This window comes from Chinchilla lanigera, unplaced genomic scaffold, assembly GCF_000276665.1.
Source record: "Chinchilla lanigera isolate Chin_1 unplaced genomic scaffold, ChiLan1.0 scaffold00002, whole genome shotgun sequence".
Classification (NCBI taxonomy): domain Eukaryota; kingdom Metazoa; phylum Chordata; class Mammalia; order Rodentia; family Chinchillidae; genus Chinchilla; species Chinchilla lanigera.
In genome coordinates, this window is record NW_004955403.1 from 50,367,275 (window position 1) to 50,510,723 (window position 143,449).

At 48.9% G+C, this 143,449-nt stretch overlaps 2 protein-coding genes across 5 annotated transcripts in view; both read right to left on the reverse strand.

Annotated features, from left to right (window-relative positions):
• Nucleotides 1–18,937: 18,937 nt before the first annotated feature.
• Nucleotides 18,938–119,061, reverse strand: Scara5 (scavenger receptor class A, member 5). The gene is made up of 9 exons (XM_005373759.2): nt 118,656–119,061; nt 114,784–114,901; nt 99,494–99,622; nt 56,841–57,515; nt 48,023–48,103; nt 46,359–46,457; nt 44,831–44,887; nt 26,088–26,282; nt 18,938–21,074 (listed from the first exon to the last, which is right to left on the reverse strand). The coding sequence occupies exons 1-9, from the start codon at nt 118,701–118,703 to the stop codon at nt 20,938–20,940; spliced, it is 1,539 nt and encodes a 512-aa protein (XP_005373816.1). The 5' UTR covers nt 118,704–119,061; the 3' UTR covers nt 18,938–20,937.
• Nucleotides 119,062–140,696: 21,635 nt separating this feature from the next.
• The window catches only part of Nuggc (nuclear GTPase, germinal center associated), a 50,911-nt gene continuing 48,158 nt past the window's right edge, over nt 140,697–143,449 (reverse strand). For all 4 annotated transcript variants that reach the window (XM_005373764.2, XM_005373760.2, XM_005373762.2 and 1 more), the window contains 2 exons: nt 142,559–142,649; nt 140,697–140,940 (listed from right to left, as the gene is read on the reverse strand). In XM_005373764.2, coding sequence (XP_005373821.1) covers nt 140,783–140,940; nt 142,559–142,649 — 249 coding nt within the window. In that variant the 3' untranslated portion in view covers nt 140,697–140,782. The remainder of the gene's footprint in view (nt 140,941–142,558; nt 142,650–143,449) is intronic.

Genomic DNA, 143,449 nt, shown 5'->3' on the forward strand with positions numbered 1-143,449 from the left:
CAGCCTCCAGCAAAACAAGCACAACTGCTGAAAATTATCTTTAAAATGCCAGAATTTAAATCTTTTGGAAATTGTCCTATGGGTATATAGCAAATGAAGAAATATTTATTCAAGAAAATCTAGTAAAGCTTGGTTAGAACACTGAGAATCTGTGGCATTTGAGCCATGACTCCCTCCCTCCTTCCCAGTTAGCAGTGACAAACTCCACTGCAGGCTGGTGAAGCCAGGAGCACAGGGCCCCCACTTAATGCCTACGGTGCCTTTCAGGGTGGGGCTGGGGGCACACAGAGGTTTTCATCAACTCCACCTGCATGTTATAGGGCCCAAGTTCCAGGTGAGTATAGGCAAGAAGTGATTCCCCCCTCCTTGCCTCACTAGGTTGCCCAAGTGGACTCAAATTCCTAGGCCCAAGCAATCCTCCAACTCAACCTCCTGAGTACCTGGGACTACAGCTATGTACCATTGTGTTCAGCTTTAGAGAGATTTTTAAATAAACCCAAAATGTTCTTTCAAATCAAATATTTGGCTTTATGCCTTAGATCATTTTATATTTTCATTCTGTATTACCTCCCAAGGCAGTCTTATCCTTCCCTTGGCTTTAGTGTTACCTGATTTTCATAGGAAAAACTAACAGCTTCCGCTGTATTGTGGCTTACAGTTGCAGAAGACTCAGTCCATGGTTAGCCAGCTCCAAGGCAGAAACATCGTGGTGGAAGGGCATGGCAGAGAAAAGCTGCTTAGCTTGTGGCTGCTGAAAGGGAGAGCAGGGGAATAGCACCAGAAAGGAAGGGGCCAAGGACCAGACATAGTGCCCAAGATCATGCCTCCATGACCCACTCAGACACACCTAGAAGTGTGATCTTCTAATCCCCTAGGTGGCTCCCTAGCTAATCAAGTTGACAATCCAGCATTACTTATCTCAGATCTGAAAATGTGCACTTGCAAGAAATTCCCATGCAGTGCTAATGCTGTTAGTCCAGAGACCATAATTTGAGAACTACTGTCCTAGGAAGACAGGAAATTTTGACTCTTGTTACAAATTGTGGTAAGTGCCCCGAAGAAAAATTCCAGGATAACATGAAAATTATTATAAAAGTTTCCTGTCCTACTCTGGAGGAATCCCATAAGTCTTCAGGAAGGAAGGGACATTTGAACTGAAATTGGAACAGGAATGGCAGCCACCATACCAGGGTGGTAGATGGGAGACCTACTGGACCAAAGAGAAGAGCATGTCAAAGACGGAGGCTCAGTGGAGCCTGACTTTGATTTCTCTGGGGGAAACGAAGGTCACTGGGTGAGAGTGCAAAGGGGATGGGAGAGGAGGCACCTGATGGGTCTAGAGAGAGAGAAGCAGGGGCCAGACCTTGAAGATTCTGAATTTCATCCTAAGATTGGTGGAAATTTGTGCAATGACCAACTTTGCATTTTATGTTTCTCTCTGGCTGCTGATTGGAGGCAGGCAAGAAGAGAAACAGTGAGCACTGGAAGGTATGGAAGTTTCTAGCAGAGATGGTGGCAGAGAAGGTCTAACTAAATGAGGCAGAGGGCTGCAGAGAGGGTGAGTAATACACTGGATACAGTGAAGAGAAAAAGCTGAAAAAGAGATTTTTGAGGATACATTTCTATTAATTTTGATAAATATGTAGATACACATAGCCGTTACCATCAGGAAACAAAAAAATTCATCTCCCCCAAATTGTCTCTTGCTGCTCATTGAAATAAAATTTTCTTACACCTAAAGTCTGGCAAGTAGGGATATAGTTTTAGCTTCTATACTTTTGTTTTCAGGAGCTCCTTTTAAATGGAATCTTACAGCATAGAACCTTTAGAGTCAGGCTTCTTTCACTCAGCCAAATGCATTTGAGGTTCATTGCTAGTGTTGTGGATCAATAGTTCATTAATTTTTGCTCCTAAGAAGTATTATTCACTATGAATGTACCACAGTTCATTGAGCCATTAATTCAAGGATGTTTGGGCTACTTCCACTTGTTAGCATTTTTGAATAATGCTGTGATAAAATTTCACATACAGGTTTTTGATGTCAGCATAGGTTTTTTTTTTTCCCTCTCTAGGGTAAATGCTTAGAAACACAGTAATGGTTTGTATAGGCTTATGTTGAACAACTAAAATGCAGATCAACCATTTCTCAAAATGTCATTTTGTAGTCCCACCGGCAAGGTGTGAGAGTTCCGGCTGCTCCGCATCTTCACGACTACTTGATGCTGTCAGATTTTTGTTTTTGTTGTTTCACTTCTTAATTTTGGTCATTCTAATGAGTGTGTTCTGTAGTGGATTGATAACTAGTGGTCAACTTGTAACCCCCAGCTGAACTGAGTGAGTGTGGTGCTAGGTGTGGGAGGCCCACCTGGGGACTTGCCAGCAGCATAAGAGGCAGACCTGGAGAAGAAGAAGCAGGCTGTTGGGAGCTGAGAGAGGCAGTGGGGAGCTGGCTTCCCTGATGAACTTGGCTGTTTTCATCCTTCGAGGAGCTGAGGACCTCAATGGCACTGAGAATGGCTTCGGTTCACTTTGGGGAGCTCTGGTCCTCACTTTGAGCATTGCTTCCTGGTTCCAGAGGGGAAGATGGTGCACTGCTGGCCTCCAGGAAAAGCTTGCTGTGTTGGCTTCCCTGATGGGAACTCGGACATCCTGATCATCAGAGGAGCTTGGGACCTCACTGTTGCTGAGGATGGCTGTGGTACATTTTGGGGGAGCTCTGGTTCCTCTGAGTATCACTTCCTGCCTCCAGTGCAGATCCCTCAGCCTGCTAGCACGGGTCCTTCTTCCTGCTGGCACCAACTTTGTAGATTCCACTACTGATCTTTGGACCTTCCCAGCAGATCTGTGAAACAGGCCTGCATGAGACATTGTCATGGGCTCTGGGCCTCCAGTTGGATTCATGGAAGGCATTGTTATGAGCTCTGGGTATTCAGCTGGACTCATGTAGGACATTGTTGTGGGATCCAGGCCCTCAGCTGGATTCCTTGGTCTTAGTGTGTGGACAGATTTCCTGTACTCTTTTGTATACTGTTCTCTGGGTGACTATTATAAATAATCATATGAAGTATGTGTCCTGTATTATATTGTTCCCCTTGCAAAATAAGCCCCAAACCAACACATGTTCTATGGTTCTCACACTGCTTTGTATCTTTTCAGACACTTATTTGATGTATGTCTATCTTTTTTGCCGAAATGTCTGTCCAAATCTTTTGCCTGGTTTTTAATTGGGCCACCTGTTTCATTGTCGGTAGGCTACACACGGTGCACTGGGCAGGCGTTTGTACTGCCTAGGGGATGATGTGGACCTTGAAGATATGAGCCAGATATGGAGATGTCTGGGCTGGAGGTGTTCATTTGGGAGTCAGTGTGTGTAGGTGCATGAAGTAGTCCAAAGGATGCTCAGTGAGCTGGTCCTTGAGGTGCCCCAGGACACAATGGCAGGAAAGTTGGAGCTGTAGGTGATGCTGAGAATAAGCAACTGTAGGAGTTGGGGGAGTCAGAAGAGAGCGGTGTGAACATAGCCTTGGCAACAAGCAGAAGGTGGACAAAAGGGTTGAATCCTGGTGGCAGATCAGATATACAAAACTCCAAAGGCCCATTGATTTTCCATTGCAGATCTCGGCGGCAAGCTTTGACTTACGTTTGTGGCTCTGAAAGGGCAGATGGACGGGAACACATTGAGGGGAAATGGAATTGAGGAAATAGAGTCAGCTGGTCATCTCGTTTGAGATTTGGCTTTCAGGCAGAGAGAGTAGGCTTGTTAAGGACACTGTGTTCTTCAACCTTGCCAAAACTTTAGGATTTCTACAGTAAGTGTTCTAAAAATACATTGAATGTTTAAATTTTAAAGAAACTAATTACTATGAAAGGTACATTGCCAACAGCGATGGGATAAATGTGTTCAAAATGAGAGGGTGTGTCTTCATGGCAATATGTCTTTTATTGCAATATGTTCTTTAATTTAAACAGTCATACTTTTTGAATACCTCTCAGTGATCAACTGTTCCCAGTGACTGCACTGAGAGACTTCTGGCCCTTCCTCCAAGTCAGAATGACCATGAAAGGTCAATATTTTGAATCGATTCAGAACATCAAGGCAGCCATGGTGGTATACCCATGACCACTCATGAAAGAGGACAGAACTGCCTCACAAAGCGGCCAAAACAGTGGGATATGTGTGTTCAAATGGAAAGGAAGTATTGTGAGGGGGCATTCATGGCAATGTGTCTTTTACTGTAATACAATTTCTAAAAATTAAAGCATTCAATATATTTTTCCATCACACCTCATAAGCAGAAGACTGATTTTTGTTGCTCACTCAACATTTAGCAAGGTCTATAGTGCACCAAAGGCTGGGTTACCAGCTGTGGGAACAAAGGAAAATGGAGCACAGACCCAGATGCCCAGCAGAAGACTGTGCATGCAGGTCCCCATAGATCCTCCCACACAAAAGAGACATCTCTCTGAGGTAGAACCTCTCCAGTCGAAGGACCTGGGCCCGTGGTAATTGGCAACGGTGAACAAAGAAGACACCGGAGACCAGGCTGATGGTGCAAATCCACTTTATTGCAGAAGTACCAGGCATTTTATTGAGCAGGCTAGAGGCGTGGCAATGGAGGCGGGCTAGGGGCGTGTTTTGGAGGCGGTACTTTTGGCCTGGAGCTGTGCGGAAGTAAGAGGTCAGAGTGGGACAGCCTAGGCAGGGCGACTCCCTCGGTGTGCCGAGGACATGAGGAGTCCGAGTGTGCTCAGACTCGCTCCTCCGCCACGGCCGTCAACCTCTGGACCTCTCTTTCCCACATCTCTCCATGTGACATTAAGGTGCAGAAAAGATCTCTCTAGGACCTTTTTCTACTGCAGAGATTCTAAGTTTTCTTTTAGGATATGCAGGTAACAGAATAACGAAGATGGGAGGGAACCGAGACATGATCTAGTACAATCCTTCCATCTCCCTCGGGAGGAACCTGAGTCCCCGGGGGCTCACTCACTTGTCCAAGGACACACAGCTGGTAAATGGCAGATTCAGGGAAAAATCTCTTATCTTCTGCTCCCCAGCTCAGGGAATTTTCCACTACTGCATGCCAGATTATACATGCAACTGTCAATTTCTGCATGTCTAAGTTCCTATAAGCTTAACCATTTCTTTAAGGGGTAATGTTAATGAGTTCCATGAGTCAGGGCTTGTTTTCTATCTTCTGCCAATTAACTGTGGTTTGAGGGCAATCCATTCCAAGTCCCTGGATTACAAAGTGTGTTGTCAGCTATTTTTTTGAAGGTAATCCGTTCCAAAGCTTGGAGCAATTACATCTAATATAGATGAGGGTTAGCTGAATGTGTCTCCAAATGTCCTTGAATTTAAAATCAATAGTCTCATTTGTTTCCCCCATAGCATGGCCACTGGGAGCCATCGTGGCCTTGGGAGGAGTGAATCACCATGGAGACCAAGGAAGTAGATCCCCTAGGGAGTAGCAAGAGTTACATGGTGGGTGACAGCTGGAACAATCTGTTTGAAGAGTTGTCTTCCATTGTTTTACAGCCAGAGATAAAGGTAAGAAGGATTTACTGCTATTCTTAACCTGGACACCCATTCACCTCTCCTTATCAATCTATACCCTGCTCCATCCATCTGGAAAATGTCAATTTTTTTGGAAACCAGGGACATCTTTTACCACATCTAAAACCAATTATCCTCCCAGCCAGAGGGGTGTCAAAGACAGGGAAAATATTATTCAGTATACACAACAGTCCATTTTCATGTCCAAGGGTTTTGGCCATCAAGTTAAACTCTGCCATCCAACCTAATCTCTCGAGGAGGCAAAGATGAGGTGTACCCCACTCTCTCTAGCAGTGTAGTCCTGGGCAAATGATGCTACAGTGAAATATTACAGCTGGAAAGTATGGGGGAAAATAATTTCTGGGACCCCTGTTAGAAAAGACAGATTGACAAGAGAACAAATGGAAGTGTATCACGGTGTATGTCTCTTGCATGCATGAGAGAAAATCCAGGGAAAGAAGAGTCCTCAAAGATGTGGCTTAGAATCTTGCTTATTAACATCTTTGACAAAAAAACTCATACATTTTTAGAGAAGTGACAAGCAAAAGAGTCAGACTTTGAGTCTCTAGGGGCAGCAGGGTATGGGAAAGGAAATGTGGAAAGCCAATGGGAGATACAGGGTAGGTAGTAAGGTTTGTTACAGTGGCCTCCAGGCTGATAAGGGCCTCAAGCCATCTCTGGTGACCAACTTGATCCCTCCTGGGAGAAAGGGTAGAGACACCTTTGCAAGTCCTTCTTTTAGACATGGGGCAGGCAGAGAGCTTTTCTTATATTTGTTTCTTCTCCCTTGCTTTCAGCTCAAAATAATCCTTAAAGTGATATTCCAAGGCAGCATAGTCTGCTGGCCTTTGAAAGCCTTTCTTAACACACAGAGTTTGATATTACAGGCAAGACAATGGGCTTAGAAAATGGACCAACTTCCATTATATCCCCGTGTGAGAGTTCTTGCGTCCTCTTTCTGTCCAGTGTCCTCATTTTAAAATAACAAGTTAGATCAAGATGCTATCTAATATTCTTTCCGCCTCTGAGCTCCCTTCAAGCCTTGACACTCAGCACAGCGTTGGGGATGCAGCGCTGCAGTACCCTCTGAGAGCCTGCTAGGAATACAGAAGCCTGGGCCCTGCCCCAGAGCTGCCGAATGAGAACGTGCCCAGGGGACTGCGTGTACACCTTAGAGTGAGTTTTAGAAACTACGGTTTTCCCCTAAAACGTTCAGAGCCCTTTCTCTTATTCACCTGCAGATGTCGCCAGAGAGCCAACAGCAGTCTTGCTGACCAGAAGGGAGGTGTGGTCCAGATGGCTTTATTTCTTCCCCCTTTACTTGCTCCCTACTTTCCTTGGCTCTTTGGCCTGATGCCCAGTGAAACTACAGAGAAACGGGCTATGAAGCGTGTTCTGAGCTGTCCACACTATAGTTACTTTGGTCCCTGCCATTCTAGGAAAGAGCTGACTCGGGCGCCCATGGATAGACAAATCCCATGGAATGAGTTAAAAAAACAAAAATCCTGTCTCTGAAACTTTAAGTGAACCTAAGGTCAACATTACACTCTGACAATGTAATCTCTTCAAATAGGATTTATGTTGGTCCTAGGACTTACTTATTTAATAACACATTATATTGTATTTTATTGTCCAGCAGTTTCCTATAATTTTAAATTATGATGACCACCTCCCCAATGAGCCAAAGAATAAGGTCTTCCATGTTATTGTACAAGTGATATCATTTGTACAAGACTTCAGAGTTTGGAAAAAAAATTCCTACTGAACTTCTTTTTTAGTCCTTATAAGGTATGTAGGATGCCGCCATTTACAGTGATGATCCTGAAGGTAGTCTCGTGACTAAGACTTCAATTCGTCTAATCCCCTCTTCCCGTTAAATACAATGTTTCAGGAGACATTGCTTTTGATTAGGTTTCTGCACTAAGTCAAACACACCAAACTAACATGGAATTTAATCACAGTAGCTCAGCTTTAGTGAATTGCAAAGGCTCTGTAGCCGATTAGCTAATGAAGCCATAACCAGTGAAGGTGTCTCTATCTCACTGCCATTTTCCATAAATGTCGTCAGTTCGCATTTTTGGTTGGAGTTCTCAGAATCTGATCTGGTTCTGGGAGCTGCCTGATTCTAAAGTTTTTTGTTTGTTTGTTTTGCTTTGCTTTCTTTTGTTTTGTTTCGCTTTGCTCAAATAAACTCTACTAAACTTAGTTGGCCAAATGAATTTTCCTTTTAACATTCTGTACTCTTTTACCAAGTGGCCTCCACTAGCTATAATAAAGTTTTTGCTTGATGTAGGATGCCAAGGTGTATTTACCAGCCACTGAGAGGTTTTATACGGGAATTTTTAAAAATCTGCTAATATTTTTCCAGCAGTGCTATCCACCACCAATAACTGATTAGATATCGTAAATCCCAAGGAAGATCCCATTCTGTCCGCAGTTGGGAAGTTGTTTCTGGGCAAAATGGACTTTAAAAGTACTATTGCATCATCAGATGGGGATGTTTCCCCAGAAAGCAAAGTCAGCCTTCTTCACCCACACTCTACCACCGTGTAAGTTTTTCTTCCAGAGAATTAGTGCAGAAAAGCAAAGATTTTCCTCACCTCCTTCCCATCTTCCTTCTTTTGCGTATGGTTCTGGGTGCTAGGAAGTCCAGATCGGGGCACCAGCAGATTTGCTGTCTGGTGAGGTCCCATTTCCTGGATCATAGATGACTGGTGCTATGGTTTAAGATCCAAAATGTCACCCCTCAAACATCACGTGTTCAGAGGTGGGCCTTTGGAAGGTGATTGGATCACGAGGGTGCTATACTCAACAGTGTGCTAATCCACTGATGAATCCATAGCCAAACGTGCTGTTAGGAGGTGGAGCCTGCTCAGCAGAGGTGCATCGCTGGGGTGTGGCTTGGAAGGGTGCCTCTCCCTCCCTGTCTCCTCCTTTCTCTCTGTGCTTCCTGGCCCCCATGATGTGAGCAGCTTTTTTTTTTTTTTTTTGTCAGACCCTTCTACTATTCCCATCCTACCTTGGAGCCAGCTGAGTATGGACTAAATCCTTTACAAACTGTAAGCCAAACAGACCTCTTATCCTTTCAGTTGTGAGTGTGGGGCCTTCTTCTGAGCAACAAGAAAGTGAGTTAGAAAACCAGTTTCTCTCTGAAGATGCACCAGAAGGGAGGAAGGAGCCCTCTGTTATGGTTTGTGTCTAGATGTCCCCCAAAAGCCTCATGGGGCAGGCTTGAAGAGTTTGTGATTAATTCACAGTCCAATGCTGGCATTAAGGGTATGAGTGCTACACCCACCCTAGGGTGGGTAGCCTGCATACAATGTAAGGGACAGAAAGAGTCTTCTCTCTTGCTTGCTCCTCCCTTTTTGCCTTGTTGCTTTTGCTGTCTTCCACCACCATGAACTGTTGCCCCTCTGACACGCCACCACCCTGCCTTGGGTCCAGCTGATTATACTGAAATCTCTACAAACTTTGAGCTAAATAAATCTTCCCTTCGTTAATTCTGGGCACCATGCATTTTGTCTCAGCAATGAGAGAAAAGTAACCACGATGTCCTCCATAGATCTCTTTTACAAGGGCACTCATCCCATTCGTGAAGGCTCTGACCTAATCTGACCTCTGATCTAATCTTCCTCCAAGGTCTCCACTTCCTAATACCATCACCTTGGGAGATAAGATTTCACCATGTGAGTGTGGAAGGGGATGCAGACATTTAGCCCATAGCATCTAACACTTCTCAAGCCCCCAGTCAGGTGCAAATGAGACAACGGAGAATATGGTGCAGTTCCTGGCCTCAAGGAGTTGACTAACAGCCTCCCGAGGAAATCAGATGCTTCACAATTGGGAATGATGATGTAGAAGTGGGGGTGACAGGAAGCTGAGGACGAGGGACTGATGGAGGGTGAGGTCAAGGAAGGCTCCCTCAGGAGCGGTGGTGAGGCTGAGCAACAGGGGCAAGAGTGGGGCAGGGAGAGATAAGAGCTGCGCGCAGAGGGAATGGCCCAAGCTGGAGTGGTCAGGGAGGATGGCGGGGAGGGCATGGGCCAGGAAGCAGGCAGCGGAGCAAACACTGCCGGAGAGATGGCCCAAGCAGGATGGCCAAGGTCTTCACCCACCCAGTCACAGTCATTTCTGCTCCAAAATTGTTGGTGATGGGCTCATCTGTTTGAATATCTCAGTGGGCATACTCTGCCGCTAGTCATGTCTTCCAGGATGTTAATTTCTCATTGTGTTTAGGCTTCCAAGTTAAGTGCCTACCTAAAGTAAGGAGACGTGCATGTAGACATCTTAGTGGTTCGTGCATGCACTGAGCTCTAATAATTTATTCTGATAATTTGCCCATTGATTATTCTGGGTTTTCTATGTGTTCAATCATCTTACCTGAAAATATTTAATTTTGTTTCTTCTTTTTTCTTTTTGAGGCAAGGTCTCACTATGTAGCTCAGGCTGACCTTGAACTCATGGTGATCCTCCTGCCTCAGCCTCCTGAGTGCTAGGATTACAGGTGTGTGCAGTCACCCCCAGCTTAGTTTTGTTTCCTCCTTTCCAATTCGCATAGCTTCTTTTTTTCTTTGCTAACTGTGAACTCAAGATCTCTGACATGTTGCTGAAAGGTAGCAGAAACAGCTGGCATTTTTATCTTTTTATATTTATAATATTTACATTTAAGTCCTTTTATTACATGTTCATTGACAGATACCCTTATAAAAGTTTCCGTCAGTTCACAAAGGGTTTTTGTTATTGATAAATATTGAATTTTTTATATTTATTTGGATAACTATATACTTTTTCTTCTTTCATCTGTTAATGTGATGAATTACTAATGGTTTCTAATGTTAAACCAAGTTTGCATTCCATGGATAAATCTAACTTGGCATAATGTGGAATGTTTTTCCTAGGATTCTATCTGCTATTATGTTGTTTGCAGTTTTGCATCTATGTTGATGGGTAAGATTGGCCTGTAATCTTTCTTTTTTTGTATGTTTTTGTCTCATTTTGTTATGAAGGAGATTCAAATTTCATAAAATGAATTGGGTGGAGTGTTTTCTCTTTCCTAGTCTCTGGAACTATTTGTAAAAGTTTCAGATGTCTTGTTCTTTGAATGTTTGCTAGGGTTTACCTTTTAAATTATATGAGCTGAATTTTCTTTGTGGGAATATTTTCAACCACAGATTTTGTTTCCTTAAAAGTTGTTGAAATAGTTAAGGGTTTTTTTTTTCTTGATTCTGTTTTGTTTTTAAAAAATTGTCATTTTATCTAAATTTTTCCAAAAGATATACTGGCATAAAGCTGTTCATAATATTCTCTTATTTTTTTTTTATTTCTGCTACATGTATATTTTGTCCTCATTTACATTCTGTTTTTCTTCTTGATTAGTTTTGCTTCCAATCTATTAACATTATCTGTAAGTTAAAAAGTGGTACTGGGGAATCAAACTCAGGGCCTTATGCATACGAGGCAAGCGCTCTACCACTGAGCTACACACTCAGCCTCTATTTATCTTTTTAAACTTCCAGACTTCATTTCTGTTCATCACAATGCTGTTCATACTGTTCACCTGTTGGTGGACACTTACATTGTTCTCATTCTTGCCCGTTACAGACAAAGCTCCTCTGGATGTCTATGTTCAAGTCTCTGTGTGAACATGTGTTTTCACTTCTCTTGGGTAAATACAGTACTTAGCATTGAAATGTTGGTGTCATCAGAATTCTAAGTGAAATAAATCAGACACGGAAGTTTAAATATCACATGGTTTCCCTTATGTGAGAGACCCAAAGTATAAATAATTTAAAGAGCAAAATAAAAGCTAGATGGTAGGAAGCAGGAAGGTAGACCTTCTGCAGAGGGGAGGAGAACCTAGGAATGGAGAGAGAGGGGAGGGAGGCCAGAGAAGGTGAAGTAGAAAGCATTAAGATTTAATATGGACGTGTACCGACTCCCCACAATGAATGCATTCATTATGTAGTGTGAACAGATACTAATAAAGAAACTTAAAAGAAAAGAAATGATGGGGTCCTATGGTGGGTACTTGTTTAAGAAAATCACCAAACTTTCCAAAGTGCCTCTACCGTTTTACTTTCCCACAAGCAGTGTATGAGAGTTTTAGGGCTCCACACCCTGTCCAACACAAGTCATCGTGTCTACATTTGCTTTGAGCAGTTCATTATTTTTTAAAGGAGATTTTTTAAGTGCCCATAAAATAGTGGCCATATCTACCCACGTAGTGACCATCCAGGGCTGCTGGTCTTTGGGTAGCTTCATGTCCCATCTCGTGTCATTACCTTCTGCATGAAGGACTTCTTGTAACATTTCTTGAAGTGCAAGTCTGCTGCGGAGGAATTCTTTCAGCTTTCATAAGTCTGAAAAAAAAATCTGTATTTCTCCTTGGTGTTCGAAAGATATATTGGCTGGATTAAGCATTCTAGGTTGATAGTGTGTTTTTTTTTCCTTTTAGCATTTAAAAGATGTTGCTCTCTGTCTTTCAAGTTTAATTTTTTCCAAAGAACTATCTGGTGTTATTGTTATCTTTACTCCTTTCTAGGTAATGTTTCCCCTACCCTCTGTGAGTGTGTGTGTGTGTGTTTCTGTGGATCAAACCTAGGGCTTTGTGCATGCCACCTCTGGCTACTTTTAAAACTTGTCATTGGTGGTTTCGGGCCATATGCTTTACCATGTGACTGGCCTCCCACTGGATCATGCTTGGGGATTGTGTGTCTTTTTTGCAGTGAACTGAGACTTGACTTCGTCTTTGGTGACTTGCTCCTCCAGCACCTACCATGGTGCCTGGCATAAGGGAAGGATTCAGTAAACACCTGCATGGGCTCCTTCTTGTACAAACTGAGAATCTTAAAAGTAGTCATTTAATTTCTTACTATACATTAGGCTTGATTGATAGCCACAGTATCCACTGCTTTGTAGTGAGGATGGAAGATGCAAAAGAGGGGAAGAGTTTCATGGGATGGGAGATTCCCAGGAAGTTCTTGATACACTAGTTTAGAAGATGGCCTGGGGATGTTTCCACGGCAGGGTGGAGCAGCTCAGCACATCCGTGCTCTTCATACCTCCAACCTCACCCCCACCAGGGAGGGGCTCAGGCAGTGATGATGCCAGCCAGAGAATCTGCAGGTGCTGGTGAGGCATCCCCTGCCCGGTTAGCAGCCCGAACACCGCTGTCCAGTACAGGGCAGTGATGGTCCACAGACCAGAAATCGGTGCAGTGGGGACTCAGGCTGGGCAAGGAGATAAGAAAGGAAGAAAGGAGCGTTGTGAGGGAGCGGGGGCTTACGGTGCTCATCAGCTTGAACTCTGTGAACGACAGTATAAGACGGGAAAACTAAGCCACAGCACTGTTTTAGGGCTTATGACCAAGTAAAGTATCTCAACAGCTATAGATACTTTCTTTCTTTTTTTGACAGGGTCCTGGTATGAAGTCCAGGCTGGCCTTCAACTCCCAATTCTCCTGCCTCAGCCTCCCAAGCACTGTAATTACACGTGTGGGCCACCATGCCTCACTCTAAATTTCAATTCTAAGTCTTATGCTGGATTTTAACTAATGGGAGAGCCCATCTGTTTTGGTTGATGTTTACCTTGGTTTTTTGTGTGTTTAAATAGAAGGGTTGGTCTAGAAGACATGGTAGCCTTTGCTGCTACTTTTGAAGGCGGGAGTGCCAGCAGTGAGCTCAGAAGTATAAGTGCACATCAGGTAAGAGACAGAACCCTTCCAGTTATTTGAGAGGAAGTGCAATATAAAAAATTGTAAGCTAGGTAACCACAAGGGCAAAAGAACTCTCAGATGTGCTGGTGGTAGCACCTGGGTGAAGGGACAGAAGAAGGGACCAAGACACCTCTGGGAGAAACAAAGAGAGGAGCGAAAGCCAGGCATGGGGGCACAGGCCTGTAATGCAGCACTCTGAGGGACTGAGGCAGGAGGATCACAAGTTTGAGCCCAGTCCAGTCAATTTAGTGACTTAGCAAGACTCTGTCTTAAAATAAAAAATAAAAACTGTAGGTCTAGGGATGTGGGTCCGTGCAAAGTGTGCTGGAATTCCATCCCCAGTACTGCAGAAGCAAGGAAGGAAAGAAGGAAGAAAGGAAGGCAGGGCAGGGAAGAGAGAAGAAGGAAAGGAAGGAAGCAAGCAAGCAAGAAAGAAAGAGAAGGGGAGAGGAAGAAGAGGGGCTGAGCTGCGGTTGGGGACTCAGAAGGTGGCGCTATCCAGCGGTGCGGAGTCTCCAGGGCCTGGGACAAGGCTGGCACCACAGAGTCGGGAAGACACGGCTGAACCGGCTCATGCTGCAGGAAGGAACTCAGCGGCCAGGAGGAAGCCGGTGTGCTGCTTACGGAAACAAGACAGGGTCACAGAGGAAAGTCTCCTTCCTGCAGACTGCAACAGACAGGATCATGCCTTGCAGTCTCCCTCCGGAGCTGCCTCTGGGGGGAAGCCACCAGGGAGCCCTCAAGGCATAAATGCACTGCAGAGCGGGGGGCAGCACCGCAAGAAAAGAGTGTCCGGTGTCAGGCTGGAGCTGGGTTGAGAGATCGCTTCAGAATGGACTCAGATGCTCAGCATGGCCTCTGCAAAGTGGCTTGGTACCAAGCCGGTCTGATGCCCCCAAAGCCCTACCAACAGAACTTTGGGCTAAAAGAAGCGAGGAGTCACCATGGGCCCTTCTAATGGAGCCCCCGTGAAAGGATAGAGTTTGGGCGTTGTGATACACACAAGCAGGAACTGGGCTGGATATTTCACCAAATCTTACCGGTGAGGTCATCTTTGTAGGAAAATGAGTGAATGTCATTATGTATAACTGTTTTCATAAGAATGCCTGGCTTTATTCTTACTAAAATCAGTAGGGAACAAATGGTTCTAGATTTTCTATTGGCACCCAAAGTCGAGTTGCTCCAACAAAGGCCACCCTGAGGTAGCACCCCTCTCGGCCCTATGGGACACGAGAGGACGACCCGAAGACACAGGGAGCTGCGTCAGCTGAGTACATGAAATGACTCCTAAAGCAACAGACTCACAGTTCTTTTCCCGAGGCAGAGGAATCTTGTCATCAGAAAACACACAGCCTAGAACTTTAGCTAAGAAGTTGACAGTAGGAGAGGATTTACAGCAATTATAGTAAGATCCCCTGACTGCCTTTCTCTGGGTTTGTTTACAAAACAGAATCTGAATTTTTCTGTGTTTCAGTTTAAAACTATGAATCCTCATAGGAGGCTCCAGAGTTCTAACAAATCCAGTTCCCACCTCATATTTCCTATTGTCCTTCACCTCTTCTCCCACCATTCGCCCGCATATCTGGTCTGGACCAGCTCCCTCTGGAGGCTCACACATCCCACCTGGGTAAACACAGAGACACCCCCTGCCCCTTGCACCCTACTGCCCTGTACTGTGCTGCCCAAGGACTCAAAAGACTGACCTGTAAGATATGTTTCTCAACTTCTTTGTTGTCAGTGTTCATGTATAACCACCTCTCAGAAACACATGGAAGGAATGTAATATTTGTCCGATTATAACTAGACAACCTGGGAAGAAAGTTCAGTGTAAACAGTAAAGGACTCTTACTCTTGATTTGGGGAATGCTGCTCCATTTTTCCTGATTAGCATGCATTATGGCGAAACCTACCTGATGTTCTCATTCTCATGTACTGAACAACTTCCTCCTCAGTCCAGTTTGTGGTTCAAGAATAAATGAGTATGCCCAATAATCTTAGTGAGGGAGGACATATAAGCTGAAATGGTTTGGTTTGAAATACTTTGTTAAGAGAGAAGATTTTAGGAATAATTTCAGAAAGATCAAAGGTACTAAGCAATATGAGAAGAAAAAGAAAGAAACTTGAAGTCGTCTGGATTGTGGGGGGACTCTTTTGATAATGTGGCAGTGAAGGGATAATACGGATTCACTTGATCTTATCCTTCCCTAACTCCTTTAAATGCTTTGAAAAGCCAGATGTTCCAAGGTTGGCCAGGGAGCAGGAGTCTCCAGCCTCTTTTGCAAGAGTATTGGGGGTTTATAGGAAGGCTGTGATCTCTTTGCCGGGTTGATAGGGGCCCACTCTCTACAGGTGGTCTACTGGGGGTCATTTGAATGTGGAGCTGTTTATCTCTGTAGGCATATTAACAGGTCTAAGGCTCAAATGTTTTCTATTTCAACATAGTTGCTCTATGATCTTTCCTGCTACCTTTTTTAGAGTTGAACTTGCAGAGTATAGTACTGCTGTTGCTTGTGTCACATAAATAACACCATAGCAGTGATTAGGATTTCTTGGATATTCAGGTCCTAACTTCTCTACTTCTGGTGTGATTCATTCAAGGCCTCAGTCTCCTCTCTTGGAGAACTGGGATGATTAGAACAGAGCCAGAGGTTGTACAGGTTCAGGGAATTCATTGTATGGTAAATGCTCAAGGAATGTTGACTATCACTTCCATCAGCTGAGCTCTGCTTATGTGTTACCACTTTGTATGAAACATTTTATTTTATTCTATTTTATTTTCAGGGCTGGGGCTGGAACCCAGGGCCTCATGCATGTTAAACAAATGCTACACCACTGAGCTACATTCTCAGTCCTTCTACCATTTTGGATGAACAGAGCTATCTTTTTACTCTTTAACCATCTCCATCTCTTAATTTTTTCTGTATAACCAGAGCTGCCTATGCTATTGTTAACTCACTGGAAATTAAAACGGTGTTTTAATTTTTTTGTGTTTTGCTTTGCTTGACACACAAACACTACCACTTTCCCTAATGTGCTTCTTATTGTTGGATAATGTTCTTGGGTTTCTAATGTTATATTGAAAGCCTGTGGAAGTGTAAGAGCTAGAATGTAAACTCTAAGAGGGCCTTGCTTGTGCTAGGTACTCAGTAAGTATTGGTTAAGAGACACACAGTGGAACTTGGTCCACACCATCCCCCTGAGATAGGGCATGGGTTTCCAAGGGGAAAGAAGATTCATTGTGTCCATGAAGATGAGTCTGGGTCTGTCAACTACAGAACATCCCCTGGACCTAGAGCTATGTCTCAGCGAGTGCATCTGGGTGAACCAAAGAGAGCATCATGCCCCCTCCTGGTGGAGCCAAAAGCCCTGTGGGAAGTAAGAAAGCACCCATAGTATGGATGTAAGTAGGAGCCAAGAAGCAAGTGAGCCAGGCAAGAGGCCAGGAAAGTTCTACCAGCTCTTTGGGGCCACAACAGAAGGCATTATTGAATGGTCTAAGACCTCTATTTTGGACCGCCTGTTTAAGGCCATCTGTATTTTTTCTGAAATTATTTCCTTATTGCTCATCTGTAGCTCAACTCGGCTAAGGAGAACCAAGTGAGAGCTTCGGGGCTGACCTTTGAAGGGAGTCTGGTGAGAAGGGGTGCGGGAGAAGGCAGGGGGAGCCTCTCCCCACCTGGAGACTCATTCCAGACCTTTTCCCTGCCAAATCCTTGAGCCATGTTTGCACAACAAAGGCTGTTCCCTTATGATTCTCCTGGACCAGAAAATAGCCATGGGGAGGACTTCTTCCAGGCATGAGAGGAGACCTAGCAGAATAACCCTTCCTCCAGCATAACCAGGAAGATACAAATTGCACAAAATACTTGAAACCCGTCATTTCACATGTTGGGTAACATGGAGCACAGATCCCTGGGACAAGGGGAACAGCAAGGGGAGTTCTACCTCAGCCTTGGTTTTCTGTCTGACTACAGCCCAGAGGGAGGCCCAGAGTCCAACAATTTTGCTAAGGTGAGAGGCAAAGACTAGCAATAACGGAGATCAAGTGACCTTGAGCTGCAGAATTTCTCAGCACCTGAGGGACAGGAACGACAAAGAGCAAGGTGCAGAAAGGTACACAGACGTTCGCTTGGGTCTTCGGCTCACTCTTCACATACATGCCTCGTCTACCAGAAATAGTTGTGTTTAATGATGACATGTAGGCTGCAAAGCGAGGCATCGGGCACTGGAGACAAAGACAGTCAGCAGTCAGCATACCTTCCAGGCAGCAGAGAGCGTGGAAGGGAGGGGCTGCTGCCCTTCTCTCTGGAGACCATTTATAGAACCAGAATCACCGTAAGTGTGCGTGTGTGTGTGTGTGTGTGTGTGTGTGTGTGTGTGTGTGCATGTGCCAGCATTTTGAGGAGAAAAAAAAAACGTATTTCCTTTGTAGAGTTCCAGAAAATCTACTTTGCTGTTTCTAGGGTGTTAGGTGTTTCCAGAGGTGCCACCTACAAGCCTGTGGCCACGGCTAGGCAATGCCTGGGTCTTCCCAACACACTACTTGCAATTCCTGCTTCCGATTCAGTGATGGGCCCAGTAAACTCACAGACTCAGAACTCACTCCACACCACCTTCTCATGTGGGAGTGGGCCTCCAGAGGAAAGCGTGCCCGTAAGTGAGAACTCTGGAGATGGCAGGAAATGGGCAGGAGTGCATTTCTTCTCTGAATTCAAAAGCATTTCTCTCATGGCAGCAACCTTGGGTATTTTGTTTCTTGGGACCCATTTCCTTTGGTTAGCAAATGATGTTTGAGCCATCACATTCTGCTGTGTTGGGTGGGTCTCCCAGAAGTTCATGTGTTGGAAGCTTAAGTCTTCAATGTGCAGGGACGTGTTTGGGTCACGCCGGGTGTTCTTATGAATGGATTAACACCTTTCTCCCATGAGTTCTGCACCTCACAGGACTCTTTGACAGACTGTGAGACAGCTGGTTATAAAGCAAGCCCACCCCTTGTTTTCTGTCTCCTTTGCCTTTGCCAGCGGGAGTCTCTTAACAGACAGAGCTGCCATCTTGCACTTCTCAGCCTCCACAACTGGGAGCTAAAATAAACCTCTTTTCTTTAAACATTTCCTAGTCTCAGATTTCCTGTTATAGCAACAGGAGGCAGAATAAGGTCTGTCATCCCAGCACTCTTGGAACCTGAGGCAGGAGGATTTTGAGTTGAAACCTAACCTGGGCAAGCTAGCAACATAGGAGACCCTATCTCAAAATTTAAAAAATAGATTTTAAGTGGGGAGAGCTGGGGACATAGTTCAATGTGAAGACCCTGGATTCAAATCCCACTACTACCAAAGAAAGAAACAAACAAAAAAACAAGATAACACACTAAGACATGTACTATCATGGTCTTGGTCTAAAGTGTGTTGATTGTCCTGTGGAAGAATTAAGATGACTTTTCATAAAAGCTCACCAATCCCCACTGAAATATGACCAGACCACCCAGTTCCATCAGCCCTGTGCACACACCCTGAGCTTTCTTTTGTTTGTTTGTTTGTTTGTTTTTTGTTTTCTTCTGGTACCAGGAATTGAACTTATGACCTTGTGCTTGCCAGGCAGGCGCTGTGCCGCTGAGCTAAATCGCCAGCCCACCCTGAGCTTTCATGAGAAAAACCATGATGGAACACTTGTTAGTGACACGTTTTTTTCACTTTATTGAAATTCTTTTTTACAAAAGATCTGGTGTACTTAGGCCAGGCCTAATTCCTCTAGTCCCTGAAATACAGGTCCATGGTCATTTCCATGTCCTCTTAGATAGGTATGTAAACTAGTCGACTTTTATTTTAAAGGTTCAAACATTTAACATTTCAACATTGTTTTAATTTGACATAAACAAGACTTGAGTTTTCCTAAATGAAAAGACCAAGTAAGGAAATCGTATGATTTTTCATGGGTAGCGTAACTAGGTTCTTTACTAGAACCAAGTTGGTGATTTTTAAAGTGACATTTTCCCACCATTAGTAATGATCTAACACAAATTTTGCAAGTGCTGAGCTATGTAGTAAAGAGTGCTATGTTTATATATACATACATATATTGGCTCTGAAAGAAAATGCATGAGTACATGCGCATTATGTAAACATAGCGGTGGGTCAGAAGGAGTCTCTGATCATTAGGACATTAGTCACAAGCGTATTGTAAGCAAAGAATGACCGAGAGCACATATGGGCTTGGTTGTCAGCCAGGGCCTTTGCTGGACCTGTGACTGTAGGAGCGCAGGTCCCACTTTGTCCGGGCAGAATGACGCTCACCTGTATCTGAGGCCTGACTGTGAATTTGTTTCTCCCAAAGCGAGGTGTGTTTGTATCCACTCGTTATATGGGGCTGTCCCAGGTCTAAGACTCGTACAGTTCAACCGCTCTTCACGTAAACAGCAGAGTACGATCTCCCTGACACTCAGTGGGGCTGCAGTTGCAAACTTGCAGAGGCCCGTGGCCCTTCCTTCTCCTTGGAGGTTACAGGGACTCCTGACTTCTGTCACGCCTGTAAGATCCTTCAGAATCTGTGTTTCCCCTGACCACAGGATCACACTTGAAGGGTCCTGGAAGATGCAATGTCACCTTCAACAGCTCTGAGACACCGCCACCTTGCTGTTAACCCCGAGTGCCCAATGGCTAAGCGATGGACTCAGGTTGACATGGACGGCCCCTATGTTACCCTCCAGATCAGCTCTCCTCCTGCACAGATGGTTAACCTGGGGGCCCGTCGTGTCTGATCTTGCATCACACAGCACAGGGTTTGCCATATGCAGCTTTCTAACCACCTATGTCCCTGGCCTAAGATAAGGTCTGGCCAAGACATGCTAAGGTGCAGGTGGGACCTTGGTTCAGTCATTCTTGATCTTCTGACTTGGAAGCCAGGTGGAAGGGCCAATTGAGCACTACCTGGAGGTAGGTTCTTACCCAGACTGATGTACCTTGTACCAATGTGGCAAAGTGGATAAATGAATTTAGCACCCAAGATACTATTAGCACACCACTGTAGTCATTCAATAAATGCCGGGTTCCCTCCCCTTCTCCCTTGCTGGGTTTCTGCAGGAATTTTGCATTTCCCTCTTGCTCCTCCAGCTGGTTTTGCTTTTTTTTTCTGTGTCACCTCCACAAATTAAGGTACAGTGTGTAGAGGCAGAATAAAGAGGGGAGACCAGGACACCCAAGATTGCCACTTGCTGGGGAGGTGGGTGTTGAAACTCTTGGCCTAACTGAGGTTTGGGAATTATCTCATGAATAAATGATCCATAATTCGTCCCATCTCCACAGCTGCCTCTGTCTCTGAGATCTTCTGGACATTCATCTGTAACCAAGAGACTGAAGAGAACATGGATTCTGAGGCCCTAGGAATGATGGTCAGAAGGCTGAGCCAACTGGTGGTCCCACTGGCCAGGGCTCTTCACTTGGAAGCCCCGGCAGAAGGAGAGACAGGCAGTAGATCCCGTAGAGCACTTTGGAGCAGATGTCTGAAAGGAGAGTGACAACAGGCCACCACAGTCCTGGCATAGGGCTATGGGGACTGGGGGTGTTGGATTGGGCAGAGCAGAGGCATGGCCAGGGTAGCCCCAAGTGATGCCCCCCTCCAAAAATGCAGGAAGGAGGCATGGAAGCAAGGCCCCGACCTCGGGTTATGCCCGATTTTAGTATCTATTGCATGTGACCCCAGCATCCTCAGCATGCCCACAGTTTGTCACCCCCCATTTGGAGAAACTGCAACGGAAGATGGTGTCCTCTGTACCCTTGCAGGCAACGTCATCCATCCAAATCCTCCCCGTGCCTGTGGAGACAGAACAGCGTGACTTCTTAGCAAAGAAGCAGGCAGGAGGCGAGAAGGAGGTGGGACTGTGTCTGCCCTTAACCAGGCTGGCCCTGGCTGTGCAAGCATTTGTCAGATCTGGTGGCTTCCATCTGCCACCTCCACCCCACCAAGAACTTGTGCTTGTTTCTAGGCTGTATTCCTTGCAGGCAGAATAACAATAAATGGTGGTGAGGCTATTCATCTCTCCTAGGTCCCAAGCATCTTACACCTACGAGCTTCTTGAGTCCTCACCATGGTGCTTTGAGGTAGGTCTTAATAAACCCATTTTATAGATGGGAAAACCATGGCTCCAAGAGCTGTGACAACTGATACAAGGTGACTCAGCTTATAAGTGGCAGAGTCTGGCCTCAGACTCAAGTCTCGCTGCTCCCAGGCTCACACCTTGTAAGATACACTGCATAGCTCTTGTGACATGGTGTCTCAAAGCCTTCGCTGATAAAGAGTGAGGCAGGGCCCAATCAAAGGTAAAAGGTAAGACAGACCCAGGATTTCCTAGTGTTCCAGACGCAAGTGCATCTGTGTCAACATCACTTCCAATCTTGTGATCCCGTTCTATGAACCCAAACAGTGGTTCTGGAACGACAAGTGATCCCAGAATTTAACACTGTGACATGACAAATATTAAAGGATATGCAAGGGCATCCGTAAACCACAAGTAGTTAGGTCAGTCTACAGATACAAGGTCTCTGAGATGATCTGTTGGTAACTCTACCTACACCCAGTCCCGCTCACTTCACTCTTAATTGGACTGACCTGCTGTTCTGAAGGTGCCCATGCATGGAGGCCTCCCATTTATGGTTCTCCCAGGATTCCACCTGAGCCATGAACAGCATAAACATGGGATAGCTGGGGCAGCTGGGCCTCCATGAGTGATTGGGAGGTCTTGTTTGGGCTTGGGCGTGGTGGGGCGGCAGGGAGTGGGATCCCTTGCTCCCATGATTAACTGGCAGGAACCAGTGGGCTCTCTGGGCTGATAGCTATGCTAAATCAAGATGGCAGAGCCCATTCAGGAGCCTTCTGGAAGGACAACTGGGCTTCAGGGCTCCCATGGAAACTGCAGCTCTGCTGCTCAAAGTGAGATCCTGGACACAGAGGTTGCATCATCAGGAGCTTGTTGGAAACAGATCTCCGAGTCCTGCCCAGCCCGGACAGAGGCAAGATCCGCATTTTAACAAAGGTGCTGATCCTGGCAGCTTGAGAAGCACTGGCATAGGGGCAGGAGAAGGGCGCTGCTGTGGGGCATGCTCCAACCAAAGCTTTAGCACCATCTGGGGTAACCATTTCCATTGTCAGACTGGGATGGGCATCCCAGGTATGAGATTCTCAGTGTTAAAATTTACTAGGTCCTGTGTGAATCGGGATAACTGGTCACCCCAGCAACTCATTTGTTAGATCTGTGGCCAAAAAGCACAGGGTTAAGGGTCATAAAGCGGGTTCCAACATTACTGGCCATGTCACCTGAGCAAGTCATTGAGATAACAGCTCTTGTATTGGAAAGCGTTTTGGAATTTGCCAAAGCCTACACATAAGGAGCTTGGGAACCAGTATTGTACCTGGACCTCACACTGTGTCCTCCTCCTCTTGTTTCCCAGCAGCTTGACAATTTCTACCTCTTCCTTAGTAGAACTGACTATTAAAACCTTCGACTCTATTACTCACTCTTGGGCTACCAGGTAAAATCCTTCTGTAAAGAATGTCAAGGGGCCATGTAAACCCCGGTGCTGCTGACTATTTTTGTTCTGTAGGGATCTTCAGCATCTGCTGTCAGAGGATTGCCGTGAAATGATCTGGGGACAGGACGGGGAGGACCCTGTCTTTGCAGAGCCTCTCCTGGCCTGGAGAGCTGGAGCTGTTACACAACAAGCTCCTGCAGTCCAGCAGTAATGCGCAGATTAAACATCTCCGGGAAAACGTATCAGTCTACAAATTACCCAGCAAAAGGCTGAGGGCCCCAGAGCTCTGTGGGATTAGTCACACCCAAAGCAAATAAAGAAGCAAATAAAGGAGACTAACAAATAAAGAACAGGCCCAGGGTTACCGGGACTAAATGTGCATTTAGAATCTCAAAGCTCCAAGCTCTCGCTGGAGCTTAGCCAGGGAATTCTGGCTCATGTCCACGTGTGGAAAGCACAATAAAACGGGAACAGGGTCGTTAAATGAGCAGCCCTGAGTATCTCAGTTCTGACAACCGTGTGGGGCCTCCCTGGAGGGTGAGGGAAGGAGCAACCATCTCTTCCTCGCCCCACTGCCAAAGCCAGCACTCTGCAGATATCTGGGTGCCAATCCTCACCTCAGGTTTAGAATGACAAGGATTCCTCAAGGTGCAGTCCCAGGGCCTGAGAGTCACCATCACACACCTGGGAATTGTTAGGAATGTGCCAGGGGTTCATACGTGTGGTGCGGCGTAAGCTGGGTTTGCACCTCCACCCTGTTATCTCTGAGCTTGAGCTGCACAGTACAGTCCTGTTGGGTCAACACAGGGTGGAGGGGCTTCTACTCTCTGGAGAAAATGCAGCAACTGGGAAGGCGAGACCGGAGCTAGGGCCCAGGTGTTCTGACCCTCACAGCACCAGATGTGAAGGTGACAAATATCTGAGCATCTGAGGGCCTATTCTGTGCTCAGCACTATTTCTAGGTGTTTGGAATACATCAACAAACCAAAAAAGACAGAACAACAAAAGCAGAACATCTGCCTCATGGAGCTAGCGTGTGAGCTTTGGTATGTTTACCTACAGTAACGTGACTCACAGAAATAAGTCATACAGAATCGTACAGGTGTTCGCCTGAGCTCCACAGAGGTACACAGGACAGCTACTTAACGGATGGTGGAGAAAGAGAGAAAGGTGGAGGTGCCAGCAGATGAAGTGACTTGGGCATGGTCCTGTTAACTGTTATGGGGCAGAGTTCACTCAGTCTAGGCCTTGCTCCTTATCAGAGAACCACAGGCCACAGTTCACAGCATGTAATTTAAGTCAGGGGCGGCAAACTATGGGACAAATGTGTCCCAATGTCTGTTTGTGTAAATAAATTGGAATATGGCCCCACCTATTTGGTTACACATTGTCTATGGTTGTTCTCCTGTTATAACCACAGAGCTGAGTAGTCATGACAGTCCCTCATCCATTCCTCTCTTGCAATTTTCCCCTTCTCTGCTTCCCAGCCACCATGAACTAAGCAGCTTTGCTCCACCATACCCTTCCACCGTGATGTTCCTGCCTTAGAGCCAAAGGGCCATGAACTGAACCCACCAAAACTGTAAGCCAAATTAAGTCTCACCTTCTTTAAGGTTGTAGGTATTGGATATTGTGTCCCAGCAATGAGAAAGGTGACTAATGCAGAAAATTGGTACCACAGAAGTGGGGTCATTACTGTGACTATTTAACCAGAAGGTTTAGAAGCCTTTGGAACTGGTTTACTGGAAGTTTGGGAAGGTAGTAGAGTAGTCTTAGACATCTGTGTGCAGATGTTCATATTAGTGTGGGTGGAGGCTGCAAGAGGAAACCGAACGAGAATCTAACCCTCAAGGTGATGGTGTTAGGAGATGAGGCCTTCGGCAGGTGATTAGGTCATAAGGATGGACCCTTCATGATGGGATTGCTATCACTGGGGACACATCTATGAGCCAAGAAAGGGACCCTCACCATACACTGAACCTCCTGCTGCCTTGATCTTGGATTTCACAGGCTGCAGAAGGGTGAGAAATAAATTTCTTGTACTTATGTGCTACCCAGCCTCTGCTATTTTGTTATAGCAGCCTAAACAGATTATCACAGTAAGCACGCCATGGAATAAAGACTGTAACGGGCTGAACTGCATCCCTCCAAAACACTTATGTTGAAGTCCTAACTCCCAAAAGGACTCAGAATGTGACAGTATTTGGAGATGAGGTCTTTGAAAAGGTACTTAAGATAAATGAGGTCATTCGGATGAGCTCTAACTCATTACGGCTGACGTCCTTATAAGCAGTGGAGGTCAGGACATGGACACACACAGAAGACCATGTGGGGACACAGGCAGAAATGGCATCCACAGGCCAAGAAGAGAGGCCTCAGGAGAAGCCAACCTTGCCAGGACCTTGACTTTGGACTTCCCTTTGGCCTTTCCAGGGCTGTGAGGAAATCAATTCCTGCTGATTTTAAACTGCCTGGTCTATGGTATTACTGCAGCAGCGGTAGCAGAAGGACATAGAGTCAGCCAGAGAGACAGATACAATGGGGGAGTGGAGACTGGAGCCATCTTCCTCGCCACAGGAAATGTTTGCATGGTTAATGTCACCGTCTGGCTGGCTGGGGAGCATCCGGGTCCTCCCTCCCAGACTGCAGGACTGTCTGTGGGGAGACAGCACACGTACTTGAGCAAGTCAGAAGGAAAGCAGCCGCACGGCGAGGGCTTTGAAACCTCACCCTGCAAGGACAAGGTGGGCTATCTGGGGATGCCCAGCAGAGTGGGTAAGGGTCTGAATTCCCGAGATGCCTGTCTGGGCTGAACACGGGCCCTGCCATTTGCTAGCTGAGTGGCCTTGGGCAAGTTACTCAACTTCTGCGTTTCCTCATGTGGAAAAGAAGATGATCTGTGTCTGCTCAACAGTGCTGTAGGAATTAAATGAGATTTTGTAATGTGTTTAGAATATAGCCTGGAACACAGTGAGCACTGTCTGCATGGGAAGTAATAAAAGCATGGGGAGATAAGACCAAGCCTGGAAGAGGGACGGGTGATGTGCCTGAGGGACTCATTTTGTGCCTGTGAACCAGGATGGAGAATGAGGGCTGGTAGGGAAACTGACAGGAGACAAGATTTAGACGCAAGGAAAGGAACTGCTTGCCTGGGGGACAGTGATCTCCCATTGCTGGAAACACCCAGGCAGAGCCTGGCACCCTTGGTGACTCAGTCCAGGGGATGGAGGCTTTGAAGAAGAAGGCGGTCCCAGGATCTGCCACCCCCTCCTCAGGTCTGCTGCCTCGTGGGCCTCACCTTGCCCGAAGCGAGCTGTCCGGTACACTTCCCCCGCGCTGCGGAAGCCCAGCATGCGGCACACCACGTCCCCGTCCTTCTTGTCCCAGCCGTCGTCACACACGGTGCCCCAGCGCCGGTCATGGTACACCTCCACACGGCCCTCATGTGGGCCTGAGCCGTTCACCAGGCGGATCATCGGGACTTCCACGCCACCTGAAGGGACAGCCACTGCCAGTCACCACCTGGCTCTGGACACACCAGGGCCCCACCCGGGCAGCCTCTCTGAGGCTGTTCTACACGAGGTAGGAGGGACATGAGGCTGAGGCCACAGGTGAGGATGTGTCACTCCTGCCCTTTGTCAGCTTTCTTCCCCTCCAGACCCCCTTTTTTGTTTTGTTTTAGGTTTGTAGCAAAGGTGAGTGGAAGGTACAGAGCTTCCCCACAGTCCCCCCACTATCAGTCTCCCACCAGAGTGTGCGTGTGTTACAGCTGACGAACCCCACTGATGCATGATGGTCACCAGAGCTCATACTTCTCCTTGGGCTGGATGTATGCTGTAGGTTTGGACAAAGCCTAATGGCAGCATCCACCGTGACAGTGCTGTACGGAATAAGTTCACTGCCCTAAACACCCTGTGGGCTCCACCTGTACATCTCTGGCACCTCCAATCTCTGCAGCCATTGATTGTTCACTGTCTTCATAGTTGTTCCCCTTCCAGAACGTCATGCACTTGGAATCGCACAGTGGGTAGCCTTTTCACATTGTTTTCCTTCAGTTAGTATTACGGTCTAGATTTAAAATGTCCTTCTGGAGTCTCATGTGTGTGGAAGGTGACTGGATTATGGGGCATTATACTCACAAGTGGGTTCATCCACTAACGGGCTCATGGATGAATGTGCTGTAAGGAGGTGGGGCCTGGTTGGAGGTGGCCCTGGTAGAGTGTGGTCTAGAAGGGTCTATTCCTGCCCTCAGCTCCTCCCTTCCTCCTCTCTGCTTCCTGGCTGCCATGGGTTGAACAGCGGTCCTCTGCCACACCCTACCACCATGCTGTTTCTGCCTTGGAGCCAGTTGACTGCGGACTAAACCGTGAGCCAAAATAAACCTCTCTTCCTTTAAGGGTATTTTGTCCCAGGAACGGAAAAGTGACTAATCCAGTTAGCAATATGCATTTACATTTCCTCTGTGTCCCCTCATGGCAGGAGTCAGGGATCTGTACCTTTTCCAAATGTCCCAAATGATTCAACAGTAATTGATCTATAGATTAGCCTTCAAGGGTGACAGGATTAGGAGATCAGTAAGGTTCCTTCTAGTTCCAACTGTTCAGCAAGTCCAAGACCAGGGTCAAAATGATCCTTTTTTGTATCTGGGAGATGTAGGGTGGTGCTAGGGTAACTGTACTGTAGCACAGTGACAAGTGGGTGACACTATGTAGGAAAACATCTTTGTGAGCTGCCAGAGAAAACAACAAACTTATCCCACCAAACCTGATCAAATATCACTTCTCAAGCTGCTCTTCCTCTTCTCTCCTCTCTCCTCCCCTCCCCTTTCCTCCCTTCGTCCCTTCCCTCCCATTTTCCTTCCCTCCCCTCTTCCTTCCCTACTACACACTGTCTGGACAAGGAAACCCAGAACATTTTGCACAGGGTAACAAGAAAGCCACCAGGAAATCATGCCATTCCCAGCACACCAGCTGATTACAGAGTGAGCCCACTGAAAGGTTCCTCTCAATATTTAACATATTTGCCTACATCCTTCATCCCATTCACCTTAGACAGAGTTAATGAAAATACAGCTTCTTCCGGCTGCCAAAAGGCAGGCCAAGGAGCTCTTGGGGAGCAAACCATGGAGGGAAGCTGGGATCCAGAGGCCAGGTCTGACACAGTGAAACTGCCTAAGCAGTAATGAGGAGCTAACCTGGAGCCAGTAGCAGCAGAGGAGGCTGGGCCCAGGGTTGGCTCAGGTGGTGTCCACCCTGGATTCTCACAGACTTGCCTCACCTCTGCTGGCACCATGTCATGGCCAGAGGCTGAGTACAGGAGATTCAGTGTGGGAACTGTAGAATGAGAGATGGCAGGAGTATGCCATGGGTCCTGGAAAACTTGAATTTTGGGCCAGGGAAACAAGAAGAAGCCAAATGTGACATAGGCATACAGCCAGACTTGACGCTCAGAGTCCCTGACTTAGCCCCTCTGCTCTGGCCAGCCCCACTCGCTCCATTCCTTCCTTCACTTGCCAGGCAAGCAGTTGAGAGTCTGCTAGCCATGTCACCCTACCCAGGCCACAGCACTAGAGCTTACTGCTTGTCACTTGTCCCAGGGTCCCCAGACTGAGGGCTAATCCCCATGAGGAGCTACAAGCCACCTATGGGGCTATGCTGCATGTCCCGAAGGGGTCAAGACGATTCTGAAGGCTGTGTCACCTCCTTCGCACTCACCCAAACCAGACAGTACATTCATTCTTTGTCTTAGAGAATATGCCGCTAATCTGTGCTTTTTGCATTCTCTTTCCCCCCAATAAAATCTCAGCTCTGTCACCACATCCCTGGGAAACAGCAGACTGAGGTTTGATCTGTCCCACTCCCCGCTGTTCCTCCTCGCTTGGTCCCTGGTAGGGAGACAAGCAGGCAACACCTTTCTCAGGCCTGAGCAGTGATGCCACCTCAGGCAGTGCACTTGGGCAATCACCGAGCAGACACCAGAAACCCCCTCTCTAGCTTGAGAGGGACGTCATGACTTGCTCAGAGGCTTGGGTTTCTGCGGGCGTGGGTTTCTTTGGACAGAGGGTTTCACTTCAGCCTTTTCTCTGCAGCTTCTGCAAAGTTTCCCCCTAAGCAACCAATCACAACAGGAAATACTCTCACCCTGCGCCTAATGAGCCATCCCTCACTTAATCAGACAGTGCCCGGCAGGCAGTCTTGGCCTGCTTTGCGGCCCTCCCAGGACATTTATTGTTAGTCCTTCTTCCAGAGATGCCCCACCCTGGTCCCTGCAGGGTGGGTGAGGTTACTTAGGGTCTGGAAGGTGCCTTTTTTGCCCACGACAGGGTTCATGACTATAGGAAAATCAGGCACTCCTAGGCTCACAGCGTGAAGGAACGGCCCAGCTGGAGGGCAGAGGTCAAGAGTGTCTGTGATAAACAAGGGGACCCAGGCTTTGGAGACGCAGCCACTTCCCTTACTTGATAACTGCTCTCCTGGACCAAGGAGCCCATTTAAAACCTCCTTTGCATCCCTTCTCAGTGAGCCCTGGAGAATCCCTCACAAACAAAATGAGGATCAACAACCCCAAAGAAAGTCCTGCCTTCACCACTGCCATGTGGCTGTCTGATTGGACTCATGGGGCGAGAGCCTGGCTTAGGAGACTATCACACACTTCCTCTTGTTCCGGGTCCCTAACTGGGACTGGGGCCTGCCTGTCTGCGTGCTCACAGCTTGCACATGGAGAGGACAGTACTGACCACGAGCCTGGTCCTGCTCAACCCTGAGCAGGAATGGCACCTTCTGCCTTCCATCTCTTGGCTGGGAAACCCCAGCTGAAGGGATATGACAGTAACTGTTCCTCACCCAAATATGGAAGGCAAGTGGAGGTTGTTCCAGCCCAATAGTTTATCCCAATCCCGAGCTCATAAATCCTAGACAGAGTTTTCCTTGTGACCTCCACCCTACCCCATCCTTAGAGGAAACACACAGATGTACTCAGGCCCAGGCCTCTGTTCCTCTTTCCTTGCTGCCCTGCATTTGGGGACTGTAAGCCCCACCAATACCTCTTTTATGCAGAGAAGCAGAGAGGAAAGTGCCCTTCAATCGAAGTTCAGCAGAGGAGCATCTCTGCTGGTTCTACTCCGTGTGATATAGAGAAACTGTTGAGGGGACCCAGGGTAGGGGATGTATCTCTTCCAGCTGAGCAGCCTCCTTACTCTTGTAGATCAGTAGGCTCATTGTACACCCCCGCTCCCTCCACACACACAGTTTTTCTGGGCATCAGTGAGTCTAACTTCTGCTTGAGGCTTTCTGTCATACTACAGCCCCAGTTGCTAGAACACATTTCCTGTTCCATGGCCCGCTGAACTGATCCTGCTTCCTTACCCAGGCCGCTCCTGGGACCAGCCCTGTGGCCCTCACCCACCCTCCTGTAGCAGGCCTTGGATCCCCCAAACCCTGACCTGGTTCCCCAGTGAAAAAGAGGAAAGGAGACCCACATGGGATCAGGTCTCATGGTGAAGAACGGGGCATGAGTCTGGATTAGGCAGTTCCGCATCTTCTGCGGATTTCGATAGCAGGAACTTGCATTCGTTTAGTTGTGGGTTACAGATGTCCGCAGTGCTTCGTGTGTAGGCCTATCTTAGTTGTAACACAATCTTTGGGATTTTCCAATCATTCTTGTTTTGTTTTGTTTTGTTTTTTTTCTGGTACCGGGAATCGAACTCACAACCTTGCTCTTGCCAGGCAGGCACTGTGCCGCTGAGCTAAATCTCCAGCCCCAGGATTTTCCAATCATCACAAATAATGGAGAAACAAAGGATTTTCCAGCTGGTAGAGACTGAGAGATGATACAGTTCAAAGGCTTCATGTGACACCCGAGGGAATGGAGGTCCAGAAAAGACATGTGGCTTACCAGGGTCCTCCTGCAGTGAGTAGAGACCCTGGGGTCTGAACTTGACACAACCCTTGGGCTAGTTCTTCATCTATCTCTTTCTCTCCTAGAGTCACTTCCCATGAGCTCTCTGAGCAGGGTCTGCCAATCTGCTTCACAACTTTGATGAAGGTGCTTTGTAACAGAGCAGCTACACTACAAACAAGTGCTTTAACCCTGGAACTGTAATGCATCCAGCTACAAGCCATGGAAACACACTGGCTGTCCCCGCAGTCTGCTGGGAGGGCCAGGACAGCAGTGATGTCTCTGAGAAGCAAGGCTACCGCTAGTTATATTTAAATGTGTCAGAGATTCCAGGTGGGGGAAGTTAAATCAGCCTCTGCTTTTAAAGAAAGTCCACGATAATTCTACTTCTTGTGCAGAAACTGGGGCATTAACAATGCATTACCTGTACTGATTCTTTCTACCTATCTTTATCGATGTATTTATTTCAGTGACTCATGTATTTATCCATCCAGGAGCGCACCCAGAAGCCCTATGTCATTTCAGGGTTGCAGAGGGCACCAGGGATGCAAGGACAAATGAGGATTCTCTTTACCCTCAGGTCACTCAAACTAACATGGAGAAGATCCCAGGATGTCAGAGCTGGCAGAGAACTCAGGGACCCCCAGCCAAACTCCTTATGTAGAGATGAGGAAACTGAGGTTGAGGGAGGGAAGTAACCAGCTGTTGCTGGGAGGCCGGGTCCCTCCCTTCCGAGACCACTGCTCCTTCCATGCAGGCCGCTCTTTGCACCAAGTCACCTATCAAGGGAACCCAGGGGGATGCTGACCCAGGAGGCCAAGGGTACAGATGGCTGCGCTGGGATTCTTATCCCTCCCTGGTTCCAGCCGAGACCTTCAGTGCCACGCTGAAGGACACAGGGTTATAGGACCCTGTCTCTTTTTTTGGACACAAAATGCTGTGAGACAATCCCAGATAGCCCCTGCAAGTGTGGCCCTGAGACAGGCAGTGTGGGGCGGTTAGTAGCCCAGCAAAGGGAGGGAAGTAGGCAGGGTCAGCCAAGGCACACTGCTCATCTTGCAGAGGCTTTCTTTTGCTTGTGGCTTCACTGTCATAACTGCTTCCCAGGTTGTCGAGGGGATCAATGATAATAGGTCTCTCCAGCAAGAGTCCTCTGGGTCCTCCTCTCAATGACTGGGCCTCCACCTCAGCCTATAAAGTCTTGTACAAGACACTGACATCACTCCTAACAACTTAAGGCCATACCTCCAGGATCCTCCAGCCCCACCCTACTTCCAGTGCCTGCCTGGGAAAGCTCGAGCCTGCTCTCCAAATGTGCTATTGCTTCCAGCCAGCACTTGAGAATAGGACCTCTGTCCCCAGCCTCTTGGGAGGTCAGGACTTCACTACAATAGGCACCAGTTACCAAACCTGGTGGGTTTCCCACGCAACAACTCCCTTTCTGCTTTTTGCAACTCTTTACCTCTCCAACTCTACTGACCCCTCTCACCTGTCCCTGGCCCTTGAAACCACTGCCTTTGAAACCATTGCCTCTGTGCAAATCAAGGTTGCATCCAGTTCACGCTAGATTCTGTTCCCTGCTGCAATAGTTACTGCGGTTAAATCTGTCCTGAGCACTGTGGCTAGTCCCCACTTGTCTTTGACATCAGATGTGGCAGGGCCATGGTATGTGGCAAACTGGTCACGGTGTGCTGTGCCCACAGCCTGTGGAACTACTTTGCACATGGAAAAGGCCATGAAGGGCTGGCTGGGCTCAGGAGTCCTGTCCGAGCCGCTGGGAGGGAGATTGCCAGGATCACCCAAATTCTCTCAGAAATCTGAGCTGGGAATTTGGAAAGAGGATGTGGGAGTAAAAGGCTGACAGACAGGGACTGGAGCCAACAGGCCATGCTGGAGGTGGGCTACAGTGACTAGCTGCCCCGCTGTGGTGATGGCCCCCAACACGACCTTGGATTCTGAATGTCCTTCTTGTTCGGGCTCTGCAAAACCCATACGTATGATGGGTCATGGGCTTCCAACGACTTCCCAGATGCCATTACCCAAAGTGACCCAGATGAGTCTCTGGTCCTTGCTACCAACGAACCCCGAAGAATGCCACAGGCCCATCTAAGGGCTGCCTAGCTACCTGCCTTCATAGGCCCGGAAGGGCAGGGAGTTTGATTGAGTCTAACAGGGTAGAGGTGATTCCTACAGAAAGGAGACCTAGGCTACTTCTGAATGCAGGAGTAGGGCCAAGCTGGCTTTACCACTGGCCAACACCATCTCTTATCCCCAACCCTCTTAAACACTGGTAGAGTAGTGGCGGCAGGAACTATAGCACACAACAAGAAGGTGACACACAGAGGGTCCCCATGACCATGAGCTTCCTCCAGCTGGTTGCCCAGCAGTTGTGGGTCAGCTCCAAGCAGTCTCCCTGAGGACATCCCGGGTCCCAGCCGCTAGGATAGGGGTCAGACCCTTGAAAGCCTGTTCACAGAGTGACCGTTTGCCGAGCGACTGCAGGAACATGGGTGTCACTCCTCCCGTTGGATGAGTCTGCTCCCAACTTCCTCTCTTCTCCCCAGAGTGCAGTTCCTGGCTTCTCAGCATACTAGGGGAGGGGGACTAGGACATCCGGCAGAAGCCTGACTCCTGCTGTCAGCAGCTTTCTGCACGCTAATGCAAACTGGCTGTGATTCCGTCAGCAAGGCAGCTTTGGAATGGTCCAGGAATTCCCTGCTAGGACCAAGGCCACTCTTGGGCTCCTAACACAGACTTTATAAATCTCCTAATGTGTGGGATTTTCTTCTCAAAGCAGGCATTTCTTTGCTCTTGCTGCCTTATACAGTACCTATATAAGTAGGAAAAGCAGGGTCCCAGGCGAAGCAGGCTGGGTCCTCCCCTAAAGTCCCCTGGGGTAACTCCCTGAGCACCAGAGCTGGAAGTGGCCTTGGAGGTGCACCTTGAGCCCCTCCCCAACTTCAAACGCAGCAGCCCTGTCCTTTGTGGACCAAGCCTGACAGCTGCTCATCCTGCCTCCCGGAATGGAAGGGAAAGCACAGTGTCTCTCGAGAATCCATTCCAGGATTTTCAATCCAGTGTCTGCTTTCATTTTCCAGGCCCTGGCATCTCAGGATGTCTCCGGTGCTTTTTCATCCAATTATCCCTTACCTGATGGATGCTCTGTGTTTCTAGGGAGTGAGATGTGGGCATCTTTCTCTCAGTACCACGGAGCAAGCGGCTTCCTCACTCTGCTTCTCAGGGGTCAAGGGGGACCTCTTGGTGGCGGCAGCTGCCATCTCTCAGACCTGGGTTCCAGGGCCGGGGCAGCCTCGAAGGCACCCAGTGGCGGCCAGCTTTGTCCATGCCCAGCTCAGCCCCCAAACCCAGACACAGCAAAGCCACGCCCTGGGCACTTCCGGGAGAGGCTTCCCAGGAAGTCAGGAGAGAGCAAGGTCTGTGTACTGCTCCCCCGCACACCAGGACATGCTGCAAAGTGCTCTCCTCCTGCATCCTCTCGTTATTCCTCCCAGTGGCTCCTTAACTTAATTATTAGGGCTTTCACAGAACTGAAGGGGAAGAGACCCAGAAGAGTCATGTGACTTGCCCTGGTTTGCACAGCTACTACAAGCTTGAGTTAGGGGGAAGAACACAAACTTCTTCCTTTCCAACCACAAGGTCAGAGCTCAGGCTGAACAATTAACGTCCCTAACAGCCTTCGCTAAGTGTGAGGTGGTATTTATATAGCTCAGGACAGGCCTGTGGGCTCCATAGTATTTCCTGTCCTTGGACCAAAGGAACTGAGTCCTAAGCTTAAGGTCATGTTTCTCAGCCCTGACTGCATATGGGAATCACCAGGGAGCCTTGGAAACCAGAGTCTGTGGCAGTTCTGAACAGGGCACAGGTGGTCTTCACACACAGCCAGGGCAATGTTAGAGAGGACAGCTCTGGGATGGGACTGGGTTTCATGATGTTCCAGCTGTGAGGCACATAGGTATCGGTGCTCCTGGGAAGGCTTTTCGGACTGGTGCTCCTCTATGAAGAATAGTAATCGCAGTTGTCTTCTGTACCTCTGTGCATTCCTCCTCATACGGTGTCTGAACGCTAAAGCCACAGAGAGCCTGGCCTGCCCGGTGCCCGACATATCACACTGAATGAATGAATGTGTGAGTAAATGAATGGGACTCACATCACTCTATAAGGCTCTAAGAATGGAATGGGTCACCCAGCCTAGGACCTGCTGGGCTGTGCATCAAAAGAGCCTTCCAGCCCAGGGAACTTCGCCTCTGAAGGAGAGAGGAGAAAAGCTGAGCTAAGCCTGGAGTAGCACAGCCCTTGAAGTTTGTTTTTCCTGCCTTCCAGTCCCCCTGCCAAAGCAAAACAAGAGGAAAGAAAGGAGGTCGTGGAGAAGAGAAATAAACACATGGAGCTGGGAAATAGGCTCTGCCTTCCTGCAGCTGCAGAGAAGGGCCCCAGGGATAATTTGGACCATCTGCCCATTAAGGAAGTTGAACTTTCATTCTGTTGTAAAGAAAGAACTCCCCGTGCCCCAGCCGGCCTGCCGCCCAGCCTTCCTCAGCTGGGTGACACTTCTCAACAGGAAATGTGATCCGTATGGGAGGACAAGAGCCACCCCCAAGCAAGAGCAGGCATTTCTCCTCAGGCCCTCCTGAGGGGCATGGTTTTCACCACCAGGCCTGGCCTGTGGGTGGCGCTGTACAAAAATGCTATTTCCGGGACAACTCATTCAGAACTTCATGCAGAGTATTTTTATGGATCTCTGTAGCCCTCCTCCAAGGGAGGTGGTGGTGTTCCATTTCACAGGTGAGGAAGTTGAGGCTCAGAGAAAGGAAGTGACTTACTCCAGGTCACATGATAAAGGGACCTCACCGGGGTCTCCACTGTGCTGTCTCTGATACCGGCATCACACGGGGTGCTCCAGAAATTGCTGGACAGAAAGGGGCAGCCAGAATACCTTACAAAAGATCTAGATCCCTATTTCCTATTATCTACCTTTTATTTTGCTCTTTATTTACACTTTGGGTTTCTCATATGGGAGAAACCATGTGATATTTAAACTCACATTCTGATTTATTTCACTTAACATTGTCTCAAGGTGCATCCATCTTCTTACCTGTGCACTATAAAAATGGAAACTAAAAAGAGAAAAAGAAATACCTCCTGAGGTACCGTGGCAGACCTCACACTCATCTTTTCAGACCCATGGCCTCACCCCTTGGGCTGTCTCCCAGCTCTACTGCTTACGCTTTGGAAACCGGGAGTTTATCTCTTTGATGTTGCTGCTCCAGGCCCCTTGGCTTCTGACAGGTATTTATCTGCAGTGAAGATGTGCCTGATCAAACAATAAATGAAGAGCTTTTCCTGCCCACAACAGAACCAAGAGCTCACCCTATCTCAGCGGGAGGGCATCATTAAGGCCCAGAAATTCTGCTCAGAGCGGGATTTGTGGGGATTTCCTGGGTGGCATGGGTGGATAGAAAGCCCTTCTACCTTTTGCTCCTGAGCCTCTCAAAGGGCAGTAAGGTTGGTGCCAACCAGCAGTTAGGACCAGAAAGAGCTCTGGGGATCCCAGAGAAAAATCATTGGTGCTAAGAGCTCACATCAGCAGGCCTGGGGCTTCCTAGTGACACACTGTGAGGAGGCGCTGACATTTACAAGGCCTCCCTGGACCCGTGCCTGTGCCTACTGGTCTCCCGGGAGGGCTTTCTCTCCACTGTCCCTGCAGCCTGGATTTCCATCTCTGTTCTGCTGCCCCAAGTTCCAGGGCTGAGACCCTAGCTGGAACACTTCCCCATTCCGCGCTGGAAATCCTCAGAGGCAGCACCATCTGGAGAAGCAGCGTAGCACTAGCTCTGCAAGCTCTTCTGCTGGAGGGGCTGGGGACACGCATCAGTGTGTCCCTCTGCAACAGGCGTGAGCTCAGTGACGGGTGGCTGGGTCCCAGGGGTGTGGAACTCAACACAATCGTGGGGGAAGATCGTGGTGAGCCATGACGCATTGTGGCAATGACCCTCCCTGCCCTTCCCCAGCAGGGAAGGCAGCACGAGTCCCTGTCACCACACAAGTCCTCTCCTTGTGGGCCTCAGCTCTGCCTGTCTCTCGTGTCTCTTCTGTCCAAATTCTACAAACAGCTTCTGGAAGAAAAGAGGCTGACATCCAGCTCCGAGGGAGGTAGGCCTGTCTAGCGCTGGTCCCACACCCCTGTCAGGGTTTTGTCCCCTTCCAAGGACACGGAGCAGTGGGAGTCACCCCGGTGGCTGCAGTGCTCCCAGCACACGTTGCTTCCCACCACCTCGGGGGAGGGCTCAGGGTCATAGGGATTAAGAACAGTTCTCAGATTTGTTTGAAATGTTTTCCAAATAAACAGCTCCACTGCTCCTCCTTTCAATGTACGTCTCAAATTCATCTGGACTTAAAGCTTTCTTTGCACAAAACCCACATCAAAGACTCAATCGTCAGTTCCCTGAGGGTTTCAAGGTGTCATTTTTCTAGAAAATTCTGTGCTCACTTCAGTCTGAGGTTTGTATTCCCAAAAATGTTCTCTGGCAGAGCAAACCCTAGAAACTGTTTGCCACAGAAAGAGCAGGGGCTCGGAGCAGTGAAGCTGGTTCTGGGCAGTACTCTGCTAGTGAAGCGGGTCAAAGCAGCCAACTTGCCCGGTCCTGCTTACAGACTTGCTGCCAGCCCTTACACAAACTCCAAACATTGGTTTGTTGATGATTTCCCAGCTAGCAGTTCTTCTCAGGCTTTGGCGCCTGGTTCCTGCCTCCACCTAGCACATAGCACAAATATTAGCCACCCTCTTCAGGACCCCAGAGCACAGCTCCATCCCCAAGGGGCATCGTTCCTCCTGGTCTTACTGTGTCTCCCGTCTGGGTGCAGGCCCCACTCTTGTCTCTTGTCCTCTGGCTAGGGGTGCTAACAATGTTGTTTGTAAGCTATGAATGTAAAAGCCTGGCATAGCAGATTACCATGAGTTTGAGGCCAGCCTGGGCTACATAGTGAGCTCAAGGCCAGCCTGGGGTACATAGCCAAACCTTGTCTCAGGAAACCAAGAAGAAAGAAAAAAGAATGTGAGGGGCTGGGGATTTAGCTCAGTGGCACAGCGCCTGCCTGGCGAGTGCAAGGTCATGAGTTCGATTCCTGGTACCGGAAAAAAACCAAAAAAATAAAAACAAAAAAAAGAATGTGAAAAGAGTAGCTCAGATGTTCCTCCCTCTCAGGAAACCCCCTCCCTCCACTTGTCCACCTGGCTTTTGTGTGTGTGTATGGTACTGGGGGTCAAACCTTGGTAAGGCCTTAGGCATGCTGGGCAAGCAAGAGGTCTACCACCGAGCTGCATCCCCAGCCCTTCTGATTTTGAGACAGGGGTCTCTGTAAGTTGCCCTGGTTGGCGTTGAATTTGTAATCCTCCTGCCTCAGCCTCCTGAGCAGCTGGGATTACAGGTATGTACCACCTGCTTGGCTTCTACCTGGCTTTTTAAAAGCACTAGTCTTTTAATGCTGCCAGGCCCTCTTACATCTATGTGAAGCTGTCCAGCACAGATCAGCCAGAAAGAATTGAACTCTTTGCAGCACACAGCAATCTGAACGCTCCCTGGAAGGGGTCACCAGAAACTTTTGGGAAAAGTTGCTGGGTTTGTTTTTGGAAGTCTTAAGATAGAATCTTGGCAAAACAGAACATCTGAAGGGCAGATACCATCTCTGCACAGAACAAGGAGAAAAAAGAGAAAACTGTAGCTAGAGAGGCTAAGGGATTGACCTTCGGGCCACACAGCCAGCACGGGACCTGGGTCTCAGGTTTGCTACCGTGCTGTTGTGACAGAACAAGAAGAACAAGATATTTGGTCTTCATCCCTGGCTCCTAGGCAGAGCTCCTAAGACTCTTGCATTCACTTAAGTGGTACCAGAGACAGGAGCATCTTCTGTTATATGTGTTTTTTGTCCCTTGCTCCTGAAATAGCACCTGAACACCTTTGCTCTCAGCCACTCCTGAGTTCCTGTTAACAAGGTGACTTTTGGAACGCTCCTACGGGTGAGGGAGGGCTGTTTGCCAGTGGAACCAGCAGTGAGAAGGTTGGAACTTTCAGTTCAACATCCAAGAAGGGTCCAATCACTAATGGCCACCAGTTTAATCAAGCCTATTTATGTAATAAAGTCTCCATAACAGCTCAGAGGACAGGGCTGGAAGGCCTTCCAGGCTGTGGGGCACAGGGAGATGCTGTGTGTGTGTGTGTGTGTGTGGGTGTGTGTGTGCACACCCCTTCCCATACCATGAGCAGTTCATGCTCCCCTGTGGCTGTGCCTGAGCTGTAAATGTAGCTGTTTTCCTGAATTCTGTGAGCTATTCTAGCCAACAACTGCACCTAAGGAAGGGGTCATGGGAACCCTCAATCTCCAGCTGGGTGATCAGCAGTTCTGGGGAGCCCAGACTAGCAAGTAGAGTGGAAGTAGGGGCAGCCCCAAGAGACCGATGTGCAACCCGTGGGTCCGCGCCATCTCTGGGTGGACAGAGCCAGAACTGAGTGCTGGCTGGTGCACGTCACTGTGAAGAGCCAGCTGGTAGCTTCCCAGTGCCCAGAGGGCCACGCCCAACCCCTGACCGCTGTGAGGCTCCCTCCCCACCTCTGGGCTTTTCTTAGTTTCTAACATGCCAAACTTGGTGGTTACCAGAGGCTTCTTTTAGCTCATGCCTGTTCTCTTCACCTGAGATGGCTTCACCTTCCCCAGCCATATGTTGGACCAGCTTTCCCCTCCGGACTTGGCAGCGCGGGACACCTCGCTGACTTGGTCCTGGGGGCCCTTCCATAGTCCCCTGTGACTGTCTACGAGGCTTTTACCTGCTACCGGTGCATTTTCAGCCATCAGCAGGGGGCCTGGGACATGGCAAGGGCGCCACAAACATTTGCGCAAGAAAGGAATAAACCAACGCTCTCTACCCTAAATGCTTCCCTTTGATCTGCGCATGCATCTGTCTTTTCTTCAAAAGGAAGGGAGGCCGACTTCCCCGTCCCCCAGGTCTCCCTCCTCTCTGTGGCCTCTGCCTCTCTCCTCGCCGCTCTGCCAGCCCCATGCACTCTGACCCCTGCTCCCCCGAGAGCTTGCTCTGCTCAGTTTCAATCTGTTCCCCACATAATCTCATTGGCCACTGTCCTGAGCTCCTGCTTTCTGTCTCTCTGCTGTCTCCCCACTCCCCTGTGGTTTCTGCCTCAAGACAATTTTCCAGAGTGAACTTTGGGTCTGAGTGTTTTTTCAGTCACTAGATATAAACTTTGGGAAGGAAATAGTTGGAAAGCCCTTTCCTATTTCCACATACAAAGGATAATTGAAAAGTACAATGAATGTTAAATTTTTTTTTTTTTTTTTTTGGTCTTTTTGAGGCAGTGTCTTGCTATACAGCTCAGGCTGGCCTTGAGTTCACTCTGTAGCCCAAGCTGGTCTCGAACTTGCAACGATCCTCTTGCCTCAGCCTCCCGAGTGCTGGGATTACAGGCATGCGCCACCGTGACTGGCTGAATGTTAATTTTTTAAAAATTATCACAATAAAAGATATAGCTGCCATTAATCCTCCTCAAAATACATCCTCTTGCTTTGAACACGCTTATCCCATCGTTCTTGCCATTTTCTAAAGCAGTTCTGGAGTTTTCTTTTGTGAGTATCTTTATAAGGTGTGATCAAAAATAGGGAGAATGCTGCTACCAAGCACCATCCAAAGGAAAGGCAGAGTGGTAAAAATACCACGCTATGTCCTAGTCTACCTATTTACTGGCTCTGACACCCTAACTCCTGGCTCTTCCCCACAATCAAAATGACCACGAAAGGTAACCATTCTGAATAAATTCAGGATATGAGGCAGCCACGGCAGCACAACTAGACACTCACAAAAGAGGACTTGCAGAACTGCTTCAGAGAGTGTGGCAAGGACGATGGGATATGTGTGTTCAAACTGAGGTAGGGTATTTCAGCAGGATTAATGGCAATTGTTTGTCTTTTAGTGCAATAAAAAATTTTTAAATTTATACCTTCAACATATTTTTCAATCATATCTCATATACTTTTGTATTTTCATCTGCTACCCAATTGCTCGAGACTGTAAGAATGAAGAAACGCATAAACTGAGCAAATGCACCCAGGAGTGAACGCTGCCTGATGCATCCAGGTGCCTTGGCATCCAAGGGTTCGGCCCATACACACCCAGGATGTGCGTAAAGGGCGCACAGGCTGGAAAGGCTTCGCTGTCGGGTGCACAGCCATGCTGAGAGACCTACTAGGGCCCAGCTCAGATCCGCAGGAGCAGAGGAGGGCAGCCAAGGCCAGCAAAGAGCAGCAAAGTCTGACACAGAGAAGAATACCTTAAAAGCAGTGGAGAACTGCTAAGAAATTGTCACCATCATTCTAAACTCTTGGGATAGATGAAGCAGCCTGTGAAGACTCCAGCCAAACAAAAGATAACCAGGGATGGTGGCAGAGGGATGGATAGTGTAGAGTCCAGGCCACACAGATCTGATTCATCCCAGTTCTGTCTCTTATGATCGCTGGTGACCACTGGCAGGCTCCTTGTCCTCTCTACCCCGGCCTCCTCATCTCCCTACCAGGAATGTGACCGTGTAACAGACAAGCTCCTGGCAGCTAAGGGACACGGCGTGCGCAGGGGCAGTGGTTCTCACCATTCCAGGCACATGAGGAAGTTAGTAGTACAGGATTATGGGAACAGTTAACTTCTTAGAAGTGTGATTCACCGCTAGATCACCTCATTGCTGGGGTGTTCAAGTTTTATGAGAAAGTAAGGCTGCACACATGGTTAAATAAAGAAATACTACTTGTACATAAAAGGTGCAAGGGCCCTGTATTTTCAGGCCTGAAATAAGGCTCATTTTTGGTGTGACATTATTTTAAACAAATTCCCCATGGTAAGGATGGGAGGAAGAGAATCTGCAGACTCCAAGAATTCTCAGAGCCTCCTTCGTTCTAGAACAGAGATCTCCATAGCTCTGGGGAAAACCCTCTAGAGCTCCTCCCTTGATTATTATTTTAAACTTATGCTATATGCCGGGGTGCCCACCAGGATCCTACCCCTAAACGTTCCCAAATACACACAAAGTACTAAACATTTTTCAAGTTTCTGAGCTTTCACCCCATATCATCTGAATATGTTTTTCCATGTGAAACCAAATTGAGACTCATTTTTTAAACAATCTGAATGTATAATCTGCTTTAAATGCATGTCATGGGATTTAAACAAAACTGAATCCTTTACCTACCCTCTCACTGCAAGATACTATTTATTTTTCCTGCAAATGGACCATATATCAGGGTAAAATAAATGTCCTTCCCTCTTGAGATGTGTATATGGAACTTTTTTTCTCCTGGCCAAACTTCCAAAAGCCAAACATCTAATCAAATGATTGATATTGCGTTGGCCTGAGGGGAGAGGGTTTTACTTCTCACCAAGCAAACATCAAGGATCTGGAATCTAGACCCTCTTTGTCCATGATCTACGTGGGGGTGACCTTGGTGACCTCTACCTCTCTGTTCTTGGTCTTTGCTCCATGAGCTGGTGGGGTGGGGTGGGGTTGAGAAAGGGAGAGGAATTGATCTGAAACCCATCCAAACCCCAAAAGCCTATGACTCCAGATCAAAACACGGGTAAACAATGGCAAGATTTTTAGTCTGAAAAATACTTCAATACTGACTCAAAACACAGGTCCCGAGAGGATTTCTCTGCTATGTCCTCCTCAAAGGAAAACCTCCTGACCTCCTCCCATGTGAGGGGTGGCTTTCTTGCTTTTGTCACCAACATCTTTAATGCAATAACAGGCCCACCTGCTGGAACTTTTTGGTTTTGGGCTACAGGTAGGCACTGGAGGTGTTGAGCCAAAGCTGGTGACCACAGCAGACCCCAGTCAGTGGCCTCTCCTGCACAGAACCAGCTTTTGGAGGAGGGCAGCTCCCTGGTGCTGAGAACTTTTTCTTTCCACACTAAGGATCCCATGGTGGGGCTGCCCAGGCCCGAGGGATGACTAAGAAAGCCTCAGAAGTGGGCACTGTGTTCGTCAGCATTTCCATACTTCTCTGAAAGATGAGCTCTGGGCCTCTCCTCCGAGCTTGGGTCTCAGGGATATAGTTAACACCTCTGGGACAGGACAGCCTTGGGAACTCAGTGGGAATCTGAACACAGCTGAGCTTGGCGTGGTCTAAGTGGGCTGGGGAGTGGCAGCCATGGGAAGGAACTTGACATGGGGCAGACCCAGACGTTAGCCCTGAACCGTGGTGGCCGTGGATCCCCCAGGGCTTCCATCTGTATCCAGAGCTGGCAATCAGGCAAGAAGCCACAGGTTTTAAGGACCTTAGCCCAGTTCCATTTTTCAAGGCTCCATGGCCCAACATCCGGGGGATGAATCAGGCAATCAGAGCCCTAACCGGAGCCTCTGCCCCACATAGTGGCACAGAGAAGACTGTCCTCCCTCCAAGCCTAGATGGTGGAGAAGACAAGGATGGCCTCCAGGTTCACTGATTCATGATTCCAGGGGGACCCCCAGGTTCCTGTCACACAGAACAGCTTCCACTCAGTGAGCTATCGTGGCTGAGCCCCTCACCTTCCAGCTCCATCGCCCGGGGGGCCACTTTTAAGCTCCTGGAAGGCAAAGCTTAGAGCTTTGTGTAGCGCTGGGCTGGAGGTTTTCATCTGAGCACCAGGCTCCGGGCAGGGAATAGTCCCTTCGAGCCTCAGTCCCTGGAGAGGGGCGTCCTCTGGCAGAGCAACCAGCAGGCCCGAGAGCCAAGTAACAGGGTGCCCTTGTCCAGGTCTCCCACCTGTTCCGGGAGAGCTGCACACCACTGGGCTCTGGCTCCCGCCTCCCCACGGTATGCTCCCCCCTCAGAGCCCAATCAGCTCTGCCCACAGAAGCCAGATAAGTCCTGACCAGAGCATCCCTCCTGGCCATGATCCCCGGGCTGGCTCAACTTCCTGTCCCTGCTCGCAGGTCAGTTTAAAGAAGCAATGCCAGGGAGTTCCTGACAAGATCCCTCTGGTATGTGGGCAGCATCTCTGATCTCCCTCTAAAGGTCATTTCTCTACACAGTCCCGCCCTTCCTGCCCAGCCCATCCAGAGTTGTTTATTTCTCAGGGCTAAATGCCACAGTCCTTCTCAGCTACCTTGGCAGCGGCCTATCAGGAATAGCCAACCTACCCAAAGACATGTTCAGCACCCCACCCTTCAGGGAGGACTCGCTGGGGTCCAGCTTGTGACTCTGCACTAGTCCCAGAGGATCAGGCCCAGAACTCTGAGAGCCAAGGCTGGAACACAGACCCTGAGGAGGCAAAAATCTGCTCAGGCCCTCGTGTATTCCAAGCCAACAGCGAGATGTGCTGGGTGTTCCGCTTGAGGCTCAAACTTGGGTCCAAGACACTATTCACTCTTCTCTGGCAGCTTCTCCAAGATGCCACACATAGCCGTCTGGGGAAAACATGCCCTGAGGAAGCCGCCACCACTAGACAAGCCAGTATCTCTTGTACCCCTTTCAGCACAGACCTTGGCAGAGGGGTGCGAAGGCCACCCTGGGTGGTCTGCCAGGTACCCAGTGCTTCATCCTGGCAGCTTAGAGGAAACGGAAGAGATTCCACTTAACCTCATGCTCATCTTTCAGGGGAAGACAGGCATTTTAACAAAGTGAGTAACAGAATTTTAGCCGCCATCTCTGGTGACTTCAGGAAGTATGTCTGATCAGTGTATTACCTGGAATAATAATGCTTGTTGAGTCCCAAGCCCATGTGCAGATACTGTATTAAGTACTTTATATAATTTAATTCTCACTAGGACCCTAGGGGATAAGGACTCTCCTTAGCCCCATTTTACAGATGAAAATGGAGGCATGGAGATTACACACTGGCAGCCAGTGAGGCAGTCAGGAGGCCTCCAGATCCAGCCACACACCGCAGGCTGATGCCACACAGAGCCCCCTGTGTCCCTGGGCTCTGTCCATATTTCCTGCTGGACCAGCAGAACCATAAGAAAGGAAAGATAGCTCTTTGACACTGGAGCCCAGCGCACGGTTCTGGCCCCTGGGCCCCCCACCTCAGGCTGCAGGAGTGATTGGCCCACCCTTGCCCACACAGCGCCCAGGGACCCCACAGAACTTCCTTACTGGCATCCCCTGCTCTGTCTCCTCGCTCTCCCTTCTCTCCTTTCGGGCCGCGGTCACCTAAAACACAGGAGGAACAGTGGCATTAGAGGTAGAAACAAATGCCAATTGTTAATTAAGCCATCTGTGCAGACTTATTAACCCCAGGCCGGAAAACCCCTCAGGCAGGAACCAGCAGCAGCCAGAGGGCACAGCAGGCAGAAGAAGAGCTGGGACAATTATGCTCCCTGTTCTGGTCACCTCAGGAAAGAGGAGGGGCCCAGCTGAGAAAGTCTCATCTCCTAAAGCACAGAAGAGCATCATCTGCCACATAACCTCAAAGAGCACACGGTATTCAGCAGGAAGATGAGAAAGCAAAGACATTGCTATTAAAATGTCAAAGTTTTAGAAGTCTACATCCAAGTTTGCTCCAAGGAGCGCAGCGGAAGAAATGGGGTGGGCTTCAGTCACATAAGAAGAGACACAGGTTATATGCCAGGCAGATTTTCCGGTGGGGCAAACAATAAAACATGAGTGAGAGTTTCCAGGGAATTATGGGATTTCCTTCCCAGGATATGGTTAGAAGACCAGAGCTTGTTTCCCAGCTGGCATCTCACTCTACAGAGAAGTAGAAAATCCTGCCACCACTTGGGAATTCTATTCCAAGGATCTCCAGAAAAAAGGCTGCAAAGCAAAAGCCTACAGCATACTATGGGTGAAAAATGCAAGTCAGAAATTTCTAGAAGAGAATACCTAGCATGATCTAAGCTTTGAAAAAAAAAAATCCTCGTATATGCATATGAGTGTGTTCAGAGAAAGGTCTGGCAGGATGTGCTCCAAAGAGCTTACAGTGGTTATTCTAAAGAGTAAGAGGTGAAGGGAACAAGGGGGAAGGGACTTCCTCGTTATTCTTTGTACAAAGACACAAGGTAAGAATGATTAGCAATAGTGTTTTCTGAGTTGTCACTGTAACAAGAGAAGAGTAGGAAGCCTGCGGAAAGAGCACTGGATGGCCTTGTCTTGTGCAGTAATGATAGAAAATTTTCTTGAAAGAAAATGGAAAATCAGGGACTGACTACCCAAGGTAAGTTCCCCTAAAAATGAACAAGACCCTATCCATAGCGAGAAAAAAATAATCAGAAGAAACTGTTGGTAACATAAGTGCAAGAAGTGAATTAAAGTTGTCAATACTGGGGGACATGGAGTATTGCAAAAAGGGGAGGAATCTGGCAGTAAATGCCAAGGAGTAGCCTCTGTGTTTGTCCTGGGGGCCCCTCTGCCGCCTTCCTGTGGTTACATCTCCGGATGGAAGCCCATAGTAACACCCATAGAGACTTTAAAGACATTTCGCACATGCACACTCACTCCTCACGACAGCTCCACCGGGCATGGCGCATGAGGACGGTTAGTTTTAGATGGAAAACTGAGGCTTAGTGGGATAAAGACACCGGCCCCAGGCCGCTCTGCTGGGTGGTGGAGACATGATGCTACCCCCGGTGTGCCCACCCAGCTCCCATGTGCTGCCCACAGGTGCAGTGAGCTTTGTTATTACCTTTGAACCCACGCAAGCCCATCGGGCCAGTGGCCCCCAGCTTGCCGTCATCGCCCTTGGGGCCAGGCAGTCCTGGGGTACCCCGCTCGCCTGGTAGACCTGGGGAGAGAAGAGGTAATCGTAGAGCTTCAGACTCAGAACTTGAAGGTCCCTGAGAGGTCACTGTCTGGTTCAGTGATCGACCACAAGCACACATCCTCCGGCACCACTGCTTCCTGAGTCTTCCTGGTTAACTGAGACCTTCTCTCTGGCATTGCTTAGGCTCAGATCTTTCCCCTTGAAAGGCCCAGTTCTATTGTGAGCAATGGTGGTGATACCAACCCCATTCCGTACTTCTGGAGGTTTAGATTTGGCAAAAACTTTTGGAGCTCTTTCTGTGTGTGAGGCTTAAAGATTCTCGTTGATTCATTGCACCAAACTGGGAGGTATTGTTTTACTTGCACTATCAGTGAGGCAATCAAGGCACAGAGAAGTTAAGTAACCTGCCCAAGGGCACACAGCAAAGAGTGCTGTCGGGGGGTGGTAGGATCTGAGCTTCTTGAGCAGAGAGCTCTTGGTTGGTCTGCCTCACCTCCTGCTGGGTCAGAGGGGCCTACTGGCCCTTAGGGAGGTGCGTGGGGATGACCATTAGTGAGCAGGAGGAAAATGAAATAGTGCTCCATTCTATGTAAAGAAAGAATAAAATGACCACTTCCTTCCCGTTAATGCAGGAGGTGTTCAAGGGGACTGGAGGCTCAGAAGGATGGGAAAGCCACAAGGTCAGTAAGTGGACACGTGGCCTGCTGCCTGATCAGGCCCCAGGCTCCTGGCCATTAGGCCGATGGCCACAGCCAGTGCTGATTGCACCCGGAGAGCCAGGACCAACAAACACTTTCCCCAAGCAAGAGCCCAGGGCTCCCGGGGGACCTGGCCTCAGCCCACACTTATCTCTGCGACGCACCCCGCCCTTTATTGACTGACTAATTTTCTTCCCCACTTGGAAATCTAGTTGGCTTTCTTTGGGCTTCTTTTCAGGGGGCCTGAGAAACTCTCCTGGTCATGATTATTCCCCCAGTGCTCAGTCCAGAGGCCAGAAAGAGGAGCACGGCCTGGGGATGGAAGGACCTCAGAAATGCCCACGAATTTTCCTCCTTTGCCTTCCTAATGGGAGGTACGTGTTCCCAGAATCCAGTCGTCCTGTGGCCACAGAAGTTTGGTTCTGACACAGGATGTGCCCAAAGCTCCCCCACCCCACGATTTCGTTAGGCAGAAAAAGTAGGTACAGAGCACCTTAACGGAGTTTTCAGAGCTCCTCTGAGACGGGGGCTGGAGTAAAGGCCGGGCTGGGGCTCTCCGTTCTTCGGATCTGCCTCCTCTCTTCCTTGGATATTTAGAGGGTGTGCTTCCTAAAATACGCTCCCAGACACTTCTCCCTATATTTCCCCTGTGCCCCCCATTCTGAAGTCTCTGAGGGATGCGGCAGGCAGCGCAGGCCCGGGAAGGGGCAGACTCAGCTGTGACGTTCGCGCAGTAACCTAGCAGGAGCTTTTGGGATAACCGAGTCCAAGAACAGCACAATCTAGAAGGTCCCAAAGTGCCCTCCCCGCCAGCCACTCGGTCTGCAGGGCTGCCATGTGCACAGCAGGACGGACAGGGCGGGTGTCTGCGACTCGTTTGTGCGTTACCTCGGAGTCCAGGTAGGCCAGGGACGCCAGTCTTGCCTTCCTTGCCTTCCTCCCCCTGATCGCCTTTGGGTCCTGGTGGCCCTGGAAGGTGAAAGCAGCACCAAGGTTAGAGAGCTGCTTTCTGGAACAGGCCCCGGATGGCTGCCGAGGAAGCAGAAACTCCTTTTCCGACGAGAGGAAGAGTCCGGGTGGTGATGCTTCGGAAGCCCATAAGATGTCAGTGCCGCCTAGCTCCGTCTTGGGAACGTCAGGGAGGGCTCCCTGGAGGAGATAACTTGCAAGGGAAATCACAAGGAGAAACCAGAGCTGGTCACAAGCGGTTGGGTGGGTTATAAGCGGTGCACCTGTGTCCCCCCAAATCCGTGTGCTGAAGCCCCCCCAGTGGGACTGGTTAGGGGGAGGGAGCCTTTCCTGAAACCAAACCAGGAACAAACGCCTGTGGTTCGTGCCCCGGTATGTGGCGCTTTGTTACGGTAGCGGTGCTCACTAAGCCAGGGTGAAAGCGATAGTCCAGGCAGGGGGAGAAATCCCCCAAGACCGAGCTATGGAAGCCGCCACGGGACAAGCAGCTGGTGGTGGAAGAGAGCACTGGGGAGTGGGAAAGGGTGGGTCTTGGACTCCCAGCCTAAGTGCCCCACAGGAGGGGCCCAGGGAAGAGCCCCGCCTGCGTGCGAGGCTGCACTGTGGGAAGTGGATCAGGGCGGGAGGGAGCAGGGCTGCCGTCTGTCCAGGCGGGAGGTGGTGGAGCCCTGGGTCGAAGAAATGGCTGTCGGGGGACACCAGGGACAGGAGAGCCCTTGGTTCCTGTTGGGGAAGGCCAGGAGGGAGCAGTGGGCACACAGACCTCTGCCGGGCACAGGAGGAGCGCAGTTTCTACCTGCTCCTGAGTGGGGCTGCCTTTCAGGGTGGGGTGTGGAACTGGGTTTGATCCCCACAACTGCGCTGCATGTGGAATTTATTTGCTTTGGGCCACACTGCCAGCTAGCGAGTGAAGGAGCTGTGGTTTCAGCCCAGGTCTACCTGGCATGCTCTTCTCGAACCTTTTGCCACTTGCTGTTCCAGGGCTGTCAAGCCCAGGAGCCCCTCTGTCAATCTCCTAACACTGCCAACCCTCAAACCTGCTCATCCTGGCAACAGCTGCTCGGACCCATCATTTCTGCTAAAGTGAACATGATCCGTTATGTAGACTAGGGAACCTGGTGCCATGTGACACGCTCCATCCTGCAGATGTGTTCTCTTTGCCCTGACAAAGACTGGCTCCCTGAGGCAGGACTGTATTCTTTAGACCCCCAGCTCAGGAGCCTCTCTCCTGCTGCTCTGTGAGAGATACTGTACTAGGCTGAACAACTCCCACCCCATTCACATCTACTGGAAATCACCTCACTCTTGTCAGGAAATGGGGTCTTTGCGATATAATTCGCCAGGCTGAGGTCATGCTAGTGTGGAGTGGGCCCTAATCCACTGACTGGTGTCTTCATAGCAAAAGAAAACAGAGATGTGAAAACCCCATGTGACCACAGAGGCAGAGATTGGAGGGATGCGACGTAAGCCAATCAAACACTGCCAGCATCCCCCAGAGGCCAAGAGGAAGGCAGGTTTCACAGAGTTTTCTCGGAGGTGATGACCCACGGACACCTTGATTTCAGGCTTGCAGCTTCCAGAACTGGAAGAGAATAAGCTTCTATTATTGTATGCAATCCAGTTCGTCATGCTTTGCTAGAGCATCGCTAGGAAACCAAACATGTATACTCACAGTGTCGTGGTAAGGTCTTGCACAATAAATAGTTGATGAATGAATGAGTATATGAGATCAGAGGATGTTAATACATACAAAACAAATGGGCCGCCAAGACCGAGATGTACTGATACATTCCAAAAGTTGGCACCATGCTCAGACCCTAACCGAAGTTGACAGATGTTTAATAACTTGATGGCACATCAACAGGGGAAAAGTAATCATGTTTTCTTAACAAAAAAAATTCATGAGTTACATAAAATATTTAAGGAAGGCTGGGTTTATGGCCATTATCCACTTTTCTGTGAAGAAAAGCAAAGTAAGGCTGCCATACTGATCCCAGTTTTTAGAACACAGGATTAAGAAGCAGACCCTATTTGGAACAGGCTGAAGATGAAACAGCCAACGAAAGGCAGACTTAAGATGCAAACAAACTCCACATTCCCTGGAGTGAATCTCCAGGGTGATCTCCCCTCTGGGTCAGGCAGCAGCAAAGGGAACCCAGAGAGGATGCCTGGATCTCTATTGCTGGACCCTGACCCCATAGATCCCAGCCCCTGTCAATCTGCTCTGCCCTCCACCCTTCCCACAGAGAACCCTGGGCTCCAGGAATTGAGCTGATTATGGATTCAGTGGATCACACACTTCACACTGATGCAGGTGCGACTCTGTTATAGTCTGCATCTGAAGTGTCCCCAAAGCTTTCATCCCCAGTCTATGACATTACTCTGAGGTGGTGAGCCATGCTGGAGGAAGTTAGGTCACTGGGGGTGTGCCCCTGAAGGAGGTATTGGGACTGGTCTCTTCCTCTGTCTCCCGATTGCCATGAAGTGAATGGCTTCTGTCTTGGTTACTTTTTTCTCATTGCTGGGACAAAATACCTGATGCCCAAAATTAAGGAAGGAAAGGTTTATTTTGCTTACAGTTTGTGGAGGTTTCAGTCCGTACTTGGCAAATTACAAGGCAGACTGGCACATAGCAGAGAGCTACAGCTCATGGCGGCAGAACACAGCAAAGCAACAAGCACACACCAGGGCGGAATGGCCTCAAGCACCCTCTTCCTCTCCCTTACATATGCAAACTATCCACCCCAGGGCGGGTGTAACTCTCACACCCATAATCAAACTCTAAAAGCCTGCCCCATGGCCGCATGAGGCTTTCAGGGGACACCCAGACACAAACCATAACAGCTTCCTTTTGCCTTGATGTTCTGTTCAGCATAGACCTACAGCAAGCAGGCCAACTAACCATACACTGAACCCTTCAAAACCATAAGCCAAAATAAACCCCTCCTCAGTTATCTGGGATATTTTGTCATGGCGCTGGAAAACTGACTAACACAGACCCCAGAGCAGGGATCTTCCTGAGACTGATCCTGGTAAGAGGAAGGTGCTGCCCAGTGCAACCTCCCTGATGTGGCTAACAGGATGGAGAGAATTTGGACGGTGAGAGCTGAATGTGGACACACAGCATCTGGACTCAGGCCCTCTGGTCCTATTGAAGGTGGGAAGAACCCTTTTTGTGTAATTGTAGCAGGAAGTGAAAAGATTCAATTCAATGACTTGATGGCTATGGAAGGGCTTCCTGACCTCGGGAGTGAGGGCATCTCTGACCACCTGCACTATACTTTTCATATGCTTCATCAAAACTATGATCAGATTACTGTTGGGGTTGTTCTAAGGTGCACCCCAAATCACCCTGCTGACTTTGAATGGCTCATCCTGGGACCAGCAGGTCTAACAGCATCCTCCACATGTGTGCATTTTTAAACACAAGTAAGTGGCTAGTGCTGGAGGATCCTTAGTGGACAGCAATAGGCAGGCACTGGAATTAACAGTGATGGTGAGTGATCACTTCAAGCTCAGGCCAGACTAGCCTGACTGACTCACAAGAGCCTGTAGGGTGGCCAGAGCTTCATGGGGCCAGGCCACCTGGCGCCCCGAGGACAGGTGCCTCTTCAGATCACGGTTGCTGCCCTTTGCCACGCATTCTCAGTCTTACCATGCCTTGGGGGCTGTGGTGTTCTCAGGAATCCAGTCCAGCAATCTGTGGTCTGCTTTGATTCCTCTCTCCTTCATTCCCCTCAACTGCCTCTCCCACCACACACACCCTGGCACGCAGGCTTGTCCTAGAGGAGGGTCTGTCTCCTGTCTGCCATGTTTCTGACTGGCACTACCCTTGTGGGGTCCTTGTGGTCCCACTTCTTTCTCCCTTGTCTCTGGTCTTTCTCTCCAACCCACTGTGCACACTGCTGTTAGATTAATCTCTCCAAAATGTGGAAACAACCAAGCAAATGCAGAGTCCTCAGAGGACCCCCAGCATGGAACAGGCCCCCCGGAAGAGTGGTCTTGGTCCCCACGGGAGATGCCACAGTCTGAGCTTCTGCTGCACTTGCAATGTGTTCCTCCCTCTCAGCAAAATCTTTCTCCTGGGTCCCCAAACACTGGCCAATCCCTTTCCTTTCTAAGGGTCCAATCCCTCTAAGCCCATAAGTTGCTTTCATGCTCTGCTCTTCGATCCCTTTGGGCATCATGATCAGAGTCCCCTGCTCTTGGACACAGTTGTGCAACACTGTGGCTGGAGCACTTTGAGTCTGATCAGGCAGTCCCTGTTCCACTCACTGGATGCCATCACCCACCTCAGACTGCAGTCCCCAAGGAGGACTGGCCTATCTGCAGGATAAGTCCCCTCTCTGTGACCCCATGGCTCACACAGGCCTGGCCCACTGTGGGGATTAGCAGGGTGACTTCTGGGCAGTTATGTGATGAGTTGCCCCTGGTGACGCCTGCGTGAGCTTTTACACTTCTGCCCTTTCTACACTGTCACATGTCTCATCTTTGCCATCAGCCGGGAAGGACAGGGTGAGGAGGTGGCTGGACGAGAAGCAAGGTGCAGGCTGCCTGCATAGGCCACACTGTCTCCCGTGCAGTCCTGTCTGTGACACGCCACGTGGATGCATGTTCTGCCCAGAGGAGGACCAGCAACTGAACATCTGGGAGAAGCACCAGGGTTGTCATGGTGACCAACCAACATGGAGAGATGCAACTCCTTTTTCCTTGCCAAGTCCTAGGACAAGGAGTGGGGTGGGGGGGAGCTGTATGTGCTGGAATCAGGGGAGTGATCTGCTCAGAACAAGTGATCGGGACATCTGATGATTTGGGTCCAAGACCAGCAGTTCACTGACCCACATCATACAATAAACACTACCCCAGCTACGCTAACCCCATCTCCCCGAGGGTGGAGTCCTTCCACTGGCTGCTCTACCCCCAGTTCCCTGAAGTCACGGAGCCCTCAACCTTGGCACCTCCCCGATACAGTCTGAGAACTTGCTCACGCCATCCCTTGGGGCCTCTCCCCACACCCCTGGAAAGTGGGCACTGTCAGCCCCACTTCACAGCCTGGAAGACCCAGCCCTAGAAAATGAGGGGCAGCCCTGGCCTCTGTCCTCTGGGCCTCAAAGGCAAAGTAGGTGGGGGCAGGCTGGGTGTGGCTGCTCATTTCTCCAGCGCACACTCTGCTTTGCAGCGAGGTCAGATGTGGAAAATGAGACAGAGGGCACACAACCCACCCTGGGAGCTCACCTAGGCCACACGCCCAATCCTTTGCAGAGGAGAAGCACTGTTGTACATGTCATTCCCTTCACAGAGATGCTCAATGCCTTCCACACAAGGGTTGCCTGTTAACTAGAGCCTCAGCATTTGGGATCAGAAACACCACTCGAACTAGATTCCCCGTTCCACTAACTTCCCATTCTACTACCACAGATGCAGCCCACAGTCACAGCTTGGTGCATGAAATTTGCTAGGTCCCATCTTGGGGCTGGTTCATCAGCCCAGCCCACACAGTGCCCAGTGTGGTCCTGCCCTGTGGATGCGTCTGTCTCCTGGACACACGAGGACAAATGTTGAGTGTTGTCCTCAACTGCAAAACAAGAGGATCAGACAAGATGCTGTCGAGAGATCTGCTCCTACTCTACAGTTCTGTTATTTTAGGGACTCACACTTAGCAAAGGCCGTCTGGGTATGCCTGGAAGTGCCTCCTGCCCCTCCTCCCCCAGGCCTCCCTTCTCTCTCTGGCTATCTCTCTCCTTCCAGCGGTGCCTCCCTTCTCTGATAATCTAAATTCTTGGCTTCTTTGAAATCCACACACATTTCAGCAGATGTGACTGATGCTGAAAACCCAAAGCAGAAAACAGAAAGCTCCACTGTGAATGTCCACAAAGGGCAAACTGGAGACGAAATTCATAGAAAACGGCATAACAAAGCAGGAGAATGAAAAACATTTGGGCTAAGCTCAAGAATAATGTAAATATACTCTTATTTGAAAAATACACGTAGTTGAGTATTTGTAGATTCTGAGCCAGGAAAGGGTCAAAGATAAGAGAATGGGGTGTATATGTAAATTTATGCGTTTATGTGAATGTGTATGCACATAGGTGTGCATGCATGCATGTGTGTGTGTGTGTGTGTGTGCATGCATGTGTGTGTATATTTGAAGATTTTAAGAAAGGAACTGGGCAAAGGGAGGGAGCAAGGCCTCTCCAGACAGGGTATGGGCAAGCAGAGACGCTTTCAGGTAGAGCACCCCTGTCCAAAAGCCAGGGCAGAGTTCTGTGATCTCCGAATGGGGACTACCTGCAACCCCGAAAGGGAAGTGGGAAAGGGAAAAGACACCCAACAAAGGGCAACACCGAGAGCTGGAGGGCTGAGGGGTGTTCAGCTGCAGGAGCCAGGAGCCCCTGAGCTATGGTCGGAATGTGGTGCCCCCACCCCAAATTCATGTGCCACCACCCAATCACAGGGCCGTGGCATTATGAGGTGGGTCCTGCAGGGGGCAATTGGGTCAGGAGGGAGGAGCCCTCTGGAACGGGATTAGCGCCCTTGCAGAAGTGGCCCCAGAGAGTCTGTGTCCCTTCTACCACATGGGGACACAGCAAGAAGGTGCCACCACTGCTCACAGTGGGAAGCAAGGCGTCAGTGACAACAACCTGGGCTCCCAAGTTTAGCCCTTGGCTTTACCTCTTGCCAACCTCATAAGAAGCCATGGGAACATTATTCGGGTTCCTCATCTATAGGGTGGGGGCAATAATACTATTTGCGGGATGTTAGGGTTAGCAGTCTTGCACGTCTGCTTGGAGAATGAAGGTCTGTGAAATGCCCAGCTCAGTGTAGCTTATAAATCAGAGTGGCTTTCTCATTAATAAGGGCGGACTAAACATCTTCAGGCAGGGGAAGTTGAGGGAAAAAGACAGGAAAAGCCAAGATTCAGGGCATAGAGTTGAAAGAAGTTCTACCCTGTCTTCCTTTGACTTCTGAGACATGAAAGCCCAAAGTGACGAGGCCCCATCAACAGGCGCCAGGGGAAGCCTCTGCTTGTCCAGCGTCTATGTTTCATGGTTGTGCCAGTGTCCTGAGTCCCAGCTGTGTCTGCACTTTAGCACTAAGGATGCAGCAATGGCCCCAGGTCCTGCAGGGCAGCAGGATGAGTACAGCGTGTTGGGATTGAAAGTCCTGGTCTGTTCATTGAATTCAGCACTTACAAGGGCTAAATTTTATTGCATGGAAATTAGATCTTATTAAATCTTTTTGTTGAAAACAAAAAGTCCTGGGTTGCATCATCACCAGTCACGTGGCCTTGGTAGTCCTCCCTGAGTCTCAGATGTTTTTTGCTGAAATCCTACCACTCTCTCAGTAGTGAGACCTCCCTTAGGCTAAACTCACATGAGGACCCACTTTCAAACAAAACCATGCACAGGACAGCACGCTGGAAAGCGAGAAGGACGATGTTAATGGAAGGTACCAGGATGAATATTTTTTGCAATGGTCAACGCAGAAGCCCAGGGGAGGGGGCTGCATGGCGCAGAGATGAGGCAGCTGTTGGAGGAGATGGGTTTGGAGGAGATGTGTGGGTTCTGAGGAGATGTGCCCAGGCCTGCAGACAGCTCAGTCCATGCTCCCCAATGGAATCAAAGAGAAGGCGGACAGGACAGAGGGGAATGTGACAGACAGCACAGTAGGGCCAGGATCAGAAAGGCTGGGGCCAAATCCCTCCCTCCCTGTGACCTGGGCAAGCTGTTTAAGCTTCTTGGACCTCATGCCCTGGGCAGTACAAGGGGGACAGGGGCACTTCCTGAGGAAGATGCCCTATGAGACACGCTTGGTGCAGTACCTGCCATACGCAGGGTTCACGTGGTATTGTTGGTGTCAGGCTGAGGAGGCTTTAATGAATGCAGAGCCCTCCGGGAGCAGTGCTGGGGTCTGACAGGACGTGATGCGGGGACAGCGCTCTGTGTGAAAGGAGCCCCTGACAGCACAGCACATGCAGTGGGAAGGACTGGGAGAGGGAGGGGCAGGGAGGGGTCACGTGACCGGAAGTGAAACTGGGAGTCCACACACTACCATTTCTGGCCCCAAAGCAGGAGCACGCCGGAGGCCTGCGGTTTTCTCATTATACTTAAGAGTTACAAATAAAATGAACACACTGTCGGATGAAATATATCCTTCAACCTAGGATGAATACATCTTCCTAACAGCCCAGAAGGCCAGATTCAAATGTGAGATTCTCCACTCGCTGGGGCTCCACCGTCAGAGCGCGGGAAACCTAAGAAGCCGCTTTCTCCTCCCTCCGCAGCTTCATCCCCACGCCGCCTCTCTACCCCTGCCTCAAGCTCTTGGTGGCCCCAGCCCAACATCCAAGCTCTGACTCCCACCCTCTTAGCCAAACCCCCATAGGATTTTTATGTAGCCCAGGCTGGCCTCCAGATTGTGGCAATCCTCCTGCCTCAGCCTCCCGGGTGCTGGGATTATAGACATGTACCACCACGCCCTGATTACCACTCTCATGACTCCACTGTCTGCCTTGGGAGGTTTGTCCACAAGAGAGATCTGGGCAGGCCCTGGAAGTGATGATAGGTCACACAGACAGAAAATCTCAGAGTCCTGTGAGGCAAGACTTAAACGATGAGGTGTGGGCTCAGACAGACAGGCATACTTGGAAACGCCAAGGGGACGTCTAGGCTCTGGGGGAGGGCGGTGCAGGAGGAAGGCCGGTGCAGAGAGCTCCAGGGGGTGGGGGCAGCATTACCTTTGGCAAGGGAGATGTTCCGCAGCGCGATGGAGTGCTCCCAGTCTTTAAGGCGCAGGTCCTCGGTGACCGCGTTGAGCGTGGCCAGCTCCTGCTTCAGCTGCAGCTCCATGCCCAGGTGCACCAGCCGCAGGCGGCGCGTGTCCTCGCTGGCGTTGCTCACCAGCACCTGCAGATCCTGCAGCCGCGTGCGGTGCAGCGCCACGTCGTAGGACAGGCTGTAGTTGAGGCCGCGCAGGGAGCCGCGTACGTCGGCCAGCTCCTCGCCCAGAACGCCTACCTTGCGCGCGAGCCCGTCCAGCAGGCCGGCGTGGCGCCCCAGCAGCAGCTGGCTGCGGTTGCTCTCTACCTGCAGCTGGTAGAGCTCCAGCTGCGCCGCATCGCTCTGCTGGCCCGTTCGGTCACGCAGCAGGGCCACCGCCTGCTCGGTCTGCGCCGCCTGCTCCTGCAGCCCCCACAGCGCGCCCTCCAGCCGCTGCACTGCGCTCGCCAGCGCCAGCAGCGAGTCCGACTGGTTCTGCAGCGCGTCCTGCACTTTCCACACCTGCTCGGTCAGGTCGGCCTGCAGCGGGGCCTGCAGCAGCCGCAGTTGCAAGTCCCGGAAGCTCTCGTTCAGCCGGTTCACGTTCCGAGTCAGTGCCTTCAGGTCGTCCGGGGAGCTGCGGGGTCTGGACACTGCGGATGAGCAGAGGAAGGATAGGTATGAGCGCTACTGGGGAGGGAGGTCCAGGTATCCAGAGTGAGCAGCGTTGGGACATGACAGAGAGGGTTTCCATGGACCCAGGCACCCGCTAAGTGTGAGTCCCAAGCCTGTCTGCGTAGCGGCTGCGCGGTAGAGCCCCTGGCCTGCAGAGACTGGTCTGAGACTTTGGCAACCTTTTTTTAGGGTATGTTTGCCATACATAATAATTACGTTCATCTTGCGGGGGTTGGTACATACTTTATATATGGCATCCTGATATCTTTACTCACCCTTCTGTCTCCCCATTCCCACCGTCACACAGTCTGCCTGTCTCCTAGCATCCCTTTTTTATTTTGCTTTGTAAACTGCTTGTATGGGGCTGGGGATTTAGCTCAGCGGCACAGCGCCTGCTTGGCAAGCGCAAGGTTGTGAGTTCGATTCCGGGTACCGGAGAAAAAACAAAAAAACCTAAAACTAAAACAAAAATAAATTGCTTATATGTTGGGTTTCTCACCTAAGAGAAGCTGTGCGATCTTTAACTTCTGTGTCTGATTTATTTCACATAGCATTATGGAGACACTAAAGTCTTTCTTTCTTTCTTTTTTTTTAGACAGGGTCTCACTGTGTAGTACAGGCTGGCCTGGAACTCATGGCGATTCTTCTCCCTCAGCCTCCTGAGTGCCTGGATTACAGGAGTGCACCACCAGGCTGTGCACTAGGGTCCTGATCTAAGCATCTTCCGCTGGGTTGGTCCCTAAGAACTTTTGTATCTTGCATGTTGCAAAGTGGTTGAGTATGAGCAGATTTCTGGGGTTCCACTTAAGATACGCGGTGCTGTGACCCCCTCGATTTTAGGAAGTAATTACCCGCAGTGGTCTGGCTGTCCTCCTCCTCCAAATCCATTAGTGGGAGCTAAGTGCCAAAGTGATAGTTGTGATGAGCCACAGGGGAAGAGCCTCAGGAATGAGGTTGTGCCCTTGTCAGAGGTGCCAGGGAGCCGCTTGCCCTTCCTGCCATGGGTGAGGACACCCAGGAGACATCACCCATGAGAAAGAGACCCACACCAAACCCTGCCTCTCTTGGCACCTTGATCTTGGTCTTCCCACCTCCCAAACTGTGAGATATAAACTGCTGTCCTTTAGAAGCAATCCAGTCTAAGGTATTTCATTACAGCAGCCCAAATGGACTAAGCCAGCAACATTATTATCCCTGTTTACAGTTAGACACGCTAATGTTACCCAAAGCAGCATAGCAAGTAATCAGAACCCAGAGGGTCTGCTCCAGAGCTGGGGTTTTGCTCCAAGTCTGCTCTAGAATGGTTTAAAGGAACAGCATCCAGGCAGCCGGGCCAGCTAGGCTCAAGGCCACACACACAGTTCGTTTTATAGCCTCTTGAGCCCAAGGTCCCGTTCCTCCTGCTGCAGCAAGGGCCCCTCTGGGCAGGTGAAAAATGGCTTTAGATCTCTCCCCTCCCCTCTCTGCATCCTCCTACCCTTCCTCTAGTTCCCTGACTTTAATCTTGAGAAAAGGAGCCATCCCAGAGACTCCCCACCCTTTCCTCTTGGAGAGGGTCCCTTCTCTTGGTTACAAACAGCTGTTTCACAATCCTAAGACGAGGGAACTAAAGGCTAGACTCTAGCATCCCATGTCTGCGGGGGTTTAGGGATAAGATAAATTCTCTTCCAGAACTTCATGTTGGGGTGGGGGAAATAGACTGGAGGTTTGGAGGTCACAGGAAAATGTGTGACCACAATTACCCAGTGATGCTTCTGGGAGGACAGAGCACTGCAGTGGTCACCCTGCGGGAGATAAGCCACTTCGGGGAAGGTTCAGAGGTGTCCAGAGCTGGATGGGGCCCCAGAGCCCCACCCTCCTAGACTTTAATCCAAAAAACTCACACCACTAAGCGATCACCCCTCCTCTGCTTATACTGCTTTCAGTTAGTTCTGACTGCTGGAATATTCTGCACTCTGCTCAGGTCCAAAAATGTGCTTCCTTGCCTTTCTATCCACTGATCTGCCCTTTGGGGAAGTAGAGAGCAAGTGGACACAATTCCCCCCACAAGACACCTTTTAGCATTTCAAAAACATGTTCATGCTGTAGGATACCTTCTCTGGCTTAAACACTGCAGTTCTGGGCTGGGGATGTGGCTCAGCGGTAGAGTGTTTGCCTAGCATGCACAAGGCCCTGAGTTCAATCCCCAGTACCACAGAAAAACATAAATCCCAATGTAGCATTTAAGTGTATTTATTTTGTCTTTTTGAGACAGGGTCTCACTGTGCAGTTCAGGCTGGCCTTGAGCTCACTTTGCAGCCCAGGCTGGTCTCAAACTCACAATAATTCTCCTGCCTCAGCCTCCCGAGTGCCAGGATTACAGGCGTGCGCCAAGATGCCCGGCTCTTAAATTTAAATACTTATATAAACTCTGCAGTTCTTTTTTTTAATTTTCTCAAAATGAGCGCTACCCTCTGTGCATCACAGCTGACCTCTTCTGTACACACTCTAGTTGGCCAACATCCCCTGAAAGGTGGTTTTCCAAGGTATGCAAAGACTAGACAGAGTATGGGAGAAGGATCGGCTCCTTCTTCTGGGCATGAGATGTCCAGTGTGATGACCCAACCCGGCCGTATTCAGCTTCATCAGGGCTCCGCCAGGCCAGCCACTAGGCTGGGTCTACACAGCCTCTGGTGAGCTGGGTGTTCCACCCATTCTACAGTTGAAGCGACTGAGGCCAGGAGGGTGGGCGTGAAGGCTGACCACAGAGCTGCTGACACACAGAGTGCTTCCAGGGAAAATGGACAGCCCAACGCCGTGGGAACTGTCCACTGAACACATCACCAGAGGCCAGGACCGGAGCCCCACACCACGGCGTTGCCCATCTTGCACCCACACTGGGCGACAACTGTGAGACCCGGCAGATGAGGGGCAGCAAGACCGACATTCTCCCCGCAGTGTCTGGAGCTCAGAGGCATGGCGCAGCTGGCCAGCAGTGGGACAGACGCTGAGGTGTGGCTGTTCCCGCTCCGGCTGGGGACCGGGAATGACTCAGGAGCCCGGGGATCACAGGACTGGGTGAAGGCCATGGTTGCCCAGAGCCCAGAGCTGAGGCCGGCCACTTCTTTCCCTCCCTGTCTCTCCCTGGCTGCTGTGGCTCCCTCCAGCCCTCCTCCGGGAGCCCGGTATCACCCGGTCCTCTGCCCTCAGAGGCCTCGGGCCTGCTCATCGGCACCTGCCGGCCCCCGTCCCTTCTCCCTGTCCAGGAACCCACACGGAAACTGTCCACACGGCACAGCTGACAAACAGCTGCCCTTCCCGGGGAGCTCATGTGCGTCCTTCCTCGGTGCTCACTGCACAGCCAATATTAACATAAACCCAAAGGAAAGCGAGAAAAAGCCTCCCGTGATCCCACAACCTCCAGCAAGGCCCTCTGGCTTTCTGTCCATCTTCTTTCTCTAGCTCCATCCGTTTGCACAACCAGTCTTCACAGTTTGACGTCTGGGCTTTTCCCCCACCTGAAGTTATAATTACTTCACAAGCATTTTCCCATCCTACTTCCTGTCTTTTATAATTGTCGGGATTGCATAAGAGTCCCTGAAGGGGACATACTGTAATTTACCCATTTTATTTCTGTGGAATCTTTTTTTCCTTCATGGTAAATACACACAGAAATGTTTCTTTTTTCTTGAAAAAATTTCTATAAATTTTTCATTAAATTCCCAAAAGTTGGTCAGAGTTAGTCAAAAGGCATGAATATTTTATGATCCTTACAAAATCCCAGCCAATTTAATTCCCCCAAGTTATACAAATTACACATTATAGACTATACAAATTACACATTATAGGTTTTTAAGCATACTAATTTCCATGCAAGGACATTGCACTTTTACAATTTGTGTAAGGTGTACTTCCTAGACACAAACTGGTACCTAGTTGTAATTGCATTTTAGAAGTGGCCTTTCAAAGGTGATGCATTAACTCATTGGCATGATATCAATAGCTTTGGTACCTGGGTTAGTCAGGACATTACTTGGGAGGTAAATACTCTTTAGGCATCCTGCCATGCTGTCTAAGGCTAGCATGGCCTCCTTCCTCTGGGATCATGTACACACTCCAGAGTGAATTATCTCCTCCCAGCAGTCACTACATTTCTCTGCTTACACTCCTGCCCCACCCTCTTCCCCCTCTAATTCCTTCCAGATGTCCGCTGTCCTCAACAGGGAACAATTCTTATTTGAGTGTGACTCTCTTAATTCGTGTTTATGCAAACGGTTCATTCATCTCTCTGCCTGGCGTATCTACTTTTAATGTGTTTTCATTATTCTTTAACTTTTATACTTTCACACAGGAAAATAAATCATAGGATAACAATAACCACTGACATTTCCTGAATACCTATTGTGCTCCAAACATAGTTCTAAGTGCTTTCCATGTTAATACATGAAATCTCAAAACAACCCCATGAGATAGTCATGAACCCTACAAATATTAGTAGTACCCTCATGCTCCAAATGAGGAAACTGAGGCATGCAGAGGTTAATAACCGACAAGGTCACATGGCCAGGAGACAGGGGGAGGCTGAGTTTGAGCCCTGGGAGCCTGGTGTCTGAGTCCTCAGCCTCAACAACTTTGCATATTCCTGGAAAGGTATAAGGTAGAGAATAAAGTCTGTAACAGTGAGAGACACAGATGTGGAATAAATTTTGATGGTAGTGAGCTCCCCATCATAAACCCAAGCTTGAGTTAGGCTGCTTGGTAGGAATCATACAGAGATTCAATTTGAGATTCTGACTCTGCTGGATGCTGGATCCAAATGAATGTATTCATGTTTATTTTCTAAGAATACGTGACCGGTGTTGACGTCGGCTGTAAGCCAAGGTGAGGCTTGGTGGCACACACAAATGTGTGTCTTGTAGCTTCCCCCACACCACGTTGTCTCCTCATCCACATCTGGCCCTGTCTGTGCCCTGTCCGCAATTGCCTGTTATGTGCAGGAAGAGATAATCACCAGCAGGCTGAGTCAGGGTGTTCCATGAGTGATCCGACCCATCAGCGTTTGCCCTAAACACATCAGGTGTATTATAATTCCAGCCAGCCAGGTGTGTGTGTGTGAGAGGAAGACAGTAAGCATTCTGTTGACCTTGTTACATTGATAGGTTACTGGATATCCACTGCTTTATTTAAGTTGTAGCCTAACTCTCCTTGGGAGGCAGGGCAAGTGATTGTTCGCTATATCATTTACAGATAAGAAAATAGAGACTCAGGTTGTCAAGAGCTTGCCTGAAGCCTAAATTAAGGATGCTTTCTGGCCATCTGTCCCTTATTCTAGTACCCTGTCCTCTACCCCTGTTGCTGGGTTCTTTGGTCACATGCTGAACTCCAAGCAGGGGAGGCAGCAAAGGAAACGGCAGTGTCCAGCACCTCCCAGGTGCCACTGCCTGGACTGGTCTCTTAGGACAAGGTGTTTCCTTCCCTGCCCACCACCTGAGGGGAGTAGGGATTGTCACGCCCATGTTCAGATCAAGCAGCTCAGGAAGGCCCAAAGCCAGCGCACACTGCCCAAAGCCCTGCCATCATCCCGGGGTCCTCCCAGCACTGGGGGCAGGGAGTGGCACCATTCTGCAGATTAAAAACAAACAAACTGGAGCAGTTCAGCCCAAGTTCAAGGCCACCTGCTTGTGGGAGGTAGCTCTAAGCCCACGTGTCATCCATGGCCCCCGTGAGCCCTGCTTTATCTTCTGGGAAGCAAGGGAGGCGGGTGTGGGAACTCACAGGCCATCGTGCGGAGGGCAGTGTGGGAAAGACTGGGCTGCAAGGCCAGCTTGGCAACAGAAGCATCAAGGAACAGAGGGGCCTTGTCTCAGGTGACGCAAAACTGAGCTCAGTTATCAGAGCGCTGGATACGCGGGACTCGAATGAAAATTCATTTCAAAGCAGAGCATACTATTTGTTCAGGCTTTGTAACAAGAGGTTACTGGCAGAGCTTTGGCTCCTAAAGCGATGCACACTGTAATTGGGGTTCCACTGACCCCAACACGCAGGAGAGAACTCACCCTTGTGGTGTCTGACCGGTGCAGAGGCATGGGGCCCGGACTTAGGTTGTTTTCTTTTACTGGGGGCAGGTAGGGGAATACTTGGGATTGAATGCAGAGCCTTCACAGTGAGGTGCATACCCAGCCCATTTTCATTTTTTATTTTGAGATGGGGTCTTGCTAATTGCTCAGGCTCCTGCTTCAGTCTCCCAGAGTGCTGTAATTACAGGCATGCACCACTACGCCTGCTCAGTCTGGGAATTTCATCCTCCTGAAACAGATGATATATTTGTCTTTGAATTTGTGTTTTCTCAGCGAAATCCATGGGATGATGGAGCCTCACATGTAGCCCCCTCAGCTTGGTCCCTGGAATGGGTCTCAGCCCTTCACCTCCACCTCTGCCTCCAGTGGGGACAGTAGGGCTCTCGGGATCCAGGTACCTGTGAGGGTCTGCACTAGCCTTCAAATGTCCCATGCCCAAAGGAGCAGGACAGTGCAAAGCAAATAACACCCGATGACAATCAAGAGGGAGGCCACGGAAGCAAGGGATGGCTCTCTCCTGCTTGTTGGACACAGAACCCTGCAGTTTTGTTTTGAAATGCTCCTTGCACACAATGAAGCTAGGCTTGAAGAAAAGTAATTACCATCCCTCTGGGGCCTCAAAAACAGCTCTGACTAAGCAAATCCCAGCATGGTAAAAGTCAGCTCTGCCACCATAACCCAAGACCACAAACCAGCAGCTTGAGCAGGGGGCTGGAAGTCTGTGTCCAAGTGCCACCAAGGTAGGTTTCTCCTGAGGCCTCTCCTGGTGTCTCTTCCACGTCGTATCAGGGCACAGGTCCAATGTGACTAGGACCTCATTTAGCCTGAATAGCTCCTTAAAGGCCCTGCCTCCCAATTCAGTTACTTTGGGGCAAGGGCTCCAGCATTTGAACTTGGGGGGCACAAACATTCAGTCCATCACAGGATTCCTCAACATCCCAGTTAGCTGGCGCACACAGAGGAAAGCTTCTGCCCCTCTCTCGGGGTGCAAGGAATGAGCTTGCTGATCGATTTCTATAATCTTCAAAGGAGACAAGGGAGGTTGTAACTTAAAGCTGGGTTTCAGGACACAAAAGTTACCCAAAGTGAAGATGCCTTTTTCCCTTCCAGGAACTCCCTGCAAAAGTATTCCTGAGGGTCTTAAGATACAATAGGTCTAGACATATGAGGCCCTGAAAATTCCTCTTCCTCTCCTAGTCAGAGAGGCAGCGCCATTAAAGCAGACAGCAGATATCAACTTCAAACACACGCAAAGGGCTCACATCCTAACCCGGCCCCCAAATGGGGAGCCGGACCGATGGTAGGAACACACATCCTAGATTACTCATCTTAAAGACAACCCCAAGACCACAGAAAAACTCCAGATCCCAGACCATAACGTGCCCCCACTCTGCCGCACTCCCCTCTCAGTATGGACCTCTTCATTCCTCTCATTGATGTGTCTTGAAAATTCTTTCTCTGTGATGAAATTCAGAAAATCTGCTCTAATCTACCCTACCTGTGGGTGGAGTGAGTTGGGGTCTCCATTGCCTCTTTGGGGAACCTCACAGTGGGGGGTAGGGGGAAATGGTTAGAACTGAGCAAATTCCTGACGGTGTATGTGTGTGTGTGGAGGCGGGGAGCATTTCGAAGTCTACAATGTAAATATAAATTGGTATAACTTTTGGGAAATAACTTGGCTGGAATTTTTATGAGTCATAAAAATGTCCATACCTTTTGACCTCCTAATCCAATTTCTGGGAATTTATTGTCAGGAAAAATTTCAAAAGAGGAGGAAAGCTTTCTGTATTTATGTACCATAAAAGATTCACCAGTAAAATAATGGATAAATTACAACATGTCCCTGTGGTATTGTGAAATACATACTTGGTCTTCATCCCTTTTCCTGGCATATAACAGCTAAAATCCAGAGTGCTAAGTGTCTATTGTATGCTCATGAGATGACCAGCACCTGGACCCAGGTAGCTTCGGAGGAGGGCTGGTCACTGGAAAGACCAAGACAGGTTAGAGGGTTGGAAATTTCCCCCCATCCCCCAAATCTGGGGAAGAGGAGAAACACAGAAGGTTGGTCAGCAATGGCCAGTGACTTAATTAATCATGCCTACAGTGGTGGATTGACAACTGGTGGTCAACTTGTAACACCCAGCTGAACTGAGTAAGCGTGGTGCTACGGGTGGGAGGCCAACATGAGGACTGTTGCTAGCAGCATAAGAAGCAGACCTGGAGAGGAAGAAGTTAGGCTGTTGGTAGCTGGTAGAAGCTGCTGGGAACCTGTTGGAAGCTGCTGAGAAGCTGTAAGGAGCTGTTGGTTCTGTTAGAGGAGCTTGTCATGCTGGCTTTCCTGATGAACTTGGCTGTTTTCATCCTCCGAGGAGCTCAGGACCTTGTTGGCCCTGAGAATAGCTTCTGTTCACTTTGAGGGAGCTCCGGTCCTCACTCTGAGCATCGCTTCCTGGCTCCAGAGGGAAGATGGTACACTGCTCAGTCTCCTGGAGAAGCTTGTTGTGTTGGCTTCCCTGATGGGAACCCAGCTGTCCTGATCATCAGAGGAGCTCGAGACCTCAATGTTGCTGAGGATGGCTGTGGTACTTTTCAGTGGAGCTCTAGTTCTTATTTTGAGCATCACTTCCTGGCTCCAGTGCAGATCCCTCAGCCTGCTAGCACAGATCCTTCATCCTGCTGGCACAGACTTTGTAGATTCCACCACTGACCTTTGGGCCTTCCCAGTACAGATCCTGAAACAAGCCTGCATGAGACACTGGTATGGGCTCTAGGTCTTCAGCTGAATGCATGCAGGACATTTCTGTGGGATCCAGGCCCTCAGCTGGATTCTTTGGTCTTTAGTGTGTGGACAGATTTCCTGCATTCTTTTGTATGTCATTCTTTGGGTGACTGTTATAAATAATCTTATAAAATATGTGTCCTGCACTATATTGTTCTCCTTTGTAAAAACCCCAAACCACAAAACCTATAGATGAAGTTTCAATAAAACACCAAAAAGCAGCCTGGTGTGGTGGCACACCCCTGTAATCCCAGCAATCTGGGAGGCTGAGGCAAGAGGATTTCAAGGTCAAGTCCAACCTGGGTAACAGTGACTTATCAAGATCCTGTCTCAAAAATAAAAACTAAAAAGGGCTGGGGCATACCTCAGTGTGTGGGCCCTAGGTTCAATCCTCAGCACTACAACACACACACACACACAGAGAGGCACACGATAGAGCTGCAGGTGCTCTGGATAGCTAAGCAGGTGGACTTTCCTGAAGGGCAGCACATTGGATGGGGGATGTGAAAGCTTCAATTCACTCCCCAGAGGCTATGTACTATCCTTTACCTCCAATCTTGGCAGTATCCTTTATAATGAATTGGGAAATGTAAATAGTGTGAGTGACTTTAGCACTTTAACCTAAGTCAAGGATGGGTGTGTGGGAACCCTGCTTTGCAACTGTTCAGTCAGAAACAAGCAAACCAAACTGAGCCTGTGGACTGGCAGTAGAAATTGGTGACAGTGCTGGGGGCTGGGTCCTCAACCTGTGGGGTCCTGTCTCAAAAATACTGTCTCTGGGTAGTGTCCAAATTGAATTAGGGGACACATAATTGGTGTCCACTACAGAACTGGTCTGTGTGTGGTGTGTGAGAGAGCCATTATAACATCAGAGGGTCACAGAAATCTTGTGTGATTGCTAGGAGAAACTAGAGGGAAAACAGTGTATTTTGCTCAGAGTCCCTTTGAGGAACTCTTATGCAATCTGACAAGTATAAAAGATAGGAGTAGGATGGGAAAATGCTTGTGAAGTAATTATAACTTCAGGTGGGGGAAAAGCCCAGACGTCAAACTATAAAGACTGCGTGTGCAAACGGATGGAGCTAGAGAAAGAAGATGGACAGAAAGCCAGAGGGCCTCACTGGAGGTTGTGGGATCACGGGAGGCTTTTTCTCGCTTTCCTTTGGGTTCATGTTAATATTGGCTGTGCAGTGAGCACCGAGGAAGGACGCACATGAGCTCCCCGGGAAGGGCAGCTGTTTGTCAGCTGTGCCGTGTGGACAGTTTCCGTGTGGGTTCCTGGACAGGGAGAAGGGACGGGGGGTGGCAGGTGCCGATGAGCAGGCCCGAGGCCTCTGAGGGCAGAGGACCGGCTGACACAGGGCTCCCGGAGGAGGCCTGGAGGGAGCCACGGCAGCCAGGGAGAGACAGGGAGGGAAAGGAGTGGCCGCCCTCAGCTCTGGGCTCTGGGCAACCATGGCCTTCACCCAGTCCTGTGATCCCCGGGCTCCTGAGTCACTCCTGGTCCCCAACCGGAGCGGGAACACCTCAGCGTCTGTCCCACTGCTGGCCAGCTGCGCCATGCCTCTGAGCTCCAGACACTGCGGGGAGAATGTCGGTCTTGCTGCCCCTCATCTGCCGGGTCTCACAGTTGTCGCCCAGTGTGGGTGCAAGATGGGCAACGCCGTGGTGTGGGGCTCTGGTCCTGGCCTCTGGTGATGTGTTCAGTGGACAGTTCCCACGGCGCTGGGCTGTCCATTTTCCCTGGGAGCCGTCCATGTGTCGGCAGCTCTGTGGTCAGCCTTCCAGAGTGGCATCGAGCTGGGACCCCCCTGGGGTAGGAGTGACCACTGTTAGTGGGTCACGTCCACCCTCCTGGCCTCAGTCGCTTCAACTGTAGAATGGGTGGAACACCGAGCTCACCAGAGGCTGTGTAGACCCAGCCTAGTGGCTGGCCTGGCAGAGCCCTGATGAAGCTGAACAGGGCCAGGCTGGGTCATCCCACTGGACATCTCATGCCCAAAACAAGGAGCTGATCCTTTCCCTGATACTCTCTTCAGTCTTTTCACACCTTGGGAAACCACCTAGTGTCCAAAGAGCGCCTTTGAGCAGAAATGGACAAACCGTACGTGGACAGACAGCTTGCCAGCCATGCCCTCGGAAACCACACAGGAATCCAAGGCTTGGAAATTTCCCTCCCTATCAGGAGCAGTTAAAAAGCTGGTGTCACCCAGCCCAGTACCCAAGCCAGGCTGCTCTGTGGTGATGCAGACGGAAATGGCCATCAGGAGGGTCACTAAGAGAAGAAAGCATGGGTCTGAGCACAGCACAGCTGCCGGGGCCCATATCAGTGCCGAAGTCATCAGGACCCAGGAAGAAGGTAGCAGAGCCATAATTTCTCGGTGTGCTTATTATTATTATTTTAAGCACCATGTGCCCCATTTCTAGCTCACGGGACACACAGGGTAAACATTTACAGGCCGGAGACTGAGTTCTCCTTCATGACCACGGCCCCTCCAGCCTCCGCACTGAGATCAGAGCGAGTGTGCAGCTTTCTGCTGCAGCTTGGAGCACAGCAGGCCCCCGACAAAGAAACCAGACAGACTCTGTCTTTGTGCAGGTGGCCTGTGCGGTTGGATGGAGTCACACCTGGACACTCAGCTGCCAGTGGCTTCAGGGCCACAAGGTGACGACACAGGTACCCTACCTGCCTGCTGGTGCTGGCCCTTGTCAATTCAGAGGCAGCCAATTCTAGGTCCAACAAATGAGCAAAGGGTGAGGATGCAGGTTACACATGCACTAAATCTTCCACCCCTGCAATTGTGCATTGGCTGCATACTACATGCCCCTCATTTACAAATAGATCCTGTCCCTGCTACCTCGGAGAGCACAAGCTAGCACACGTGCTGATGAGCAGCCAGCTGGCAGTCAGAGGTCATTGTTAGGATGAGCTGTGAAGAAAGAAGAAAGCCCCGCAATGTGTCTATTACACTCCCCAGAGGTGGGGCTAGGCACTGTGTATCCAGAAACACAGGTCTCCTATTGGTAGTCCAAGCACACAGAGTCTCTGATAACTTAGTGATGATTACTGTGGAAAATGGATCCAAGATCAATTACAAACCAAAAACCCTCCTATCAAGGAGATTATCCCCTAGATTCCCATTCTGGAGGCTTGAGTGTCTGAAATCATGACCAGCAATGCAAGGAAACCCAGTCTCAGTGAAGCACATGCATCTAATAGGAAAGTGACTGATTGAATTTGCAAGTGCAGTTCTTGATTGTGTATCTACACTAGCATCATGACATTGTGCCTCACCCTGAACCTTGAACCTCACAGGTGATCAGCAAGTAGCTGAGGATGACTGGAGATGAAGAATATTGGACCAGCCCCCTTATCTCCTCCTGGAACAAGATGGGCTTGGACTGGAGGACATGTGCTGGCAGGTCTTGGGCTGGGCCTCCCACCACTCAGCCTGCTGTTTACTCCAGCAGTGACTGCAACTATCAGGTCCCAGCGGGTGTGACCTGGCAGCCCCACACCCAGCACACCTCCTGTCTCTTCCTTACTGCACTCCGCGCATCTGACTTCTCAGAATCATGGGAACGATCTGAGACTCATGCATGCAAGACCTTAGCCGTTAGGAGAGCCCTGACCAAAGGAGGCAGAGGCTGAAGGACAACAGTCTCCCCAGACAGACAGATGAGACTCTCGGGACCAGCTCCTGGGCTGGGGTGGGATGGAGCCCAGTTGTCACAATGGAGACCAATGTGGGGTCATATCCTTGCCTTGGCTTTTCCTTCTTCCTGGTCTCACTGTCCCCTGACCCTTAGTCCTGCTTCTCTGGATCTCTTCTCCTGATTAGCTACCAAACCCCTGGCTTGGACTCTAACTCCACAGAAATCCTGGGGCAGACAAGAAGCGTCCCTTCCTCCGTAATGTTATCCCATCTCACTTTTTGCTCTTTGCTTCTTCACAGCCTGACTCCCACGAGGTCAGAGATAAGTTTGCGTGTAGGCTATGTCTTTATGCATGCACTGTCATTGGCCCAGGTGTGGGAGGTACCAACTCACCACCGAGTCTGGTTGCTGGTGAATACCAGGGAGTCTAAAAGTTTTCACATCAGTGTACTTTTGGGGGAAGAAAACTACATTAGCAAACTTACCTATACTTTGTTTTAAATGCTTCTGTTCCAATGACTTTAAAGTACTCATCGGGGAAAAAGCAAAAGCAAAATCCAAATCCAACACAAGAAGATGTAAAGAAGTTGAACACGTCGGTGTCATTGTGGGAGAGAAGCCCTGAGCCACGACCAACCCTGATAGGTTGCAGCAGGGGATGAACATGAGACTGCAGGGAAATGACAAGACACAGAAATGAAATGGCCAGGACTTAGTAGCCTTTGGGAAGCGGAGGCTGAAGAAGGGACAGACCCTGGTGCTGATACAGGGGAAAGACTCCCAGCCTGCTAGATGTCTGGGATGAGTTCATGTTCCCCAAAATTGAAGAATGAATTTTAGGAACATGGTGGTTAAGGGCAGAATATATTTATTAGGGAAAGAAAGCTTCTGTTAGAAAGAGAGACAGAAGGGATCCTGAGTGGGTTGCCAAGGAAACTGCTTTCTCTAGGGATTTTTACAGAGCAAATCCATGAGATGAGGCGGGTCCAAGGTAGGAAACATGGGAACTCACAAGGTGGGCATGAGGTGGGACAAAACTATGGCCAACCAATAAGATGACGAGTACAATTGCTCAGGTAAAATTGATTAAATCAGGATCAACTGGGGAAGCAAGCAAGGGGACATGAATATAGAACTGGGACTTTTCCTGTAGGGGTTGGGTTAGTGACTTTTCTTTCTCAAGGTGATAGAGACCTGTTTAGAATATCAATCCCTGATGTTTATCCTTAGGGAAGTATGTGGGTACATTTGTTTCATCTTTTGTCTTGAGGTCTGGCCCACAGCTGGAGGTGCTGGTCTCCCCCACAGTTGCAAGGCATCTTGTCTTCTGGACTGGCTCCTTTGAGGGCCTGGTCCTATCTGACTGCCTATAATATTTCTGTCTAACTCAGCTGCCTACAGCAGTATTGCTGAGGGACACTGTGCCCAGGGAAACGAAGTCCACAGCTCCAGTGGGCCAGTAGCTCTTTGATGATCATCACCAGGAGTCACAAAGTCAGCATGAGGAACACTGTCAATGACAAAATCAAACTTCAAAATGATCTTAGCAGATGTGACATCTCAACTGAAGGTACGTGGACTGCCTTATATAAGGGGACAGACGCATCAGGCATTTGTAACATCTGAAAGAGATTGCTGGGCTGGTCCTCCATCAGCTCCACTGATCAAATTCCCATCTATTCCTCAGATGTCCCACACACATTATTCCCCAGACTCCTTGCAGCCACGCTGGGAGGGAGGTGTTACTATCCCTATTTTTAAAGAGTCAAATATGAAAACCTTATGAAATTAAGTAAACTTTACAGCTAGGAAGAGACAAGACATGGCCTAGAATTGGGGGCCAGGAGCTTTGATGTGATCTCAGCTTCTCCCCACCACCTTCCATGTGGCTTCACGTTACAGGGTGGGGGAGAGCAAAACAACACCATGGAGCAGAGTGCTGTGATGTCCTAATCAGGTGTTGTCATAAGACTGCTGGTCTGAGCACCCGGTTGAGGTTGAGCAGGACACCTTCCACGTGGCCAGTGCTGTCTTGGATGGCAGTGCGCTCAGCTACTTTGGGCAGGAGATGACAGACGAATAGTGCTGGAAGGTGGCCTCCTGGTTCCAGGGCCCCTCAGATAGCACCAGTGGCACTAGGGTCTCAGGCGGGCAGGTCTCAAAGCTCATCTTCTATGCCTGAGGGCTAGAGGGGCCGCTTCTTTGTGGAAAGCCAACCAATAAGTGCAGGAAGTGTTCCATGGCACACCTGAAGCCATCTTGGGTGAGTCCACCAGGAAGGGGTGGGTCTAAAAACATTCTGCACAGGGGTGTATGTTTAAAGCATCAAACTAGAGGTGTATTAGATTGCCAGGGCCATCTTCACGTGATACCACACAGACATTTACAAGATGTGATCAAAATATACAGTGGATGCTTAAATTTTTTAAAAAATATTTATTACAGTAAAAGACACATTGCCTTGAATCTTGCCTCAAATTTTCCCCCTTACTTTAAAGTACACACTTATCCCATTATTCTTGTCACATTCTGAAGCAGTTCTGGAAGTACTCTTTCATGAGTGTCTAAAGGTGTGATCAAAACTATGGTGAAAGCTGCTGCCTACTGCCATCCAATAGAAAGGCAGTTAAAAACATCTGTGCGCTCTTGTCCATTCTATTCAGCAGCTCTGGCACTGTGTGACTTCTGGTTCTTCTTCCAAAATCAAAATGCCCACGGAAGCTAAACCTTTTGAACTGACTGAAGACATATCAGCCAGGACAGCACAACTAAAGACACTCATAAAAGAGAACTCTCTTGGGGGCTCAAAGATGGCCACCTTCTCTGTATCTTCATGTGGTCGTTCCTCTGAGCACATGTGCCCTGGTGTCACTCTGTGTGTCCAAACTTCTTATAAAGACTCTAGCGGCACTGGATTAGGGTCCACCTCACTTGAAATTAATCGCCTCTTTAAAGACCCTATCTCAGGGCTGGGGATTTAGCTCAATAGCACAGCACCTGCCTGGCAAGCACAAGGTCTTGAGTTCAGTTCCAGGTATCGGAAAAAAACCAAAGAAATAAAAAAATAAAATAAGGACCTATCTCCAAATCCATCACCTTCTGAAGTATCTAGGAGTCGGGACCTTAATATATGAATGAGGAGGGCAAAATTCAGCCCAAGATAAGTAGTTAGTGAGAGCCCTTAAAGAGACTGACTGGAAAGAAGCCGGAGTGCACAGTAAAGGCAGATACCCACTGCCCAGCTGTGGTCATGTCATCAGGCAGATGGGCCTGGGGGGCTCCAAAGGGTCTACAGAGTGGCCAGGGTGACTCTCTGGGCGCCAGGCCAGCTGGTGTTCCCAGAACCCAGCCCGTTCTCAGACAGCTCGGCAGCCGCTGGGCAATGCACTTGTGGGAGGGGCTCCTTAGTGCAGGACCTTCCGGTCTCCTTGTGAGGTGCAGCAATATGAAGCTGCTTAGCACTACCGAGCTGTATACTTGGAAATGCTTAAGAGGGTAAATTTAATGGTTTGTAAATATCTCCTTATCTCCCGCTGTCTTGGGGGGTTTTGGTGCTGTCTTGCAGTTATTTCAAGAAGGGGCTCTCAACAGCCTGCAAACTGAGCACTCACTGTAGCTATAAAGAAATTAAGTCTGTTCTTAGACCCAGGAGGAAAGCTGAATTTGCCCACCTGCCCTAGCAACCTGCTGACTCCAAAACCATTGTTTTTGCATTTAACTAAAAATCCTCATTGATATGCAATCAAGTAAAGCCTCCATCTGGAAGGAAGGGCTACAGAGAGAGATGGGGTGAGTACTGCCCTTTTATAGACCTGAGTTAATCTTATCTGTAGCACTTTTCATTCTACTCAAAAGGGTAAAAGGAGGAGCTAAATTTGCTTCCTTAACACATAGTCCTTTTACATAAATATGGCACCTGACCGTAATAAAATGGTTTCTCCTTTCTGGAATCTCATTTCATCGCTGTGCTAGCAAACTGATTATGTATGTATTTTTTAAAAACACAAATACGTAGCTTAGACTTTATTAAGGAAAAAAACCCCATGAGATTTGTTTCAAAACTCACTGCAAAGATATTCTTCCTGTTTCCATCATAATTGCACCCTGAATAATTAATAGAAGAAACTTTCATTTATTTAACGCTTAAACTGATGGCCAGCCACTGTGCTGGACACTGTAAAGTACGTGGAATATCTGATCCATGTGCAGATCTTTTACAGCAGTTCCCAGCAGAAAATGCGGGGATTGGGATCTGTAGTCAAGGGACCCAAATCGTTGTGAAAATTGAAGTAAGTGTGGTTCAGCCGGGACCCTTTGTGTTCCCTGGTCTCCAGTGCCATATCGGTGCTCCCTGTTCCATGAAGATCTGGGCCTGTGGTTGGACACTGTGGGAATGAACCGTGTGGGTTCCAAGGAGAACCTCAGCTCAGGCGTGGACACTTTGTCTCTCACTTGAGCATCTTGCTTTCCAGCCTTGAATGTGCCCTGTTTTCCCCATGCGCCTCAATCTCGTCCTTGTCCTTTGAGCCCACACTGCGCACTGCCGGTCACAGACCCAACAATGGCAGCATTGGACCTGAAGGACACCTTGTGTCCACTTGGATGTCCCTTCGTATTTCACAGGTAAGGAAACAGAGTCCTAGACAGGGAGCCCTCTCGGTTCAGGTCATGCATCTGGCCACACATACCAATGGGATGACAAGCTCAGTGGCCCATCCACTTAGCCGGATGGAAGAAGGGAGGCTAATATTAATGCATCTACTCAGTGCCAGGCAGTGAGTGTGAGCTGCACGTCTTTTATCTCATGTGATCCTCTGAGATCAGTGATCATATCTCCAGATTTATAGCTGAAGATTAGCAAAATCAATGGGCTTACTCAGGATAACACAGTATGTGAATGGCAAATGCAAAATTGAAATCCTTACTATGTGTCTCATCCAGCTCTGTGCACCATCCACCCCTCTCCCTAGTGGGAGCCCACAGAGGTTGGACAGAGACCCTGCTTGTATTTCCCCTGACTGCTCCTGGCCGCTGTCCCATGAGGCTGGAATCTGAAATCAGTGAGGATGGCCAGCATGTTTCTCTGTTTCTATCTTTCTGGACAATTTGTTCCATAAATGCTTGTTTTCAAACGATTCAACATCATTCCCCCAGGGGCTCCACGTAGCTTTTGGTTGGAGTGATGTTGGCTGATCTTCTCAGATCCATCTTTCTTCACTTGTTGAGCCTGTCATAAAGTGTTTTAAAGAGGCTGGAAATTACTCTCACTAATAAGCATGTAGGGAATCAGGGACAGACTTGCCAGGAATCCAGGCATTTCGAACATGAGGTCTGGAGCCTTCAAATTTCTCACATCACTGTTCTCCAAAAGGCAGACCACAAGACAGTAAGGTCACACTCACTCTGAGCTGAAAATGATCTCGATAAACATTTACTTCTCTTTTCAGATGAAGAAATAGAGATGGGAGGTGATGGAAAATGTCCCAGGTCATCTAAATCATTGGTGGCAGAACTAGGTCTAGTATTCTTATTTCTTGAAATGTAGTTTACATCCTTCTACTATACCACACTAGGTATCGAGTGTGTCTAGGAAACCAAAATTGGGTATCCATCCATCTGTCCACTCCCTCATCTACCCATCCATCATCCATCCATTCATTCATCCATCCATCCATCTGTCCATCCATCTACTCATCCACCCATCATCCATCCACCCACCTATGTGAATCATTACCGACAATAATACCAAAAGCATTCTTATACAAATAGGCAGTTTTTCCAATTAAAAACATTGAACCTGAAGAGTAAGAGTTACATGGAAATATTGATTCCCAGAGTATTTTGCATTATTAGTTTGGTTGGATAGTCCTAGTATTATGAAAATATTTAGTATTGCAAAAGAGTCAAATGAAATTATGCCAGTGACAATCATCAATCACAATGCGGTTTTAGATAGATTTAGAGCCTTTTCTGCAAAATAGAAAATTTTTGATGACATTTAACATCTTATAATAAAAATATTACATGCATCTCATGTTTAAAGGTTTTCAAAACTTGGCAGGTTTGCATGACCTGCAGACATAAATAGTGTTATTCTCTTTATTTGGTTTTATTTTTTCATAAAAAAGAATTTCATGGACTTGGATGGGTCCTTAGCTATACTGGCTGTGATAAAAAATGCAGTAAATGTTAAAAATGTTTTAAAAAGTTTATTACAGTGAAAGACATATTGTCTTAATTGTGTTCTCATGACTGCCTCAGTGTCCTGAATCAATGCAAAACCCTTATTTCCATGGTCATTTTGAGATAGGGTCTTGCTAAGTCACTAAGTCACTGCAATCTTTCCCCCTTCAGCTTCCCAAAGAGCTGGAATTATAAGCATGTGCCACTCTGTCCAGCTGTTCTGTGACTTCTTTAAGCCCGAAATGTAGCTCTTCACCCTCACTGACCACCAGGACTAGCCTCCCTAGGAATGGCAATCACTCAGTACTTTCCAAAGAGATCTAGAACATTGCCTTCCCTCTTTCCAATCACCTCTGCTAAGGCTCAGTTCTCTCACCATCAGAGTCTGCCCTTTGTCCTGTGTGCAGGTGCGCCCACACTGCTGCCATCAGGATCCGAGTCAGAAGCACTCCTTTGCCTTCCCCAGTGGACCTGTACCCTCTGTGCTCCATTCTGTTCCCCGCCAGCAACTCCACATGAACGCCGTGGTGGGAAAGGCGCAGTCCTGAGCTTTCCTCAAGGACTCGGTTGTGAGTGGAGCTCTAAGTGGCAGGGAGGGTGGGGTGTACCTGCCTAACTGTCAGAGTCTCAGGATAGCCCTTTAGGGATCTGAAGACAGGTCCTCCTTCCTTAAGGTTTCAGATCCTTTCATTAGCAAAACTATTCCTCCTTGGATGATGTGTTTCAGCTCGTTTGCATCCAAGGGTGTGCTGGTGTTACAGCTCGATCCAAAACACCCCCTAAAAGGCCCTTTTTGGAGAACTGCTGAAGACTTTGAAGAGCTGCTGAAGACTTGTTTGATGGCTTTGGGGGCCTGGGGAACTCACTGGATCACAGCAGTGCTAACTTCATCAATGGGTTAACACACTGAAGCATTCTAGGGGAATGGGCTATGCGGAGGCGGAGCCCAGTTGCAAGAAGAAAGGATAGCTTGGCTCTCCCTCTCTCCCCCACCCCTTTCGGCCGGCTGCCATAAGGTGGGCTTCCTGGGAAGGTTTCCTCCCTCACGATGTTTCTGTTTCACGGCCAGCCGACCATGGACAGAAACTGTGGGCACAAATAAATCTATCCTCCTTTAAGCTGTTTTGTCCTAGCAATGGAAAGGTGATGAATACCGCTAGCAAATGGCCAACCAGTTATTCTTCAGAACATGTTGAGGCCACTGTGTTCTCTCTTCCATGGTGGCCGCCCTCACGCTGTAGGATGTACTTCTTTTCCTACTTTTACTTGCCCCAAGCTCTCTCTGCAGAGCCTGTTTCTTGTCCCACCTTTAATAAGACTTTGCTACCATTAGAAAAAGAGCTGCTGGGGGTGAGGGGAGTCCAATTTGTATACCACAGCTGCCTCTACCTTTAACTGTAGTTCTCAGAGAGGAAAATAACACTGTAGAGGGTTTGAAACACCACCATTCAATAACCATGTTTGTAATACCGATTAAACAACCCAAATCCAAAAACCTGAAATCCAACATGCTTCAGAATCCAAACCATTTTGAGCACCAACATGAACTCACAAGGGGAGAATTCCACACTCAAGCTCATGTGACAAGTTCCGGTCTCAATGCAAGGTATTAAAAACACCATAAAATTACCTTCAGGAGGTGTACGTAAGGTGTATTTAAAACATCGATGAATTCTGTTTTTAGACATGGGTCTTATCCCCATGATTTCTCATTATGCATATGCAAATATTCCAAAATTTTTTTAAAAAGTCTAAAATCTTGTTCCGTGCATTTCAGGTAAAGGATCTTCAACCTGTAACTAATTCAGGCAAGAATCATCAATGAATGTAACCCCACTGAACAAAAGATTGTTGGGAAGCACCCTATTTACACAGTAGCAGGGTGTCTCCCCTCAGGCAGCTGCTCAATCAGTAAAGGAACAAATGGACACAATCCACTTCCTGAGCAGGATTCGCTGCCAAGAATGTTTAGTGTACATCAGGCAATGGGAAACAATCAAATCCAAGTTGAGAAACAGTATACCAAGTAACTAGCCTATAGTCTGCAAAAGGATCAATGAAATAGAGTGAAAGACTAGATGTTTTAGCGTTTTTCCTAAAAGAAGACTAAAACATCTATGTTTGTTAATCTACATCAAGATTTTTAAAAAAGGCTATAAAGGACATTATTGGAGCACTTGAAGTACATTAAATATACATAAACTATAATCCTATTGATGTTAAATTCCTTGAATTCAATAAATATGTGGTAGTGATACAGGAGATTGTCTTTGTTGTATTTATAAATAGATACTGAAGTATTTAGGAGCAAAGTTTGCACCTTACTGCCAAGTGATTTCACAGAATAAAAAAGGCAATTGCAGTTGGGAGGGAGAGAGAAAGTCAGAAAGTACAGATACAGCAAAATGTTCACAAGCGATAGATCAAAATAAGGAGTATTGGGTGCTCATTGTAGTTTCCAACTTCTCTGTATGTTAAATATTTTTCAAGTGCACAGCAAAAAGACAGAAAGAAGTATCTAGTCCCGGTAGCACTAAACAGGACTGTCATTTCCCTTATCCTAGGTACTATACTTCTATCAATGTAACTTTGATTGCAAGAGGTTTTGGTGGACAACTATATCACATATTTACTCATATGGAGTAACTGCCAACCTCAAATCCTAAACCTTGCTTGAAAAATTTTTATCAGACATAAATTGAAATTTCACACAGTAGCCCTTAAGTATGCACAATTGTGTGCCAATGAAAACTAAAAGTTAAAATAAATTGTCAAGTCACATCTTTCCCATTTCTGCAGCGCATGAGTGCATGTTCATCCCTATTACATTATCAGGTCTGAGCTATCTCTTTGGGATTCAGCCTCAGATTGGACTGAGATTCTACATTCCCTTCAATTCAGCCCAGATCTCTGTAAACCGCAAAGAAGATAAACATGTCATGTGGGGCTGAGCTACATATAACAAAAATTTATTGACCATGCACAATGTGCAAAGCACTGGATTGGGTACAAAAAACCCACAACAACAAATAAATAAGATGAACTTTTTAAAAAAACCTTCTGGGAGATAAGAACCAGGCCCTCTCCTTCCTTGTCATCCCATAGCATAACGTGGTCCTCAGTAGGTATAGAGACTTAATGCCTGCCATGACCTTCCACGGTCTGCAGGAAAAAAGCTTACCAAATCAATTTCCTTAAGGCATGATACAATAAATAATCAAACAGCTGAAAAACTTAATGAGTTCATTACTTATCAAAAAGGCAAAGTTTTTAAAAAACTCAAAATAGTGGGATGACGCAACATCTAGCTGGCAAGACCAGGGTGGAAACTAGTGAGCTTATGCATTGCCGATGACTGAGCAAATTCTTTTTGGAAAGCAATCTGGCCAATGTATCAAGAGCTATAAAAGATGTTCACATCCTTTGTAAAATAACCTCACCCCTGGGAATTTACTCTAAGGAGTAATCCAGAAGAAGGCAACATGCTATAGTGCAAAGAAATTCATTGCATTCTCATTTGTAGCAGTGAAAACTGCTAATAACGGAGAATAATTAATTCATGGTATGTCAGCTACATGGACTTTGCTGAAGCCTTCAAAATGACAAGCATGAGGCTTGGTTCATAACTGAGGGAAATGCATATGTTATAATAGTAAGCAAATGTGTGCATCCATGCAAACATAATGAGTAAATAAATCTGGCATTACTGAAAATAACTGATTTTAGAGAAGTGGAATTTCGAGGAATTTTATATATATATATATATATTCTAATGGATTTATTATATTTGGGCAATAGAAAGAGTTTGATAGAATCCTCTGTTGACCAAGGAGGAAAGAAGTGTGTCACTGACTGTGTTTTCCCAAAATTCATGTGTTGAATTCAAACCCTGATGCCTCAAACTGTAACCACATTTGGAGATAAGGTAAAGAAATGGTTAAAGTAAAATGAGGCTGGAGGGTGGGCAGACACTAATCCAAGCTGATTGATGTTCTTACAAGCAGAAGAGAAGACATTAGAAGCTGGGCCTGCAGGTACGGAGACGAGACCAGGGGAAGACATAGGGAGAGATGGCATCTGCAAGCCAAGGAAGGCGATCCTTGCAGACACTTCGATCTTAGACTTCCAGTCCCAGAACTGTGCCAGAACACATGTCTGTTATTTCAACCATCTGATCTATATATCTTGTCATGGCAGTTCTAGCATACTAGTACAGACTATAACAAATAACTCAGCCAGGTATGGCTAACTTGGACAGTTCTAAGTGTCAGACCAGAAAACTGAATGTGGCAGATACTCATCATTATCAACAGTCCCCTTGGTGCCCAGGGCCACAGAGAATCTAGTGAAGCCTCTTTTGCTATCATCTTCCCATTAAATGGAATGTCCAACTTTCTAATTCAGGAATGGGATGGAATCTGTATTTCTAATATTAATCTGCCCCATCCCATTTTGGTTTTGGGGATCTAGTTGGGCTGAGATCCTATAGGATGATTAAAGTTCATTGACCAAATAGCTTTTGGGTTTTACCTCTATCCTCCATCAACCAGAAACTCCCAGCAGAGATCCCAGGTGGCCCGAATGTGCTGTTGGACTTTCAGGTGCAAACTGCCTTAAAAATTCAAAGGGAAAAATCAATTCCACTTGTGACCATACACCCAAAGGAACTGATAGCAGAGACTTGAACAGGTGATTACACCTGTTCATGTTCCCAATAACCAGAAGGTGGAAGCAACCCACACGTCCACTGAAACATGAATAGATAAGCAGAAAGGGGTATGTAAAAGGAAGGAGATTCTGACTCATGCTGTCACATGGATGAAGCTTGAGGACATTATCCTATGTGAAATCAATCAGTCATGGAAGATCAAATACTGTACTACCCCACCTATATGGGGTACCTAGGATAGTCAGACTTCTCAAAGAAACAGAAAATACAGTGGGGGTTGCCAGGAACAGTCTCACCTCAGGGACGTGAGAAGTTTTCTGGAAATGGATGGTGGGATGGCTGCAAAACTATATGAAGGCACTTAATAGTACTGAGTTCTACATTGCAATGGTTAAAATGGTAATTTCCTGTGTGTTTTACCACAGTAAAACAGTTCCAAAGGGTATTTTAAGAGGGAGGCAGCGTGGGGTGGTGTGGGAAGATGGACAAAGCCTCAGGCTGGGTCTCAGGGTGCACCCCAGCGGAGACGGTGGTGACTTAGGGGAGGGTCTGGCTGGATGCAGGCAAGCAACTAGACTCAACCCCGCCCCACCCAAGCCCGAGTGATGGATGGGCCATCTGGGAAGGACTCAGCATAGCCCCAGATCAGCTTTCATGATTGAAGTTTCAAGACCTGGCCTGGAGCCCACTGGCCAGAGACTTCTTTCTCCTCCCCCATCTTCTCTTCCATCAAATAAAAAGGTTGAGGGGCCTGGGCTGGGCCGACTCTGTGGGCAGCTCTGGACTGCAGGCCCAGTCCCTCTGCCCCCGGGGAGGAAGGGCGTAGGCCAGCCCTGTGTGTTTAGGGTTTGTGTGGCTGGGGACCTGAGAGCGCCTCAAACTGGCCATTCCCGCGGGGTTTGGTGGGTAACATTCCCAAGTCCCTCTCCTAGGAAGAAAAACAAACAGCTGAGAGTGAGCAAGCCGCTCCAGCTGTGGGACATGTTCCAAGCCCGAAAGGGGGAAAGAATGATTCCAGCCCCAAATGCCTAGTTAAATCGAAAGCAATGGGCCACAGGAGGGAATGGGAACTCTTCCATAAACCCATTTTATCAAGGAAATGTGAAAGTCCATCCCTGAGAGTTCATGCGCTTTGCTTTGTAATTTGCAGTGCGGAGCTCGAGCCCTTTAGTGCGTAGGTCCTACGTGCCATAAAAGCCGACGTCGTAAAGATGCACGCAGCCAGGCTGTGTGTGCTGAGCCCAAATGGTTGGAGCAGAGAACTGGCTTGGTCCTGGCCCTCTGTTTGGAAATTCATTCTCCATTTCCCTCACTACTCAGTGCCTCAGTTTCCTTATCTACATCTTGCTAAGAGGCCAGCGGGGTGGTAGAACAGTGAACGCTGGGAGACATGAAACTCAGGCCTGCTGTGGTCGCAGATGAATAGAGTCCTCCTAGTCCAGGCTGTCGATTCAGCTTATTAGTGGGGGCCAGGTGGAAATCATGAGGGGACTATAGGGGCTCAGGGGACAAGCTCTTGACTAGGAAAACAGTGTGAACCCACCCCCTACCCTAACCACCAATGCCATTTAAATTTAATGGGCCCTCACATATCTTCTCTCATGAGAACTATGAACTTCATGGGACCTCAGTCTTCTCATCTGCAAATGGGGATAGTGACATCTATTTTATAATACCTGGAGGATCAAGTGATACTGGGTGTGGAATATAATTGCTACTGTAATGTAATGGTGGCATTCACTGGCTGTGAAGTTGGTAGCTGCCATGTATGGGAAGGGTGGGGTGTTTGGGGCACCCTAAACAGGGCAGCTAGGGAATCAGGCCATTGTTGCTGCATGGAGCTTCTCAAAGGCTAGCAAGAGGAGGGCAGATTAGCAGTAGTACAGGGCTCACTTCCACCTGGACTCCCCCCATTCAAAGTTCTTTCTGTGGAAACTGCTGGCCAGAGTGACCAGAGCAGGGTGGAGAACCATGACTGTGTTTCAGGCCTGCTCCCCACCCCCACCTGCCTGCAGGTGGAAGGAACCTTGGACTTGAGTCTGGCTCCTGAAGTGTCTGGGGCTGCCTTGTGATGCGGGGCCCAGGACGAGTCACCATCCTTCTAGGCACAGAAAGAAGGGCTGCTGCAGGAAGTTCCAGAGCCAGCCTGAGCCGGCAGGGCGGAGGGGCTGCTTAGTATGAGCCAGCAGCTGGTCTTGGGCAGGTTCCACAGGTCCTGAGTGAGACCCTAGAGGGTGCCATAAATGTGTCCTGAACACCATTATTCTTCACCATAGGGGCTGGGCTGACAGCCCTGGAGCAGCCAGAGCAGCACCTCCTCTGGCCACCGCAGAGCAGAGTCTTGTGGCCAGCTGAGGCCCAGAGCTGCCAGGAGAGGAGAGGGCTTAACACATCTCCACTGCCAACTGGAGACCAGCCCCAGGGTCCGGGGCAGTGACACCAGCATGTTTATCGTCATTAATTTGCCCGAATCTGGGCTTGGAGGACAGCCAGGCCTCGGAGGTGCCCGGAACAGGACTCCTACTCAGAAGCTAGCACAGACCCCTGCTGTGTGAAGAGAACTTCACTCCACACCCTCAGTTCTGCAAAGAGCTCCCCACTTTGCCATCCTCTAGCCAGCAGTGTAGAGGCCCCAGAAGAAAGCTGGCCTTCAGGAAAGAGAAATCCATAGTCCCAGGTCCCTGCAATATAGCCTAAAAGGAGGGGACGTGAGCACCAGGAAGGCACGTTCTCCTAGCACCAAGGACACCTCATCTTGTCGGTTGAGAGTTGGTGAGATGAAGGGCAGAGTGGGTCCTGTAATATCTTGAGACTAGGGCAGGGGCTTCAGTGCAGGTACTTGAGTCTCAGGGGGACACTACCTTTGATGCTCCTCAGCCATGTGCAGGCATCCAGTGCTGATGTTTTCCCTTGAATATCTGTGTTACGGTTTAGATATAAAATATCTCCCCCAAGTCTTATGGGTTTAGAGGTGGGGCTTTCAGGAATTGAATCATGGAGGCGCTATACTTACCAGCATACCCTTCCATGAGCTCATAGCGGAATGTTAGGGGGTGCAGCCTGGTCAGAAGAGGGGGTGACTGGAGGGCATGACCTGGAAGGGTGTATTCTTATTGCTGGCTCCCTCCTTCTACTTTCTGGCTGCCATAGTTTGAGCAGCTTTCCTCTGCCATGCCCTCACCATGCTGTTTCCGCCTTGGAGCCAGTTGACTCTGAACAGAACCCACTGAAACTGTGAGCCAGATAAACCTCCTTTACATTACAGGTGCCTAGTGTTTTGTCCCAGCAACAGGAAAGTGACCATTACAATGTGTTAACAGATACCAGATAAGATCTATCATGAAATGCCTCTTTGGGTGCTGAGTACAAAGAGAAAAAAATAGGTTAATGTGGACTAAGCAGCTTATGATGTAATAATTACCATTAAGCAAGTTGGGATCGGGCCCTTCCCAAGGGGGATGGTGATACGTAAATGCATTGCCTCATTCAGGGGTCACCCCATGACTCCAAGGATGGCATTATGATCCCCACTGCATAGATAAGGAGACTGGAACTCAAAGTCACAGTGAAAAAGAAGCAGATGGGACTGGAACCTAAATCTACGTAACTGCAAGCTCTAGTCCATGAGGATGGCACAGAGATCTTCAAATATGGCCCCTGCCCTCCAGCAGGTCTCAGTTCAGTGAGGAGTCAGCCTTAGAAACAACTGGCTTCAATACAAGTACAGGATGAAAGGGTTCTAAGTGGACACAAAAGTTGTTTCCAAGGACCTCGAATTTTTCAGAATCAATAGGGCTTTAAAAGTTTGACAACTTATCAACCTGAGGTCTCTCCATAGAACTTGAAAACAAACAGATGAACAAACAAAAACCAAAGTAGGTTTTTTTTGGTGACCAATGACTGGTGATCATCGATGTATCTAGTACTCAGGGCCCTGTGGCTGTCAGATGCAAGGCCTCGTGTTGTACATCACACAGCCAGTGATGACGCTGGGGAGTGACAAAGGCCGGCCCATGAGCGTGAGGACCTGTTCCCCTCACTGTAGCCACTGATGTGCCCATGGCCACATGATAAGACAGAAGGCAGAGCACAGTGTGAGGGTGCTTCACCTCCCAGAGCGCTGGGCTGGTCACCTAAGCTGGGGACGTGTCTCCTGCAGCAGCCACCAGAGCCAGCCCAATCCTTCTTCCTCTTGGCAGGGAGCCTCCTCCAGACTCAGCTGGAGAGAAGGAAGCCTGCAATGCCTTCTTTCTCTCAACGTTTCACCAGGAACAATGTCACATGAACATTCACATCCTGGTATAGCGAGTGGGTTGAATAGTGTCTCCCCAAGTTCATGTCCACTCAGAACCCATGGGCATGACCTTATTGGGAAATAGGGTCTCTGTGAATGCCATCAAGTTCAAGTGAGAACATCCTGCACGAGGATGGGCCCTACATCCAGTATGACTGGGGTCCTTACAGGGAGAGGGCCCTAAAAGATGGAGGTGCAGGTACCGTGAGGCCACTTTGAACCAAGAAACACTAGAAACCACCAGTCCCACCGGAAGCTGGAAGAGGCAAAGGAAACTTCTTCCTTGGAGCCTACAGAGGGAGTCGGGCCTTGCCAGCACCCTGACCTTGGACTTTTAGCCTCAGAGCTGAGACAATAAATTTGTGTTCTTGTAAGTGATCCAGGATACAAAATTTTATCATAGCAGCCCTGGGAGACCAAGAGCTGGGGAGTCATTTTCTGAGCAGCTCCCACTGGAAGAGACAAGTTTGGGTGGTGGAGATACCAGTCTGTATGAACTGGGTCCTTGCAAAGGACCTTGCAGTGGCCTCTCTTTCCGCCTTTGCTGGCACTACCCCAGGCCATGGGTTGCAGACAGAGCAAAATATCTTTTTCTGTGGCCCTGAGCTCTCAGGCAAACTGCCCAAGGTCTAACTAAGTCTCCTTCTCTATTTCTCACAGGTAACAAGACCTTTCTTGTGAGGCCAGTAGTAACAACCCCTTTTCACACACACAGAGAAACAGTAGTTAAGAACCCTGCTCTTCTGTGTAAATTGGTACAAGCTTTCCAAAACACCTTAAAAATATGTGTCTACTTTGACCCAGCAATACAGTAGGAATCTATCCTAAAGAAGTAATTGGCTATTTATAGTATTTATATAGAAAAACACTGCGGGACAGAATGGATATTTTTTTCTCTTCCTTCACCTCTTCCTAGTCATGACACATATCAAACTCCTTTTGGGACTACACACAGGCCAAGATAGAGTGACAGAAAGGGCCTTTTGTAATAAATCACAAAGACAAAGAAGAGGGCCAGGAGCCCCTTTAGTACCATGGTTGTGCTTACAACAGGTGACTTTTGCAGGATAAAGTCGGAAGTGCATGGACGCTGACCTGGAAGCAGAACCAGGGAGAGCTGCTTCCCTTCCCCACTTCCTCTTTCTACAGTTGAGCCCAGGGGAGACAAGATGGCCCAAAGGCTGGCAAGTAGGGCAAAGTCAAAGAGAAGGAAGCAGGATGGGGCGGAAGGTGGCAGAGCAGCAGGGAGGCTTCCTGGGCTCACTCCAGGGACTCTCACAGGGTCCCAGGAGCCCAGGGCCAAAGGCCCCTGCTCTTCCTCCGGAGAGCCGAGTGGAGGACCACCCTGGCCCACTCCTGCCTTTGCCACTGGAGAGTTCTGGCTCATTAGTTCTGGCTCTGTCCTGTCCCACAGGTAGAACTGGAACTCTTAATGCCAACAGTAGGGATTTAGATTGAAAAGGACGGAACAGCCATACAACGGATCTCACACCCCAGATGGCTACACCACAAATACAGATGAGGAATGCGGAGATAGGCGTGGGGCACCCTGGCTTTAGGTCTGGGAACTGAATGTGCCCAGAACTGTCATGGAGAGTTCTCTCAAAGCTGCTACCTGAGCAGAGAGAAATCAAGTCTTGGTGCTGTAAGATGTGTGACAGCAGGTCCCTTGAGGAGACCCTGAGGCTAGAACACCCAGGTGCCCTCCTCGTGCGGAAGGACAGTGGGGCTCATGGGAGGAGTTTCCATAGAAAGTTTAAGGGGAAATGGGGAACATTCAGGAATATGATGCCTTTACTGCAAAGAAGGAAAAGTATTTTTAAAAATTAGGGAATTTTAAATTAATTTTAAAAATTGAGACCCAAGAGAGGGCCCCAAAAGCAGGTGCCTGGGTCTGCCTGACAGCTGGGACCCCTGAAGAGGGAGGCGGGATCCTGAGGATGGAAGCCCATATAGAAGCCCCTGTGCTGCCAGCCTGTACAGGCAACTCCCCCCAGCCCCCCGGTTTCTGTCCCATTTGCCGAGTTCAGACAGGACCAGTGCTCCCAACGCGTTGTAACTCTGCCTCTCTGTAGTGGATTGACAACTAGTGGTCAATTTCTAACACCCAGCTGAACTGCATAAGTGTGTTGCTGGGTGTGGGAGGCCCGCCTGAGGATTGCTGCCAGCAGCATAAGAGGCAGAACTGGAGAAGAAGCAGTGAGGCTGTTGGGAACTGAAAAAGGCTGTCGGGAGCTGGTAGAAGCTGTAAGAAGCTGTTGGTTGTTTTGGAGGAGCTTGTCACGCTGGCTTTCCTGATGAACTTGGCTGTTTTCATCCTCCGAGGAGTTTGAGACTTTGTTGGCACTGAGAATGGCTTTGGTTCACTTTGGGGGAGCTCTGGTCCTCACTCTGAGCATCACTTCCTGACTCCAGAAGGGAAGATGGTGCACAGTTCAGTCTCCTGGAGAAGCTTGTTGCATTGGCTTTCCTGATTGGAACTCGGCTGTCCTAATCATCAGAGGAGTTCAGGACCTCTCTGTGGCTGAGGATGGCTGTGGTACTTTTAGGGGGAGCTCCAGTTCTTATTTTGAGCATCACTTCCTGGCTCTAGTGTAGATCCCTCAGCCTGCTAGCACAGATCTTTCATCCCGCTGGCACAGACTTTCTAGCTTCCACCACTGACCTTTGGGCCTTCCCAGTGCAGATCCATGAAACAGGCCTGCATGAGACATTGTCGTGGGCTCTAGGGCTCCAGCTGGATTCGTGGGAGGCACTGTTATGGACTCTAGGTCTTCAGCTGAACTCATGCAGGACATTTCTGTGGGATCCAGGCCCTCAGCTGGATCCTCTGGTCTTCCGTGTGTGCACAGATTTCCTGCACTCTTTTGTATATTATTCTTTGGGTGACTTTTACAAATAATCTTATAAAATATGTGTCCTGTATTATATTGTACACCTTGCAATAAGCGCCAAACCACAACGCTGTCCCTGCAGGTGCCCTCAGGGAACTTGTCAGCTGCTGGACTGTGGCTTTTGATGCCGAGAGCCTCTACTGATCCGTTTCCATCCTTTATACCTTTAGCCAGTTGGGGGCAGCACCTGGACTGAGCTAGAAGACACCCTCCTGCCCACCTGGGAGCTTGCAGGGACACCTGACACCAGAGCAGGGAAAACTTCACTGGGTGCCCCATTCCCTGGGTTAGAAAGGATTCCCAGGGCTGTTTAAGAGAGCAGTTTTATTAACAACACCAACATTAGAGAAAACTAGATCTTGAGACTGTAATGCTAAGTGAAATAAGTCAGACACCAAAGATGAAATATAGTGTAGCTTCTCATATATGAGAGACCCAAAACATAAATAATTTAAACAGCAGAGTAAAAGGTGGATGGTAGGGAACACGCAGGAAGACTTTGGGGAAATAGGCAGGGGACCTGGGGAAGCGAGCAGAGAGGGGAGTAATGATGAACATGTGGTGTATGCATCACGTGTTCATCCAGGGCTACGTGGGGCTCCAAAGACCCCGCCAGAGATGCAGATCTCTGCAGCGAGCGCCAATGGGCCTGGACCTCCCCATAGTGACTGCTGATTTCAGGTTGGTGTTCTCGCCAGACAGAAAACAGCAAGGGACCTGTGAGAGGTCCACCATGCACCCCGGGTGGAGTGGGGCCTGGGCCTAGCTCTCCTCTGTGGTTTCCAGAGACCAGGCTTCTGGTGGTGTGTGAGATGGGAATACAAGGTGTGCTGCGGTTCTCTCACCCCTGGGATTGTTGCAGAAAGGATCTCAGGGTATTTGGAGTTCTCATGAAGAAGGGCAGGAGCCCAGGAGGCCTGGCAGACATCAGGTCATGCTGAGCTGCCCGATGGAAGGGGCAGAAAGAAGACTCAGGCTTCCTGTCTCTGAGGTCTTCTCAGAGATGAAAGGTATGGGGTAAATCCAGACATTATCCTAACAAATATGAATATACCACTTGCCTAAAGGCCACAACTGTGGGCTACAAGCTCTTCTGAAACCAGAGAGAGACTAGGAAGGGTCACCGTCCACCTCTACATCACTATCAGCAGCACACCAACAGCACCATTACCACCACCACCACCATCACCATCACCATCACTGTCACCATCACCAACCATCACCACCACTAAAACACCCAACACCACCACTAAAACACCCATCACCACCACTAAAACACCCAACACCAACCCCAGTTCTGCAGGCTTGAGTCTGGCTGGCTGGTCACACCACAAAGCCTTCTGCTTCCCTCTCCTTCCCACCAAATACTATGCTGACACCATAGCTTCTGTGAAAATCAAATGTAACTGGGGTTCCCATACTTGTCTTTGCTCACTCTGGCACCTCTGTGTGGGAGAACCTGGAAGAGCCCAGGTGAGAGAGATGAAGGCTGTCAGGACTTGTGGATGGAGTGGAGGTGGAAGGGGAGAAGTCCAGGGGCTTGGACAATTGAGTGGATCGTGGTGCCAGATCAAGATGTCAGGTAGGTCAACAGGAAGAGCAGATTTGGGAGCATTTGAGATGCTTGTTAAATATCCAGAGGGGATGTCATAAGAGACATGGGACATGTTAGTGTGGGATTCAGACAGGGGAAGACAGAGCCAGAATCCAATGGTACTCAGTGATGATGACCAGGAAGAGAGTGCAGTTGGAGACTTTGAGGGCCAAGGAATAGGCTCCTGGTTACACCAAGGAGTCGGATGAGGCAAGTCCGGGTGAGATCGCCCAGGATGTCCACTATCTCACTGAACTAAACTGCAACTTCTCTGAGCATCTTGGCATCTGTTTTGAGACTTGTGGGGAAACATTTATTGAGCCCTGGTATAAGCCCGCATTTTGCATTTCAGTTTCACTGCTGTTAGGTGATCATTCTTATCCCCATTAAAACAGATTTTAACAGTGAGGCTCAGACAGGCACAAATAATTTCCCAAGATCACAATTTAACCTGCTGAGATTTAAGCTCAGGTTTTTCTGGCCCCAAAACATCTGTTCTGCACTGTGTCTTGTTTATTTTATGTGTATCTGGTTGACCAGTTGGCCCGATCCTTTCCAGGTGGGGCTTTTCCTCATCCCTCTCCATATGTGTCTCCCATGGGGCTGGGCACATCGCTGGCACTTGCTCAGTTACAATTTGGACTTTAATGGGTGAGGGCACCACCCCTTTGGGTAGGGTCAGCCAAGGCATGATGCTTACAGAATTGGAATTTACAGAAATTCCAAGAGTGTATTGCTTTTTCTCTCCAAAAGGGTGCGAATAAGAGCTTTTTAGCTGCTCTGTCTGAATTCCAGTCCAAACACAGAGTGAGTAGTTGGTGCCAAAATCTACCCCAGGCTCCTCTGGCAGAGAGCAAAAGAAAAGGTGGGCGTATAGGGTTCCACGCCTGCGCCCAGAAGAAAGAGAGTTAAAGCCACAGAAGGTCTAAGAAAGGATTCCTCCAGTTCCAGCACTTTGTGTTTTGCTCAGATAGGGAGGCCCATGTGAGCTCCATGTGTGGGGAAGTACCTCTTGCATGCCCTCCTGTCCCATTCCTGGGGTAGAAATCAAAGCACCTGGCACATCTCCCTTGAGAGTTCCGGCAGCGCAAGGTGAAATGAGGGCGGGACTATCCCCAGTAATAATCACCTACCAAGCACTGAGGTACTCACTATACAAGAGTGCTGTTCTAGGCAACTCACATGGGTGAGTTGGTGACTTCCGGATCACAACACTACAAAGTGGGTCATGCAAACCCTTCTGCTTTATAGAGGAGGATGCTAAAGACCAGTAGTAGGGATAACTTGCCTGAGGTCACACAGCTAGCAGCAAAGCCAAGATTCGTGCCCTGGAAATCTGATTCTACTGACCATGCCTTAAACACTGGGCACCAAATCTTGCCTCTGACCAGGAGGCTCAGGTAAGAGAAGTCCCACACTCACATCCATCACCCTGGCCCGGATCCCCAACAAGGACCATAGGCCAGAACAGACAACTGCTCTGAGTTTCAGTTTCCTCATCTAGAAAAGGAACTGCTTTCTGGAATCCCTAGATTGTGATAAGGATTAGACAACATGCATGTGAAAATCTTTGAAAACTCTGAAGCACAATCCCAAGGCAAAGGATGAGCGAGTTAACCAATGAGCAGATAAGTCTAGAGCAGGGATGACAAATTTTCTGAAAAGGGCCAGGCAGTAAATGTTTTAGGCTTTAGAGACCATACAGCCTCATTCACAACTAACTCAACCTGCCACAGTATGGCAAGAGTGGCTAGCCACTGATGCTATGTAAATGAATGAGTGCTGCTGTGTTCCAATAAAACTTTATTGACAAAAACACATGGTGGTCTAGATAAACATGGCCCTTTGTCTAGAAGAAGGACTCCAGTGAGACGTGGCTGAGATGTGTCCTCTGCTCTACCCTTCCTAATTAAAGGAAGGATTTGGCCGAAAACCCACTTGTCTAATGCATGTCAACTTCCTCTGCACCTCTATTATTCTAGCCCCATTAGAGGTCAGGGCATAATGGGAGTGAGGGTGGAGTCTTTTAGGAAGAGGGAGCCAGACTGTCAAAGTTCTCTCAGTCCTTCCTCTTCCTGACTCCCTGGGCCTAGTGTAAGACCGGAGTACTCCTGCTGGGGAAACTTAAAGATAGGATGCCCAGCAGAGCCAGATGGGATATAGGGAATGGCTTCATGCTTCTCAGGTGACAATGGTCTGAGTCTAAGGAAAAGACTATGGGGCTCCTGGAGGTCACCTCACTTCACCTCACAGGACACGGCGTAAAGGGCATACATAGACCAGTGCACCCCTGGTCACATCCTCCTGGGAACCACACTTGGCAGCAGGCGATGGAATGGGGACTGGGCCAGGACACTGCTCCAACATGACTATGGCCCAAGACTAAAAGGGAAAGCTAAGTGACATAGTCAAGTTGACCCAACAGGCTGCAATCCTCAGCAGGGACCTGTGTGAGGACATTTTGCTGGGATTACTGACAGCTGCATTAAAGTTGAGGCCGCAACCAAACCAACAAGCCCAGTTGTACTGAGCCAGAATGAACAATGTGTCTTTTGAAAAGATCTGGGGCCAGTGGGAGGAGAACGGATGTGATCACTGGGGGCTTTGTGGTAGCCCATCCCTAGGGCAGTGACCCCGCCTCACTGTGAGTCATCGCCAGAAAGGTTCGTGCAAGTTTAGCCTGCATCAACATCCAGGGCCCAGGTCGCAGTTGCCCCTGCCCAGTGTGCCGTGGCCTGGCCACACTACACTGAATGGCGTCTATTTACTACTCAGATTGGGGAGAGGGGTGGGCGTTAAGTTCAGTCCATGCATTAATGGAGCACCTGCCATGCACATGGCACTGGGAAGACGAAGACGAGCAAAAGAGCTGCTGTCAGCTGGAAGGGGAGCAGGAGCCTGAAGCAGTAATCTCAGTGTAATGTGGCAAGGTGTGAAGAGCGAGGCCTCCACATACGGATGTTCTCCCAACCAGGTCTCATAAGCTACCACTGTAGGAAGAAATAGGCTGCTCTGTCTGTGTTTTCACCTTGCTGACAAGTAGTCCTGGGGATGAGCACGGAGCCTTGTTGAGCTGCCTGGGGGAAGAACTAGAAACAGTACAAGGGAGGTTCTGGGGACAAAGAGGACAGTCTTGTTGCTCCTGGCTGTTCCTCAATAGAAGCATAATACTCCGTCTGCCTGGGAAGTCGTGATGGAGGTTCCTGCCTTGTGGGGGAGGCTTGCTGTACAGGACGTCCTGAGGTCCCTTCCAAGGCTGGGCCTCAGTGCCATGGGTGGGGCTGGCACCCAGAGCTGGCTCGAGTGCTCTCCCTGTTTGGAGAGACTGTCGGTGCTGGAAATGCTGGCCTGTTTCTTGGCCCAGTGAGCCCTGAGCTGTCACAGCCGGTCCAGGACCCCTGAGACAATCCTTCTGGGCTCCCGTGTGTGTGATTAGGAACAGGGGGATGCGGGCACGCACTGTGCTCAGTGCAGCCTCTCTGTTCACAGACAGCCTGGGAGCTCAGGCTAAATAAGCAGCCTCTGGCCTTTTGTTATCCTGAAAGCAAAATCCCTCTAATTGTATTAATAACAATGTCTAACATTTGCCGAGTTCTTTTCAGTGCCAGGGACTAAAAGTATTCCTGTTGTGAAGTCTAATCTTCACAACAATTCTACAGGATACATTGCATTTTATAAATGAGGAACCAAAGGGCCTTGGAGGTTACCTTATTCACCCTCTGATGGTAGGCCCATTCTGTGGCACAGTCTAGATTTGAACCTACAAGTTCAGTCTCAAAGCCCACAGCCTGAAGGAAATTCAGTGATTCTCTTAGAATGTTTGAAACTCAAGGGAAAAAAATAGAACTGTCATTTAGCCTGTTCTTTTGTAAACTACAGTTTATGTCTCCTTAGTGAATTGTGAGATAAACGGATGGGTTGTGGTCATTAAAAAAAATATAACAGAGTAGAACAGCAAATCATCAGTACTCACCACGCATTTAAATGTTATCTCAGTTATGTTTACATGTGTCCACTATTGTGATGTAAAACGCATCTAGGTGGTGGTCAGAAAAGACACACAGATTTTATGGAAACTGCTTATTTTCACAAATGAGTGTACTAATATTGATGTTCCCAAAAGCAGATAAGCAGAGACTAAACCTCAATTTACATTATCAAGCCATTACCAAACTTAATTGACTGCAAAGAAAACCAATGAAAAGAAACAGTAGGACCAAAGAAGCAGCTCAGGGTAGGGTGCTTGCCTAACATGTACAAGGCCCTGGATTCAACACTCTGTACTGAAAAAAAAAAAGAGTAATGATACCAATAATAGTGATAGTGTCGCTACAAGTAATAACAGCAATAATGACAGGGCTGGGGATACTGCTCAGTGGCACAAGAACCCACCTAGCCGGCACAAGGCCCTGATTCCTGATGCCAAAACAACAATAACCAAATATTGACAGCTGCTTACTATGTGCCAGTCCCTTTCCTAAGGGCTTTACAGATATTACCTTAGTACAACCCAGCAAGGCAAGTAGAAACGTGACTTCCTCTGTTGTCAGATGGAGGGACTCAGGTCCAGAAGGGTCAGCTAACTTGGCTAACATCACATAGTGATGGAGACACCAAGGTCAATCCCAGATAGCCTCACACTGAAGTCCAGTCTTATACCAGGATGAAGTACTGTACAGTTTCCCTTGGCCTAATATTCTTTCTGAATGCTATAATGTCAGTACAGACACTATGAAGAGTGGGTATTTATGTAATTAATTACACACTGATTTCTCCACCTAGCCAAATGTTCTTGCATGACAATTCAGTTTTCACATCCCTTTGATACTTGGTTAAACTGAAATAATCTTTTTTTCACAAGGATGTTTCTAAGTTCCCCTGTCTCCATCATTTCTTCATTCATTTATTCATCCATTCACATACTTAAAATGTCATGCATTTAAAGAATCAAATAGAGCAGGCAGAATTTTTAAAAGGTAAAACTATGCATAACACCCTGCCTTGTCCCAAGAAAAGACCAAGGCAGTTTACACAAAATACACTAAGTAGAGACAGACAGAATGAGGCAAAGGTAGAACAGGGCCAGGACGAGGCTCATGCACACTTTCCCACAGGCTGTATGCTCGCTATGGGTAGAGCGCAGAGCTGGCTCCTGGCTTTCTTTTAGTTACTTCTGAGCCCACACATGAGGCAATGGCTAGCAGCTGACTCTCAGATTGTGTTGATTACGTCCTTCAGAGATCTCAGTGACTTTTAGATTCACAGCCGCAAGGTGAAAAGAAACTAATTCCTCAAGAAGCGTGGGCCTCCTTCTTCAACAAGACAACAAATAATTTCTCACAGGTCCTCAGAAGTCAACATTCTGTAATGTAATGAACAACCCCCTCAGTGGTGTCCTTGCAGTAACTACAAGGATGAAATGTCATGGGGTTGTTTCTGATGAGTGCCCCAAGAAAGCCCAATAGGGTCACAATCTGATTTCCAACACTAGATTCAGAATCTAGTGCACAAAGGATGTGGGATCCGAGCACACTGTCTCTGAGTGTAGAGTCCAGGAGCTGCCCTGCTTGAAACAAGATGATTTTAAAAAGGGGACTTTTAGTTTAAATGACATTTAGATAATTTTTCCTTAGGCTGAGCTGTCCCCAAGACTTTAGCCCTCAGGAATTGGGATTCCTTTGCATTATTTAGCAGGTAGCATGTGCTACATCATATTGCCCGTGTGTGTGTGTGTGTGTGTGTGTGTGTGTGTGTGTGTGTGTGTGAGATTTTAAATCCACCCCACCTCATGAGTTTGTATTCTCAGGCCTTGTCCCTTTGTCTGTACCACCAAGCACACGTGCACAAGTTAAGTGCTTACTGAAGATGCCAGTGATGATGACTGCTACTGCTAAGAAAGAGTTAAATGAAGGTGTGAGAGGACCACCCCCCATCTCACCAGGAACTCTGCCTGGTCCAGTTGCTCCATCTGTTGCTGTAATCATGCAGCATCCCCCCAGATTCTGCCCCTTTAACTCCACCACAGAGAACATCTTGCCTAAAGTGCTACTTGATCACTTTCTGAACACACGACCATCCAAGTTCAAGTCTCTTACTCATGAATTTAAACCCAATGGTCTGTGCTGTCTACAATGAATCTCGAACAGAATAAAAACATAGTAATATAATGAGGAACTATTAATGAGATCATTGCCAAAATGTGTTGAAGACAGAGAACAAAGAAAAGTTTGGAGGTGGAAGGAATTGACTGTGGCAGTCTCTTTGGAGAAGATGGAAAGCTGTGAAATGAGGGGATGGCATGGGATGGAATGGGATGAGATGGGATAGGATAGGATGGAATGAGATGGGATGGATGGGAGGAGATGGGATGGATGGGATGGGATGGGATGGATGGGATGGGATGGAATGGGATGGGATGGATGAATAGGATGGATGGGGTAGATGGAATGGGATGGATGGAGTAGATGGAATGGGATGGGATGGAATGGTCTGGGATGGATGGGATGGATGCAATGGGCTGGGATGGATGGGATGGGATGGATAGGATGGATTGGATAGATGGGATGGGATAGGATGGATGGATGGGATGGGATGGATGGGGTGGATGGAATGGGATGGGATGGATGGATGGGATGGATGGATGGAATGGATGGACAGATGGGATGGATGGGGTGGATGGAATGGGATGGGATGAATGGAGGGATGGATGGATGAATGGGATGGATGGGATGGATGGAATGGGTGGGGATGGATGGGATGGATGGATAGGATAGATGGGATAGATGGGATGGGATAGGATGGATAGATGGGATGGATGGGGTGGATGGAATGGGATGGGATGGATGGATGGATGGAATGGAGGGATGGGATGGGATGGATTGGGTGGATGGAATGGAATGGGATGGGATGGATGGATGGATGGATGGATGGGATGGATGGAATGGGATGGGATGGATGGGGTGGATGGGATGGATGGGATGGGATGGGATGGATGGGATAGGCTAAGAGTGTCAAGAGACAGTTCCTGGGAGGATGCTGCTTAGGAACAGATGGTTAGATGGAAGGCAGAAAAGCCAACTGAGAAAATCATTTGAGTGATGGCTGGATAAAGCTTCTGACAAGGGAGCTAGGGTGATGCACTGACAGAAGGTACAATGTTTGCTTTTTATTTTGAATATTTGGGGCAAGGAGATAACATATGAGAAATCCTGGGCAACTTATAAGAGTGACACATAGACACAATGAGGTTATAATTTTTAAATATTGGAACAGTAAGAGCATGTATACTCCCATGAAATGCTGCCAATCAGCTATGAGATATGGCACCTGTCACAGTGGATAATTTTGCTGTCTAGTAGTAGGGTATATGAGATTTGTGTTGACAGGTTTTGAAGTTTAAGAGTGGCTCAAATGGATGTCTTGGGCAAGATGACTTCTCTAGAGCATGGACAACAAGAGGATGGTGCTCCCACAGTAGGACTCCAACAGAAAGCCAGGCCAGCTCTGGTTCACCCTGAACCATGGACATCTGCCACTTTGATATTTGTGGGAAGGGAGCATCACTGGAGGTTCCCAGTCAGGTGATCTGAAGAATCCTCCCTCAAACCAGACAGAACCCCTTTAAGGGACAGGGGACTTGTCTACCTTGTTCCCCCCTGTGTGGGACAGGCACTGTGAACTCTGCTCTCTCACTGGTCATCCCCACCATGCCCCCAGTGGCCAGCATGATTTCCAGATAAGAATCTGGGGAGGTGACAGTGGCCGCACGCCCAGAGCCAAGAGATGAAGTATGACACCTTTCTTCATGTCATTTCCAATCCTCCTAAACTTTTCATTCCATATTGACAATGCGGTGGCCAGAAACTTTAGGTTCGAAGGTGATTACAATGATCAAAACATCTTCTCTTGTTTCCCACCTGGAATGACTAAAGAACACGCAGCAATATTTTCATGAGATTGAGAAACCATGTTTTATCCTCCTTTCCGAAACTTCCAAGATGTCATCATAAATCCCATTCAACCTCCACGCCAGGGAAAGCCTTTCTGGTCATGTTGGACAGCTTGACTAGTAAGGAAACTCCTCTATTTTGAATGGAAATCTATCTCTTTATAATTTCCACTCACTGGTCCTCGTTCTGCCCTGAGGTCATACAGTATGGTCACTCTTTCCCGCACGACAACACTTCACACATCAGAAGAAAACTTTCCTCCCCTGAAAGTCTCCTCTTTTCTAGGAGATGATGCTGTCCTGGGGCTGAAAGTCTCTGTTCCAAGGCCCCCACCAGTCTTGTCCCTTTCCTGTAGACCCTGTCTGTCACCTAAAAGTTCCTGGTCTGCAGAGCAGATGTAACACCATTGTCTGGTTTTCTGCTGGGTTGAAATGATTTCCAAACATTCCAGAAATTTGTTATGGTCCTGGCAGCCAAACCCACAAAACCCAGATCCTAAGCTCTCACTGAGAAACCCAAGAACATGCTCAAATCATCCTGCGGCTGGCTCGGCCCATGATAGATCTGCTGGACACTATCCTTTGGTCCCTGGGATGAATCATGAAATTCTCTTATTGTTGCTGTTGGCTGTCCCCCACCCCTTGCCGCAGGTCAGTGGTTGTTGAAACAGATGGCACCGCTGATCCCCTGAGCACAGAGACCTGAAGGCACAGGCCACATTGAGTATGCCATTACAATGCCCAAGTGACTAGAACTACTTGGTGGAGAGTAAGTCCCAACCAGGGAGGTCCTGGGCATCTGCCTCAGGATTTCCAGCAAAGGGTCATCTGCAGGAGTGGAACCTCCAGATTCCCACCCCAGAGTTAACTCAGGACCCCACCCGCAGCACACCAAGTCAGCTGTGCCTGGCCAGCAGCTACAGGACAACTCCAACCTTCTCCAAGCACAGCACGGTCTCTAAGTAAGGGTATGCTCCTCTGTATCCCCCGCCCCATCACAGTACCCACTGCGTCCCACCTTGAGATAGGACTTCTTCTGCCTGACCCTCCCACAGGCTGTAGACTAGAAGTTCCTTGAGAAGCCCTGGGGTCTTATTTCTGTGTCCCCAATCCTAGCACAGAGGCTGGCAGGAGGTAGTTCTCATGCAAGATGTGTTGGACTGAGATAAACTGATAGCGTGGTCCTGTGTTATCAAGCCTTACATATCTCTGATGAGAAAGCTGGGAATGGAGGACCCTCCTGTGGAAGGGAGTCAGGAGGGATGGCTACAGCCTCTGCTGTATGGCCCCAACCCAGTGGGACAGCCTACGGGGTGAACGGTGCTGCTTCCAAACACAAGGTCCACAGGCCCCTCATTTGATCCTTTCCTTAATCCACAAACTCTTTCTCCCTGACTAAAGAATGTGTTCCAAACCCCAGCCTATCTCACAAACAGGATTGGGGAAGAGAGCCTGGCTGATTCTACCCCCAGTAGTTGTGAAGGTTTACCAGGACCCTGATTAGCCTTAGCAGCAGAGTGCCTTGTGAGTATTTTCATGGCGACCTGAAACAAGGAGCTAGGATGATGTCCCCATGCCCAATGCAAATCACATCCAGACATCCAAGGAGGCCCAGTGTAATGCCATGTCCCATGATGACAGAGGAAGTCAGGAGTCACACTGAGCAACTGGATCTCCACCACTACACTCAGATTCTGCAGCTCATGTGGTCCCTGCCACCATCCCCCATAAAACAACCAGTGCTACCAAAGAGCCCTGTCCAGCTAGCTTCTTTGGTGGTTTCCATGGCAACAAGGGTAGCACTGGGGCTCCTGAGAATGGGAGTGAAGAGCTCCCCTTCTCCTCCCAAAAGGTCAGCATAGAAAAGGGCTGCTCTTACCTGCTAAGATGAAGATGCCCACGAGAATCAGGAAGACCAGCAGGTAGAGGCCCAGGACAGCATGCTTCAGGGCCGACAGGGAGCCCAGCTGGGTACAACAGCCACTTGCCCGCCGTCTGTGGCATGGGCCTGGACAGTAAAAGAATGAAGAGGAAAAGACACTTGAAAACTCCACAAGTCTCTTTTTCTCTCTGGGTCTCATCGCTCTCTGGTGCACACAGATGTTCATGTAGAATCTCTCACAGCCTTTCTGCACATCTGTAATGCAGCCACCTTGACGGGGAGCTTCTAGAACCATCACCAGATGTTCAGCTTCTAGCTCTCCTCCCATCTATGCTCATGAACAAACCAGACACGGATGTCCATAGCCCACGCACTCACACGAATCCCTCTGCTGAGGCAGTCCAAGTGGCAGAGAAATGGGCTTGAATATGTGCCTTGACCAAGTGTCATTGTCTCGTGTGATCCAGGAAGTAGAGCAAGTTTTCAGAGGAACTTGTAAACTCAAATCTCTGCAGTGGTCAGGAAGGGATAGGAATGAACAAGATGGGCCAGGTGCACAGTGGACAGGCATGCCCGCTCTGGAGGAGGCTGCCGCCTAGGAATGAGGCCATGTATGACCAGAGCCAGAAATTTTGAGACATGCTGGAAATGACGAGGATACATCTCCTTATTTTTAAGTGCTGGCAATTAATTAAAAACTAAAAACACAGTAGAGTATAAACAAAGCACACTTGGAAGCCAGATATGACCGCCAGTTTGTAACCTTGGGTTTAGATTTACCAGAAAACGTGGTAACCCCACCTTCACAATTACACGGAACTCACCCGCTTCCCCCAAGAATGGAACAGTGAAAGGTCACTGCTGTAGTGGACTTCAGGGACAGTGTAGTCCAATCCTGCTGATTTGCAAGTAATGTCAAGTGCAAATTAGCGGCAAGTCCTGTGTCAGGACCCAGCTGATCTCTCAGCTGAATTTGTCCTGTGAAGCAGCCATCTGAAATGGCCCAGGAGAGGCCAGGAAACTTACTAACCTCACTTGTTAAAGAGGAAAGGAAGGGGCACTCTACCACCCAAATCCTAGCATGGCTTGCAAGAATTGCTACAGGGCACTTTTTTCCCAAAATCTGTATGCCTCCTGCGATGCTTACTCCCTGCCCTCTGTGAGTGAGAGACCCCTCCGGAGAGCCCGTCCCCTACTTTGATGGTGTCACTTACTGGAGAGGGCCACACTGAGGAAGGTGTGGAGCAGAAGCTTGGCAAGAGAGGTTGTAACCATCGGCAGTTTTTAAATGTTTGAAAGATGGAGGAGTGTTTGCAGTTCTGTGGTAAGTTTCATCTGCAAGGAGGGGCTTCAAGGGCTGTGCTGTGCCTCTCGGCATCTGTGGCTACTTTCCTGGCCTCAAAAGTTTGGTCACTGTGAGGGGAGGGGTGGTGGCTATTGATGGTCTAGAAGGCAAACAGTCCTGGACCCTTAACACTATTGTTATGTGAGGGACATTTTCCCATTAATCTGCTCCATTTTATTCCAAATACTGCTTTCCCAACAACTAAGCAGAACTGTTACATAACACTTCCATTAAGCATTGGGTATGATGTGAAGCAAGTTGTAAAGAAATACAGATTCAATGACCAGTCTCATAATTCCTTAAATGTTAGCAAATTTAGAACAGTCAACTTGATTTTCCACGAAGTTCTGAGCAGAGCTCATCTCTCTACCTTGCCCTAAATGCTCTTTCCGAGGATTTTACATCCCTTTCTATACTAGAATATAATCAGTTTTACTCCTAAATACATAGGTTGTGGTAGCATCGCACCTTTTTCTCCCAGGAAGAGTCAATAGGTGTCTGATTGTAACTTAAGAGAGCAAAGTCTGTCTCCTTCAAGAGCAAGAACCACAGGCAGAGCATTGTGCAGTGCTGTACAAATATAAGTCCTTATTCCAATGGTAGTTTTAGCTCTCCTGCGCTGGGTCTCCCTTCCCTGAACATCAAGGCAGAAAAGGAAGAGGAAAATCACACAGCCATAAACACATACGGCTAACTTGCATTTTACTTTCATCATTTGCATACATATCCCTAGCTCAACACGGGAGTAGGTCAAATTGCACTGATATTGCTAGATTTTTCCCATAAACAGAGCAGCTCCTTTGCCCTCTATGTGAAGCTTCTATTTAATAGCAAGCATCCACACATGACAGGTCCCTTTGTCAACCAATATAAAGAATCTAGACTTTCTTCTGAGAGAGCTTAATTCTTTCAACAGGACTCAATTGCTTTGTACACTAAATAAAATCTAAATATTACATATAATGATTTTGGATAGAGATTTTTCACAAATGGTTGGACAAGCAGAACACAAAAGGTCTGGCAAGATGCTGGGAGCAAGGGAAAGAAAGAAATAAAGATGAAGATAAGTTATTAGGGAACCTAAACACAATGTAGACTTTCTTCTTCAAGTGATAGCAGCATGGTAGCCGAGTGGACTACTCACATTATTTAAGTTTGGTAAAAGATTAAAAACACTCCAAAATTATATCATCAACAAGGCCGGGGTCAGGGGAAAGTATGCCTAGGTTTTGTTTTTTGTGTTTTTAAAAAGGAAAATAAATGTGCTCCAAACCACCAGAAGACACAGGAACTTGAACGAGGCCAGTCCCCAAAGGCTGTGCATGCTCTAATTCCAACTGTACGGCATTCTGGACAAGGTGAAAGTGTGGAGCTGGTAAAAGATGAGTGGCTGCAGGAGTAGGGGCGGTGAGGGAGGAATAGTAGAGCACAGGGAACGTTTAGGACAGTGGGTGTCTTGGTTACTTTTTTCTCGTTGCTGAGACAAAATACCTGACGCCCAAAATTAAGGAAGGAAAGGTTTATTTTGCTTACAGTTTGTAGAGGTTTTAGTCCGTACTTGGCAGATTATAAGGCAGAGTGGCACATGGCAGAGAGCTACAGCTCAGGGTGGCAGACAACAGCAAAGCAACAACCACACACCAGGGCGGAATGGGGGAGGAATGGCCTCAAGCACTCTCTTCCTCTCCCTTACATATGCAAACTATCCACCCAGGGCGGGTGCAGCTCTCACACCCTTAATCAAACTCTAAAAGCCTGACCCATGGCCGCATGAGGCTTTGGGGGGACACACAGACACAAACCATAACAGTGGGACTGCTCTGTGTGACAATCACCATGGGTACATGTGATCTGGCTGATTTCTTAGATTCTCTGCCTATGTGGCATCTACAAATCAGAGGACCAAATTGCTGACCCAACATGGACCTCCCTCCTGCATCTTGCCTCACCTTCCCAGGAACGAGCAGCTGACTCAAGGCCTCATCCCTTTTGTCTAAACAGGTGTGTCCTGGCCCTAATCCTCTCAGGGCCAGGCACTAGACAATTAGAGATAATCCCCATAGGTCAGAGCCCACCTGAACTGTTCAAAGCAGCCAGCCCTAAAGCCCTCACTCTGCCCTGCCCCGCCTTTCCCAAGGACACCCCAGTAATGCTTCTGACCTCCTCTTCCCTTCCTCCTACAACCTGGCTTTTCCTCCACGTCCCACTTGGCCCCACTTGGCATGGCCTGTCCCTTCTCTCAAGAAAAGTGAGGAACATGTCCTTCTTTCAATAGCATTGGCCTCTCTGCATTGACCTTCATTAATAGCTCTCTATATTATATCCATGTAAGATTTTAAAACAATATGTTATCGCAATCTGTCAAGACCCACAGAATGACCAGCATTTCACATCACTCCAGGGTTGGTCTGTGTGTCAGACAGAACACGGCAGAGCAGCTGATGTGTCACTTCTGAGACAAGACAAAAGACACTGCAGCTTCCTTCCTGCTCACTCCCTCTCTATCTTGGACCATTCATTTGGGGAGCATCCAGCTTCCATGTCACAATCACCTCAAGGAGAACCCATGTGGTGAGAATCTGAGGCCTGCAGCCAACAGCCACATGAGTGAGCCTGGAAGCAGATCCCCACTCCAGTCCAGCCTTCATGTGGCAGTCCCTTGGTGGACAGACTGACTCAGCCTCACGGGAGACCCTGAGCCAGAAATACACAGCTAAGCCACTGCTGGATTCCTCTCAGCTTATAGGAAATATAAGCATATTGGTGAGCAAAAATGTTACCTGAAAAAAATCGACATCTTGGCTTTCCTTGTATAACCATAACGTCCTCAGAAAGTGTACGAGGCATGCATTTATGTTTGTTTTCCTCTGCTAAGTTTTGGGGCAACTTGTTATGTGGCAGTGGGTAGCTAATACACCTATAACAGATATGGGGAAATGGAAAGACAGTGAGCGGTGTGAGCAAGAGGCTCATCTGCATCCCTCACATCCAGTTCCCCAGTTCTCAGGGCCTGGCACACATGGACCCGCAGCCGCTACCTGTCAAGTGAGAGATTAGGAAGGAGCAGCTGCCCTCAGAAGTTACCACACGAGAGGAAGAAGTCCCACGACTGTGGGTGGAGAAGAATGAAGCTGAGACAAGGCACTGTGGGCCGTTGTGTTGATTCCACCTGCAGAGTCTGTGTGGAGGAGGCCACAACCCAGCAAGCGTGAAGGACAAGCCTTTCTAGAGGAGGTGACACCCATTCTCTCCTCAGCTTTGTCCTCCCATGGGCAGTTATTATACATTTGAGGATTCTACCCCTGAGCCTCCAATGCTGTCTGTAAGTTATTAGAAATTTGAAGGCTGTGGCTTTAAGAAGAAAATGTTCTTCCTCCATGGGAGAACAGGAACTGAAGGAAGTTCCTGATGAAGCTGTTAGTTATTAAATGGTGTTGTTTGCAGACTCGGGCACACTTGAGACCAGACTGATGAGGAATATGGTGAGTGACCACCCCAATAAAAACAACTAACAAACACCCTTCCAAGCTCCCGGAGGATCGTGGGAAAGGTTCCTGCATCTTGCTTTCGAGCTGAGGTGACCTCTTGTAAGATCAAAAAATCAAAGGGAGTTGCTCATAAGGTCCAGAGAGGACACGGCCAGTGGCTCAGAGCCAGCAAACAGACACTAAAATATCAGTGCTCGGTGACTTGAAGAAAGAGAGGAGAGAATCAATCTAGGAGACGCTGTTTACCTCCACGCAGAGCATGTGGCTTCCTGATGGCCCCAAAAGGGGGCAGATGTCCCCACCCTTTGGGCCTCTTTGCCTGACAGAGCCTGCAGGACTGGCCACAGTAGGCTATTCATTTCTTGACATCATTCCACTGTTTTTTTAAGCTTTATTTTAAGGAGAATAAAAAAAATCAACAAAATAACAACAATACAGACAAAAACAAAACAAAGCAGAAACAATAAAAATGATTCAAGGTTTCAAAACAAAATGATAAGAATTAAGAGTGATAGATACCTGGGATAATTGTACTGCTAATGTCTAATGGTTTATCGAAAGGAACAGTTAATTCTTAAATTTTTTTTGACTAATTTTGCATGCTTGTATCTGGTACTCTGAACAACTAATTTGATGTCCACTGGTGTGTTTTAAAGTTACATTTAAGAAAGAAACTACATCATCACAAGTGGAAAATTAACATTTTTTCATTATATAGTAAAACAAATACCTAACCATTAAAATAACAATTCACAGCAGCACATGGGTCCAAGTCTGTTGGGTACCAGCGTGCTACACACGGTCACATTCTGGGGAACACTGACATTAGAGTTTCCCACACCTAGCACCATCCTCACTATGGACAGCTGTCTATTTGCATTTCGGTCTGCAACATCTTTGAGGCAAGGTGTGTCTCCCCATCGCCCCCACATGGTTCCCCATGAGCAGCAGAGCTTCAACAGGTTCACTGCAAGATCAAACCCATGTGCACATTTACTTTTGCTACAAAGACCATTGCTTACATGGCTTTGTACAAACTGATACACTGGCAAATTGTAATCGACAAATTCTAGTTGGCTAGGGAAACAATTTGGAGCAAAATTTTGTTTTGAAAAAGATAATAAAAACTTGGCTTTCCTTGCCTATCAGGACTCTTGATTGCTACTTAGTGCCTACATAGGTAAACTGCGTGATGCATTCCTTGGAACTGAATGGACAGACACCTTACTCCTGGCTCAATGCGACATCATACGTGGAGCTTCCTAGATGCCTGAGCCCCACCCCTGGACAGTCATTCTGACTCGATGATGAAATGACAGATCCAGGGCACAGAGGTCCATAGGGCTGGAGTAAGGCATCTGTCATATCCACAGAGGATGTGAAGACACATTCTTGGAAAGCAAGTGAAAAGCCTATTATTAAGAGCTCAATTTATTGGGGAAAAAAAACTTTTGATTTCTTTTTTTAACAGGACACACTCAAAATGAGGTTGTTTGAAACTCTTTTATTATTCCCAGAGATTAGACCTCTACTGGTTCTTAATAATGGGACAAAAATTTGCGCAGAGAGCTTTGGCTGAAACACTGTATGCTGAGGGTGGGGGTGGGAAGTGTGTGTGATTGGCGGCATTAAAGAAATTGAAAGGAAAGTTTATACAAAAAACTGTGGAGCCCTAGAGGGATGAGCTGTGGTTCTCCAGTGACACAGGGATCTGGGGTCCTGGTCTCCTTACACTAAACAGCTCGCCATCCCTAATCCTCCAGGGAAAAGGCACAGCTTTGAGCTCTGGAGATGAATTCAAAGTTGCAAACTGACCAGGAGACCAAGAAAAGTATTCTGAGCCATCTCTCCAACAATGCAACTTTTTCCTCTGCAAATATGACCTCCAATTTCTTGAAAAACAATATTTTAATTTCTCAATAATAAATTTAGAGCACTGTGGGAGTCATCCGTTTGGATTTATTCTCCTCCCATTTGCCAGAATATTCATCAATTAGATCTGATAAAAATAGATATTTACTTCCAAAAAAAAAAAAGCTGGGGATATAGCTCAGTGGCACAGTGCCTGCCTGGCAAGTGCAAGGTCCTGAGTTCAATTCCCAGTACCAAAACAAAATAAAGAAAATTGAGCAAACTAGGTCTAAACCACATAAAACACAAGACACAATGATTCTATAAACATTACTTAAGTTTTAACAGCAACAAATACATTTTCTTTTTGTTCTCTTTGGTTCCACAGCTCATAAACAGCAAGGGGAGACAGAGTTTTATTGCTGGGAGGGGCCTCAGCGCAGCTCTTCCAAGGATCTGCATTAAACCCACCCAAGACTGACTTCATTAGGATAAGCCTCATCCTTCCCGGGCGGGTTACTCATCACGCACATTGTTTTCATTGTACAATCTGCAGGCCAAGAGGCAGCCCCGAATAACCTCTGTCTTTGAAGCTGTCACGATTTTGGGGCTTTAATGGGGATCTCTGCTCACCTATCCTCCAAAAAGGGGAGAAGAAAGGCATGAGGCAGGGACACTGCCAACCAGAACCGCCCCCAGGAGCACAAGCAGGGCCGTGGGACGTTTCACCTGCATCTGGAAGGGTCCTGAACAGCTGTTTTGTGGTGATGTATGTGCTGGATCTTCATCCTGCACCCTGGCAGAACAGCTGGCCAAGCTTTTAGAACCTCTGGGCGCGGGGCTCTGTGTGCTAATGAGATGGCTGGTGGTTGAGGGCACCAAGGAGTCTTCTGCATTTCTAGGGGTCCTAGCCTTTCTACCCATTGCTAGGAAGGGAGAGTAGGTAGAAGGAGGGGCAGTCCGAGCTAATTCCATTTAGATTGCATGAGGACCTAGGACAGTTTCTCCTAGTAATTCTGGAGATAGCTTATCATTTTGGCACTTCCTTATAAAGTACCTTTCCCAATCGTTATTTCCCAAGTTACTCTACTAAAAATTCTTGCAAACAGTCTAGGGACTGTGCTGCATTCTGCAAGGAGCAAGTGCGAGGAGGATAAGGGCTGAGGCTGAGGGGTGGGGAGAGAAGCCAGGTGGGAGGGGACAGAAGGGCAGGCAAGGCGAATCTTCTAGTCACTGATAGCTGAGTGGAAGGAAGAGGGCCGAGGAGCCCCCCAGGAAGGACAAGGTCATGGGGCTGGCGGAAGAGGCCACTATTCACGCCGCAAACGGACGGTGCACAGATTGGAGGAAATGTGGTGTCAATGCAGGAGAGACTCAAACAACAGCAAGCTCAGGATTCTGCCCAAATTCTGCCAAAACACCCTCCTGCAGAGCAGCCCTAGACCCTGACAAAAAGATCCCCAGTTCCCCTCCTGGCTGCTTGTGAAAGACAGAAAGTCACCTGAAGGTGTCTGCAAAGGGGAGCCCAGGCTCAGCCACTCTCACCACGACCTCACTACTCTTTCTAGGACACTGGTGCCCCTACCACCCTGTCACCTCCTCTGCCGGGGCTTGATGAACCGCTTTCTCCTTTAGGCAGGAATGGGTAAGTGTAATTCTCCTGTCCTTAATTCCACTCCCACTAACAGTGGAGTTGGACGGGTCTTGCGGGTGTATCTGGTTTTGAAGACAGGAAAGCTGAGATCCCGGCCCAGGCCACCGCTGTGGGACCGAGCAAGATGTGTGCCTGACACCTGCGTCTCTGTCACCTCTGCACAAAAAGCTTCCAACTTTTTGGAGCTTGGCAGATCTGCACAAAGACAATGGACCTCTGTCATCTGGTGGGGCCCGGACCCAACAGTTATCTCATATAGATTTTTGTTGGAAAATTCTGGCCAGTGATGGTACGGCAGATGAGGTGAACAGAATCACAGCCATAAATCACTTCACACAGAGATTTGTAGAGGGACCGCTCCAAGACAGTAAAGTATGTGCTTGATTCATCTGTTCCTGGCATACAGCAAGTGCTCAATTAATGTCTGTTGACCATTGTCTTGGTAGGAAATAAGACTAATAAACTGAACAACTTTAATGGACACCAGATTTCCAGTTTCTATGTTTGATGCCTTCACATATAGGTCCCTGCAGACCTCGGAGGGCCAATATTTGGAAATAGCAAATGGCTCACTTACGAGCAGACCTTTCACGTGCAAACTTACCAGGTCAGACCCCAATCTCCACTGCTTCTTTACTGGGCTTCACCCTCAAGGCTACTATCTACCCAGCACAGGTCCCGCATAACCAGGGCCTTAGGTCCCGAAGTCTGCTGAAATTATTCACACGGCCCAGTCCTGAGCCAGGTGATTCAACCTCATCTGTTCCTCCTATGGAAACCACAGCAGAGGCTCCTGATGGTTGTTCTCTGACCGCTCTGCCTCCTCTACCTCCTGGCCTGCCGGGTGCACTCCCATGTGGCCCCCAGCGTGTGAGCTCTGGCTGATGTTCCTCATCAACCGGGCTCAGCGTGTCATTTTAAAAACAGCTCTGCAGCCTCCCACAAGGTGACACACAGAGTATCGCCTGCCACCTCGCAAGCACCGACTCAAGCTGAGCACCAGACACAGCGATGACAGACATGGGCATTGTTCTCCCCTTCTTGCAGATGACAAGGCTGAGCTTGGAGGTCGGTGACTCGCCCAAAGCACATGGCAGAGCTGGGGTGTTCAACTGTGTAGAAAGGAGGAAAGCAGAGGGCTGACTGAGCAGCAGAAGAGCAGGGAAGAGGGCCTAGCAAAGATGAGTCAGTCACTCCTTCAGCACCCACTGCTCCAGCAGGGTACAGCGGTGCAGCGAGCTGACTCCTGGAATCCATCTCTGCTGCCCACTTACTTTAGCCATACAAAGGGCAGCTCTCTGTCCTTCAGGGAACCAGTTCCAGGACCCAGCCAGTCCTAAGATCAAAGATTCCTGGATGAGGGATGCTGTTATAGGCACCTCCAAGGGAAAGCCTGGGGCTGTCTACTTAATCTGTCTTGGTTATCCTAACTGACTGCCTCCAAGGCACAAGAGATTGGAAGATTCTCCTTCTTGACCACTCAACTTGCTTTTGTATCCTGGGTTTGTTCTGTTTTTGGGTTTCCTTTGGGAATATCTACCCCTTCCCCCACCAAAGTTTATTATGTCCTAGAATTCGGGGCCTATAAACAAGACTTTAGAACTTCAAAAATGTACCTAGAAATAGAGTAGCAAGAACAACTCTTTTTATATTCCTGGTTAAAAGCATACCTCCTTAGCCGGACGTGGTGGCGCACGCCTGTAATCCCAGCACTTGGGAGGCTGAGGCAGGAGGATCGTTGTGAGTTCAAGGCCAGCTTGGGCTACAAAGTGAGCTCAAGGCCAGCCTGAACTGCATAGCGAGACCCTGTCTCAAGAAAGAAAAAAGAAAAAACAAAAAGCATACCTCTTTCACGAGGAAGGCCAGTCACATGAGGGCATACCTCAAAAGCCAAGGGCACACCCTAAAAATTAAGGCCACCAGAGACTGCTGTAGGCATCCACAAGGTTGCCAGACTCTTCCCCACCCACCTCCTCACAAGGTGATGACCCCTTGCCTTTAGCCTGTCAGCTGCCTTCAGGGACCCCTAACATAACAAACCTACACGCTGAAGACTGCTTCCCTTGGGACCCTAGAGATTCCAAAAAAAAAAACAAGAGTGAGGAACCAAAATCCCTGGAGGCCAAGGAACAAAGTCAGCTCGCTTTTACCTATTGACAAATTACAACTAATACTCTGCCAAGCAGTACGCATCCTCCCGCAGTCCCGGGGTGGGTGTGAGTGACATCATTCTTATTTAGAAGATGAGGCCTCCTAGCACGGGGGCCAGCGCCCTGGGGAAGCAGCTGGCTCACTCTGACGCAGTGATCTCACAGGGCCAGTACCTGCAAAGGTGTGGCCAAGGTCGAGATGCCCCCAGCGGACAGAGCAGTGTCTTCACGCCAGTGCAACTCTTAGCCACAAAACTCAGGGCTGGGGAGTAGTAACTGGAACCCAGAAGTAGACCCAAGGGGACCCCCAGCCCAAGGTGACCGCGTGGGTGGGAGCGGGGGGACGGCCCCCTGCCTTTCCTCCTTCCAGCCCCTGCCAGGGCTCCCTGCAGCCAAACCCAGAGAAGAAGAGGGCAGGGCATGGGATAGCACTGAGCCCGAGCTCACGTGCCCAAGGTCCAGGCAGGGCGAGGCCCATGGATTCCAGCCCAGGCCTGTAAACTGCAGTGTCTGGCCCCTGTCATTCACCAAGCTGCTCCCACCCAGCGCGAGAGACCAGGAGGCCACCTGGCTGCCAGCTCCTCCAGGGCCACATCCTTCTCTGCCAGCGCTTGGCTCGCTGCTCTGGTCTGGCAGGGCGCATCTCTGACAGGGCTGTAGCCCGAATGAGTCAATCCCCCTGCTCTTCCCCTGGCCCAGGGTCCGCTTCTCCGCCCTGTAGAGAATGGTGACCCTGTGGGTGCGTTCCCAGGCCCTCCTGGAAGCCCACTCCAGCTTTGGGCAGCTGCAGGGACACGAAGCAGGGACATTTGATGGATGGGACGGTGGATGTGGGGGCTCCCTCAGGAGAGTAATTTAATTTTACGGGGAAGGAGCGGGAAGCCCCTGGGCCCAGCACGCAGCCAGGCTGCAGACATCCCAGAGCATGTGTAACTCATTACGTCCGCCAGCTTCCCATCTGCAACCACGGATGACGCCACGGGCGTGGCGGAGGGGCCGAGCCCACGGAGCCAGCAGGACTGTAATATTTTTCTGACACTAACACCTCTCTCGGGCCCTTGGAAAGTGCGGCCAGGAACTGGGCCGAGCCAGGCACCACCCACTCGAAGGCCTTGGCCTCTACCTCCTGGCGCCACACTGGAGAGGTCCCCAGCTGCACGGGGAGCACAGAGGGGGCAGGAGCACCGCAGGGAGAGGGGACCCTGGTGGGGGTGGGTTTGGAGGGAGAGTGAGGGGCGCCATCAGAGCCAGTGTGGCTGTGGTCCTTCCAGGTCACCGCTGGGATCGGCCCTTGAGGTACCAGGTAAGGGGACAGCCCTGCCTTCCAACCCTCCCCATCAGCAGGGGGCTCCCAGGAGGATGCTGGGAAGAAAGAGACGCAGGGAAGAAAGCAGGGTCCCCAGGGGAGTCCCCCAAGGGTGTGGTGGAAGGGGTGTCAGGGAGAGACACCTCAGGGGTGGACAAAGTCACCCATCCTCTCTCTTATTCTGCCCCTGTCCTGGCAGCTACAGGAACTTCTTTCACTCTTCGGAGTTTCCGCCCAAGTGGCAACGCAGGCCTTCTCAGCCCTTGCGCCCTCCCCAGAGGTGCAGCCTTGGTCCCTGGTGCTGCCTGTGACCCCACATCCTCATCGCTGATCCTCTGGTAGGGGCGGCTGTGAGCGGGTGGGAGGCAGCGCCAACCCGGGTACTCCGGCTTGCTGGCTGGGGAAATTCTAGCCCAGGGCTCCACTGTGGAAGCCACACCCAGAGCTTAGCTTTGCCAGGCAGAAGACAGAGTCCATATTTTAATTTCCACCTGGTTTCTAGTCCATTTCTCCACTGGTTCCAAATCCAGAGGGAGGGGAGTTATTCCTTCAGACCATCAGCTCAGTACCTTCAAATTCCTTCCCCGGGAAAGAACTCAGAATTAAAGATAAGGATCCCTAGTGCGAGGAGCTGAAAGAATAAATAAGACCCAAAATGTACAACAGATTTTGTAAAATGAGAAGAAACTTCAAAAGGAAAGAGAATCTGGGATGTGGGGGATGGAAGAAAAAAGGGAAAAGCAAAAAAATCTATCTGTCTATCTACATGATAGTTAAAATAGTTATACCACTACTTTCTCTTAGTTTGTTAAAACGAAAGGTTTGTGCTAATATTATTTGGACAATTAAATGCTGATGTCTTGTACTCTGAGTAACTAATTTAAAGATAACAATACGCAATGTGTCAGCCATTGTTACCCTCCTATTATCTTCTTTTGAAATTTTGGGTTTTTTTCTCTCTTTAAAATAAAAAATAAAATAAAAGTAAGGAGACCCCAAGGCAGTCGAATACTAAAGTCACCACGGTTTCCCGGCATCTGCCGGGTACATGGCCCCAGCAGAGCCCAGAGAAAAGCCCATCGCCCTCCCTGGCCTCAAGGATCCTGCCATCCAGTGAGGCAGGGACCAGCCCAGCCCAGCCCAGCCCAGCAGTGACACACACAGCACGTGAGACGTCAGGGCTCTAAGGCAGTGATCCGCAGGGTCAGGACTGGCCCGCCATCCTCCAGAGCCTGGGGAGCATGGGTAGAGAAGGTAGGGTGAGGCAGAAGGGGCACCCCAGAAGGGCACAAAGGCTCAGACCACAAAGGCTCAGGCAGACCCCATGGTTTCATTTTAGGGGTGCCAGGGAGGGACAAGGGGCCCAGACAGACCCTGGAAACCCAGTTGGTCAGAAAGGTAAACCAGGATGTGATCCATCTACCAAGACGTGTTAACACCCTGCCATCACCAAGGTCACACCTGAGTAGCTGGGCTGCCCTTGGGGAATTCTCATCCCCATACCAGACCCCAGGGCCAGCCTTCAAGGAGGGAAGTGTGTCGCTCCCCTGCTCCCACCCAGCCTACATCTAAGCAGGATCCTCAGAGGAAGATGGCACCCCTCCCGGACCTGACACTTCACTGTGAGGCACACGGGGTGGGCTTGGCCAGCCTCGCTCCTCTCCCTCCTCTCCCTCCTCTCCCTCCTCTCCCTCCTCTCCCTCCTCTCCCTCCTCTCCCTCCTCTTCTCCCCACCTGGCCCAACCTTCCTCCACTCTCTGTTTTACTTCTAGAGATGAAGATCAAAGGAACAGCGAAGCCCTTTGGCGAGCGATCAAGCCTAGCTTGAATTTCTCCCAGTCAAGCTCCCCATTTATCTCTTAGAAAGGAAAGAAAGGAGGAAGTCAAGCCAGAAGCCCAGGAGTTTCCAGAAGCTGGTTTCATCTCCACGGTGCTCTGTCTGCTTTCTGATTCCCCTCCTGGCACCTGGCAGAATGTGGAAGACCTAGGAAATTTGGAGATCGGGTTTGGAAGGTGTTTACTTTGCAGCCTGGGGATTTTAAGGACCACTCTGTCGGCTGCCCACCCATTCACTCATGAGTTTGCTCATGCATTCGTTCCTTAGCTCCTCACTCAGCCGTTAGGTTGTTCATGCAAGTCCTAGTGAGCACCTTCTCTGCGCTAGGCTTGGGAGGGAGGCAGCTATGAGCAACACAGAGAGGACCCCTTGTCCAGCCTCTGCTCTTGTCACGGCGGGCAGGGGAGCGAGTTCAGAATGCAACAGCCAGGTCTGTTTCTATGCACAGATTGTGAACTACATGGGACCTCAGTAATACCTTTTGCATCCCATTTGACAGATTAGGTCACTGAGGCCCCGAGAGGGGACCCCAGCCTCTGCTGTCTGCACTGTACTTTCCCACTCCTGGGCCCCCCCCGGCACTCTGAGCTGGCCACAGTGATGCCCCCAGTCACCCCGCTGTGCTGACCCCGGTTCTTTCTGACCAAACCAGACCCCTTTCCTGATGTGCCATGGGGAGATAGCCAGATCAAGGACATGGACAGGTGTCGCTTTGTGACTGTGCCTAGCCAGCCAGCCCTGCAGGCTTTCCCTGATAAGCTGGCAGGGGTTTTCTCCCCGCTTCTCATATAAAATCCTTTCAGGCTCTAAGGCCTTTTCCAGAAAACCATCTCCTTACTGGACCTCGACACCCACACGCATTTCCGCCTGGTTCCTGTTTGGGCAGTCGTCCCCAGGCAGCCCCTGCGCCTTGGAGGGCCGGGACTGGGCTGATCGTCCTTTGGAGCAGCATGACACCTCTCACACAGTGGGACACACTGTCTCCTGTCGCTGCTGGGCTGCTACTGCCTGCCTCTCAAGCCACTCCACTCCCCCTCCTGCATCAGCATTTATCCAGCGCCTGCTCAGTGTCAGCAGCGAGCATTTATTAAGTGCCTGCCCGGCACTGAGCTCTCTGCTGGAGCACGGGGACCAGCCACTGGCAAAGTGCTCCAGGCCTCTTGCAGCAAGAGGCACCGGCTCGCTCACCAGAGCTTTAGCAAACACTCAGCCCTCAAGTGGTGCCTCTGGGTCCCCTTCCCATTGCATGATGGGACAGGCACACCCTGTCTTCATGAGTGCTTCAGGAGATGGGCTGGAGGCTCCTGCTTTTCCCAAGAGGGTCTGGGCCGAGTCGCTGGACGCCCTCATCTGGCCCCAGCCTCTTTCTCGAAGGCAAAGCCGTGGCCAAGCTGCAAGGAGACTCACTCCTGGGGCCTCTCCATGACTGACCCATCGTGGGCTCCCCACGCTGCTCTCAGCCTCAACTTAGCCACCTGTAGATGTGAACTTAGCTGGCCGACTGCACAGCTCTGTTGAGGTGAGTGAGAGAAACACACCCGAAAGACCTTTCAAGGCCTGAAGGTCCACACAGACAGCGCTGGACAGAGAGGTCACGAGCGCCCTGGGGCAATGCCACGGCGGATCTTGTACTGAGATGGAGCTAGAGGCACTCACCATCCTCACACAGGTTCAGCTTGGACAGGCTCCGGCCGTCAAAGGGCTCCTCGAAGACAGAGCCGGTGTCCCGGTCGCTCACGGTGTGCAGGTACATGGCTTTGTTCTCCATCAGGTCCTGCGACAGCACAGATGGGGTACGGAGAGTTGAGCACAGGTGGACACAGTAAGCAATGCACCAAACAAGGTGCCCGATGCCAGGTCAGCTCGAGCCTGAGCGCTGGACCTCTCCTCATCAAAGCAGCCAGATGCCACCCTCCAGGACCTCGGGACCCCAGCCCGCACCCTGCAGGGCTCAGTGCCCTGGGCCTTTCTGACTGTGAGTTCCGTCCCCTCCTTTCAGTGGCTCTCAGACTGGGCTGGGGGACAGTGTGGCAGTGCTGGGCAGGGCCTGGGAACCAATCTTGCTACGCTTAGGGGATTCTCGGTGCCCAGGGAACTGTCAGAGAGATGTAGGCTTTCCTTGTGCTGGAACGAGGGAAACTAAACACACGGGCACATCGAGGCGACACAAGGTTTGGGGCCAGCAGAGATGAGAGGGACCAAGCAAGGACTCAGATTCCAGGGTCCTGAGAAGCAGGCAGCCTCAGGTGGAGCCACCTGAAGCCAGGGAGGGCTCCTGTCTGGATGTCCCCAAGCCCGGCCCACGGGGGTTTTGGGTCCACCCCACAGCGGTCCAGGGACACAGCCCCTGCCTTGGGAAACCCTGTGCTCCTGGAGGGGAGCCACGTGTGTCCAGCAGCGTGTGCGTCTGGTAAGGTGCGCCGTGTGACAGGAAGGCCTTCCTGTCGGGGACCCCGAGTGAGCCAGGCACTGAGGAAGGGATGGTGGGTATGGTATATTTCACTTTGCTTCCAGATTTTCTGAGTTGACATTCCTTGTATAATGAGAAAAATCCTTTTTTAAAAATAAAGACATTACAAAGTATTTATTTACATACTTGTAAAATACTCTTATTCTTACCCTGCATATATGCTCAGGGAATTGAATCCAGGGCCTTCACACTGAGGCGCATCCCCAGCCCTTCAACGCTTTTTATTTTTTTTTTTTTGTTTTTTTCTCCGGTACCGGGAACCGAACTCACGACCTTGCACTTGCCAGGCAGGCGCTTTGCCGCTGAGCTAAATCCCCAGCCCCTTCTTCAAGGCTTTTTAAAAAATTTTATTTTGAGACAGGGTCTCACTAAGTCACTGAGCTGCTCAGGCTGGGGCGGAACGTCTAACCTTCTTGCCTCAGCCTCCCAGAGTGCTGGGATTACAGCTGTGCGCTTGCACACCTAGGTCTATTTATTAAAAAATGAATTCTTTAAAAGATGAACCATCCTAGGAGTTTGGGTCCCAGGCCCAGCACAACCTGAGGAGTGTGCAGAGGTCTGTGCCCTCGGAGGTCACCCAACAGTGCCTGGCAGGTTTTGGGGTTGTGGCCTGTGGGTCCAGGGATCAGTCTGCTCCTCTTCGCAGGTGGGGTGGGATGATGGGTGGGGTGACACGGGAAAGCCCTGCTTTCATGACCTGAGCTTGGTCTGCAGAAACCTCTGGGGCTGGGATAAGTGAAGCCCAGGGGTAAAGCAGGTGTGCAGGCTTCTTCTCTTGTCCTTTCAAGTACTGCGCCCCTATACCGCAGCACAGAGATTCACCCGCGCACACGTGTCACTGGCACTCCCATGCGGGGTGCCCAGTCTCCTGGGCCTTCCTGCAGCTGGAGGAGGCCAGGAGAAAGCGTGACTCACTGCTCTGGCAGGATCTCTCCTCTTGGCCAGGTTGCGCCCACCCAGCTTGATGTCTTCGGTGCCTCCTGCTACGATGTCTTTGGTCCACAGCCTCCGCCCAGTGAGGGCCTCTAGGCGGAGCCGCGGGCTGCTCCATCACTGCACAGTGAGACGGACCCTCCCTGGTCTCACAGGCTGTGCACAGCGCCCCTCCCTTGGCCTGGCTCCGGGGCCAGTGTCTCCTCTGCCGGCGATAACCCTCGCTCTGCCAAAGGCAACAGCAGCTGCAGCCAGAGGTCCCCGGCGAGCACAAACAGGGTGCTGCAGCCTCTGCGGGGCCGGCGCAAACGCTGTCCGCGTGCTTGTGCCGCCTCGTCCTCTCCCAGCAGCTCCTGGGCCACACAGACCTGGTATCCGGGCCTTTCAGGTCGGGCTCCAGCGACCTTCTCTGCCTCCCCGCAACCCCTCAGCTGGTCTGAGAGGAGCCAGAGGAGGGCAGGGAAGAGGGGCTGGGGCCCAGCCGCCAGATGTGAGGGAGATGGGCTTGGAAATGCTCGGCTGTGTGTTACTTGGAAGGGAGAGCCGAGCACTTCATTCTGCTGTCCTGGTTTTGTGTGGGACTGTTTTTCTCTCCTGGAGAGCTTGAGGCGCAGGAACTTGGCCCTCAGATCATGGATCTTTATCAGCTTTGGGTCAAGTCTGTGCTCTGGGGCAAAGCAGAGCTGAGTGTCCAGCATGAGTGTCCAGCTGAGTGACCACAGCGCAAACCGCTGGCATGTATCAGGACCAAAGTGTTCGGACTGTTTGCCCTGGCGCCATCCCGAGGGCTCCTCCCAGGAGCACTGCGAGGGGCAGGCAGGTGCATCGCCATGCCATGGTTTCCATTTTAAAGATGCGCCAACCAAGACCCAAGAGGCAAGAACCAGCGGGCATCAGGGAGGGGACAGTGGGCAGGGGCTTCCCACCACGACACTGGCTCAGCTGCAGGACGCTTTGCCCAGGAAGTGCATGTGGCCGCCTTCAGGATCCCAGACCAGGCAGTGAAGCGGGTTGCACCCCACAGGGCAGCAACACACCCCAGCAGGTGGGGGCCTAGCGCCAAGGGAGGCTCTGAGAGCCGGGAGGGGAAACATGCACCGGGTGTGGAGGCCACAGGGACCTGGGTACACAGCCTGCCGAGCCTGGACCTCAGCATCTGGAACTGGATCGAGGCCGCCCTGCAAGCAGGGAGGGGCGCTCCAGATGCTCACTCCCAGATGATGGTACCCAAGACACTTACAGGGGAGGTTAGAAACCAGGTTCTCCTCCCAGACTCTGCAGCTGAAAGCTGCAAAAGCCCTTGGCCCCCTGCACCCACTCTGTGCGGGTCGGTGGGCAGGGGGCACTCAGAGGACCAGCGCTCTAGTCCAGCTCCTCCTCTCGTCGGTCACCCTGGGAACACGGCCCGGTCCTCTGACCTCACTCAGCCTCGGGTGCGTCGCCTGTGTGGGTCGGGGCCCATGCCGCCAGGGGAGCCTCACATCATGTGGAAGGGCTGCACCAGTAGGTCACACCAGGCAGCCGGGGGCACAATCTGGTGAGAACACCCTTCCACCAGGTGAAGGGGCTCAGGTTCCCTGAGCCAGTCCCCAAAACAAGCTATGCAGGATTCGCTTTGCAAAGAGCAACTGTGAATGCAGTGTGGGGCTGGGGAGAGGACCCTGGCTTCCGAAGTCCTCCTCCGGGCATCAGAAGGACAGAATGAATTCTTGCTGCCAAGGGGGTGCCTGTCGCCCTGCAGCTGGGTCCAGCCTCTAACTGTGCAGCTTTCTTTGGACTGCCTGGTCTCACTCATCAAAACCAAGTGAAAATCACTGGGAATGTGGCCCCGAAAAAGAACTGCTCAGGAGGTTTTACACCCTTTCCTGCTCTGACTGTACTTAGGGAACCTAAACTGTACCCCACAGCTGGAGAAGTGCAGATGTTTTATAAAAACCTTACGAACCAAAGGTCCCAACCTGTTGCGCTGAGAGTCACACATGCACACACAGCACTCGGAGGGAGGCTGTCCCCGCCCCACCTGCTCCCGAGCAAGCCCCGGGGCTATGATGCGAGCCGGCCAGCGCTGCCACGAAAGCGCCCACACCCAGGTAGACGCCTGGGCAAAGTCGGGGCCAAGACTCACCTGACGCCCCCGCTGAGGCCACAGAGCCTGGCGCTCAGTCCCCAGCATTCGCCGTGGCGGTCGCAGAGCTGGCTGAGGTCCCGCTGAGACACAGGCGGCCCCTCGGAGCTTGTCCCCACAGCCAGCCAGGCCCAGACGGAGTCATATGAAGAGGCTGCGGGGGCTCCCTGGCTTGTCGGGCCAGGGCCGCACAGTCCCCTGTGCGGGAGGACCAGGCTGGGAGGCAAGGCTCAGGCGGTGGCGGAGTGCGTGGGGTCTGCACCTGGGACCCCTGGCGTGGTGCCTCGTCCCTGTCGGCCTCGGGCAGCGACCTGATGTCCCGGGCAGGCACCGGCAGCTCTGTGAGGTTCTTTCTGACTGAGCAGCCGGCAGCAGCTCCCGCAAGAACTCTTTATAAAAGCTCCAGGAGTGACTGCGGAGGCTGCGCCGGCGGGGTCTGGAACACGGCCCCCCTCTAGTGGCCATTCTCGGCATGACAGCTCCACGCAGGCTGACCGCCGAGCCTGCTTTGGCCTCGGGACTCCAGCGCCCGCCTATCCGCAGGCGCTGCTCGGAATACTCTTTGGCCTGCTCCTGGGGAATGGCAGCTAGACCTGGTGTAGCAGCCGTGCAGGAAAACCGGGCTTATAAATTTATTTATAGAACAGAATTGGCATCGCTCAATTCATTCACCAACTTGGTGTGGAAATGACTATTTTTCTGAAGTCGCAGCCACCTCTAAAGGACACAGATTCAGAAGAATACCCCAGCACCTCGGAAGGAACTTCCCCAAATCGAGTTCAACGCAGCTCAGCCACAAAGCCAGAGTTTACGGAGCATTAACCTGGCACAGGAGAGCACAGGACAGGAAAGGCTGGCTGACCATGAGGGACGCGTCATCTCATAGAGAAGCTAGCCTTGGGCAAAAATACCTGGAGCAATTGTGTTTTTAAAAAAGCTCTGAAACGGGCATGGTTGTTCACGCCTGCAATCCCAGTACTCGGGAGACTGAGGCAGGAGGATTGCTATAAGTTCATGGGCCAGCCTGAGCTACACAGGGAGTTCAAGCCCAGCCTGAACTATGCAGTGAGACCTTAGCTCAAAAAAAATAAAAAAAAGGTAGCCAGATGTTAGGGAACAATTAAATTCAGATTAGGGTGGTGGAAGGCAGGGAAATATCAGGGAACTCCAAAAATACAGCAAGCCATGTGGCACCGTCAGCTCGCAGGGACTTTCAGCCTCCAGAGCAGTGCTTGGGAGGTAACCTCCATCAGTCAGATGCTGTTGTTGGTTCATGTTCAGGGTCAGACTTCGAACATGAGAATCTTTGCCACCTCCGCCCTGCCCGTGGCAGAGCGGCCAACCCACAGCTGAGCCAGAAAAGCCTGAGTCATCTGCAGCGCCTGCTCCCCCTGGCTGCTCCAGTTCGAAGCTCAGTGCTTCCAGGACAGAGAAGCAGTAATCGCATAATCATAAGAATAATAAGATGCGGGAGAAGAGGAGGAGGAGAAAGAGAAGCGGGAGAGGAAGGAACGATGCTCATACATGAAATCATTTAACCCAGACCGTCACCCTGGGCTCACCATCACCCCCTCTTCTACTCTCTCCAACAGCATTTTTTGTCACCCATCAATTCTCCAACATTTTGAGGAATGGAATCTTAAAGACAGCCAGAAGCATGCTTAGAACGTGGCAGCCAGGGATCTTCAGTGCACAGATGCGTGTATTAGCAGGAAACGGAGTAGGTTAGTCAGTGCTGTGGCTAGAGTCCATCCCCCCAGATTCCCACGGTGGAAATGTAATCCCCGACGCAAGGTGCTGCTTGGGGAGGCCTGCTGGGGAGGTGAGGACTGGTGAGGCTATAAAGAGGGTTTTGGGAGTGGACTCAGCATTCATCCCCTCCAGGCCTCCAGCCTCCTGCACACAGCGACAAGGCCACCCCAGATGCCAGCGCTTGATCTTGGACTTCACAGCTGCAGCAATGGTAGGAAACACATTTCCATTCATTAGGAATGACCCAGCCTCACACATTCTCTTGCAGCACAAATGGACTGAGACAGTTGGTGAAATGCTGTGAAATCCTACTTTACCTAAAATAAAGTCCCCTTCTTCACACGCTTCACTGCTATGCCCTCACTGGGAGGGAAGGAGAAGGATGAGGACAGAATAGGGAGATGAGATCTGAGTGCAGCGCAAGCTGTGGGCTGGGCCTGTCCTTCCCCACCAGTAATTGATGAGGCAGACTTAGAGATGGCCTGGTGTTCTGCCCGAGACCCATAAATAGGCATGGAACTGTTCAATTCTAAAGTTGCAGGAAGAATGAAGTTTATACTTTAAATTCAGTGGCTCTGGGCCAGGAGAGACTCTCTTTCCTTTTTGTTTCTGGTTTATTTCACTCCTGGTGGGGAGTGAAATTGATGGTCATAACTGGTTCATTCTTGGTGAGTCTTTTCTTTTTGCTGAGTAGTATTCTGTTACGAGCCACGCTTTATCTCTTCTCTGGCTGATGGGCATGTGCACAGTTTCCAGTCTGTCTCCTTTAGCTCAGATCAGACTTTCCCAGCTCCTAGCATCAGAATGGTCCAGCAGAGGCTCACTGCCATCCGGTCACATGGGACATCTGCATCCTGCCCCGCAGTGTTTCAGGGGAATGTGCGTGCGCTGCTGGAGGGCGGATTGAACTCTGCAGTAGCGTGGCCGTAGAAGCAGAAGGAACATGGTCTAGTATGCAGCGTGGAGGAGAGAGCTTTTGCATAACCAAGAACTCACTACAGTGACCACAACAGCTCGTACTCCCCGAATGTCAGCTGTTCTTATTTTTCAGAGTTGACAGCTCCTGACAAATGGGACGCTAATTGCTGTGTGGGTCTCTCCAGTGTCCAGCTGCTGACAGCTGGCGCAGAGTCCAAGGCGGGAGAAGTAAAAGCCTCCGCCTTGTGGAGCGCCCCACCCCTCGCCCATCATGGAATCCACGCAACCATCTGCTTGTCTGCCCGCACTCAGCTCACTGGATCTGTTTCCCGGCAGGTGTGAGGATGATGAATGGCGTTCAGCAGCCCAGGGCTCCTGACACTGGCCCGGGCCACAGGTAGGAACGCAGATGACACTTCTCCCCATTGTGTGCATGGGCCGGAGGCCCAAGACCAAAGCCTGCCCATAGCTCTTCATAGTATCAAACTCAGAAAGCCAAGGTCCCCTCTAAGGGGGTCTGTCTTGGAACAGAGATGACCTAGATTTTGCTTCGGAATTAGATGATGGAATAATTTTAAAGAGAACAATTTGTAACTGGTAGCCAAACATGTTCATTCAAATGAATCATAAGAAATTTCTCAAAACAGGGTGAGACTTTGGGGCCAAAACCCTCAAGAAGAGATTTAGAGGGACAAATGGAAACCAGACAGCAGTGCTTTAGTAATAAAACATCTTCCCATATACGGGATGTGGACTACCAAGCTTTTCAAGGGCACATAAGGAAAAAATCTCACGTTAGACACCTTTGAGGTTGGTGCAAGTCAGCAAGAGTTGAGGAAACAGCTATTGTAAAATTTAGGCTGCATTGATAAAAGCATGACGAGCAGAACAATGGAAGTCCAGGAGCCCCTGAATTTGGCAGAACGGGACCCTACTTGATGCTGTGGGTCCGGTTCAAGGGGCATCTGGCTGAAAGATTAACTCAGAAGTCGGGGGTTGGCCAGGGTGGTGCAAAGTCTGGAAACTACAGGAAGGGCAGTGTGGCATGATTCCGGTGTGCAGGTCATGAGGACTGTCGTGCAGAGGTGTTGGGTTTTCTGTAAACTGTCCCCAGCGACGCCGCTGAGGCAGAGCCCGGGAGTATGTGCCAGCCAGGACTGCCACCCAAGAACCTTCTGCCTCGAAAGACTGGCTGGACCCAGGGACCTTGGATGCCTCTCCCAAGCCCGTGCGAGGGCGTTTCTCCTCTCCAACAAGAGGTTACTTATAACTTTGTCTGGGGGAGAGAAAGAACGTTCCATGCATGCTTTCAATAGTGAGAACTAAGAAGAGGAAGCAGTAGATCCAACAAACATTGTAAGTAATAATAATATAGCTATGTCTGCTGCATACAATGCCAGAAACAGAAAGGAGGAAATTGAGAGAGAATGGTGGAGTGTTATTCAAGAGGAGAACGGGCAGTAAATGGAAAAAGAGGGAACAAGAAGGGAGGAAGCGGAGGAAAAGGATGAAAACTTAGGATACAAAGTGATGTCATTCTTTTATTTCTTTCTCTCCTTTCCTGCAGCATAACTTACACAGGGCTAGTGCAAAAGGGAAGTCTCCTTTTTTCATAATTTAGATGGCACTTTTATCAAAGTTATGTGCATATGCATTTCAATAATGTTTTAAAATAATAAATAATTCCACAAGGCTTGTGATGAAAGCAGTAAGGCCCTAACCTCTCACCCCATACCCTGCTTCCCTTGGTCCCCCGTGTCCAACCCTGCCATGGTTACTTTTGAGACTTAATCTTCACATTTTTAAATAACATGGTTATACTACTTTTTTCAGTCTTATGCATTATTCTTTTCCACTGTGGATAAACAAGTTCGTTTTCTTTTACTGTGTCTCCCATCCTGTCCCCATTCTACAGTTATGTCCTCCTTTGTCTGGATCATTTCTCAGTACACTTTATCATAACTATTGAAACACTGTTCACAGCCAAGCTACACCAAATAGTAAATTTCCTAATAAGGTCGACATTGAATCTAGCCATTGAATTTGATTCGGTTCTTTTTCAGTTCCGTTTATGACCAGAATGGTGGAAAGAATTAAGGCTGTGAACCAAGTGCCACTGTGTTTTCTTCTTCCATTTTTTTGTTTCTTCTTTCATTTTTTAATTCCCATTTTTATCAGCCTCATTTTGATACAGTCAAATGCATCAGGTATTCTACTAATTTTATCATTACATAGATGTCATCCCCAAACTTTGTGAGTTGCTTCACATTAATCCAATTGCTCCCAACACTGGGTCATAGCTGTTATGCAGAGATTTGCCAACACCATGATCCTGGAACTTCTCTTTGATATTATCTTGGCTTGGAGCCTCTGCTTTCTTAATATTCTGCCTTTTTCTTTCCTAATTTATTTCTGTTTTGATGGAGCTCATTTACTGGAGGATACATCTTTGGAGACCTTGCATGTCTGAAAATATCTTTATTTTTATCTCACCTCTGAGTGATAGTTTGTCTGGGTATAAAATTCTAAATTGAAAATTTTCCCCCTCTAAATTTTGAAAGCATGTTTCTATTGTCATCTAGCTTCCAACACTACCAAGTTCACAGCTACCTACATTCTTGATCCTTTACATATCACCTTTTTACTTTTCCCTGTAGAAGTTTTTAGCATCTTCTCTGTGCCTATTATTTTGAAATTTTACCAAGACAAGCATTGGCGTGGGGTAGTTTTCATCTATCATTCCAGACATTAGCATTCAATTGAATTTTCAGTCAGGAACCTCAAGTTCTACCTTTCTAGGAAATTTTATTTTAAAACATTATTCTTCATTACTGGAGATTGATCCCAGGGCCTTCACACTGAGCTACATTCTTACATCCCCAGTGGTTTATTTTCTCCTTTTTTGAGATGGTCTCACTAGTCAATAAATTACCTAGGGCAGGCTCAAACTTGTGATCCTCTGTCTCAGCTTCCCAGAGTGCTGGGATTACACTCAATTATCTCCTTAATGAGTTCCCCCTCTTAGTTGTTAGGGAAGCATATAATGTCTGGGGCTGCAGCTGGGTGGACTCAAATGGCTGGAGGTGACTCCAATGGCTAAAGCTTGGAACAGGTAGTACTGGAGGGTTCATTTCCAATATAGGGCCTACGTCACCTCTCTGGTAGCCCAGGCTTTGATGCTCTGCAGGCTGAGAGGGACCCTTAGAGCAAGCATCCCCAGACAGGCTGCCTGGTCTTTCCATGTGCACTTCACAAGCTCTGTACATCACGTCTGCTACACTCTGTACATGGAAAATGTCACAGCCCTCCCAGACCCACGGGGGGAGGACAGAGATGTCACCTCATACAGGAGAAGTGTCAGAGCATGTGAGGGCTCTGTTTTAAAAAGCACACATTGGGTTTCAGGCCAAATTATTCCTTACTTTCTCTGCTTTCCCCATTTCCAGTTTAGGTTTCCGTTTTCTGGAATCTGTCAAATTAGTTCATTGTCGTGCTTTTCAACTTCTATAATTTTTTTGCTTTGTCTCCTCAACATTCTTCAACTGGGTTGGTACCTGGGAAAAAACAATGTTACAGCTGTTTTAGTGAGACCTACAGCCACTCCATCTGCAGTATTTAACCAAAGTCCCATTTGTCTCTTCCCTCTTAAAAGTCCTTTGTACCTTTACTTTATACTGATTCATTACGTAATTGTATCATCCGTGACAGTTTTTGGTCAGTTTTTCAAGTATCACTGTGTCTTGGCTGTATCTAGATGCTTCCTCATGCAGGTCACTCTCCTCTGGACAGCCTGTTCTTTTTTTTTTTTTGGTTTTGGTTTTTCTCCGGTACCAGGAACTGAACTCACGACCTTGCGCTTGCCAGGCAGGCGCTTTTGCCGCTGAGCTAAATCCCCAGCCCCTAGACAGCCTGTTCTTTCTTTTTAAAAAGCCCATTACCACGGACCACCTGACACCAAACCAGGTCTGCGGGTACCCAGCACTGTCTGACAATTGCCTCCTTGTCAAGGCAGTTCTCCTCCGTTGCAGCCCGAGACCCAGTGACACTTCTTAACTGCTCGTTCACACTGTGGCTGACACAGCCTGCGTCTCCCTGATCACCGAGATGAAGGTACAGTCTCCCGGTAGGCCAGATTCGTTTGTTTTCCACCTACTTCTTGTCCAGCTGACTTGTCCACTCTAAGCAGGATACTTTATATTTATCCCCAGTTATATTTCATCTTGCCCGCTTCAAACAATGACTCCAGCCAATTGAGATCTTTTGAACTTTGATTCTGGTTTCCGGTATTAGCTAAATAAATGTAGCTGTGTCATTTACAACTCTGGCCAGCCTGCCATCTGCTCCAACCAAGCCTTTAGCAGTGGGCTAAAAATTTCGGGACTAAAGTTTTGGGCAACTCCAGCAGCTTTCTCCCTCTCTCTCTCAAAGGTGATGCTGAGCCATTGGTAACTGCACCGGGCTCTTTTAACTCATCTTGTATCTACTTGGCATTCAGTCTGTATTCATCCGTCATGGGCACTGGAATGTCATGGGTCTTCTGGCTTCTCTATGTCTATGGAAATTGTTTACAATACATAAATAGATTATTTGAGGCATGGCGAGGCCAGAGATCAGGAGACAGCAGCCACTGAACAGGTATTTTATTACTCACAATTCCCAGGAGGGGAGGGTGTGCATGCCGCAGAGGGGCAACAGAGAAGCATCAGGGCTGGTCGGGAAGCCAGGAGACAGAGGGAAACTGCAAGCAAGAGCCAGAAATAAGAGGTGAAGCAGGGTAAGCAGGCCTGGCCACCACCAGCGTGAATTACTTCAGCAGGCTCTGGACAGATAGGGTTGTCCCTAGTCAGCTGATACCTGGCCTGAGGGTGATCAGGCCAGACAGAGAATAACACATAATAAAGAGGTTCGGAGTGTGGGCTCTGGTTGGGTAGTGTTTCGGTTACTTTTCTCTCACTGTTGGGACAAAATACCTGATACCCAGAATTAAGGAATGGAAGGTTTATTTAGCTCACAGTTTGTGGAGGTTTCAGTCCATACTCTGGCTCCAAGGCAGAGTGGCACATGGCAGAGGGCAACCATTCATGGCGGCGGAAAACAGAAAAAAAGCAGCAAGAGCAAAAAGGAAGGAGCAGAGCGAGCCTCTTTTCCTCCTTTATATTGCATGCAGGCTGCCCCCTCCAGGCCGGGTGTAGCACTCACACCCATAATCCCAGCATTGGATCATGAAGGGATCAAAAACTCCAGAAGCCCACCCATGACTGCATGAGGCTTTGCGGGCACATCCAGACACAAACCATAATGGGTAGTCTGCATTGGAAAAGCACACCTGGCTTAAGAAGCTGCTTACTCTCTCGGCACTAGTGAGCCTTGGGAGCGGCAGTCCTTCCAGGGCCAACCAGGCCCAGATGTCCAAGCATCAGGACACATGACATGAAAGACAAAGCTGATATGCAAATGCAGTGTACTTACTCCTTGAGCTAATATCAATTCAAGGCATGAGGAAATCTGGCTTCTGAATTCAGGACACTGTGGGTAAGGAGAAGAGAAGAAGGTGTTGGAACACTGTGGCTGCTATTTCTGGGGACCCTCTGATGACTCCTCTCTGTGCTTGAGCACTGGCAGCTCCGTGGAGCAGCAGCAGAGGTTCAGTACACGGCAATAGAAGCATCACTTCCCCACACCCCTCAGCAGGTTCCTCGGCAGGTGTGTGCCTGTGTACGGGTACCCAACTCCACAACTCCACAACTCCTACCGAAACTTACAGTGCAGGGAAAGCTCAAAGCAAAGTTCAAGGGTGTGAGCTGGAATCTAGTCCTGCTGAGATTAAGTGTCTGTCTGCTAAGAACCACTGAGATAAGAAAACCTGAGCTGTTAGCCAAGTTGAGAGAGTCTATGCTGTAGGCCTGTTTTCCCTTCTCTGGGGCGGATGTGTTCGACCACAGCCCAGCTGGCCCTGTGGCACACATGGGCCAAGAGGCTCCTGGCACACTGGCTGTCTCACCGGGAAGTTAGCACAGGCAAGGAGCGGCTCGTGGAGAGCAGCTGCTGGGGCCCAGGCTAAAAGCAGACAAGCAAATCTTTGCTGTAGGCCAGGACCCTGGTGGTGACAACCCCGGGGTGCTGGCGTCTCTGTGTTTCCACCCATCACCAGAGAAAGCTGGCAAGGAAGCAGGCACCAAATCTGTGTGAGAGTTATGGACCTCTAACTGCGTGCTTTCTTTGGCTGCTGTCCACTGTCCCTGCAGATGGAAGGAGAAGGCTCCTCTTTCCTGGTCTCCCCGCAGATGTCCTGGAGCAGAGAGATTCACGGAGAGGGGCCCCACTGTCCCCCTCTGACTCCTGTTCTCTGGCCACAGGTGGCTGATGGAAGAGTCCCAACCTGTGGAACAAAAGCTGCTGTTTTTCTGAGGCATCCTCACCCCGCCACATCTCCTAAGGCAGGCACACAGACGGATCCACTGCGTGGCTGATCTCCAGGCTGGTGGCTGAGGTGTGGCTCACAGGCTCCTCCGTGAGGGGTGACCCGCAAGCACCCAGATGCGGACGCACCAGGTTCACCTCACTGGGCTCTGTGCCCCTCAGGCTGCCTGGCCTCTTTGAGCTGTGTTCCAGGACTCAGCTGGCAGTGCGCAGTTGGGTTACTGGACGAGCTCAGTGCCCACGCTGCCCACCTTCCCAGGCAGCAGGGCTTCTGTACACCGGGTCCTTTGTGACTCAGAGGGGCAGGCCGTGCTCGGGCCTCAGGGACCTGTCGGAAGTGAGACGCCAGAGGAGCTCTGAAGCCTTCCAGCACTGCGAGGTCCTCTTAAGCATTCCCAGTCTGCCACGCGCTGAAAGGAGCGCGGCCAGACTCGAGAGCGGAAGGAAGGAACAGAGATGGAAAGGCAGGTGGGCCTGGCGAGAGGGGCTGCTCCCTGGCACAGCCCAAGCATCCCCAAGCTGTGAGGTGCCGCTCCCTGCTCTCGTCTTCCTGTTTCTCCATCCCATCTCGCTGTCATTTAGGAAACGAGACGCTACCCCTTCAGCCAGTTCCAGGTCAGTCTCGCATAGTCTGAGGGCGGGTTGGCACCGCTGAGTCAGCGACACTTAGCTGCTCACTTTGGAGATGAGGCAACTGGCCCTGTGACCAGGCAGAGCCAGGAGCTGGACCTTGACTTGACTTCCTCTTCCTCTTCCTCTTCCTCTTCGCATGTCCAAGTGAGGACGGTAGACCAGCAGCACCTCCAGTCAGGGAGTTCTTTCGGAGACGCAGCCCGAGCCGCTGGGTCAGGACAGGGCTCCCCGCGAGTCGCCCAGGCTGACAAAGGCTGAGAAGCACTGATCCTCAGCATGCCACCTACACAGACGCCGGCGAGCTCCTGTTTCCTGGATAACCCACATTCCCCACGGTCTGAGAGGAGAAAGGCGTATAGTTTAGGATGCGGAGGAGAGGAGAGGCTGAGGTGATGGGCTTGGTGGCGTGGCCGGGGGTGCGCTCTCGACCCTGGGAGGTGTGGCTCATGGGTCCTCCCGTTCTCTTACTGATGTGGATGTTTGGCTCTTGCCTGGCTGAACACAGGCTCAACCTCCACCCTGCACTCTCCTGACACCGAGAGTATCACACATCGCAGAGCCGGGAGACCTGGGAGGAGTGAGAGGCTTTGGATGTAAACTCAGAGGAACCAGCACCTTGGCTCAGCCGCCTGCCTCCAGGGCTATCGCTGTGCAGGAGGAGGTCCCTGCACCTCTGAACCTCTCGTAGGTTTGGTTGAGGTTTAGAGACGTTGTCCTCTCCTTCTCGCTGAGCGCAAGCTTCCCTGAAGAGGGACTGTTTCATCTGCAGCAGAGCCCCTCTTGACTCGACATGTAGGCTGGTGGAGGCCAGATTCCCAAGGCCAGCTGCAGGGACTGATCCCCATCTGAGAAGGGGCCTGATATTAGGCCCTTTAGAGAGGTTATGAAGGTAAAACAAGGTCATCAGGATAGTTCCTGGTGTAATAGGACTGATGTCTGCATAAGAAGAGGACATTAAGGTAGGTGTGAAATCCAAGCATTCATGAGGCTGAGGCAGGAGGACTGCAAAGAGTTCAAGGCCAACCTGAACTACACAGCAAGACCCTGTCTCAAAAAAGAAAAGAGAGATGGGGACATTGGGACACACACAGAGATTGCATGGATGCAAAGACCACAGGAGGGCAGAGGGAGGAAGCAGCTACAAGGAGATGCCTCAGGGGAAACCAACCTCGCTGACACTTCAGTCTGAGACTCCCAAAGGTGAGGAAATAAGTGCTATTTAAGCCTCCTGCTCTCCAGCGTTTTGTTACAGCAGCGCAGACCAAGTCACGTGAACGCACACGAAGAGCCAGATTCTTCTCACAGGAGCTCCAAGTCGGGGCGTAGCCTGGTAGTTCCCTGTCTGTGAAGAAGAGCAAGTTTTACACTTCAAAGGGGAAGACTTCCTTTATTTTGTAGTAAACAAACAATGAAGGGGTTTGTGACAAAACATAATTTTCTCCCCACTGGAAAAGAAACTGCAGTGTATCTGACTGCCTTCTGGTTGGGCCTTCCAGGTTGTTGTTGCTTGTTGTTTTGTTTTGGAGAGTTTTGGTTTGGGGTTTTTGTTGTTTAAGGTTTTTTTGCGGGGGGGAGTAGGGATTTTGTTTGTGTTGGGGTTTTCTGAGAGTAGCCCAGGCGGGCCTTGACCTCACTGCTAGTGCAGGGTGTCCTGGAACTTACTATCCTTCTGTCTCAGCCTCTCAGGTATGAGCACAGCGGGCAGCACCACCATGCCCAGCTCTGGTTGGGTCTGTATTCGCAGCTTACAGCAGGGAGTGATCTCCTCCTTCTGGCATAATGAGATTTCCTTCAGAGCCGGGAGACCTAGGGCTAGATGCTGATTTGATCTGAGGTGTACAGGCCCACCACCAACGTCTCTGAAACAGTGCTCAGGAAAGCCGCACTTTCTTAACACTTCAAAAAAAAAATAGTAGCAGAACTAAGTGCAATGGCGCTGTAATCCCAGCTACTTGGGAGGCTAAAGCAGGAGGAACACAAATTTGAGGCCTGCCTGGGCAATTTAGGGAGAGCCTGTCTCAAAATAAAAAGGGCTGGAGAATGGAGCTCCACGGTAGAGCATCCCTGGGTTACATCCCCAGCACGGGCAAAAACCAAAACACTGTAGCCATTATAACATGGACAACCAAGTCTTACATGTAGGTCTGTGTTCAATACAGGGGTCACATTGCGATTACCAAAGTTTTTATTCTGTTTTGCAACTATCTTAGTACCCTGTATGCTTGCTTTAGTTGTTGCTTTTGATTTTCAAGATCAAAATGGTCTATCAAAATGTTGGCTCAACCTCTTATAAAGTCACCAGAATTCAACCCTGGGAGCCCCACTGTGATGACCTCCCAAAGGCCCGATCCCAAAACACCATAATTGGATGAAGTTTCCACTCTCTTAAAACCTCACAAAAGAGATTCAATTTCAGCTTGAAATTTTAAGGGTGACAAATCATATTCAGACCACAGCAGCCCTTGTTAGTCAGAGAAGAAGCCTGCCCCCATCCCCTGTGCACTGTGAGCTGCGGGCGAGCACATTCACAGCCTCTGCCTACCCACCTCTTCGACTCTGACTGGATAGGGTTGGTCTCTAGTGTCTTTCCAGACCCCAGAGTCCATGATGGCCTTTCTTTTCCCAATGTCCCTGAACAGGGCAGCTTCAGGGACTTGGACGTTGGCATTGGTTCTTATATTAGTCACTTTTCAGTGCCTGGGACACGGTACCCAACACTCACAATTTAAAAGAGGACAAGTTTGTTTGGCTTGTGGTTTCAGAGGGCTTCATCCATGGTTGGTTGGCTGTAAGGCAAAAGCAGCATGGCAGAAAGGTGGAAGACAGCCACTCAATCCATGGCAGCCAGGAAGCAGGGAGAGAAGGAAGGAGCTGGAGACAAGAATACACCCTTCCAGTGACCTGCCTGTTAGCTTTCTCTCCAACAGACAGAACAATCAGCTACAAACTCATCAGTGGACCTCTGAACACATGAAACTTTTGAGGGACATTCTAAATCTAAACCCTGATGGTTCTGCTGGCCCTGAAGGATGCCTGTCTCTGGGGGTGCAACCTGTTCCCATGCATGTGGGTCTAAAAGGGTGTCTTGCTGCCTGTCCACAGTGGCTGGGCCTCACCCAGGACCTCCATCCCATTCCAGTCCCCCGCCTGCCCCAGCTACCTGGGAGTCACTCAGGGACCCTTGGAGCCTTTGAGTTGATGGGTATAAAGCTAGGAACCCACCCAGCAGGGCCAGCAGTGGGGTAGGGCAGTAGCAAGAAGGGACAGCAGGATGGACTCCCCGCTTCTGGTCGCCTGTGGGGTAAAGGCCTCCTCTTCCCCCACTCTCTGCCTCACTGTGCTCTCTGAGAAAGCGGCACAAGGCCCGCCCTCCCCTCCGCCGCTGGGATCTGCTCTGGGGTTGACCCTGAAGGGCAGATTTGGGGCCATGAAATATGAGCACCAGATTAAGGGGCCCTGAAGGAAGCCTGACCAGGCTTTTCCCCATCACTGCTTCCTTTGCTGCCTTTTGTTCACTCTCTTCTCTCCCCCAAGCTCCTGCAGTCACAGAGGTGCGCCCCCACCTCCCCTCTCCGAGACTGACACACTTAACCACAGTCTCGACACCTGCACACTCGTTGCTGAGCACACCAGAGCGACCCCATGTGCTAGGATGCTGGATCCCAGAGCACAGAACCCATGGGGTGCAGCAACACTGACCTGCGCTACCAGAAAGCAGGGATGGAAAACAACAAAACACTTGATGCCCGAGTGCTACTCCACAGACTCTGATTAAATTGCTGTGCAGAGCAGCATCCACTCGGGCTCCCCAGGTGATTCAAAAGTGCAGCGGAGCATGGCAGGGTGACACACACCTGCGACCCCAGCTCTCAGGAAGCTGAGGCAGGAGCATCACCGCGAGTTTCAGGCCAGCCTGGGCTATATAGCAAGATGCTGTCTCCAAAGAAGAAGTGGAGGGGAAGGAGGAGGAACAGGAGAGGAGCAAGCAAAAATACAAAAGTGCAGTGAAAGACAAAAACCATGCCCTAATATCCACCCGAATAGTGTAAATGAAAGCCCTCATCAAAAGGACAAAAGCTGTAGCCAGGTATGGAATCCCAGCACTCTGGGAGGCTGAGGCAGGAGGACTGCAAGTGTGAACCTGGCCCAGCAAATTAACAAGGTTCTGTCTCAAAAATAAAAAAAGGCTGAGGATGTTACTCATTGCAAAGGTCCTGGGATTAAAAAAGAAGACAAACTGAACAGTCTCAGGAAGCCATAAAAAGAGATGGCGAAGTACAAACTGAAGGGGGCGGGGGAGAGAGAGAGACTGAGGGAGGAGGAAACGCCGAACCTCGGGCTCTGCCTGCGGGCAGCAGCGGGGTTCCTCCCTCCTGGCTGAGCACGGCTCTCTCCTGCCTTCCAGCTCCGAGCAAGTCTGCTCTTTCCCCTCAGGAAGGCCTGAAGGAGATCATGGTCACGTAACTGTCCCATTTCCAACAGCAACAATATATTTTCTTCCGGGGGAACATAAACGGGAGTTATTCTATGGAGGCTCTGCGCAAGACTTTACAATACAGATTTCATGTTGCTCTTCGGGGAGAGGGCACCTAGAGCCAGAATTCATGGGTCATTATCCGTTTTCTCTGGGTCCCTAATCAGATTAAGCTGTGCGACACAGAGCAGGGGGAGATCCTGGGTTGTGACGAGGGATTTCAACAGAAGAAAATAAACAGACACACATTCACGCTACTCTGTCTAATTCAATTGGGGTGGGAAGCAATGGAAGAGAAACAAAAGAGCAACCAAGGGCAGCTCATAACACTAAGTGGACATGGTGTAATGCTTTCCGAGAAACCAAGAGGCAGCGCTCCCCTTACAACCGCCTCACCAGCGTGCAAATGAGGATGCTGGAGGAGGTTAATAATGTAATAGCGCCTGCCAGGCTGGTGGCACATTCATGCAGTCCCAGTACTCGGGAGGCTGAGGCAGGAGGATTGCTGCAAGTTCAAGGCCAGCCTGAACCACATAGTGAGACCCTGTCCCAGCAAACAAACAGAATAATAACAATGTAATAACACATTTCCCAGTGGCTGTGTAATGTAATGACGTATTCCACAAACACCACATTCCCTACGTCAGGTAGCACCAGAAAGTGGGTTGTTATTTCTCTATTAGCTACTTTTTTTTATTCAGACAAGAACACTTGTCTGAAGTGTTCAATATTGGATAGTCTTCTAAGTGTTCAATTTGCATATATTTATTTATTTTTCTTTTTATTATACTTACCAACTCACTGATTTTATTAATCCAGCTTGGATGGTGCACATTCTCAAATGGTCACTCCTCTGCTGTCTTGGTTGTAAATTAACCTTGTGAGTGAGTCAGAGACATCACGTGATGATTGTCGTGTGACAGGATAAAAGCGGCACCTCCCTGGGACACACTGAGGAGCAGAAATAGTTGCCGGCAGATGGCACTGACATGGGTAAAGCAGAGCCCTCTCTGTTCAACCAGGGGCTTCGTGGTGACAGCCCAGAGCAGGATGGAGACGAGTGTGGACACGATGGGGCCGGGAAAGTGCCCAGGGCGTCCTCTCCCCAAGTAAGGCTCACAAGGCTTGGGTTCTGAAAGACAAGGGTTACTCTGCAGGGACAAGGTCCCTCACAGGTGACAAGCAAGGCCACCGCGTGCTGGTGGAGATGCTTCGTGGCATTAGGACCCAATTCCCGCTTTGGTGGTGACAGACCTGGACACGTGAGGGTCTCTACTACCTTCTGGCAGAAACCTGGGCTCTGGAGGTTTTGGTTGTGGAGCTCCTGCTGTTAGGACAAGGGAGGGAGGTTGTGACAGGGGGATGGGAGAGATCAGGAGGGAGGGGACCCGTGAAGGTCTCAGCCTGGAGGGTCCTGACCCCTGACCCCTGACCCCTGCCCTGGTGCTCAGCAGTTCAGTCAGGATGGAAGGCATTTGCCTCCTGAGAGGCCATTAGGAGGCAGCTGCCTTCTCTCCCTCCTCCAATACATTTTAAAAAATATCTTTGCCAGTCCCACCTTGGACACCAGCAGCCATGGACAGGGAACATCTCAGGCTTCAAAGATCGGTTCCTCAATTTTTTTTTTTTTTAATCTGGTACCAGGACTTGAACTCACGACCTCGCGCTTGCCAGGCAGGCGCTGTGCCACTGAGCTAAATCCCCAGCCCAGGCTTCAAAGCTTGGGAGGGTGGCTTATGATGGTCCTCAGCCTCTCTGCCCTACACACTAACCCCAAAGGCCAGGCTGTGCTGGGTCTCTGGGTCTCATCGACCTGACAGCAGCAGACTCCCACTTGTTCATTCAAAAGGGATGCAGCACTTTTGTGGTTGTTTTAGCCAAAGATGGGTATTCTAAGCCTAATCATGGAAGACACATCGGACAAACTCAAATGTTACAAAACAGATGGCCTGTATATCTCAAAAGTGCCAATGGTTATAAAAGAGAAAAAAAGGGTGAGGAACTGTTCCAGATTAAAGGTATTAGAAATGTGATAAATAAATGTAATATACGATCCCACAATGGATACTGATTGCCATATAGGCTGTAATTGATGACATTTTAATGGAGATTGTAGATAAGATGATAGTTTTTGGGTTTTTTTCTTTTTTTTTTTTGTCTTTTTGAGACTGGTCTCACTATGCAGTTCAGCCTGGTCTTGTGCTCACTTTATAGCCCAGGCTGGCCTCGAACTCCCAACGATCCTCCTGCTCAACCTCCCGAGTGCTGGGATTACAGGCGTGCGCCACCACGCCCGGCAAGATGATAGTATTATATCAGTGTTGAATTTCCTGTTGAACTGAGATTAGGTGAAGGAATACACTAAAATATTAAGTGGTTGTTAAAAGCCAGGTCACCTCAAGAGGAACTGCCCTAAGAGGCCCCATGGGCCATACCCTGGATGCAAAGGAGACCACTGGAGATCGGTCTGCCCTCTGAGGTGGAGGCCCCAGAGCTCAGACCCATGCTACCAGTTAGCCCAACAGGAATGAGAGGGCTTGAGGCATGGCCTGCCTTCTCCCTCTGGCCAGACCGTCATCTCCGTCAAGGAGCCCTGGGTAATCATGACTATGGAGGAACAAGAAAATAGCCTGTTGCTAGACACAGGTGCAAGTCTCTCGGTCCTTCTTTTCAATCCTGGCCTTCCTTCCAGCCGTCATACCTCAGTGAAAGGAGTCACTGGTGAGGAGGTAATATGCTATTTTTGACAACCCTTAGGCTGTAGCTACTTATTAGATCCTTCTTGCATATCTCTGTCTTCCTGAGAAACCACTTTGAAGATACCACCATGTATTACAGCAGCCATTAATATTTTCCTACTAATCTATCCATAACTGTGTAAAGTTTGTAATGTTCCTATCCTATTTCATAAATGGATGTATGTTTATTATTATGTGTTTCCTACAACAACCATTGAGAATAGTTAATGATTTTTCAATAGGTCACTCATGTATAGCTCTATTTATTTTCTTTAGAAGCCACTTTGAAGATACCAAAGTATAGTACAACAACTCTTGATAATCTCCTACCTCTTTTGTCTGTAACTCACTATTATTTGTCTATTTGTTTTCCTGAGAAACTATTTTGTAGATAACAATATGTAAAACAATAACCATTGATAATTTCCTACCATTTTGTCTGTAATTTGCTAAGTCCCCCCTATTATTATGTTATCCTTCTTTTACTCTTTAAAATAAAAAAAATAAATAAAATAAAATAAAATATTAAGTGGTACAGGGACATGGCATATGCAACCTACTTTGAAGTTGTTCGGAACAAGAATACACAAACACACACAATAAATGCACATACATATACACACGAACAACAAAGCTAAGCGAATGTAGTAAGATGTTAACAAGTAAATACCATACATCTGGGAGTTCTGTTTACTATTATTGCAACTTTTCTGGAAGTTTGAAATTCTTTCACAGGAAAAAAGAAAATGATGAAGAGCCAAAGAAAAGACCAAAAAAGGAGCATTTAAATAGAAAAAATTCAAACAAATATAAAGCATGTTTACCATCAGTAACAACCCAAGCAGTACCAGATGATACTTTTAAAACTCCAATCTGTTGCAGGAAAGGACGATATTGTTCCCATTTTTGCCCGGGCCTCAGTGACATAGGAACTCTCCTCCCTAGTAGTAAGTGGACAGTGTTTCTGAAAAACAGTTAAATATTTTAAAATGCTCTTAGACCTCGTGCTGGCATTCGGGTTTGTAATGTCTCCCAAAGGCCTGGGGTAAAGGCTTGCTCTGCAGAGTGGTCCTGCTGGAAGGTGGCCGACCCTTTAAGAAGCGGGCCTAGCAGGAGAACTTTAGGTCATGGGGGGTGGGGGCATGCTCAAAGGGAATTGGAGGGCCCCTGTTTTTTCTCTTTACTTTGTTGTTCCCTGGACACAAAGTGAGCAGGTTTGATCGACCATAAACTCCTGCTAGGGTGTGCTACCCGCACTCCCCCTCCATCAGAGTGAAAAAGCAGCCTGTCTGCCCCACCACAGACTGGGACTTCCAATACTGTGAGCTAAAATACACTTCTCGTCTTAAGCTGGTTGTCTCAAGTGTTTGTCATGGTGACGGAAAGCTGACTGACACACCCTGTAGTAGAATTCTTAAAAATTTATCCTAAGGGAAAAATCATATACATTTATGTATAAGAATGTTCTCACCAATGCCATTTACAAAGGAAAAAAAAGTATCATCTAAATGTCCAAAGCTAGGATAATGGCTAAATAAATGATAGCACCTGTATACATGAAAATGAAGGTACTGCGTAGGCATTTACAGTCATGTTTCAAAGACACCCCTGCCCACCTCCCAGGCCTCTGGGTAATGCATCTTCTCTCCTGACCCCCTACAGAGTCAAGGTGTTTCCTGAATCCTGATCTTGCACCTTGCCTCTCCCTCTTACACCCTTCTCCTGATCAGCTCATACCAGAGCCCTTAGTATAGTCTGAGCAACGTAAAGATATCAACTTCCTGAACCAGCGGCCCTCACTTTTGATTTCCTGTGATCTTTTCATGAATCTTTTTTGCCTCCAACCTTGGTGTTAAAGGTTTTCCATTTTTTATTCCATCAGTATGAACCACTCTCCTGGATTTATGCCAGTGTCAGCCCTAACTTCTTTCCTGCTGCTTGCCCCCTGCAGCGGAGGTGTCCTCCTGCTCAACAGCTCCTGCACAGTCTTCCAGAGTGTCGAAACAGCCCCCTTCCCTCAGCTTTAGCTGGAGTTTGGGCCTTAATTTCTGATAGTAATCAAGTAATTTTAATTGGGCAAAACTAATTGAAGAAGATGAGCCCACACCCTTCACCTGGCCTATAAGTTCCTTAGAAGTGTGGAGTTTAATTTCCAAATATTGGGAGATTTTTTAGATTTATTGATTTCTTAATTGTATTGTGATCAGAGAGCATCTTCTGTATATGTACATCTTTCTTAATTTGTTAAGACTTAGTTTATGATGCAGGTAATAAACTAAACTGTCTAGGTAAATGTTTCCCCCACTAGAAATGACTGTGCTTACATTCTGTTTGCTGAATGAATGTTTGCTGAATGAATGCATGAATGCATGCACGCAATTCTAGCTGCTTGGATAAGTACTGAAATACATAAAGCGTGATTCTTGATATTTAGTGTTTCAATGAAAAAGATACAGAATAAGCAATGTTTAAATAACTTGAACTGCTTAACATACCAATAAAAATTTTATATCATGGAAAAAAAAAGAGAAAGAAGTGTGTACTCTGATGCCCCAGTAGAGTGTTGTATAAATCTCCATTGGGTAAGTTGGTTCATATGTTGTTCAAGTCTTCTGTGTTCTTACTAAGTTTCTCTATTTGTTTTATTGATTATTAAGAGAGGATGTTGAAATTTCCAACTAACATTGTGGATTTGGCTATTTCTCTCTTGAGTTCTGTCAGCTTTTACTTTTTGTGCTTTGAAATTTTATTACATGCACAGGTAGGATTATTGAGTCATCTTGATGAATTAACCACTTTATCACTATGCAGTGACCTTCTTTATCCCTGATAATATCCCTCTTCCTGAAATTTACTTGGTCTAGTATTTTTTAGTGTGAATTTTGTTATCATTTTAAAAGTTGTTATTAGTTCATATTTGCAGTACATAATGATTACATTCATTGTGGGGAGTTGGTACATGTACATAACACACTTTTAAAATATTTTTAAAAAAATTTTTAGTCCATGTTTGTGGTACATAATCACTACATTCATTGTGTTGGTTTGATATTTATATAGAAACATCATCTTTAGTATTTGAAAATATATATCTTTTGTCCTTTTGCTTGTAACCTTCTTATGTCTTTGCATGTAAATTAGATTTCTTGTAGAGTTAGGGTATACTTTTAAAAATTTTAATCTGATAATCTCTGCCTGTGAATTAGACCATTTACATTTAATATGATTATTTATCTGATTAGGTTTAAAATTACCATCTGGTTATTTGTTTACAATTTGTACTTTCTGATTTTTGTTCCTTTTCTGCATTTTCCTTGTGACTTTTGGATTATTTGAATATTTTAATATTCTATTTTCTCTTTTTAGTGTCTTGCCAGATATGTCTGTTCATCTAGTGGTTGCTCTTAGGTATATAGTCTATACCCTCATCATACTCTATCTTCAAGTAATATTACATAACTAGTAGCATATGATTACATATAATATTGTATAACATGTGAAGTAAAATCTATGACAAAGGCCAGGGGAGGAGTTACTTTTTTAACCATGTTGGCCCTTGCACTAAAGGTGTAAAAGCAAAGAGATAAAATCATCTATATGTTAACCACAGCAAAGGTAGTGACAACAAACTATACTTGTAACTATTGCATTTTCACCTTTATGTAACTGCAATCTAAAAAAAATCTTGCTTCTCTTAAGAATTTTCTTAATAAAACAGAATAACTGATTAATTCTAGTTATCAACCCTTACACAGATGCCATTTTATTAGTCTGTGCAACAAAATAGAAAATGCAATTACAGCAATTCTACTACCTCAAGTCACTGTGTGACTCAGCTGCAAGCCCAACTCGACACTTTCATGAACATCATTTTTACTTGAAATAACTGACAAACTATGGCTAACTGCATGCAGCTATAGGGTAGACATTTTATTGAAAATGAACCTTTCACTGAAAATATTTGTTGCCAATGATAAGATGAGCTTTTAAGGAAAAACTGAAGTTTGTTAAAACTTGCATTTCCTACCATGAGGTTGACTGACAGCTTTGTAGTACTTCAAGATGTTCCTGATAAGACTGGTGAAGATATTAACAAACATGATTTGTGGTACTATACAATGAAATATGTCAGTACTTGGAGTACCTGCTTAATTTGGAAAACAAGTATTTTCAAAATGACCAATGCCAGATGCCACAAAACCATGCCTTGGTTTAAAGAAATCCACTTCAAGTACAAGATAATCCATTGAACTTTAATGTAACATGATTTAAAAACAAATCCACTGATAAGGTTGCAAGTTCCACATTGCAACTAACCTTTAAGAAACTATTTTTCAAGATGGCAGTATCAAAGAAGAATATCCAGTAACTAGCTTAAAGGGGCTATGAAAAATAGTTGCCTGCATTCCAAATGTATACCTGCATGATACAGTTTTCTTCAAAGAGGCATACTGCAACAGACTGGGTATAGGAATAGAACTAAGGATCCAGCTGTCTTCTATCAAGCCAGAGAATAAAGAAATGTGCAAAAGTGCAAAACGATGTCCCTCTTCTAAATCATTTTTTTGGAAAAGAGCTTTTTTCCAGAAAAACATTCCTTTAAGTTAAATTGTGATGGGTTTATTATTGTTCCTTTTAATTGAATTAACACATAGACATCTAAATTTTCAGTTTTAGTATTTGCAGTGGATGTCAAATATAACTCACATAAACGCAAGCTCAAAGGTCGAGGGTCCTCTGAGAAGCACGGCCTTAGATAACACAGCTGAAAGGTGGCGAAGCCAGATCTGATCTGGCTCCCAAACTCCGTGTTTTTTCTCATGGCAACATGTTGTCTCCTCCCAAAAAGGTCTCATCACTATTAAAGTAGGAAGTAGAACTGGGTCCTTACAGCTTTCTTTTGCAATTTTCCTATAATATTTAGGTTTTTCAGTACTTAGATATTTGTCTTCTGTGAAGTGTAAGTTGCTTATGCTTAAAACTTTAGAACTCCATCAGGGATTCACGATGACTTGGTGGGGGTGGGGTCAGGGGTGGGGTGTCTATAAAATTATGCCAGAAGCAATGATATATTGGGTTTATACTGTGTATAAAGAGAGCCCAAACAGCTGGGAGATGTCCTTTATTAGATTTCAAAAAACAAGTAAAATTCTGATTATTCGGCTGCAGTCTTGTTTTTTCTCCCCTTCAGGCTAAGTCTCAAGCGTTGATGCTCGGTTTTGGGGGGCCGCTTTGCTGGGGGACATCCTCAGGAGGAAGTCTTGCATGCCCCTCCGCAGCACTGCGTTCTCAGCAACCTCCCTCAGACTTCGGTGGAGCTTCTCCATCTCCTTGTACTCACTCCTCACGTCTGTGGAGAAAGTCAGAGTCCGTCTCAGAACCGCCCAGGATTCCAGGACAAGAACCTGTCGCTTGTCCCAAAAGACCAGAAGAGGGACGGTGCTGGGAGGTCAGAGAGTCCTCGTTTTATAAATACCCTGAACCCAACCAGCTGTTCTCCCTCCATCTGAAGGCGTCTGTCATGGGTCACCCTGAAGACTTGCGTGGAAGAGACACACAGCACTGCACACAGCAGCTCTCCCCAGAGCCGTCTCAGGCAGCTCTCTCTTCCTTATTCCCTCTCCTCCTCCAGCCCCCACACTAGGGGAACTTGTTCTCCTTGTGTGTGTCAGATTTTCACCCCATGATCTGCAATCTACTATGTCTTCACCATGGTTCATTTTAGGTGTCAACTTGTTCTGACCAAACAACTTGTTCAACTTGTTTGGCCCAGATACCGGGCCAAAATTTAGGATGCTCCTTTGTGGATGAGATTTGCTTTCAAAACAGTAGCTTTGGAGTAAAGCAATTGTCTCTCCTTAGTGTGACAGTGCTCATCCCATCAGCTGAAGGCCTGGAGAGAACAAAGGCTGACCCTCCCCTGCACCCGTACCATGGGCACTTCCTGCTCTGCAGAGACCGCCTCTGGGCCCCAGATGCAGCCCTCTCTGGGGTCTCCAGCCTGCTCGCCTATCCCTTAGGTTTCAGATACACTGAGCTTCCACAATGGGGTGAGCAGCCCCACTGAAACAAGCCTCTTTCTACATCTGCACACATACAGTGGGCTCTGTCTGCCTGGAGAGCCCTGATCAGCCCAGTCCCTTTGAAGGGACACTTCAGACTGACCTTGGAGTTGGCTCCAGCCATGCTCCTGAATGCCTGAGTCCCTCTGGGCTCACCATGCCCTAGATAATGACCCAGATGAGCTCACCTGAGCTCACACGAGGACCCACGATGGGGCCGTGGCCAGGAGGGGAGCGGGAACCAAGGCATTCTGTCTTGCTGGGCATCTGGAAGGCCGCCCTCCTCGCTGCCTCTTCCATCCTGCCCACCGACCCTTCCGGCTACACTAGGCCCGGCTTCCTCAGTGTCCAGTCCTGAGGAACACTTCCCCGCTGCTTTTCTCACCAGCTACACCAGGCAGCCCGGTGGAGCTCCTGGCAGGAAAGGGAGGGGCTGCCCACCACAGGGCACACACACTGGTGTGGCTTTCCCAGGGGGCTGTGGATAATGGATGTTTTCCTCACGACCAGCAGAAAACGGAGTTTTTCTGAAAGAGGCATCATCTCCAAAAAGTCTTTACAGAGACAGCAGGCCAGAACTGTGGATTGCAATTTGCCACTTGCTAGCTAGAAAACCTGAGTATTTCCAGCTACCCAGTCTGAGTATTTCTGCATGTAGAACAGAGTAATAACCCTTGTCTCTGAGAGCTAATGTGAGAATTCCATGAGTCTAAGTGTGACGATTGGTCTCTCTTGGATGCGTGGCAAAGGGCAGGGCAGTTACTATCACCACCATCATCATCGTCATCTCCACTCCTTACCTTGCAAATTCTCCCTCTCTTGATTTCTTTCCATTCAATAAGGACCAGCCACAACCTGGGGAGACTGCACCATTCCCCAGCTTATAGAAAAGTCTCACGTAGTTACCTGCAAGCTCTTTATAGAGACCATCTCCCTGGGACGACGCCAGGGCCAGCATGGTGGCAATGCTGCCTTTCACCTTCTCCGTGATTCCATTCTACGGAACAAGGACAGTGAATCTGTTAGGGCGGCACAGCCCAGGGGAAGTGAGTCACGTGAAAGGTGCCTCGCCCAATCCTGCGGCTGGAGAGGGCGCGGAATGGGGGTTGCCAGAGTCAAAGTCAAGTCCACGTGGGAGTGCACGGATAGCCCAGGGGTCATCAGAGCAGCATTTCCAGGGGCTCCCACTTGCCTCTGTACCTCCTTTCCTGCCTATCAGGACCTGTGGGGGTCTGTCCTGCTGAAGCTCACCTAGGAAACGGAGCTAATGTGGAGGGCCTGGAGGTATGTGGGCACAAACAGGGGTGACGGAAAAAGGGAAGAGTGATGGTCACCTCCCGCTGCCCTCCCCTGCACTTAGTCATGGGATAGAGGCTTGTGGGGCACCTGCTGTGTGCAACACACCTTGACTGAGAGGTCTGATTCCTCTTCCCAACCGCCTGAGAAATGTCTTCTTGTTACATGAAGTCCTTTCTCAACTAAAACCATTTGCTTCCCTCTTCTGTCTCCTGCCTCCTACTGGAAAACATACAACTCCTCTCTCTAGCCTGGTAGAATGGAATCTAGTTTTAAACGCAGATCATCTGATTCCAAATCTTCCTACTTTTTCTTCAATGCCAGGTCAAGAGCTGTAGACCTCTACTGGTTACTTAACCTCTCTAGGCCTCAGCTCCCTTGATGGAGATCCATTGCTCCCAAAGCCGTGGTTCACTGTGGTTCCACTACAAAGTGGAAACAAATTAACAAGCCATGCGGCTGAGGAATACATCAGAGACAAATCAGGACCTTCAACAGAAT

What these genes read in the sequence shown, in the direction of transcription:
- Scara5 (XM_005373759.2), bottom strand. Translation starts at nt 118,703, where the DNA reads ATGCTGGGGACTGAGCGCCAGGCTCTGTGGCCTCAGCGGGGGCGTCAG. An exon ending in TGGCCTACCTGGACTCCGAG is followed by an intron (nt 46,458 to 48,022) that starts GTAACGCACAAA and finishes TTCTCTCCCCAG; the next exon opens with GTCTACCAGGCGAGCGGGGT. An exon ending in GACAGCTCGCTTCGGGCAAG is followed by an intron (nt 21,075 to 26,087) that starts GTGAGGCCCACG and finishes CTGTCTCCACAG; the next exon opens with GCACGGGGAGGATTTGGATG.